This window comes from Ambystoma mexicanum, chromosome 8 (assembly GCF_040938575.1).
Source record: "Ambystoma mexicanum isolate Mex_15411 chromosome 8, UKY_AmexF1_1, whole genome shotgun sequence".
NCBI classification, from domain to species: domain Eukaryota; kingdom Metazoa; phylum Chordata; class Amphibia; order Caudata; family Ambystomatidae; genus Ambystoma; species Ambystoma mexicanum.
This window is the reverse complement of record NC_090929.1, coordinates 853,659,252-853,803,430: the sequence shown is the minus strand read 5'-3', so window position 1 is coordinate 853,803,430 and position 144,179 is coordinate 853,659,252.

Sequence of the window (144,179 nt, the reverse complement as noted above, 5' to 3'; positions counted from 1 at the left end):
TAAAGCTGGGTCTTCTTGTGTACTTGTTGATTTTCTTGAGTTTGTTTTGTTATTGATTATCGATTATCGATTGGGACCAATTTAACACTTGGAGGCACTGCTGAAATACCCTGTGTCTGGGCGAGGTTCGAGGACTCCGTTCCACGTCTCCACTGGTCAGCAGATTCTGCCTGCGGGGAGCCATTTTAGTGCATACTTAAGAAACAAAGTCCTGCGCGGTCTCTCAGCCGACACACTAGGCGCAGTGGGCAGAGCAGGAAGATAGAGGGGACTAGACACAGATGGAACTCTGGGATTCTAGGATTGTGAAAAAAGAGATAAAGAGGAAATACCCCATATAAAGGGAAGACAGCTATGTTTTTGGTTTTTGTTTCATGTTGATTATTTGCTGGCATTGGTTTTGATTATAATAGGGATGGTAAAGGTGTTTTTGTCTGTTGGTAGCATAGCAGTAGGGTTTGTTTGGAGGTAAGAATGGATTAGATTGAGACTGTGCACTGTTGGCGTGGTGTAGGAGGATGTTGTTTTGTTGTAAAATGTTTCAGGAGGGACATGTCATTAGGTTAACATTGTAAAAAACTAAAGGGTAGGGTTGTGAACAACGGAAGGAGGCAAGAGTTTATTGGAGTGGTGATTGCTGATTTTTTTGGTAAACTGAATTGCTTACATTGTTAGACTGTCAGATACCCACATCAATCATCTGTGCAAGTCGCTGACCCAAAATAAGGAGAACATTGTAACATACAAGGGGGAACAATTGTGAAACAGATTAAGCATACTTGAGCTGTGGAAAATGTTTGAGGAAGAGGAGCAGGTTAAGAAAAGAATATGCAGGTAACTCACCCGACAAAGGGAGTGTGCAACCAACTGCGCCTCCCTCTATTGAACAAGGCTTTTTGTTTTCGACTGTGCCAGGGCTATACCCATTGAAAGCAGAAGCAGGTTATACAAATCCTACATTTTTACCCCCAGAGGAAAAAGATTATGTTAGCATATAAGGAACGAAGAGATAAACAAGAAGTGCATTAGGATCAGAAGCAGAAAGTGATGTGCTGTGCAGTATAGAAGTGCAGTTAGAAGAAGCAAAGATTAATTTGAAAAGGGTGCAAGGTATTAGAAAAGAGGGAAAAGAACCAGTAATTATCCCAGACAAATGCATGGGAGGGCAAATAGTATTTATAATAGATGGGGCAAAGACTGGAAACAACAATGTGAAGACACTGGAAAGAGAAAACAAGCAAGAGAAAAGGGGAGATGTGTACAGAAGGGAGGGTAATGCTAGCATTAGTAGAAGTGTGACAGAGGACAGAGAAAGAGAAGAGAACTGTAAGGAACTCCTGGTGGACAGACACAAGTGATCATAGTTCAAAGGTGTTTATTAAACTGTATGCAGGTTGGAAAAATGCCTAATGTAAACCTAAATCTAAGATGGGAGCAAGCGTCGGCCATCAAATGAAAAATAAGGCAGTCCTAGTGGTGTTGCATTAATCAAAAGGGCCTATACTAGGAAAAACTTATTGCCAATCATTACAGCTAATACAAAAATCTTGTGGGATAGTTTTCAAGAAAGGAAAGAAGTGTGCACAAATAATATGTCCGGATGCTGTACCCTGGGTCTCCCCTCCCAACGTTTTGAGCACTGGGTAAGAAGGGATAGTGGAGCACAGTACACCCTCAAGCTTCCCCTGGATGAGAAAACAGTTCTGCTTTCAGTTATCAGGGCTGACGATGGTCAAGTCTCGTTTCTCTTGAAAGTCTCTTGCCTTCGAGCACCTGATGTATTCACGATAACACAATAAAAGTTCCTTTAACAAATTATAGTTTGTTTCCTTATTCTCCTTATGATGCAGAATCATCACCCCTGGGTCCCCGTCTTCTGGGTGCTCACCCCTCTTTACTTTCAGCCTCCCTCCGCCGGGTTCACTATGGGTTTCCTTGCTCTCAGGAATCTTAATGTTTTTTTAGACAGTTCCGCTGGACTTCCCTCTGTCAGGTTCACCTTCATCAACACACTGTTTCTCTGGACTTTAGACATTGCCCCCCTTTTACTGGTGAACTGGGGTTTCCGACCCAGCCCTTTAAGACGAGGTAGCAATACTTTGAGTTGGATGGAGAAGCAGAATTTATTCAAACAACAATAATCAAACTAACTCAGGAAGTTGGCAAAGTGTAACTGTTTTAATATCAATTATTTAAAACAGGGAGTTACAACGAACATCAACGAATTTGCTCGATCTTCACACTCAATGCATGTCATGAAAAAAGCAATTTTTATGATATAAACTCGTCATCATTGACATCAACCTATGTTGCAAACTACAAAAAGCTATTTGGGGAGGTGATAGACTTAACAGGAACATCTAGGTACCCGTTCCATACTTGTTAGGAAGGTGATTGGGTCTCTAACATCAGGTGGGGCAACTAAGCATCCCCTAGTGCAAGTTTCTACAAACGTCATTAAATACACAGCGTCCCATTGGTTATACAAACTATAGGGCTCTCTATTACATGGCCCTCTATAATTGGTTGATATCCTTGAACCTCTCTGTAATATTCCACCTACGCAAGCAGCATGCAGGCAAATAATCCAGGTGCTGGTGGGCTGATCCTAACCATAGCTTCCCACCAATTAGCCCGTTCACCTATCATCACCCTTGCAGTCTGCCAGTCAATTAAATTTTGAACTTAGCCTTGGAAATGTTCTCTGAACTTGAGAATATGAGGGAGTATAGCCATACTCTCTCTTCTCGGTTTCGATACAGCTCGTACCAGTGTCTATTCTAATCCAACCACATGACTGCAGACCATGTTTTCAAGTCTTTCTGCAGTTAAAATACTATTAAACGATGAACCTCTGACGTCTTATAACTGCGACACACTGAAAATCTTCCTTTTCACTGGATTTGGACAGTTGTACAGTTGTAAAATGGACAGTTGTAAAATGACTTGATATCTTCTTCATTATTTCTGTAGCATGAACATCATCATCTCGAGCCTGAAAGGTTGTTCATCTTTGGCACATCCTCATTAGAGTGCCCATAGAGTGTTTATATTCTGTCATATCTGCATCTCTCTCTCTCTCTATCAGCTCTGCATTTCTTCTGGGTGTGTCAGCTCTATTCTTCATGATATCACCAATCTTCTCTTTTGCTCAGTTTTCACACTTCTTCCGGGATTTTATTCGAATGCCCATCATATTGTCGTGAATGCATATATGGCTTTCTCAACAGGAATCTTACTTTCAGGATTCTCTTCGGTATAGGTATTCTCACTGGCATTGCACGTGTTTCACACTCTGACTCCCAACATATAGGCAACATGGGGGAGGAGCTTTGGGTGGGGGTACTTGACTCCACCTCTACACTCCGCCCTCTGGGCATTTTCATCAACCACTTTTTTATCAGTCTTCACATCTAAACATCCTTGTTTGAAGAAATACTTCTTCGGCACCCATATCTTTATGACTCCCTTTAGTCATCCTGCTGATTTCACATGCTCATCTTTACTCCAAGACATAAGCATGCATTGTCCCCTTGGATTGCAAAAGATCCACTTCCCCACGTACTTCTTATGGTTCTTTGGGCACAGTAACTTCATTCCATCAGGTGCGTGAATGCTGACCTTCACGTAGACTCTGATTTCTTCATCTCTCAGCTCCTTAGTTTTCCATCCTGATTCAACATCAATCATGATCTTCAGTCCTACAGCTTTCTTTGCAGTCTTCTTGCATTGTGAGATTGTTATCCTGATCACACAAAATCCAAGCAATATCATCACTATCAGGGCTCCAAAGAACTTAAAGATATCTGCCATCCATTTGTGGGACCCACGAGACGATTGATCCAAACCAACTGTCATCAGCAATGTCTTCCACTTCATCTATCATCTGGACATGTAACTTTGTCAGCATCGATATGGCCTCTGTCAAGGTGCCATTCTCGGCATCATGAGAAGGTGTGAATGTGCAACATGATTCTCAAATTTTGGCACAAACACCTCCATCCATAGCTGTAATCATGTCCAGGACATATCTATTCTGAAGTGTCATCAGTCGTATGGCTCTCAGCTCTTCCATGATAGCATTGAATCCCTTTATGGTAGTGTTGATCATCTGCAACAATTCCCATCTGTTTATCTGTAACCACTTAGTATTTGCATCTGTCTGGATCCTGGGAATAAAGATTATCGTGAATATCGATCAAATCTTACTAAACAATCTGTGTTCATATGGGAGGGAATCAAAGGCTTCTATTGACTTAGCTGAGAAGTAGTTCTCTCTCTTCATATGATTGAGGAGTTCAGCAGATCTCTTTTTCCTCAGGTGAGCATTTGCTTTAGGAAACTCGCCAAAGTCCAGGTCACTTTTAGGAATCACCAATGCTGGAACATGGATATTCACTATACAACATAGTCTTCCTCAATCCTTGTGCAGCTTCATCTAAGCCCTGGATCCACAAGCCCAGTAGTGGTTCCAACGCTCATTCCTGGAATGTCAAAGATTTGACCACAATTCTTGTTTTCTCCAAGTTTCCTTGTGCCATTATTTCTGAAACATAGCTTCACACTATCCAGTGACACTATCTGTAAGGGACCTCCTTTGTCTTCGACCTATGTCAGTAGTTTAGCAAGTCTTGGTCATAGAGGTTTGCATCCATTCTCTATATTGTCAATAGTCATTTTATAACATCTAATCACTACCCACGCTCTGCAGATGATCGCTCCTTCTTCCCCTCCATCTGGAGAAAGTACTGATCCCAAAATCTGCATTTGGACTCTGTTCTTCCATATTTGAATGTCTTCTGATGATTTTCCTGGACTCTCAAGTCTTCTGTTCACTTCCCATCTGATTCCAGCCCCTTTCATTCCAGGCTGTTCGTATTTTATCAAGTGATTGTTAATGTGGGATCTTGCTCTTGTCTTTGTGTCTTGAACATAATCCCCTTTGTCTGGATCTGTCCACTTTGTTGCCCATGCTAAATAGGCTGTTCGACAGAGTTCAATGTGAGCTAAACAGTGTGCTGACTGAACATCTATTTCAATGGCTATGAATATCTTAGACTTCCCCATACTATAAGGCAGGAGTGCACATACATAGCATTCCTCCTCTGAGGTTCGCCTTCCAACCTCTTTCATGTGCTGAAACCACATGTTGTTTCCCAAACGTGCGGTGTTGTCTAGATAATCATTCAGGCCATGATAATCCTCCTTTGTATTTCTCGTAGGCCTCCTGCTTGCCTCATGAGTTCTTATAATCACATCATGAAATATATCTGCATAATTCCTTCTTACTGAGGGAATCATACGAACACTTGTCAGTGAAATATGTGTCTTTACATGTACTACTGGTGTAGAAACAGTCACATAAGTTATCTTCATGTTGGTCTAATACAAAGGTAACAATGAATCATGAATCACATGCAAAGCTGACCTCCCCCCAAAGGGAAGCTTAGACCTATCTGTCACAGGATTAGGCGCTTTCATATGCATCCCTGGAGTAGGAACAATCACATAAATCCTCGTTGGCCTTATAATTGCCATATCTGACCGTCCTGCTGCATAGGAAGATACACAGGAACTACTGCCTTGTTTGGATCTACATAATAGATGGTACGTACTGTGAGTGAAAGTAGAATGACAATGAACACAAAGCATGTATATATTATATACCATTATGCTCATTTTATACAACAATAGCCTCTTGCACGTTTTGGTGCTCTCTCATTGTTTGCCAAATTGTTATTGCTATCAATGTTGCCAATAGTGCTTATGATTACTTTCAAGGAAGGAAAAACCAAACCTTATAAGGGCAATCTCATAAAATGTTCTGGCAATTGCTGGATCTGCTCCACGAGCTACTGACTGAATGGAGGGTGGTTATTAGATTTCCAGATAATCACAAAAGAGTTGTCTTGTCACCAAACCAAATGAGGATGTGTTTACAGCAAATATTAAAAGACCAAGGCCAATAGGTTCTGAATGTCGCCACTCGATAAACCCATTCATGCACTCAAAGCGTGTTAGGCAATAAACAGATATGCCTGCAAATTTCATGGATCAGCCAATTTGTCAAAGGTCGATTTCTAGGATCGTTCAGAAATACTTGAGTGTTGGTTTGTCGTCCAACAAGATAAGGACCCTCTTCAATCAAGAAATAAAAGACCATTCCAAGCAGTTTGTAAGTGTCTTCGGCAGAGAGTACCATCTGTGCTTGCTGTACTGTACTCAGGCAGCTGAAGGATTTGATAAATTATGGCTGTGACCTGTCCCCTCGCGATTGGACCATTTTTAGGATCTTGCAAAAATACATGAATGTCAATAATTCTCCCAACCAATGAAGGATACGCACAAAGATTGGAGAGGAAAACAGCAAGAATGATCCGATGAATGTTGCCATTAGGCACCACCATGGGCACCTCCAAAGAGGAACTCAGTGAGAAAGAAATCGGGGAACTGTTCCCTCTTCCAAATGCTAAAGAGGCATTACTTTTCCCTACAAGACTTCAATATGTCTCAGTCCAATGTTCAACAAATATCTAAGCGCGTCTTCCTAGCACCTTCACTGCCGATGGCGTGATGTCCTCAATGATCAAAGGACTGTTAAACCTTGGCTGATGCCATTACGATCAAAGTTTCTGATCAGAAACTGATCTCAGGGGAATATCTTTGGAAAACAAAGTTCATTTGATCGGTTGCTGTATGGTCTTCATCTGTGATCTGTGTTCTGAGACTGACACCCCGTCCACTTGACTTGGTCTGAAATGACAGAGATACTTGTAGTCATTCATGTTAAGTAGGCACTTAGCTAATCTCCTAAACATTCTGCTGTTGTCTGGGCATCACTCCTAGTCCTCGATGGAGGAGTGAGAGGCGTTCTCATTCTTCTCCCCATTACTAGTTCATGGGGTGTGAGGTGATGGTCAGAGCCTGGTTGATTCCTCAATGCACATAATGCAAGAGGCAGGCAATGCAGCCATCCTTTTTTTCAATGTTAGCTTAAGCTTGGCTATTCTCTCTTTGAGCAGACCATTGAGTCTCTTACATAACCTGTTAGCTTGCAGGTGATAAACTGAGGAAAACGTATGCTTTATACTAAGCAATAAGCTAATTTGTTTGAATACTTCATTCACAAAATGTGGGCCATTATCCGATCTTCATACCTCACAAATTCCCCATCTAGGAAATACTTCTCGGACTAAAAACCTTTCAGCGCAATTGGAGTCTGGGTGTGTGCATGGACAAGCCTCGATCCACCTAGAAAATGGGCACACCACCACTATCATATATCTATATCCATTACAGACCTGCAGCATATCAACATATGTAAATGCTGAAAAGAACTATTTGGTCGAGGTATAACTCCTCTGACTGTTCGCAGCGTGTGCCCAGCAGTAAACTTTTGATATACGATGCAATTTACCACATAAAAAGCAACGTAGAAACCAGTCCTCCACAATAGTTGCTGCGAGGCTTTCCCTAGTATTGTGTGCAGGGTAGTGTAGCTGTTCTAACACCACCCTTAATATGGCTATAGGCATCACAGATTTACCAGTGCTTTCCTGTTGCCACAATGCCTCGGAAGGGGATAAAGAGCACCCCCTCTGTGTCCACAGATCTTTCTCATCCTGTGGTGCTCCACCTTGAACTTCCATTAATTGTGTCTTCGATAGATTATTAAAGCTTTCATTTAAAAACATCATCAACACCATTTTTTCATTCACATCAGGCGTATCAAAGCTCATAATGTCTGCTGAATATGCAACTCTTTTTGTCTCTTTGTCTGTGGCTTGGTTTCCGTGTGAAATAAAGTCTGCTCTCTTAGTGAACACAGCACACTTAACTATTGCGATGACTACTGGGAGTTGTAGTGCCTTAATAAGTCTGTCCAATAAAGCAGAGTGTTGCACTGGAGTGCCGTCCAACGCGCTAGCCCTGCGTGTACTGTTGACATCAAATAGGAGGAGTCTCTGTACATGTTCACTTCTGGTCTCCACTGTTCTCGAGCGTGACAATCAGCGCCACTAATTCTGCAGCATGTACTTAAAAGTGGGACGGTAGTCATGCACTTGTCATTACGTCAAATTCCCAATTATCCATGCACTTAATCAAAGCGGCATCTGAATTTCTTTGTCCATCAATTTGATCAATTTTTGAAGAACCATCAATAAAGAGAGTCTCCTCAGTGGCTAAAGCATTTTCTTTCACTCTTGGGATTTCATTAGAGAACTCCTCATAATTCGAGCAGTCATGTGCCTGCTTGTCCTCTGCCAGTGGTTCAGCTACAAATGTGACAGAGTTCACTGTTTACATCTGACTATTTTAATCGCTGGATTCAAAATAACCACATCATAAGCAGACGCTCTTTGAGACGTCAGTGTATGTTTAGATTTTTCCAAAACAGCAAATAATACATGCGTGACAAACAACGTCATGGAACACCCCATTCCGATGCTGGAAGACTTCTCAATGGCGAATGCCACGGCTGCCAAACATTGTTCACAAGGGAAGTGACCCCTCATTACTGAGTTCAGAATCCCACTGTAATATGCTAAGGGCTTGTAACGCAACTTAGTTCTCTGCGTGAGTACTGCCGTCATGACTGTTCCATTCGTGTGCAAAAATAAAAATAATTGCTCAGAATAATTAGGAATCCTGGAACTGGAGCTGTACAAATTGCCTCTTTTAACTCATCAAACCCTTCCTCCATATCCTCAGTCCATACAATATTTTCCTGATTCATTTGAGCCTTTTTCAGGACCTGCAACAATGGCCTTGTATTACTGGGCCTGCGGTAGTGGCCCAGTAGTTATGGTTAAGTTGCTCAACTCACAGGAAGAACACTCTTTGGGCGGCTTATAACTTCACTCCCCGTGGACGAATCCTCACCAAACTTTGCAAAAAAAGTAGTTGTCCCACTCTGAATTTTATTGCCAGGTGAGGTTTCGTCGAGGGGGGGGGGAAAGTTGTAAGAGGGGGTCCCCAAAAGTGTTTTTTTTTCCATAAACATAATGGACATAATGCTCATACCTACAGCCCAAACCACTGGATGGATGTTCACCAAATTTGTGGCAGGAGCGGCTGCTTGGTCCCGAAATCGTGATTTTGTCAAATTGGTGTAAATCCGTCCATCATTTTTTTGATACGACCAAAACATAAGGCAAAAAAATTAGTGATATCTGTGTCTGGTCTGTGGGCTCACTTCCCTGTTCGGTCCGTGAACTGGCCTCTGATTGGCTTGCCCCAGAAAAATGTGCAGACTTTTGCGTGGTCGGCAAACATCAGGATGCAGCCGCTGATTGGGTGGTGAGAAAATGTGAAATGCATTGGTTTCTGTGAAATGCCCAGTCGTACACTTTTTGGGGGTGCGCGGACAGCGCAGAAAAAAAAATGCAACATCGCACTTGTCAAACTCAACAAACGATCTCTGGGGAGGTGGGGGGGAGGATGGGATGGGATATGGCCATAAGAAGCCAAAAAACTGGTTGTATCACCCTGACAGTCCGCAAAAACTCCAGATGTCCTGGGGCACTCCTGTGGTGTCTGCGGACACTTCAGATGTCCTAGGACATCTGTACCTATTTATGCATTGCAGGGTTGGGGAAAAGCAGTTTTTGGATGGCTTATAACTTTAGCGCCACTCAATGAAATTGCATGTAATTTTTGCAATTTTATTCTATACCTAATCCTGAATGGTTTTGCAAAGTTTTGTGGGAATCTGTCAAGAGGGGGCAAAATTAGAGGGGTGTTCCCAAAATATTGTAAAGGCATATAAATGTGGTGTCATTTGACGAATTTGCACAACATTTGGCAACATCATTTTGGATCTATATATAAATGGTTTTCTAAAGTTTGATGGGATTTTCTCAACAGGGGGCAAAATTAGAGGGGGGTCTCAACATTTTTAGATAGCTTATAACTTTGTTTCCATTTGATGAATGCGGACAAAAGGTTTGAGAAAGATTATAGACCTAATCTTCAATGTTTGTGTAAAGACTAAATGGATTTTGTCAAGTGGGGGCCAAGTTATATGATTATTGTATGTACATACACTTTGAAACTTTTGAAAAAATAAAACATGGGTGGATTTTGAGCAAACTTGTGTAAGGAGCATTGGCAAGGACATTAAAGCATGATTTTGCAAATCTGCCTGTGTTTTATTTTTTGATAAATGTCATATGTAGGTACAAAAAATAGTCATATACCTTTGGTGACTGAGGTATAGTCTGTGGCCGTGGGCAGTAGCCAGATTGTCTGGGTCATGGCATAAGGTCATGATGCGGACAATCTGGCTACTGGCCATGACCGCGAGGGAATGAGAAATAGTGTTAAAGTGGCCATGTCCACCTGGGACCGGCTGTATAGTTAAGTTACTCGAATGTAGGATAGGTTTGAAGTGGAAAAAATGTGCTTGTGGTAATATGTATATACAACTTGGAGTCTAAGGCTATACCATCCTGTCTTTGCCTAACTGTTTCAACACCATAAAGAGGAGAACCAATGTATTTTACAGGTTATTCCTATAGTCTGTGTCCATATAACTGACTAGATGTCACTGTGTCTTCTATTTTGCCCTACCTCAGGGAGTGCACTTGCCCTAGGGTTGCGCTGTTGCTACATCTATCAAGGGGAGGCTGAAGGCAAAAAGGATCTTTCCCTATACTCGCTCACTACTTTCCTACTGCTAAAAAGTTGCACACTTCATAAAGGTCGATCATTTGCTTTATTGTCATCGCCTTGGATCTGTGTGTCTTATGCCTCTTAAGTCCTTGATATATAGGATCAATGAGATACTAAAAAACAAAGACAGCTGTAATTACTTTGTGGCTTTCTATACTAAAAAATTATGCTATGTCTAAACCGCGTCCACAAATATATTCTCGTGGATCACAAGGTTTAGGTCATCACTCCTGAACCTTCAGTCACTAGTTAATTGCAGCTGTCTTATTTTTTTAGAATCTCCTTGATCCTAGTCATAGGATTCTGCAGGCTGCCATAGAAAGGGAAGAGGGGCTCTGTATGGAGCACCACCTTCTTTTTCCATGGTGGCAATCTTGGAAAAGGATTGTCCTTCCTACAGCGGGACTCCTGAGGAAAATCCTTCCTTCCTACAGCGGGAATGCGGCAGGCTTCCTGCTGCAGGAAGATAAATCTATTTTTTAGCACCCCCGGTACCCGCTTTGTGCATTTCACTTTGGTATCTTAAGCCTTTGGAACACTCCCAACAGTGGTAAAGAACTGCCACACCTATGATTCTCTCTGGGTGCTAGATGCAGGCATGTTCTCTACCTCATCTTCTTGGTCCTCTTCATTGTCTTTGGAAGTACTGCGCTTTTTCTGTTGTGTAGTGGCTCTTGGGGAGGAGGGAGGGCAATAGCTGATGCCATTTTTAAGAGAAATAGCAGTTTTACTGATATTCTTCCAAGTATGTGCTTTGCACTAGATTTTTAATGGATAATGAGTAAGTATAGGTGTAGGAGCTTTCAGGGGTACATTTTGAGCTTGAACGTTTCTAGATCAGTCGAAAAATGCAGTTCCAAACAGTCTCCAAGCATGGAGCCAATTCCAAAGTGGGGACGCCTTCACAAAGACGTCATCATGCTGTGTGCGAGCGCATGGTCACGTGGCACTGTCCGGAAGGTCTGTGATGATATCAGATGATTGTGGACGTCGACAGATGCAAAAACAGTGGAGAAAGTTGCAAAAAGTGTATTGAAGAGTTAAGAATGATGCTTGAAGTTGGGAAATGGCAGGATTTTAAGGTGAAACATTGTAAATTGGACAGACGTGTTGCTATATTGGGGTAAGTATGATATTAGTAAGTTTTAGGAAAATAGCATGCACTCATAAAAACCCATGAAATTCAATGAAAAAACTTTTTTAAAGGGACGTTATGGTTACAAGTAAAACCGAAAAACCTCAGAAATTCACGAGTTATGGTAAGCTAAGCAACCATAACTCGCGCCACCACCGTGTACTGCTAGGACTGACACCCAGGACATCAAAGATGACATCACAAATGTCATTGATGACATCACTGATGACATCACACATCTGGCCCACTTGTTTTTGTTCACTGACATATTTAGGCCAGATGGTTTTGAATCTCAATGTTAACCTTGTCGTATGTTCTTAAAGTACGGTTAATATGGTTTAGTCTCAGCTGATGGTGCACATACATGGGGAAATAAGCAGGCCTCAAACACACATTTCATTTGTATACATGAAGATAAACTTTAATGTTATTAACATTTTCTGATGATGCTTTTTCTTTCTTCCTTTCTTTAGTTTCCCTGTATGTGCCTCTGATTTGTATGCATTGTGGTTCTTAATATGTATTGTTTGTACTAGCAAAAGTGTAGTAAGTCTTGAATTATTAGCTAGTTATTACATGTTTAACATTACTCAAAACTCGCATAAGGTAGCATTCATTATTGTACTTTCCAAAATTACAAGATTATAAATATTGTACTTCTATGATGCATGCTGTAGCCATTGCCTATGTTTATTTATGATTAGGTTCCTGTAATAACACCACTCATAAACAATGTTGTTTAGATGAGTACATTCTTTAATACATTAAGTAGTTCACAATAGGTCTCCCGATCACCCCTGACATCTTATTACCAACATTATAAACACAACCCCTTGTAGGGACTTTTCATCAAAATGAATTTCACAGGTGATGTCATCAATGACATTTGTGATGTCTTATTTGATGTTCTGAGTGTTAGTCTTAGCAGTGCACGGTGGTGGCGTGAGTTATGGTTGCTTAGCTTACCATATCTCACAAATCTCTGCGGTTTTTCGGTTTTGCTTGTTACCATAACGTCCCTTTAACAACATTTTTTCATTGAATTTCATAGGTTTTTATTAGTGCAACTTAACAATAACGTCCCTTTAACAAAGTGTTTTCATTGAATATAAATTATAATCAGATACCCATGCTCTCAAGTAATTACATAGTCCCAGAAATTGCTGAATGTGCTTTATCATATGCAGTTTTGCTGTTTTCAAAATTGCCTCAGCCCTTTCAGGTGTGACTTTCTTTCCTTCATGCAAAATTAACTGACCTATGTATAACACCTCTTCTTGGAAATATTGCAATTTGTTTTTTCCACCTTATATCCTAACTCGGCTGAAACAATCATTAGCTGAACTGAGTCTCGTCTGCATCTTCCTCTGACATACTGCGGACCAAAATATAATCTACATATTGCAATACGATACTTGATAATCCAAGTCCATCTGTAACAGGAGAAGGAAAGGAATAAAATTGGAGACAGACACAGGGAGGAAGCAAAATGATTACAAAAGAAATTGTCAAAGATATCGGTAGAAGGGGCAATGATCATGAATGTTGGGGGGGGAGCAGCATTGGCAGGAAGGCATACAGCCAGGAACCAGTGGATGTTTTACCGGGAGAGGGGAAAGTGATAAGTACGCTTCTTCTTTAACAACAACTCTTCTTCTGCAGCATTTTGAATGCAATTTGTCAGTAGGCTTCCTCTAATGAAGTTGCTCTCTCCTTGACATCTCCCTTCGGCAAATGATCTTGTGAAAGCAGGCTCCTCTGCCTTAAATTCTACTACTGCTTAAACTACTGCTTCAACTACATTCAAATGAAAATGTTCTGACAAAATGATAGACAACCACAGCTCTACTGCTTCTTCTGCAAATGGGTACATTAAAATGATCTTAGGCAACTTGAAACAAGGCACTCTACTTTACATGCTATAAGAAATGCAGCCGCTTTGCCTCTCCTTTCTTTCTTATAGCTACCACAAAAATATGTCTTGACCTATATATTGCTTCCTTCTGTCAGCTTCAACTGTCTCAGCTTCACAGATAATTGATTAATTCTTTTAAACAAGCACCCAACTCCCTTCCCCAGATTTATGCACACCTCATGATTTCCAGTAGTTACCTCAACACTGTATTTACACTCTTCCAGTCTTGGATAACTTTGTCACCCTTGTTTCTGAGGACTATTGGTTTGTATTAGCTCGAACAACTTCAGACCATTGGTGTTCAGATCTTAATTGTGCTGGTTTCCCTTTATAAAGGAACTGTCTACTGGCTTGAGTAATGCTTGTTCTGCTCTTGACATCAGCAACTTCTACAAGTTTTAAGTATTTGTTTTGAATGTTATAAGAGTCAATTTTCACTTCTGAAATAACTTTAGGTATAAGCAATTTCTCTTTGATGACAAACTTCAGTTTACAAACTTGCGTTCCCTTTTATTCAGGCAGCGTTCTACTTTAACATGGATCGGGATACAGTTTCTCATACGTGACCTTTCTGTAATGTGAAATATTCTTGTAACACTATGGGAAAGGCAATTACTACTTCTTGACCAATTACCGATAACGTTCTCCTGCTTAATAGGAAACACGCGACATCCCGGTAATGGTTTTAAAGGCAACAATGGGAAAAGAAAGATTTTCTTATTACGCTGGCACTTTAACTTGTGCTGAAAATGCGTGATACAAATTGGAGACTTCCCACAACTGCAAACAACATCACCCGCTCCAACTTCTATGCAAGTGTGAATTCAACTGGCTACAGTTACCAGCAAGGTTATTCTTGTGCTTTGGGAGTATGGAGCTTCACTCACTGGCTCCAAACTCAGAGCGTTTTCGGGCGGTTTCCACTTCTCAACTTTCCTACTTCTGTTACTACTGCTATAGGCTCTCTTGGGACCCACATCACTCTGCAGCATGGGTGTCTGGGTCCTGCCTCAACAATGGAGAGTCTTCTTTTCTATAGCTTCCCTCTTGGCTGGCTTCTGCAAATGGGTCTCGGGTGGATACACAACTTCAGCTCTGCAATCACAGCAATTAGGCGGACCTGGAAAGACTGCTTTTTTCTTTCAGTCTCTTCCAATGTAGCCACAGCAAAGTAGGTTTTGTGAGCACAGGACCCACTCAGAGCCTACAGTTGAAATCTGCTCTTCCTTCACTCCTGTGTCTCTTCTGTGATCACACTTTCTAGTGATCTGCCAGGCTCGTGCTCTGCTTCTTCTGCTAGTGCTGCCGACCATCCAACTCATGCTCTAGCTTCTTTCTACTGCTCCTTCCTGCAGCAGCCTTTTAAGCCCATCAGGTGGGTTAATTGGCTTCAGGTGCAGGCCCTTAGAGTTGATTGACCAACCCTGCCACATGCTGTTAGGCTTGCCTGCCTGTCCTTTAGCTCTATATGCCTTTTCAGCCCTCTTCTTCGTCACAGTCCCTGAGGGTTTCTAGGACATGTAGTTAATTTTAAGGAAATTTGATTGTCCTACGGCTTTATTAGTTGTAACAGGGATTTTACTTCCCTTGATGCTGTTGGAAGAGGGATTTTGGATATAGATAGGAGGTACAATACTTTCACCACTCTCTGTAGTATACCTTTGATATTGGGGAGGAAATTTAGGGATAACAAAGAATTATTCTGAGAATGTGACAAATTTAAACTACCATGTCTCACACTGTGGAGACTCCCCACTACCCTAGGCCTTGTCTCAATGCCGGTGATACTCCCGCAGTACACCACCCACAGGATTGGGATCAGAAAGCCCCTGCCCTACCCTTTGCCTGGGAAGTGACTCTAGGCAGGGTTTTGATAGGGAACTACAAGATTCTCCACATACCACCCAGGGGACCTTGTTTATATTTGGAACTTTGTCCGTATGTGGCATACACCACAATGTCAGCACGCATATTCTGTCCAGTACGCAGCCCCCTCCTCAGTAAAAGTATGAGGCAAAAAGACTTGGTTCCATATATATGTTGTAAAGATTGTTATAGGAACGGCCCCCCTGTCGGATGAAAAGAGACCAGAAGAAGATGAAGAGGCGACCAGACCACAGCCAAGGGTGAGAGTGAGAGCTGACCAGCAAAGTGAAATGTGATGTCACACCACAGAACAATGTCTTTTTTCCAGGAAAATTGACAGCGGGACTAGAAAAAGATTTTGGAGAAAATGGACTCTTTAAGCATAATCATTTCTTCATTATTTTTTTCTCTTTGTTGTTTTTGGTTTGCATATACATTAGCAAATAATATTTTTTTATCAATGAAGCTGCTAACATGAGAGGAGAAATAAGTAGAGTTAGGAGAGGTGTGACCGATGAGGAACACTTCTTCAGACAGCACTTTGAAAGTTATAATGAAAAGACGAACAACCTGTGGTATAAGCACCTGACAAAGGTGGGGAGAGAGAAATTGGATGAGAACTGCTTTGTGTGCTCTATCATTCAGTCTGCGTTGAGCACTTACGAGTTTGTGTCCAAAGAGATACCAGTAAAAAGAGCACACTGCCTAACGCATCTTACAATGTGCAAAACACGCGATGATTTAAGGGCAGAAGGGCTTTCATGACATGGGTTAAGAAAGCACTCTCGCCTTACGAATATAACTTTATTAAACAAATGGAAGTGAAAGGAATGCAAAAAATTGTCATGAAATATATTTGATCAGGGCCACACAGAGGTGAGAGAACAATGATCGAACATCCACTGTGGAAGTACACAGATTCACAAGATAAGAAATACCCTACTGTTGGGAGAGACCACAGATGAACATAATAGGGGAAGTGTATACTTCTGATGGGTGAGTAGAAGGAATGATTGTATGTAGTGTACAAGCTCTGATAGGGATATGGGAGGGAGTGTGGATACATGGCAATAATGAATCTCTTGATGCATGGACAATGTGATTTTTGACATGTGGTCCAGAGAAATATGTGGAACAGGGAGGTAGCTTGAGGCGCGTCTTTATGGTGTGGATACCTAAAAGTATACCTGAGAAAAGGACAAGGGTATGTGGTCAATAAATTGACCAGAAGGGGAGTGTAATGGTGCAGATAAAATGAACACAAGGTTTGATCCCACTCCCAGACGTTCGAAGAGGTGAACGTACATATAAGCTGACAAGTGACATGTAAACAGCTAGTTTAAACCTTAGTGATAATGCAACTGCCACTAAGGGTAGAATAAGTCACTCCAAACAAGTAGATAAAAAATAGGTTGCATCATACATGGGCAGGGAATAAGGTATGGCAGCATGCAATGCACGAGACATGAAGAATATTAACATGGCGGAGAGTGAACAAGAGTACCACCAGTTTAGATAGAACTGTGAATGGCATTTATTCTGAAATACTGAATCCTGACATCAAAACTACGCACTACATAATCCCAAGCCTCATGATGTTCAGACAGACACTCAGGCATCAAGACCAGCAAGCAAGGGGGGCCCAACAGCAAACTGAAACCGTTCTAGATAACATTCTCCCAAAGAAACCAGAATGCATCAATAAAGCTAATTTGTTTTTATTGTTAGCAGTGAAATAACCTTGATCTCCAGCTGCAAATAGCTACTGTGCCAGACGACCACTTAAAGAATAAACATACAGTGTCGTATACACGGGCTAGGATAGAAGGAAACTCAGTAAATATACAAAAATGAGTTCTGAACAGTGGTCCTCTACCATGTATTGATGAGCTCTGCCACTAGTTTCACAAATAGTGCACAGTAGAGGTGTGAAGGAGGTGACAGGGATATCACCAAAGGAAAAAAAGTCAGAGGCCATTGTGCACCACAATAAAACTACACTAGAAGATATATAAGACAGGTGATTCAGACGTCAACAGAGTTGTATGTAATGGATTATTGTAAGGGCAGCCATAATTCACATCTGATTTTTTCTCATTGAATGGAAATAAAGTTAACAGCTCAAAATCTGTGAGCCCACAGCATATTGAGTTCGGGTTTATGTGCCGTTCCTTCATATCTACATGTACAATGCGTTGTGTTTTGACAATGTGGTGTGCACGCTAAATACTGAGCATTGCCCCAATCCATGCCCCGTATACCCTTAAGAGAGGGCATGGCCATGTGGCATAATCTCTGTGCCCCTTCACTCAGTATCTGGCACAGTTAGGACATAGATAAAGTCCATGCATTCTGCATTTCCACATGCAGTGTTGGGCACAGGCCATGCTAGTGTGTCTTAATGCTCCTGTATGTGACACAAAGAGGGCATGGTGGATGACCATGCTGTGTGAACCCAACGCTCCTCTTTTTGCTGGCCAACACCTGTACTCATGTGAATCCTGGTGCCCAAAGGACACACTGTGGCTTAACTCACTGCTGCCACAAAGGAATTCAAACACATCAGCTCGGTCCTCATTGTCAGGCCGATTCATGGAATAAATGTGCGCCGAAAATTCCGGCGCAGAGGGGCCTATACGTGCGCTGCGCCGAAAAATAGCGAAAAGCGCAGGGAAACCAGCGCACGTCGATTCATGGAAGTCCGTGCGTAAGAAAAGCATAGGACGTGCGCTGAAAAAGTGCGCGGCGCACGCCGGCGCACAGGTCAACCAACGGCGTGCGCCACGGCCACTGCGCTATCACTCCGAGCGCAGCGCACAGCTCTAAAGTAGGCGGAACACAGGGCGGGACACTCGGAATGGGGAATAAAATGGGGCACAACACTCGGAATGGGGAAGAATGTAGGCGGCACGGGGAAGTACAGGAGGCAAGTGCGCGGAACGCCCACACGCTCTCCGGCAACACGTATTCATGGATTCGAACAGGGCAAAACAGCGCTCGATCAAACCAGCGCACAGGCCCAAAAACGTACGCCACAAGTAAGCAGGCGGTAGCGTCCCGACGCACTCAACGAAAGTGCGCCAAAACCTGCGCCAACAAATACCACCCACATACAGCAATGGGCCATACCGTGACCCCAAAGGACTAATGATGTGCAAAGGTGTACGCCATTTACACGGACACCCACTGTTCAAAAATTCGCGCGTGTGTGTACAACGGGTTGCGCGAGAAGTCACTCGCGCGATTGCCCTGGGTACGTGTATCCCGGGGTGCGGGGAAGTCCCACACACGATTGCCCTGGCCACGTCGATATCAGGGGTGCGTGTGAAGTTCCACACGCGAAAAGCCAGGGTACGTCATTTACAGGGGTGCGCGGGAAGTTTCACACGCGAAAAGCTAGGCTACGGGAATTCCAGGGGTGCGCGTGAAATCCTACACGCGAAAAACTAGGGTACGTCATTTACAGGGGTGCGCGGGAAGTTTCACACGCGAAAAGCTAGGCTACGGGAATTCCAGGGGTGCGCGTGAAATCCTACACGCGAAAAACTAGGGTACGTCATTTACAGGGGTGCGCGGGAAGTATCACACGCGAAAAGCTAGGCTACGGGAATTCCAGGGGTGCGCGTGAAATCCTACACGCGAAAAACTAGGGTACGTCATTTACAGGGGTGCGCGGGAATTTTCACACGCGAAAAGCTAGGCTACGGGAATTCCAGGGGTGCGCGTGAAATCCTACACGCGAAAAACTAGGGTACGTCATTTACAGGGGTGCGCGGGAAGTTTCACACGCGAAAAGCTAGGCTACGGGAATTCCAGGGGTGCGCGTGAAATCCTACACACGAAAAACTAGGGTACGTCATTTACAGGGGTGCGCGGGAAGTTTCACACGCGAAAAGCTAGGCTACGGGAATTCCAGGGGTGCGCGTGAAATCCTACACGCGAAAAACTAGGGTACGTCATTTACAGGGGTGCGCGGGAAGTTTCACACGCGGCTCTGCTGGGTGGGTCCTCACAGGTGTTCCATTCACACCCTCCACGTCCCCTGCATGCAACCCACACCACAGGGGACTACCCTGCACACCTGCTCATGCCTCCCACCACCCCCACCCCCCCCCCCCGCAGTCAGGGGCACCTGCCAGAAGGCCCCCACCCATGTCTACCACCCCCACCCTCCCCCGTAGTCAGGGGCACCTTCCAGCAGGCCCCCACCCATGTCTACCACCCCCCCCCCGCAGTCAGGGGCACCTACCAGAAGGCCCCCACCCATGTACCATCCATGTCCACCTTCACCTGGGTCACAACCCCACACAATCATGACCGTAATGGACAGTCTGCCCTGCAAGAATTCCCAAACAACTATCCCATCCACCCACATATCAAACAGAATGACATGTGACACACCCAATGTAAATCATATGAATGAACACATGTCTGTCACACACAGATGTTGCAAGTGAATGTCCAAACAACCCACATGTCATGCATGAAAGCAATGAGATGATACAACACATTGAAGGATCAAATGAAAATGTATTAAAAATAAAAAATAACAATAAACATGCAATGCAAACTAAATAATAAAAAAGCACAACCAAAAAAATCAGGAACACAAATTAACAAAAATTAAGTAAAATAGGGGTCCAAAATCAAAGTCCAAAATCAAATCCAAGTACAAATGAAAGAAGAAACACATTGCCTCATGTGAAAAAATCAAACACATATTAACATCCCTCAAACTATCAACATGATGATCCGGGTCCATGAGCCCTAATAAATGAAACCTAACTATTTACACTAAGTAAGAAATTGTCTATATACAAAAATGTGGTGCATTGTCCTTTGGCAACCAAATAATAACATTAAAACAAAGGAAACCTAACTACAACTAAACTACAGAACTATATACAAAGGCGGCGGGCAAGTCCTGCGGCTCACTGATCGTTGTTCCGGGCCAGGGCATCATCGAACTCCCGCTCGATGTCCCGGAGGCGGCCCCGTTCCACAGCCCCGAGGGTCCGCAGGGACGCCGATGTACCCACCTCCAACTCCCTGCGGATGGCCTCGAGGCACTCGGCCCGCCTCAGGGCCCTCTGCATGGAGTTCTCCGCCCTGACCATAGCGAGCCACGCCTCTTCCGCCCGCCGCCGCTCCGCATCTATGGCATGGCCCAACCGCTGCCACACGGAAGACACTTGACGTCCAGGGTCCTCCTGCCCTCCGGCTGATGCCTGCCCCTCTGATGGTGATGGCCCCGAGCCATCAAGGCTCCCACCTTCTTCCTCCTGCTGCTGACGTGCTGGTGCCGGTGCCCTGACACCTGCTGCCTGCACATCCTCCATTGTTTGGGGTGCTGTTGTTGCGGTGGCCACCCCTGCTGGACTCACGACTCCCGACTGGGGCAGGGATGTGTCCTCCACCAGCTTGGCCCCATCGTCAGAGGCAGCTCCACAGGGCACCCAGGTGACAGGTGGGTAGGAAGATGGCACGGAGGACGACTGGCGCATAGGGGGTTCAGGTGAGGAGGGGGTCGGAACAAGGCCCAGTGTATGGAGGAACACAGCCTGGTCTCCCTGAGAATGGGTCCGGACGTGGGCAACCCTGCTGGTGCAAGATGATGCAGACACAGGACCGGGGACAGGATTACACACAGGCACCTCCGCGGTGGCCTGTGCTGCCTCCTGTCCCTGCCCCTGTGCTGCACCACTAGCACCAGTGGAATGCCCACCTCCAGACCCCATCTCAGTCCCTTGCACGGCCTCCTCCTCCACCAAACCCACCACCAACCTGGATGACTCCCTGCCATCTTCCGCCGCGGAACCCTGTGGGGTCTCAGCTGCCCCTTCTGCTGCCGAGGAGTCCAACTTCCTCCTGTGCCTCCTGGACCTCCCCTCGGCAGCTGTGACCTGGGACACAGCACCGGACTCCTCACTCCCCGACGAGATGACAACAGGGGAGGGGAGCCGGGCCTTGCGTCTCCGGCTGGCGGTGGCATCCCTGCTGCTGTGCTCCACAGCACCTTCTCCGCCCTCCACATCAGATGACGCTGCAGGCAGGGAGAGACAGGAGACAGGCATCAGGACACTGTACAATTGACTTACACACATAACAGTTGTACAAGAGTGGCATTGTCATACTCCAGACCTGGCATCACAATCCCCAACACACTTGTCTCCTCAACGCACACACATGAGTCATTCAACAGCCATATTGCTACAGCCCGCTACATACATTCACATACAGCAGCTTGAGCAGACAAAGGTGAGCCACACATCGCATGATACACACGGACTCAAATACACATGCACACATGCAAAGCACACATCCAAGCATGTGTACCACTCCGCAAACTGTCAGTCATGAGATGAACATCCATGTCACATTTGCAATTCACTCTCCAACATGACAGTGTCACCTGCATCCATGTAGCAACACTGTTGCACCCTTCACAACTACACACACGCACACGCTGCAGACTAATGCACATGGAATCAACATCCATGTGTCACACCACAAGCATGCCAACTCACATGCACAGTCAAACACATGTGCCCACACACAAGCATTTGCACTGCAAGCACACACACACACACATGCACCATCCTTGTCTCACACATCACAGGCACACATGTGCTTGTCTCACAGCCCTGCACACACACATTTATACATGGCCACACAAAGACATGTGCAACATGCACACTCCTGGCACACCACCACACACACAGCTTACAATCAGTATGCATGTACACTCACCGCTCGACTCCAGACGGGTCTGCCTCCCAAGGACCTGGACATGGAGCGCTGGGGATATGCGTTCCAGGACCCAAAGTTCATCTTGCGACAAGTGGCCCCGCCGCCCCTTGGCATCCACTGCCTTCACGAGGCGCCGGGCCTTGTTCAGGGTCCTGGACCTGTAGTCCTCCCAGCGCTTCTTGACTTGATGGAATTCTCGGACTGCCACCCCCTCTGCGTTGATGGCAGTCACAATGTCCGTCCAGATCCTGGTCCGTCCTTCCTTGTCGAGGCGCATCCGTCCGTAGAGGGCATCATACTGCCCCAGGACTCGCTCCACCAGGACACCAACTTCGGTGGCACTGAAGCTGGTGCCCCTCTGCCTCCCTGGCCGGGGGTTGCCAGTCGTGCCAGATGTTGTGCTCCCTGACATGGCAACCCCAGAGGCAGGAGTGGGTGGCCAACTGGGTCCTGGGGCTGGGCTGTGGAGCGATGGTACGGCTGTCGGGAGTCTTTGGTTCCAGCAGGGGTGGTCACAGCAACTGCACCCCTGGCTGATGTGCAGGCAGCAAACAGCAGGGCACGTGGGCAGCAGGCAGTCAGGCAGCAGCAGATGGCTGGTGGGAGCGTGCTCGGGGCTCTGGGGGGCAGGATTCCGGACTTAGGGGCAGGAGCGTGGTCTTCCGTGTGTGAACGCGTGGCCAGCTTGATACGGAGTGAATTGGCACGTGAAAATCATGCACGTCTGCGTGGAATCCGAGGAAAGGCCGCGTAAGCACGTCAGCACGCGTACGCGATTTCATTGGTCCAAAGGGCCAGGCGCGTAAGCGCGCCTATGACGCACGGCCGTTTCCCGACCCGCATGATTGGTCCAAAGGGCCAGGCGCGTAAGCGCGCCTATGACGCACGGGTGTTTCCCAACCCACGTGAAAAAAATAAACCTCCCGCGCGAGCGCATCAGCACGCGTACCCGATTTCATTGGTCCAAAGGGCCAGGCGCGTAAGCGCGCCTATGACGCACGGGTGTTTCCCAACCCACGTGAAAAAAATACACGTGCCGCGCGAGCGCATCAGCACGCGTACCCGATTTCATTGGTCCAAAGGGCCAGGCGCGTAAGCGCGCCTATGACGCACGGGTGTTTCCCAACCCACGTGAAAAAAATACACGTGCCGCGCGAGCGCGTCAGCACGCGTACCCGATTTCATTGGTCCAAAGGCACACAGCGAGTAATCGCATATTCAACTGCGCGCGTGAAAAACGCCCGGTTACCATTTACATCTGAATACAATTACAATATTAATAACGTACATTTAACCTGGTAAACCTCGAGCATGTAGTCACACACGCTCGGCCACGACACGCGCAAAATTACAACAGGCAATACGGAAAGACGTACGCCTGCAGGAAGCAGGCGTACGTGACCCGGCACGTCTAAATATTCACGTGAAAACATCCTACAAGCTCAGTGCAAAGATGAACATACCGTTCCTAGCAGCAGTGGCTGTGGGTTACCAAAGGAGGAGGAGGAGGAGAGTCAGGGCCAGAATTTTCTCACCCAGAACCAGCCTATTCGGGATGCCTGATGACCAGGTGTATGGGAGGTACAGGTTTCCAGCACACATCATACTGGACCTGGTCAGTGAGTGGGAGGATGACCTCACATCACCCACCCTGTGCTCCCAAGCACTCAGCCCCCTGCAGAAGGTCCTGAATGTACTGCACTTCTTGGGCACTGGATCTTTTCAGCGGACAAGTGCCATAGTGGGTGGTGTGTCACAGGCCACGCAGTCACGCTGTCTACACCAGGTCTTGAACATCATCACTGCACGGCCATCAGTCTGCAGGCACATATATCTCCCCAGGACTCCTGCAGAAAGGCGGGCGTGCATCCAGGAATTCTATGGTGTGGCGCAATTCCCCAAAGTGCTTGGTGCAATTGACTGCACCCATGTGGCTCTACGTCCCCCCAGGGCAACAGAGCACATCTATAGAAACCGCAAGCACTGGCATTCCATCAACGTGCAAGTTGTATGCAATGCCAAGGGAATCATCACATCAGTATATGCCAACTATCCCGGGTCCACCCACGACAGCTTCATCTACAGAATGTCTACCCTAAGCCGGGACCTAGAGGCTGGCCGGCATGGAGATACATGGCTGCTTGGTGAGCATGAATGCCACTGCACATGCATGCATGTCAGATACAGGGTCATGTCACAACACCACTAATGATACCCATCACCACCTCCGCAGGGGACAGTGCCTACCCTATCAGCCACCACATGATGACCCCAATCCGGAACCCCACCACGCCACCCGAGGTAAGGTACAACACAGCCCACATTGCAACACGGGGCATAGTGGAGCGCACATTCGGAGTGCTGAAGTCACGCTTTCGCTCCCTTGACCGTTCTGGCGGGCAGCTGTTATATGCTCCCCCACCATGTGCAGGATCATAGTGGCAGCATGTGTCCTGCACAACGTTGCAACACGCCGGGGCCTGCCCGTGGACATGGTGGTGCCCCCACATCCACAACCACATGCACGGCCGCTGCGCATGGGAGGGGAAAGGGCACGGGGGGAGGCAGCCTGTACGCAACTGGTGGCCAACTTCTTCACCTAGGAATCACAGTGCTGGCTAGTGCACACTGCTCTGGCACATACCATCTGACGATCAATGATGACACTACCTGACAATGTCACAAAATTTCTTGGCAATAAACTGTCAGAAACACATCAGCCTGAGATTGTTAACATGGAAGTGTCACTATGTGTGCACCCCTACCTACACATACACCAGCAATGCATAACTATGAAAAGACACAACTCCATTCATCAAAAATGCATTGGCACAGGCGAATTGCTACATTACAACATTGCCATGTCATCCAATCCCTTCACAGTCCCGCCACAGAGGACACCATGTCATGGTATGTGAGAGCAAACAAACTGACCCTCACAACATGACACCGGTGTCACAAATAGCAGTGCCCCAAATGGAACATAGCCGCACTTGAACAGCTAACCGTGACGAAGGCACTACTACATACCTGTGTAAGAGTCATTTCAATCAAATTACACACCAACCCACCCTGAAGCCCACCAAAACAAGACACAATGCATGTAATCAATGGTAGTCTCAATACCTGATTGTGCTGGTATGTCCTCACCGTCCAGATGTACAGTGATGGCGCCACGCAAAAGTGTCACTGCACATCTACCGACATGTAGTCTGACTCCAGAGAGTATGCCCGTGTGAAGAACTGTGTGAAATACCTGCAAAACATGAGTAACATATGTAAGTTGAGGCACATATCAACCCATCATGCATAGTTAGGTGCAACAACAATGTACACCATGAATGTCTACACAGTATTGACTATGGACTGCCCAACAGCTCATGGAAGTCCAATGTCACCGTGTAATTTGCTGTCACTTGGGCACACCCTTTGCAAGCCCATGGAAACGGAAGCAGGAGGGGTGTGGATGCCAGATACCCAAGCATCGAAACCAAACTCAGGACAAGCCTGCATGTGCCCAGCCACAATACAGTGTATGCCCAGGTACCCACACAAGGCAACACACTTGAAAAATAAAAATATGATAAGAAAAAATGGCCATGAAAGGGCCGGCGGGGAGGGGGGGGCCACCTATGAGGTCCGAGGACAGGATGCACGCCACAATCCACCTGTGTGGATCATGGGAAGGAAAAACACCCCATAGGCTCGTGGCCCACACGGCTACTCTGTTGTGGGAGATGAGTCGCTATCGCTCTGGCCAGACTCTGCAGCTGACTCAGGAGGTGGGGGAGCTGCCTCAGAAGATGGTGTGACAATGGGAGGCAGCCCACGCAAAGCCCGAGTTTGCTCCTCCATGGCTGCAAGCAGGCGGGTCTGGAAGGTCTGGTTCTGGATTATGATCATGCGGAGGTCCCCATGCAGTAACTTCCGGGATGACCTGACCTCCGCACGAGTTGCCTGCATCTCGGCCGAGAGCGTCCGTGTCAGACGCTCCAGCTGCTCCTCTGTCCTTCTATGGGATGAAGCCTCAAGCTCTGACAGGGTCGACCTGAGGTGATGGAATTCTTCCCTCAGGCCTTCCCTGTGGCGCTGGGACTCCATGGAAAGTGATTCCCGCAGAGTCGCCAGTCCTGCCCGCCTGTCCATGTTGGACGCCAACATGTCCTCCCTGTGTGCCTGGCAGATGGACTCTGTAGCCTGCTCCAGTCGCTCCATCAGCCTTTCTGGGGGGACAATGGAAGTGGCCACCCTATCCATGGCCTGTGCAATCATCTCGGATGATGCTGCCTGTTGGGTGGCCATACCGTAGATGGATTGCTCCCAAGCGGTATTGCCAGGTGGCATACGGCCACCACGTTGGCGGGCACCACACCTGCCTGGGGCAAGGCGGACTGCGCCTTGCTGTGCCGGCAAAGCCTCAGGCTGCAGGACTGCATTCCCTCTCTGATCTGCAGCCCCAGGAACAGGATCAGAGATTGTGTGGTGTGGCCCTGCATCCGTAACCACCGGAGGCTGACCTGCCGACACTGACATCCCCATTGAGGGCAATAACCCGGCTGCAGGTGGGTTGGACAGAGGAGATTCTCTCCCAAGAACACTCACCTGCGACTGCACATAGGTGTCATCCTCCGAGTCTACACCTGAATACTGCTCGGGGGAGGAACCCCCAGAGACACCCCTCGACAGCACGACCTGCAGCACTTGTGGGTTTTCACCCACAAACACACCACGTCCCTCACTTGTGGAAGGTCGGCCCGGGTTGCCCTCCTGGGACGGCTCCACCACCACATCCCCAGCATCAACAAGTGCGTCGTCCCCTGCAAAGACATGAAAGAGAGAAATGGAAACAGGCATTAGCACCATGGCATACAACAAGGGCTGATGAACAACAGAGCCAGTAGATCAATGACACATGTCCCACATGACTGGGAAACCTCCTATGCATTCACCATCACTGGGTCTGGAGGGGAGGCTCAGGGCACACAATGATGACACAGAGAATGGAGAGCAACGCCTGCTCCCCATGCTGCCTAGCACTGGCATCACACATTGGCCGGTGATTGCCATGTCAAATGCACATGCCATCACACACATGGCATGTGACATAGCCACCAAGTGAAGAGGGAGAGGAGGGCAACTATTTTGGATTTTGGCCACTCTGGTCCTGACATTGCTTCATCACATCAAGAAGTTAACATGTTGGACATGGATCTGCTAGTCCCAATTGGCCACGATGCACAGTGCCTTGTCAACATTAACAAAATGCAGTAAACAATGAGATTCCACCTCCCCATCACCTGTAATGGATTCATATAGCATTCGTGAAGCACCTGTACAGAAATGTATGAAGGAACAGCGGAGCACTGAGGGGTGGTGGGGCAGAAGGGGATGCCATTCAACAATTCTACTGGTGCTGGTGTCATTCATGTAACGCAAGTGCAGAGGTGGGTGGCACAATGAAGTGCAAGGGGAAGTTGCGGCTGGTAGTGCTGTACAAGGTAAGTAGGACTTAACGTCGAGGGCAGATGGTGGTAGGCGCAGACAAGTGCTGGGGGGGTGGCCTATAGGGGTACAGAGACAGTCATGCAGTGCTGTGGGCTCGGAGGGGACAGGGGAGGTACACACTGCATCTGGCTTGGCAAGGTCCTTGCAGATTTCAATGTGTCCTGCAGAGTTGTCAGATGCCGCAGATATGTGCCCTTGGATTGGGGCTCTCATCTTGGTGAGAAGGGTGAGACGCTATTGCCTTTGGAGCAGGTGGCAGGCCAGTTTGCCAGAGGATGAGCATGATGCAGGCCATTTCCTCGCTGCCACCCGGCACCTGTGTTTTGGGTTCACAAGATGCGAGTCATGCCAGGAGTCAGCATTGGCATGGGGCTTCAGGCGGATTGTCATGACCGTGGCAAAGACATCCAGTGTACCTGACATAGAGTGGAGCATGGAGTGGGCCCTGTCAGGATGGGAGTGAGCCTAAGGGGGAGCTGGATGGGGGGGAGATTTTGGCTGCATAAGCCTCGACTGACACACACTTCATGGGTTGGAATACCAAGAAGGTGTGTGACAGTGGTGAGGGTGGCTTTGCCTGTGGGGTGGTGAGGGTGAGGTGGGAGGAGAGGAGAAAGTGATCACTCCAGGAGAGAGGAGTACAGAGAGGGATGGAGAGGGGAAGGTCAGATGAGATCAGAGCATCAAGAGTGTGCCCTGCAGAATGAGTAGGGACAGACGGGAGTTTAGAGGGTGATAGGGAGTTGCTGAGGTCACGGAAAAGTCACGTGGGGGGACAACAAGCATGTAGGTGGATGCGTACATCACCAAGGAAGAGGATTTCAGTGTCTGGGGACATGAGTGAGGAGGAGAGGTGAGGCCACTCAGAAAGGAAGTAGTACATTTGACCATTTTTCCGATACACAGTACGCACAGTTTGTGAATGTCGAGGTGAGATGGAGAGAGACGTCACACAAGCCATTCCAGAGGGGAGTAGGTCTACGTAGGAGTGACAGTGGCAGGAATACCCTCAGGGAAGGCAAGGGCACCCCCCCCCCCTGCACAGTAGTGCCGGGCCAAGGAGAGGATCTCCTGAACGTCAGGTAGGAGTGTGTCAAAGATGCAGACAGAGCTGGCCGTCAGACATGTTTCCATGAGACCAAGGATGTCAAGGTGCATTACCTCATGTAAGTGACATATATTGGAGGAATGCCTGATGCAGCGGCAGAGTAAGGAGTGTAAATGTGGAGGAGGTTGACAGCCTTGTAGGACTTACGGGGAGTGCTACAGATCAGAGGTGCAGCTTGTGTAGGAGTTGGAGTGGGAGGCGGAGAAGGATCATGGGAGGGTGCAGGGAGGCAGTGCAGGATAGATGAGGAGAGAGGAGGGGGGACAGCAGGAGAGGAAAGGAAGTTGATGAGATGTGGGTAGCATTTGTCAAGGAGAATAAGGTTGGCCTGAGGTCCTTGGACTGAGATGCTCCCATTACCATATTCATCAATTGTGGCCTCTGAGGATTGGAAGGAGGCCAAGAGTACACCCCAACGGGTCACACCATTGATGGTGGAAGAGGAGCAAGGAGAGAGGACTGGGACCATGTGAAGGGTCCATGGGACAGGCAAAGGCATGTATGAGCAGATGTCAGTGAGAGTTAACCTTGAGTAGGCTCAGATGTACTTGTCAGCAATAGGGTGGGTCGCATTGGAGGGCAGGGTGCCCTCATTTGACTGTTTGCAAGCAGGTGTCGTGAGTAGGGCACGATGGTCTGAACAGTAGAAGTCAGGGAAGATAGACCATGAAGAGCAGCATGGAGTGTGAGGGAATGGGGCTTGAAACCAGACGGAACAAGAGCACACAGGTAGGAGGTGGGTGTCAAGGCAAAATCCAGAGTATGACAGCATGTTGAGTGCCATGTATATACAGAGGACGCATTAGCATGTGGTATCATTGCATGTCAGGCATGTGACGATGGAACTTGAATGGCTGGGGGAAAGTGTAGGAATGGTATGTAAGACATAAGATGAATAGACAGGGGAGAATGAGCAACAATGTCGTGACAAAATGACAATTCAAGGGGAACTTCCATGGTGTAGGGCCATATGTGCACTGTTGGCAGTAGGGATAGTGGTGTGGGCACATGGTGTTGCACTGAACATACTGGATGAGGCACATGGGTGACACTATCAACTCTGCCACACACCCCCTTGACAGGCACCCAACATGAAGGCTTCGCACACACACCATGCACATTGATATAACACACATGCATGTGCACTCACCGGATGATGCCTCGTAATCAGGGAGATCTCCCACACCTTGGAGTTGTCCCTCGGTGACGTAGGATCCAGCTACGGACTCGTGTGGTGTGAGTCCTATTTCCTGTGCTGGGGACCCACCTCCAGTCACCAAGGTTGCGGCATGACTTGAGGCCAGCTTATCCTTTGCCCTGCGCTTAAGGTCATTCCAGCGCTTCTGGCAATCACTAGCTGTGCGCCTCACTACTCCAAGGGCACTTATTTTGTCAGCAATGGTCTGCCAGTGTGCCTGGCGTCTGGCATGTGTGGTCTTGGACCCTGCAACGATGACCATTTCCCTATCATGGTCTGACACATACTGAACAAGTGCATTCAGTTCGGCGTCTGTGAAGCTGGGCTTCCTTGATGGGCCGGACTGTGCAGCCGTGCCTGGGGCATCAGCCTGTGCCGGACGTGCACTCTTCCTCTTCCGCTTGGAAGGGGGTGGGGATCCAGAGTGTCCTACGCCGCTGTGGACACTAGGGGCAGGAGCCGTGGTGGACTCAGTACTGGGTGTGTGGGATTGCACACTCAGCATGGGAGTAGGTGCAGGCATTGGGGGTAGAGGGATAGGGTCAGGCCTGATCTGAGGTGCATGAACTAGGACCGACACAGTCTTGGCAGGGTGTATGAGAGGTGGGGTGGATGGAGCCACACCCTGGCCACGGGGGGCAGCAGATGACCTATCTGGCATAGATGCGCGTGTCCTGATGACACCAATGTGCACCGGTGCACGTGCAGTGGACCTGCTGACCTGGATGTCAGCGATGGAGTCACCCTCGGACAGGTCTGGTGCCACAATGGGCTGGTCCAACAAGGGCTGATCAGGGTTGGTATCAGCCACATGACCCTCAACCTGGGGGGGGGGAGGGAGGGGGGGCATGGGTGTCCCTGACTGGTCCTCCAGACTGGGGGGGACAGGGGCACCCTGCAAGTCACAACCACGTCCCCTAGTGGATCCTCCACGGCCACCACGTGTGGCTCGGCCACCTTTGCCACCCTTACGGCTTGCACGCCTCCCAACCATGGCACTGATGTTATTGTGCGTATGGGAGTGGGTGTGCACAATTGTCCTGGGCAATTGGGTGTCAAAGGGGTTGGGTACCAGATGGTATTCGTACCCTAGTGCAGTGGCAAGGCTATATGACACCCCTGGGGAAAGATGACGGGTCACGCAACGCACAGGCACCCCAAAAAAGTTAAGGAACGTGCACGATACCCCTCCTAGACCACGTGTGCGTATGAAAAACCCTGCACTACGCTGTGGCATCCAGTAACACAGTAATGAACGTATGCGTGTCACACGCAGCCTAGATTGACCTCTGAAGAGGTACGTGACACACGGGGCAACCACAGATGATAGATGCGTGCGCAACTCACCGTCTGCCAGGGAGAAATGCGTCAAAAAGACGCGCGTGTGCGCGTTGGCAACACCCCCGCCAAAAGAAGAATGGGACGCTGTCTGAGGAGACAGGACAACAGTAGAAGGGAACGCTGTGTGAGGAAACAGGCCCAGGAAAAAGAGCAAAAGAGAAAAAGCTGTCAGAGGTAACAGGGAGTACGACCTTTGAACGCCGTGAAGTAAATCGCGTGTCAACTGACAAGAAGTACAGAATACACCAACTCGCTCTCCACGAAAAGCACGTACAAGGAAATGGCGTTCTACATGTACCTTTTATGCAGGCCCACAGGTCCTGCGTCACTTCCGCGTGTAGGCGCTGAAGGGCCAGCCTCAAATCACACGCATTGACACTGGCTTGTGTTTCTTTCACGCGTGTTGGGAAACGGCCGTGCGTTATAGACGCGCTTACGCGCCTGGCCCTTTGGACCAATCACGCGTGTTGGGAAACACCCGTGCGTCATAGGCGCGCTTACGCGCCTGGCCCTTTGGACCAATGAAATCAGGTACGCGTGCTGACGCGCTCGTGCGGCACGTGTTTATTTTTCACGTGGGTTGGGAAACACCCGTGCGTCATAGGCGCGCTTACGCGCCTGGCCCTTTGGACCAATGAAATCGCGTACGCGTGCTGACGCGCTCGCGCGGCACGTGTTTATTTTTCACGTGGGTTGGGAAACACCCGTGCGTCATAGGCGCGCTTACGCGCCTGGCCCTTTGGACCAATGAAATCGCGTACGCGTGCTGACGCGCTCGCGCGGCACGTGTTTATTTTTCACGTGGGTTGGGAAACACCCGTGCGTCATAGGCGCGCTTACGCGCCTGGCCCTTTGGACCAATGAAATCGCGTACGCGTGCTGACGTGCTTACGCGCTGAGGGCCTTTCCTCGGATTCCACGCAGACGTGCATGATTTTCACGTGCCAATTCACTCCGTATCAAGCTGGCCACGCGTTCACACACGGAAGACCACGCTCCTGCCCAGAAGGCCGAGTTACTGCCCCCCAGTGCCCCAAGCAGCCTCCCACGTGCCATCTGCTGCTGCCTGCCTGCCTGCCTGCCTGCTGCCACTGTGCCCTGCCATTTGGTGCCTGCACATCAGCCATCTGCAGGCGTACAGTTGCTGTGTCCACCCCTGCTGGAACTGAAGACTCCCGACTGGAAGAACACCACTCCACAGCCCAGGCCCAGGACCAAGTTGCCCACCCACTCCTGCCTCTGGGGTTGCCATGTCGGGCACTGAAACATCTGGCACCACTGGCAACCCCCAGCCAGAGAGGCAGAGGGGCCCCAGCTTCAGTGTCACCGAGGTTGGGGTCCTGGTGGAGCGAGTCCTGGGGCAGTATGATGCCCTCTTCGGAAGTAGCCGCGCCAACTATGAAGGACGGACTCGGATCTGGGACGACATTGTGACTGCCATCAACGCGGAGGGGGTGGCAGTCCGCGACAACCGACATGTCAGGAAGCGTTGGGAGGACTGCAGGTCCAGGACCCTCTCAAAGGCCCGGCGCCTCGTGGAGGGGGGCCGGGGCCACATGAGTTCGATCCAAATGAGGGTCCTGGCACGCATACACCCACCGCTCCACTCCCAGGTCCTTGAGAGGGAGACCCGTCTGGAGTTGAGCAGTAAGTGTGCAGGCATTGCTGTGTGAGACAGTGCATGTTGCAGTGTGCTGGTTGTGTGATGCTGTATGTGTGGAATGGGCCTTGTAGGCATGTATGTGTGCAGTGTTGTCATGGCGATGCATGTGCGACCAGTAATTTGTGGATCACATGGTTGTTGTATGTGTTGCTATGCAACCTGAGGAGGCCTATGCAGATTGGACAAATGTGAGCATGCAAGTGTATGTTCGTGGACATGGGTGTGGGTGAGGGATGGATGCTGATGCCAGGTACATGTATGGTGTCGAGGTCGGTGTGCTTGACCTGCATGTCTGTGACTTTTGAATGGCATGGATGCATGACACATGTCTGTGACACTGTACAGATTCACTGATGCTGCCTAATCATCCTTGTATCCACTGTGTTTGTGATGTACGAGGCCACATGGATGTGACAGAGGTGAAGTGTGTGCGGGTGATTTGCATGACCAATGATGCATGTGTGTTCCATGACATCGTACTTTAGAAGAGTGCAGTGGACATGTATGTTGATGTGCATGCCATGGACCATGGGTGTTGCGTGTGTGTATTGCCTGACCCATGTGTTGTGGAGGGACATGATAGAAGTGTACTTTACCATTGCCAGTCATCTGATATTGCTTCCTGTGTAGGGGACCATTGTACAGTGCCCTGATGCTTGTGTTCTATGTCTCCCTCTATGCAGCGGCTAGTGATGGAGAGGGCGGAGACGGCGCTGTGGAGGTAGACGGCGGGGATGCCCCCACGGCTGCGGCGGAAGGGGTGGGTGAGCCCCCACAGGGGCCAGCTACAGCGGAAGAGGGCAAGGAGCCATCCAGGTTGGTGGCTTCTACAGAGGAGGAGGCGGCCGAGACTGAGGCACACCTGAGGCCTGGTGGGGGCATCCCTGCTGGTGCAAGTGGTGCAGTCCAGGGCCAGGGGCAGGAGGCAGCACAGGTCGCCGTGGAGGTGCCTGTGCATGTCGCTGTCCCTGACCCTGTGAGTGCACCACCATGCACCAGCATGGATGCCCCGTCCCAGGCCCGTCCGCAGGTGGAGGGGGTGTCTATGTCATCTGACTCCCCTCCACCTGCGGACGAGGGGACCCGTGGGCGCATGGAAAAGGTCCTGATTGGGGTCGCGTTGCGCACGGGGGTCATTCGTGATGACGTGCGTGCTTCCCGGGAGGAGCACGCACATCATCACGAAGAGCACCGTGCCGACGTGGCCCAGTTGGGATCTGCCATTGGCGCGGGTTTTCTGCAGGTGATGGCCAATGTGTCGGGGATCTCCTCCTCTGTGGAAAGTATGCGCCGGTCGTTCTCCTTGCCGTCTTCCGGCCCAGTTGACACCAGGGCCCCCTGTGGACCTGCCCCGACCAATGCAGCCGGCTCAGTGGGGATCCCATCCCTGCCACAGTCGGGAGTCGGTGGTCCAGCTGGTGTGGACACCATGGCAACTGGACCCCTGCAGGTGGAGGATGTGCCGGCATCATCAGGCAGGGCACGTGCACAACGGCGTCGGTGGATACCATCAGCCTGGATGCCGTCGTGCTGGCAGAGGCAGTGGCTGCAGAGGCAGCGGCAGCGACGTGGGAGGCGTCATGGCTCGGGGCCATCAACATCGGAGGGGCAGCCATCGGCTGGAGGGCAGGAGGACCCTGGACAGAATGTGTCTTCCGTGTGGCAGCGGTTAGGCCACGCAATAGATGCGGAGAGGCGGCGGGCAGAAGAGGGGCGGCTCGCTATGGTCAGGGCAGTCGACTCCATGCAGAGGGCCCTGAGGCGTGCCGAGTGCCTCGAGGAGATCCGCAGGGGCTTGGAGGTGGACACTGCGTCAGCCCTGCTGGCCCTCGGGGCCATTGAGGAGGAACGCCTCGGGGAGATAGAAAGGGAGTTCGATGATGGCCCATAACATCTCTCAGTGAGCCGCAGGACTGGCCCGCCGCCTTTGTATATAGTTATGTAGATAGTAGGTTTCCTTTATTTTTATTTATTATTTGGGTTGATTGGACAATGGCCCAGGTTTTTTGTATATAGTTCGCATTAGTTAGGTTTTGGGTAGGTTTCATTTTATGGTTTTTAGGGATATTGGACCCGGACAATCATCTTTGTACATAGTTTGTGGATGTTTTCGATTTTATTATTTGGACCATGGGGCAATGTGTTTGTTTTTGATTTCCATTTTGATTGACTTTGCACCCGTTCTTTTGGATTTCACCTTTCATTAGAATTTTTTTTTTTTTTCCTGTTACTTTGTGTATTCATTTAGGTGTTTCTTTTTTTTTCCTTCTTACATTTTAATACATTGTTCTTTTGATTCTATTGTGTGGACTTCTCTCATTGGTTTGTTGACTGTCACAATCTGGGTTTTCACAGTCATGTGTTGCCATTGTGTGAGTCTGACGGACTTGGACTCATGCGCATACTGCTCATTGGTTATGTATCATGTAATGGGTATTTGATTTTTGAATGGATGTGTACCTTGGATGTGTGTATGGACTGGGGTGACATGGGGTGGGATGTGGTTGCCCATGGGATCCTGGGATCTGTATTGTGATTTCCTATTGGTAGGGGAACATCTGTGTGGGCCTGGTGGAGGGTGCCCCACAGTGCTGGGGGTGGGTGTGGTGGGAGGCATGAGTGGGACATAAGTGGGGGCCTGCTGGCAGGTGCCCCACAGTGCTGGGGGGTGGGGGTGGTGGGAGGCATGAGTGGGACATGGGTGGGGGCCTGGTGGAGGGTGCCCCATGACTGCTGGGGGGTGGGTGTGGTGGGAGGCATGAGTGGGACATGAGTGGGGGCCTGCTGGCAGGTGCCCCACAGTGCTGGGGGGTGGGTGTGGTGGGAGGCATGAGTGGGACATAAGTGGGGGCCTGCTGGCAGGTGCCCCACAGTGCTGGGGGGTGGGTGTGGTGGGAGGCATGAGTGGGACATAAGTGGGGGCCTGGTGGAGGGTGCCCCATGACTGCTGGGGGGTGGGTGTGGTGGGAGGCATGAGTGGGACATGAGTGGGGGCCTGCTGGCAGGTGCCCCACAGTGCTGGGGGGTGGGGGTGGTGGGAGGCATGCATGGGACATGAGTGGGGGCCTGCTGGCAGGTGCCCCACAGTGCTGGGGGGTGGGTGTGGTGGGAGGCATGAGTGGGACATAAGTGGGGGCCTGCTGGCAGGTGCCCCACAGTGCTGGGGGGTGGGTGTGGTGGGAGGCATGAGTGGAACATAAGTGGGGGCCTGCTGGCAGGTGCCCCACAGTGCTGGGGGGTGGGTGTGGTGGGAGGCATGAGTGGGACATAAGTGGGGGCCTGCTGGCAGGTGCCCCACAGTGCTGGGGGGTGGGGGTGGTGGGAGGCATGAGTGGGACATGGGTGGGGGCCTGGTGGAGGGTGCCCCATGACTGCTGGGGGGTGGGTGTGGTGGGAGGCATGAGTGGGACATAAGTGGGGGCCTGCTGGCAGGTGCCCCACAGTGCTGGGGGGTGGGTGTGGTGGGAGGCATGAGTGGGACATGAGTGGGGGCCTGCTGGCAGGTGCCCCACAGTGCTGGGGGGTGGGTGTGGTGGGAGGCATGAGTGGGACATAAGTGGGGGCCTGCTGGCAGGTACCCCACAGTGCTGGGGGGTGGGTGTGGTGGGAGGCATGAGTGGGACATGAGTGGGGGCCTGCTGGCAGGTGCCCCACAGTGCTGGGGGGTGGGTGTGGTGGGAGGCATGAGTGGGACATGAGTGGGGGCCTGCTGGCACGTGCCCCACAGTGCTGGGGGGTGGGTGTGGTGGGAGGCATGAGTGGGACATAAGAGGGGGCCTGCTGGCAGGTGCCCCACAGTGCTGGGGGGTGGGGGTGGTGGGAGGCATGAGTGGGACATGAGTGGGGGCCTGCTGGCAGGTGCCCCATGACTGCTGGGGGGTGGGAGTCATGAGCAGGTGTGCAGGGTAATCACCTGTGGTGTGGACTGCATGCAGGGGACGTGGAGGCTGTACAGGGAAGACCTGTGAAGACCCAACGATCGGAGTAGCGTGTTCAAATATCCACGCCCCCCTGAAATGGACGTAGCCTAGCTTTTCGCGTGTGAAACTTCCCGCGCACCCCTGTAATGGACGTACCCTGGCTTTTCGCGTGTGGGACTTCCCGCGCACCCCTGGAATTCCCGTAGCCTAGCTTTTCGCGTGTGAAACTTCCCGCGCACCCCTGTAATGGACGTACCCTGGCTTTTCGCGTGTGGGACTTCCCGCGCACCCCTGGTATTCCCGTAGCCTAGCTTTTCGCGTGTGAAACTTCCCGCGCACCCCTGTAATGGACGTACCCTGGCTTTTCGCGTGTGGGACTTCCCGCGCACCCCTGTAATGGACGTAGCCTGGCTTTTCGCGTGTGGGACTTCCCGCGCACCCCTGGTATTCCCGTAGCCTAGCTTTTCGCGTGTGAAACTTCCCGCGCACCCCTGTAATGGACGTACCCTGGCTTTTCACGTGTGGGACTTCCCGCGCACCCCTGTAATGGACGTACCCTGGCTTTTCGCGTGTGGGACTTCCCGCGCACCCCTGGAATTCCCGTAGCCTAGCTTTTCGCGTGTGAAACTTCCCGCGCACCCCTGTGATGGGCGTAGCCTGGCTTTTCGCGTGTGGGACTTCCCGCGCACCCCTGGTATTCCCGTAGCCTAGCTTTTCGCGTGTGAAACTTCCCGCGCACCCCTGTAATGGACGTACCCTGGCTTTTCGTGTGTGGGACTTCCCGCGCACCCCTGTAATGGACGTAGCCTGGCTTTTCGCGTGTGGGACTTCCCGCGCACCCCTGGTATTCCCGTAGCCTAGCTTTTCGCGTGTGAAACTTCCCGCGCACCCCTGTAATGGACGTACCCTGGCTTTTCGCGTGTGGGACTTCCCGCGCACCCCTGTAATGGACGTACCCTGGCTTTTCGCGTGTGGGACTTCCCGCGCACCCCTGCAATTCCCGTAGCCTAGCTTTTTGCGTGTGAAACTTCCCGCGCACCCCTGTAATGGACGTACCATGGCTTTTCGCGTGTGGGACTTCCCGCGCACCCCTGGAATTCCCGTAGCCTAGCTTTTCGCGTGTGAAACTTCCCGCGAACCCCTGTGATGGACGTAGCCTGGCTTTTCGCGTGTGGGACTTCCCGCGCACCCCTGGTATTCCCGTAGCCTAGCTTTTCGCGTGTGAAACTTCCCGCGCACCCCTGTAATGGACGTAGCCTGGCTTTTCGCGTGTGGGACTTCCCGCGCACCCCTGGTATTCCCGTAGCCTAGCTTTTCGCGTGTGAAACTTCCCGCGCACCCCTGTAATGGACGTACCCTGGCTTTTCGCGTGTGGGACTTCCCGCGCACCCCTGTAATGGACGTAGCCTGGCTTTTCGCGTGTGGGACTTCCCGCGCACCCCTGGTATTCCCGTAGCCTAGCTTTTCGCGTGTGAAACTTCCCGCGCACCCCTGTAATGGACGTACCCTGGCTTTTCGCGTGTGGGACTTCCCGCGCACCCCTGTAATGGACGTACCCTGGCTTTTCGCGTGTGGGACTTCCCGCGCACCCCTGCAATTCCCGTAGCCTAGCTTTTCGCGTGTGAAACTTCCCGCGCACCCCTGTAATGGACGTACCATGGCTTTTCGCGTGTGGGACTTCCCGCGCACCCCTGGAATTCCCGTAGCCTAGCTTTTCGCGTGTGGGACTTCCCGCGCACCCCTGGTATTCCCGTAGCCTAGCTTTTCGCGTGTGAAACTTCCCGCGCACCCCTGTAATGGACGTACCCTGGCTTTTCGCGTGTGGGACTTCCCGCGCACCCCTGTAATGGACGTACCCTGGCTTTTCGCGTGTGGGACTTCCAGCGCACCCCTGCAATTCCCGTAGCCTAGCTTTTCGCGTGTGAAACTTCCCGCGCACCCCTGTAATGGACGTACCATGGCTTTTCGCGTGTGGGACTTCCCGCGCACCCCTGGAATTCCCGTAGCCTAGCTTTTCGCGTGTGAAACTTCCCGCGAACCCCTGTGATGGACGTAGCCTGGCTTTTCGCGTGTGGGACTTCCCGCGCACCCCTGGTATTCCCGTAGCCTAGCTTTTCGCGTGTGAAACTTCCCGCGCACCCCTGTAATGGACGTAGCCTGGCTTTTCGCGTGTGGGACTTCCCGCGCACCCCTGGTATTCCCGTAGCCTAGCTTTTCGCGTGTGAAACTTCCCGCGTACCCCTGTAATGGACGTACCCTGGCTTTTCGCGTGTGGGACTTCCCGCGCACCCCTGTAATGGACGTAGCCTGGCTTTTCGCGTGTGGGACTTCCCGCGCACCCCTGGTATTCCCGTAGCCTAGCTTTTCGCGTGTGAAACTTCCCGCGCACCCCTGTAATGGACGTACCCTGGCTTTTCGCGTGTGGGACTTCCCGCGCACCCCTGTAATGGACGTACCCTGGCTTTTCGCGTGTGGGACTTCCCGCGCACCCCTGCAATTCCCGTAGCCTAGCTTTTCGCGTGTGAAACTTCCCGCGCACCCCTGTAATGGACGTACCATGGCTTTTCGCGTGTGGGACTTCCCGCGCACCCCTGGAATTCCCGTAGCCTAGCTTTTCGCGTGTGAAACTTCCCGCGAACCCCTGTGATGGACCTAGCCTGGCTTTTCGCGTGTGGGACTTCCCGCGCACCCCTGGAATTCCCGTAGCCTAGCTTTTCGCGTGTGAAACTTCCCGCGCACCCCTGTAATGGACGTACCCTGGCTTTTCGCGTGTGGGACTTCCCGCGCACCCCTGCAATTCCCGTAGCCTAGCTTTTCGCGTGTGAAACTTCCCGCGCACCCCTGTAATGGACGTAGCCTGGCTTTTCGCGTGTGGGACTTCCCGCGCACCCCTGGTATTCCCGTAGCCTAGCTTTTCGCGTGTGAAACTTCCCGCGCACCCCTGTAATGGACGTAGCCTGGCTTTTCGCGTGTGGGACTTCCCGCGCACCCCTGCAATTCCCGTAGCCTAGCTTTTCGCGTGTGACACTTCCCGCGCACCCTAGAAAATCGCATGGGCCGCTTGCCGTGATGGTCCAGGGTTAGCGTAGCCCCTTGCGCTGGTTTGTGATTTTTATGAGATTTCCCAGCGCAAGGGGCGTTCCTGGGGGCGTAACTGGCGCTGCAGCGAGTCGCTGCGCCACTGTGCGCCACGGCTGCCTGGGGAAGCTAAAATCCATGAATACGCTGTGCGCCGGATTCGGTTTTGGCGCACGCGGCTGGCGCAGACTATCGCACGCGCACGCTGTGCGCCAGCCGCGTGCGCTACTTGTGCGCTGAATTCTATGAATTACCCTGTTAATGTCATTTACTATACATTAGAAGGCTCTATCATGTTCTAAGCTCACAGCATCAACTACAAGTCAGTGACAACCAATAATGCCCCATCGTACCTAGTAAAGAAAATATATTGAGTGTGGAAAGCAAAACCAGAACCAACAGCATTTGGCAGATTGGAATTCAAGAGTGCCAGAAAAAAAAATGTGCAGCCAACCAGATATTCCTGCTATGGACTAGGAATATATGAAACTGGACGACAAATCATGTCAGGCAGGCCCTCGCCATTTTAGCACTTAGCAATGAATTGAACATCCTTACTCTTCACACAACAACGTCACTTCCCATACGCTTCCACTGACCTCTTTCCCACCCTACCACTTTCTATTTTGTAATGCACCCCTCTTTCTATGTGCCTGCCACCTTCATCACACAACTAAGAGGGTGTTTAATCATGCATGAGTATGTAATACATGATTCACTCACTCGCAGCCCAGACAGTGATTGCATTTCTGCTGTCTCTTGTGTGACACTCCATTTCTTGCGCCCCACTATATAAAAGCCCATAGACAAACATCCCATGGCTCTTTGGCGCAGTGGCCTAGTGCATCCTCTGGAGTGATGTGTGTTTGGCCTCATGGTTACAGGTTTGCATGCTAGTAGTTCCACCAATCCTCCATTCTTCTCACTGCCATTGCGTTGGGTAGTGGAGGGCATCTGTTTTGAGAAGACTTCCCACAGCCCCTCAGCTCCTCCCCCTCGGGGGTGAAAGTGCAAGCTATAGATGCTGTGTAACTCAGCACCAAAATCGGCGAAACTGCACATGAGAGGTTGGTCTAATCAACAGCATTATTTTTCATATTAGCAATCTCAATTGTCTTTTTTTGGGGGAACCGCTTCAAATTGGAACAAAAAAGTTTTTTTTTTCTTTATCCGGAATCCACCATTTATGTCAGACATTAAGCTTACCATTGAGGAAACTGTATGAAAATGTGGCTATGTGAAATCTGTGTGTCTGCGGTGAGAGTAGTGAACTTATTTCCGAAAAAGTGAGTGAAAGATGTAACTATAAATGTAAGAGGCGTAGCGCGGCCCTGTCATTTCTGTCACTGGCGATGTTCTATGTGATGTCATCATTAATAGCATTGGCAATAGCATACAGAGGTTGTCAGTGATGTCATCGAGTACGTCATTTAATATATTAACAGTGGTCAGGTCACGAACCGTCTTTTGAGAGGTGCTGCACGGGCGGTGTAATCCCTGGCAATGCATGCTCCCACTGGCATTTCGTCAACCTCTCATCTATAGCTCACTCCATTGAGATCTTCCAGTTGGTGATATGCGGAATAACGGAAAAACACACCAGTGTACAATTTATAATGTGTTGCAAAACATATTTGGAGTTTTGGAGAAGGTTAATACATTACATTGAAAGGTTGGATTTGGTGTTTAAAATGCGTTGTAAAGGAGAGTTGAATCCCTGCTGCTCTGTGTTCAACGAAGGCAGTGGGGTTAATGAACATAGCACCACGTACGTTTTTTTTTTTTATCTCTAAGGAGTGGGCGCTGTCACATAAAGTTAGCTCAGAACAAAGAAATATGAGAACCTAGCCACACCTTTAATTGGCACTCTCAGTTGACCACTGAGACCGTGGCATCGAATATGGAGATGCCTTGCAGGCAATATTCACTGTAATTAACATTTCGCCAATCCTTTTTCGTATTTAGAAGTGTTATTTGCACACATTACCTCTATAACTGTACTCCTCATTTACATAAAAGAGCACTGTCACATTATTCATTTGCTCACATTGTCATGGCAAAGCCACACACACTTTCGAAGATTAAACATTCCCTGTATTCTGAGGGAGTTGAAACTACTTGATAGAAGTGAAGAGGGGTAAACATACGCATGCGCAACATCCAGCCTTATGGGCTATTACAAGTACGTCTCCTTAAAGTCATCCAAGATACTGTGCTAGACCCTAAATTCCTGCTATAAAGGAAGGAGATTTTTTAAAACGCGCCAAGGCTCTCACCTCACCTCGCTCTCTGCCCTCCTCCACCAATCCCCCATCTCTCCATGGCCGCTTTGAAGATGCAGAGAATGCTTTTTCTAATGTTGAATGGCAGCCTTTCATTAAAGTGTTTAGGATATGACGAGCCTGTTTACTTGAAGGCAGACAGTAATAGCTAATGTGGTGAGAGACCCAAGAGAAACAGATATTCTAATTCAAATGCATACGAAGCAACCAGATAATGGGTGAACAAATTCATTGACAACCCAATAGTCCTAGTGACGTTATACATACGAATGTCAGACTGTTGTTTGCAAAACCAGAGCCACTGAAAGTAGCGAATGGAGTTTTATCACAGGGGTTTCAGATCACGAAGGGGCTGAAACAAGGCGACCGGATAGCGTTACTGGTCTCCAAACGGTCCAAAAAAGTTACTCCTCGTGGATGATGCTCTGCTGTTTGTGATCGAAATGGTGGCGTCTGTTCCGAAATTGTTATAATTAATGGAGGAATTTGAGAATAGATTAGCTGGAAATTAGCCAACGTCAGAGATACTACTACTCTCCAGGCCGTGATCAATAACTGATTTTGTGTTGTGGTCAATGAACCTCAATGAGTTTGCCTTCAAAATATTGCATGCAGTCTTGCTGAGTTACAGTGACACGGTTTCTCAAATTCACTTGGATAGATCACATACTAACTGAAATCTGGAGAGGTGGGGTCTCTGGGTCATTTCACCAATCTTAGTAGATATAAAGAGTTCAGTGGCTACTCTGGGTGCCCCCTGCTCCCACTATTTCTCTTAACTTATATGAATCTTCTGTTCTGCTGGCAAGGGATCTTCCTCACCTTTGACACACTCCTTTCCTATTCATTGTGCTAATGAATTTAAAAGAGGAACTGCCTGCCTCTAAATTACTAGAATCCATTCCTCGTCGCCATCTTTGAATGGTTTTTTTATTCTTTCAACTGCAACTTTTCTCTTTCAAGCACGTGAAGGACAAAGGTTTAGGGTGGAAGCATTTTACTCAAACCACTACCGAGTGATAATAGTGTTGCAGCCCGGTGTTACAGGGCAAACATTGTGGTTTCGGTCCTGAAACCTCCTTGGGCACCATTGCCTCTTGACATTATGTCATGGTTTCAGGCCCATAACTCCAGGTACTGCTCATGTTGCCAGGCTGTAATGCTTAATTAAGTGCCTTAGCGACAGTTGGAATTCTGTTCATTGCTTGTTCTGGCGGCATACATCGTGAAATTCTTTCAGAAAAGTGACTCCCCATTAACCAAATGCAAAAGGCGAACATGCATAACAAATCTCAAATTGTTGCTTTCCAAGATAAATTACAACACACTGTTCATTAGCATGCACTGTGACATCGCAAATTAACTGTAATTGTTCTTTTCGATAGTTATGCAGTATTCTTGTTGGTATTGTACAATTATATTATGCATTGGTGAGAAGGTGTTGCACTGCAGCAAATCAACACCATGGGGGTGTCAGAGGACCAAGGCATGTGTGGAAGGTGTCGTATTGTAGCCCTGCTAGGGGTGCCCAGACCTAAGCCTGCAGGGAAACAGATAGGGGAGTGGGGGGTTGGGGATAAAAGAAATGGTGTGATAGGGGGTGCAGGTACAACAAACAAAGTAAGGATTAAGAAGAGGGTGGCATGGTTTGTGACAGAGTGTATTCAGATGCACCTTTCGAACACCTTTGATCAGGATTGAAGAATCCTTCCCTTGTGGTTGATGAACTGCACTGCAGCACTCTACCTCCCCCAGCCTGCAGCTCCGGGGCCTCCTACACCTGAGGTTTTGATAATTACTGACACAGTTGTATCATTCAAGAGAATTCAAGAAAAAAGAAGAATATATCAAAATACAATTGCACAATTGCGGGCTAACCTTCTCTTGGCTCCCCCTGCACCTGACTCATCCACTGTGCCTCATTGTGGTACAACAAAGGTTTTATTGAGAAACGCCCTGTTGAGCTGTGAGGCATCTCATCCCCCTCGTGGCCACTCCAAAATGGCATTTGTACATCACTAAATACTACAGGAATAGCTTGATGAACCTTCTTCCTACGGTCTGATTGGGTGCAGCTTCCTTCTTTTGGTGTATCGTGGAAGCCAGCAGCCTGTGCCGGCCCCCTCCTCAAGGCCCTCTCTTATGGCCTCAGGGTCTATCCTGTCTACCCTGTCCGGGCCTGGGGAGGGCTCGGAGGGCCACCCATCTCCTCCTCCAAACTGCCCAGGCTGGCCACCACCTTTCACCTTCCTGGGATAGTGCCCCAGCGGGCAGCCAGCTACTCTCAGAACTCAATCCTTTCCTGGAGCTTGGATCTCACATTTCAAGTGTACCTGTGAGTAATGCTCTTGACTACCTACATGCTATAACAAAGGGATTGTCCTACCCTCTATGAATCAAAGGAGTGCACAAAATAAATCAAGTGCACACTGGTTTTTAGACCCTTTTGGGTGTCCATACAACTGGGCTAACCGTTGTTGGAAACAACACGCTCGCTGTTGACAATCACATATCTCTTACTCATATGAACATTTCAGCTTTTAATGATTAATTAGCTGATGCTTTTGCTTTTTGCAAAGTATTTAAGTTTTGATATATATATAACAGTACATGATGACCATTGTAATAAACAAACGCATAGTTATGTTAGAAATTCAGTGTAACATATTTACAGATGACATAAGGTGTAGATCATCCACTTATACATTTAACAGACAACGTGCTTGTAAGTGAAATATCTCATGTGATTAGGTACAGAAAACACAGGATGAGAGTGCAAATGGAGGAGACGTTGATTGTAGGTCTCCTATGCCCGGCTAAAGTCTGACCTCATATTTGGTCTACGTCTAGGTAAGATGTTAGGAATAAGAATGCAGCAATAAATACAGCCCATGAAGGTTCTGGATCTGTGTGCTGTTGACGTTTCGGCAGAATAGATGGAAGTCTTCTTCTGGGGCCAAAAAAGTAAGGGAACTCACTGATCGTGCTTTGAGTGGGAGCAGATGAACACAAGTGGTTTCATCGTAGGGCAGAAGGGGAAACAGGAATCGCCAATGTGGGCATTAGTTGTGAAGGTGGCTGGAGCATGGGCGGGCAGCCCGTGGGGAGCAGACAAGGGACCCCTGGTAGTAAGTGCGAGGTCCGGCTGGATTCAGAGTGTGACGAACCTGGAAGTGACTGAAGAGATGAGCCCAATACTGGAGGAGGGCTGGAGCAAAATGTGCCAGAAGTGAAGTCATCAAGGCTGAGTGGCACATATATATTTTCCGTCTAGTTCGCCCTGCAAAAGTCGATGCAAACTGGAGCAGGACCGGCGTCTGGTAATGGCTCCTGTGCTGGCTCTGCGAAACGAGCTGCATTTATGCCTAATCACTAATTCTTTGTCATTATCTTACATTCATGTTTCTGGTCATACATTGCCTACATAGCTTGATTTATATTTCTATGTAATTCATCCATTCTATGCCTTGACATCTCATCACATCAACCTATTTATGCTTTATAACCTGCACACTCGTATGCTTGCACATATGTTGGGTCTAGCTGTGCCTTAAGACATTTTCTGCTTTTTCTTTGCATTACTGCACTCCCATTTTGTACTGCATTGGTGTGCGTTTGGAATTTTGAATTTATGTGTGTTTTTACATCTCTGCATCCCCATTTAGTAACGCATTTGTGTCCTCTTAGGCTATTTCAAATTTTGGTGTGCCTTACACTTTTTTGGCAGCTAGGCCGCCTGGTGAATTTGTGTTTGTGTTGTACAGTCTCTTCTATCTTCCATCCTCACCTCTCTTTCCACCTCTATGGCACTCTCCATCTCCTTTATCTATTCTTTGTTTTAAAAACTTTGTATTTATTAAACTTATTACATGAGGAACTGGTAGAATAGTAAGCACATTGTCAGTAGCATTTTGTTCCCATAGCCTCTCTTCCCCCTCCTACCACCCTTTCCCTTGCAAACCAATTCACACAACACTGGGTTACAACAGATGCTTCTTCAAGTTTACATTTGTTACGGCATTAAAGCAGGAATTCAGAGCAACTTAGTTGTGCAGTCATTTAGGCTCTTTTAAGCTCCCCTTGCGTTCTTGAGGGTCGATTCCCCCCGAAGTACCCCAGGCATGTGCTCAGTGTTCAAACCTGACTGGTCAGTTGACCTTGGTGAATGGTTATGATGACCTTTTATGGACCTTTAGTACCCCAATACAGTATGAGCATTCCCCATTCAATGAGAAAGGATTCCATTTTATCGTTTACCATTGCAGTGAGTTTTTCCAAAATTAATATGTCCCAGAGTTTGAGGGACCAGTCTGCTTAAGAGGGGATGGCAGAGCTCTTCCACTTTTGCGCTATTGCTACCTGGGCCGCTCTCAGCATCGCCTCACATATTCGTGGAAGCCTGCTTTCGTCTCTGGACCTCTCCGGTATCCCCAGCAGCATTTGCAGTGGGTCAAGGGTGAAGGCTATGCCCGCCACCTCTACTTCAGCCCAGTACACCTGAATTTTGGGACATGTCCACCACATATGATGTGATCTGCCCCCTTCCCACATTCCATGGGGCCGAAGGGGGAGACTCCAGCGAACATTTGGTCATTTTCTGGGGGGCAAGGTGCCAGCCATGTAACATGTTAAAGTTATGCTCCATTGTCGCTGTGAACAGATTCCCATGGAATGTAATTCGGCATACACGGTCCCATGTTTCTTCGGCTATTTCCCTCCCGGTCTCCACATCCCACGATTGCTTGAAATGTTGTCTCCCTTCCATGTTTCCAGGTTTCCATGTTTGCCATAACCAATAATATATATAGTTTGGACACAATCGCCCTCCTAGTGGTAGTCTCACTGATGACTTGATCAAATGCTGTTATTGGACGGGAGAGTTTCAGTAGGACCCTAGGCTCTGTCCAAATGCCCTTCAGCCTTAGATAAATGAACATTGTCATCCCCTCCTCACCCAACACCTCCCTCAATTTCTCTAGATTTTTGAACTGTCCCTATTGTAAAAGTTTTCCTGCTCTCTGCCGACCCTTGTCTGACCACATTTGAGCATTTTTTAATCTTCTTTTACCCAACTTTATTGGAGGATGCCATATTGAGCTCAGAGGGGAAGGCCAGGAGGAAAGGGCCACATTTTCTTCATTATTCTTCCACAATTTCCATATTACCAGTAGCACTGGGTGCTCCATGAGGTTCATTGGCAATGACTTGATCATGGCCCACGGCAGGTCTCTAACTTTCCTGTGGGTACGTTATTTCTTTGTTTTCCAGCCTCATCTCACTTAGTGTTTCCTGGGCTATCTCTTGAGTGTGTGCCGGCTGTAGTGGCATGACACTAGACTTTGTATTGTTAATTTTTAGGCCTTAAAATTCCTCAAAGGTGTTAATTTGGTCTAGCAGTTTGGGGAGGGATTGATGCACATCCGATAGATAGCATAGGATATCGTCCACGAACAGCCACAGTTTAAACTCAGCTATCCTGCACCTTATCCCTCTGATGTCTTGGTTGTTCCTAATCGCTATTGCCAGGGGTTCCATGGAGAGAGAATATAGGAGTGGGGAGAAAGGACAGCCCTGTCCAAATCCCCTGGTTAAGAGAAGTGGTTGTGATATTGCACCATTAACTAAAACCCTTTGCCGTCGGTTTTGTGTATAGTGCGGCGATCCATTTACTGCCATTTGGGCCCAGTCCCATTTTCTCGAGAACCTTCCACATATACCCCCACCCCACCCTATTGAAAGCTTTTTTGGAGTCGATGGAGTCCAGGAAACTGTCCAAATTCTGCTCTTGAGCTAGGTGCAGTAAATCAATTTTTTTATGGATATTGTCTGCGCCCTGCCATCCCGTAATAAAGCTGACCTGGTCCCCATGGACTAACAAGGGGATGAGCGATTCCAGTCTGAAACTTAAAGTTTTTGGAAAGATTTTTGCATATGCGTTTAGCAGGGAGATAGGCCCATATGATGGGCATTGTGTTGGGTCCCTACCCTCTTTGGGGAGGACCACTATCAGGTCCCTTAATAGGGAGTCTGGGAGGATACCTGTTTCCAGTACCTGGTTAAACAGTTTAGCGAGGAAGAGTGCTAGAGCAGAGCAGAATGTCTTGAAGAAACGGGCTGTAAAGCCACCCTCCCATGGATATGTTCCCAATTTCATCCATCATATAGACAAGCTAATTTCGTGGGCTGTAAATTGGGCCTCTCGCATGTCTGCCTGTTCTGGGGGATGCCTGGTATCGGGAGATCTTTGAGGAATTTGTCTAGCCGAGCTCCGTGCCCAATGTTTTCAGTCAAATAGAGGACCTCATAGTATTTATGGAACTCCTCTGCTATTTGTTGGTCTTTATATACACTTTTTGAGTCTGTTTGGTGAATGGACCCTATTCTTTTGGTGTTTCTGTGTGCTGACAGTTTCCAGGCTAGTTTTTTGTCCGTACGGTCTCCCTTTTCCATATATTTTTGCTTGAGAAATGCTAGTTTTCTCTTTGTTTGATACAGGAGGAGATCCTTGAACTGTGTTATATATTTTTGCACTTTTGCTATGATGTCAGGGGATATTTGAAATTTTAGCATCCCCTTCACTTTTAGTGCCTCTATCTTGCTTCTCAGGTCCTTCTCCTCTTTCTCTCCCTCCCTTTTCTTTGTCGCACCCATTCAGATTAATTCCCCTCATATTGTGGCCTCAAATGCCTCTCAGACTGTTGTCAATTCCACTGCCACATTTATTTTTAAACTGGAAGAATTCCTTTATTGATTTTAACAATCCCTGGGCTACCTCTCTATCTTTCAGCAGCAGGTCATTGCACATCCACCTTCCCTTTCTCTGCTCAGGGCTCCATTCCCCCAATTGTACGCTAACCAAATCATGGTCTGACCGGGGGACCGGCTCTACGATTGATGTTGACACTTTATGTAGCAGGGCAGAGTCTAAGAGGACATAGTCTTTCCTAGAGTAAGTATCATGGACCTTTGAGTGAAAAGTTTAAGATGGGAGAGCTTCCCCCTCCCAGGCCATAACATCCACCACCCCCAGTTTGTTATTTATTTGGGCAAAGTGTCGGGGCATCTTCCGCTGTGTTTAAGATCCCCTTGATGGGGTTGCCCCTTTCCACTTCGTTTAGGGGTCCAATACCATGTTAAAGCCCCCCCCCCAATAAGTAAGTGCCCTTCTACAAAGGTTTGAATTTTCCCTTTAACTTTTTCCCAGTAATGGTCTTGGCCTTAATTTGGGCTACAGGTTGAAATTAAGGACACCTTTTGGTCTTTTATCAGCTTCTTGCCAAGTATATAGCGTCCTTCTGGGTCTCTAAGGGTGTAGAGTTCTGAGAAGCCCAATTTGTTCGCAATTACCACCAGTACTCCTCTCTTTTTGGATTCACACCGGGCATGATAGATGTTTTCAATAGGCCTTGCTTTCATGGCTGGCTCCTCCCCCCTCTTCCAATGCGTCTCTTGTAAGAGCATAACATCCAGTTTCAAACAGTTAAATTCCTGGATCGCCAGAGATCTCTTTGTTGGTGTAAGCAATATTCAATCAACACTACAGCTAAGTCAATGCCTAGTCTGGGATGCTGAGGAAAACCCTTATTGATGTATTTTTATGTCCAGTTCAGTACTCTGGATGACAACCCTTGTATAACACCCCCCTCTTAGAATCCCCCTGACCCCACTGAGCCAAGAAGTAGGTTTGTTTTGCAAATTAAAAGGTTTATTTGAAAAATTAACAAGATATATATCACACTTTTATAATAAATTAATAATTGATATCACACTTATGGATATAATGTTGATCAACAATGGGTAATCTGGCACTAGCACACTTCTTTACAATCAATGAGGAGTTAGTATAGGATGGATAAGTTAGCAAAAATACTTTTATGGTTTCAAGGGAAAAGCAATGAGGAATAAAATGCAGTACAGAAATTACTTGATGTGATTTTAGCAAAAGATAAGATAATCACTTTTTCTCTAGCAATTCACCCCTCCCTATGCAATGTAAGAAATGGAAGGAGTGCACACAGTCTTCAAGAATCCCAACAAAAATGCACTACGAAATGCAGTTCCCCCCTAGCAAGCTTAGAGAAAAACAGGTATGATTTTAAAACACAGGCAAGATACTTTGATGTGTTTGCAATTAAGTGAAAAATACGCTAAAAAGGCTTTTAATTCCCTATAGGGGGTTCAGGGTAGTTGATAGATAATTTGAATCAGTTCAGGATAACTTTAGCAATGCTCTATGAATGATTGTCAGGTTGCACACGAATTTCAGCAAGCAAAGCAAGGACAAATATTTTTACACGTGGCTGAAATTGAGCAAAATGTCAAATCGCGACAAATTTAGTCACGTGCGTCGAGCGCGATTACGGAGGCACTATAAGGAGTAGGATGTCGGTTCTAGGCTCGTTGGAAAGCTTAGAATCTTAGCTTTAAGATGACAGTTAGAACTCGCTCCATAAATGGTTCCGGAGATACGGCCGATTTAATAAAGGGAGTTTTTCGGATTTTAAATTTTAAAGCTCAGAATGACAGATGACAGTTCTCAGTTTTAAAGATGACAGAATGACACGATTCTAGGAGGCAGTTCTAATAGGCTAAAATAGTTTGAATTAGATTATTTTAACTAAGAGATTGGTTCTGCACAGTTCTGCTAGGTACTCACAATATAAATTTGAAATAGGCCTCGTCACGGATCTGGTCAACACGTCCAGCGGCGGTTCTCTCTGCTCGGCGGGTCAATCAGGCACCGGTTCTGCTCACAGCGATCCGGATCTCTGGTTCTGCTCACAGCGGTCTGGGTCTGGTCTGCGGTTCTGACAAAAGTTATTGGAAAAGAATTTGAACAGCTCGCCCGGCTGTTGAATAGGTTGGTTAGGTTTGCTGGATTCTGAAGGCCTGCCGAGAATACTTTTGCTTGCAGTGGGCCTTCTAGGTTCAAAGTTCTGTAGTCTATGGGTCCCTGGTTCTGGTCTCTGTCTGGATGGGATGTCGGCCGTCAAAATGCTCTGCAGAAATGGAAAATGAATGTCTCTACCTGTCCCAGCAGTCTCTTTTTATGTGTTTTGGAAGTGGGTGTGTGCGTGGCATAACTGAGCCTGCCCCTCTCTACTTGTCATTGGCCCAATTCTCCCCTCTCCCATTATTGGGGGAAGGAAATGGATTGTCATCATGATGAGGTCTGTTTATGGGTCAGAGGATCCTCCCCTGGTCAATTTGCCCACAAATCTATATTTGATTCAAATACATATTTCCCATATACACAAGTGGTTGACATTACATGTAAATATTACAGATGAATTAAGACAGGTCTCTGTTCAAGCCCCATGTTCCTGCGAGCCGGGATTCAGAAATGACAACATTTTGCGCTTTTTGGTCAGTTTACCAATATCGGACATTTACCAAAAATTACACAAATGTGCGCAAGGAGTATGGACATTGATTGATGAAGTGTCAGATTTTTAACATGCAGACATTTGGAGTAAGACCCTATTTTCCGCTAGCAACCCCCCAGAATACACCACAGGGTCCGAACACCTCTTAAAACGTGCACAGACAAATCACAAGAATAATGATATTACTTATATAGTTCTGACAAGTCTGTACTATGAATTATCCATCTTTTTTAAAATTATGCTCTGGCCCAGATGGGTGTGGTTTAGGATCCAAAGCACATGGGGGAGCTTCTGTCTGTCCCCGCCTTCAGCTGAGGTGGCTCCCAGAGGCACTTCTCCTCCCACTTCTCCCAAGAGGAAGCTATTCTACGACCCCCCCCAATATAACATTTGCCTGAGCCCAGGACAGTGCATTGTTCTGTGTCTCTGCCCTCTGCAGGTGCCCCTCCCCTAATCTAATCAGAGAGGTGTCATCTCCTTTTGGTGGGGAAGCAGGAGGCAGCCAGGCCTGGGAATGTAGTTTGATCAAGTTTCAACTCCTGTCGGGGGTTGTTGCCGGGCAGAATTCACTCTCTTTAAGCCAGGCTTCACTCCTGTCAGAGTTTAGACCGCTAGCGCCGGCTTGTGTCAAAGCCGTTACTGCACCCATTTTTGGGAGTTGTCTTGAATTTAACAGGAGAATTTTGCTATTGTTTTGATGGCCATCCTTACAGTAGAGTAGTGATGTGGAACCCCCCACAAGAAGGTTGAATCTTTGAGTGGTCTTGTGCCCATGATTTTAGCAAATTCTTGACATTAAGAAAATGAATTCCCAACAGCTCTGGGTTGCTTTTGGCAATCAGCATTGCCATTTGTAGCAGGGCTTGGATGCATGGGTAAAAACATCCCACATTGGGGAGTTGAGGCCCCTAATGTTCAGCGAGCCTAAAGACATCTTAGAGATCAGATCATGCATGCGGAATTCCATTTGATCTGCATATAAATCTCTGGCCCTGTAGGAGCCCAGATGCCGTGCCACTTGGTATTTTCTCTTGCTGTTCCTGAGATTTGGTGCATGCCCTGTGTTGTGTTACTTGCAAATATAATAAGAACCCCCCCCATAAACAACCCCTAAAACTTTAACTTTCCCCCTGCTCCCCTTTTTGATCGCATCTATCTGAGCCGCAGAAGTGATGTACGCCATCATTGGTCCGGACCATCAGACTCCCTTCCTTCTCCAGGCATGCTTATTCTCTCAATATCGTTCCTTTGACCTCCCCTCAATGCTAGCTCGTAGAACGTTTCCTTTTACATACCCCCATTGGACCCCCTCCCCCAGCGATTGTATGCAGCTTATTTTCTTGGATCTCATCGTCATCTCCCCCAGGATCAGGCCCCCCATTCCGGGATGCAGAGCGGTCTGAGCAGTCCCCTGCCACCCTGAATTGATTGCTCCATGTTTCAGTATGTGTGGAGCACGATTCCCACAGGGCTGACTGTCTTGGATTCTCAAGTCACATTTCAAAACTGTGCTACGGAGGGTGGATTAAACTTACTGAATTTAAAGTATCCTCTGATGCATTGTCTATTGTTGGGTTTCTCAGAACTTGGATGTTTCCCCTGGATCTCTCTTGCTTTCAAGGAATTCTCATTCTGAGATGATTCTCCCAGTAGTTCTCGTCATACCCTGCCAATGTCATCTTCAGTTATCAAAGTGTATTTGTAACCCTCGTATTCGAAGATTAGAGAGAAGAGAAATCCCCATCTGTAGCGGGTTCCTTTTGCATTGAGCCATTTAGCTAAGGGGCCACAGTGGCAGCGTATGGACAGAGAGAAGGAAGACAGGTCCTGGTAAATGCTGACCCTGGATTTTGCCTTTTGTATTGGGCCAACCGTCCTGGCCTTTTCTAGAATGTTCATTTTCTCTGGGTAGTAAATAAACCTTGTCAGTTTGGAATGGGTGCCTCGGGAACCTCCTCCTACTCTATGAGCTCTGTCAATGGTGGGTTCTGTGGTGTTTTCATCGTTAAGCAACTTTTTGAACATGCCATAAATTGCCTAGATGATATCTCTTTGTGTTTTGCATTCCTTTTCAGGGAACCCAAAAAGCAGAGATTTTTATGTCCCTGTTCTCAACATCGTGGCACATTCCTCTTCCCTTCTTTCTAACTCCGAGATCCGCATATCAAACTGGGTTTGCAGGACGTGTACTGACGACTGGTTGGCATCTAGGCCTTGGATTTGGTTATACATATTAACCACTTTTTTGTCTAGTCCGTTCAGTCTAAGTGTGATGTTGGATCTAAAACCTTTCAGTTCCTCCAAGGTCGCCACCATTTCCATCCTCATAAATGTTACACCATCTGCCATGGTTGGATTGCCAGGGGCGGTTGTTCTATTGTTGGCTTGGGGACTGGGTTATATTTGAATTTTTGGAGTGGGGCCACCGAGCTCATGTATGTGAAGAATGTTTGCCTCTGAGTTAGCTTGCCATTGGCAGGTGTAGATACCCCCAATCCCTGGCTCACCTGGGCTTCTTCTCTTCTAGGTCCTCTGATCCTTGGATGAGTTTGGGGTGTTGGGGAGTACCACCACTCTCCCTCATTGGGGCCTACCGTACTGATGCTGGAGTCTGCTCTGTCACCTCCCAGAGGTACAGGATGGGGGTTGGGCTCTCCCTAGGTGTTCCCTTCCCTCTTCGGGGGACTGTATTGGGTTTGTCTTTGGGCAGGTCCTCCAAGGTTGGATTCAGACTCTGATTTGGGCACACAACGCTGGTGTTACTACCTCCATGGGTGCCACAGCAAGGTGGGTGTACCCTATGAGGGCCTCTTCACCCTCCTGGGCCCTCTCCTTGCTCTCGGGATAGGGCCGAGGCCCACCCTGGGACTTGCTGTTCACCTGTGCCCTCCTCGGCACACCCTCTGACTTCCCGTATGGTCTGGCCTGCCTGGGGCAAAGTGCGGGTGTCCTCCCCTGGCTGGGGCCTCTGATGTGCATGGATCAGCATCAACAGTGTCCTGGAGCACACGTGGCTGGGTGCCGCACTTAATTTTCCCCTGACACTCTCTGCCCGCCTCACTCTCTGAGTGCGTGTGAGCGACGTGGGCTCACAGGACCACGCTCCCCGCCTTAATACATTATGGGCAGGGGATTTGCAGCATGCACCCCTGTCACTGGCGATGTGGGTCCCAAGATGTGCTTTCCTCCACTGCTCTCGTGCTTGCAGCCTGCTCCAGGATGGGGGCGTCTAGCCAGTCTGTTGTGTGTCTCCCTCTGGGTTGCAGAGACTTGCTCAGTTTGTTTCGCCTCCAGTGGTGCTGCCTGTACTTCTCAGCCTTGCATAGAAGTCGTCTGGATCCCCGGGGCAGCTCTGAACTGTAGTTGTCACTGCCTCCTATTCACAGAGGCGTATCTCAGCTGATCCGTGGGTTGCACAGTCCGTTCTTTTACCACCATGGTGCATTGGATCTTGGCTAGGTCGGGGGGTCAGCACAACATTCTGGGAGCTATTTGGGGGCTCGATTCCCTTTTTTGCCTTGTTAGAGGGGAACAACACAGGTGTGCTATCACATCTCTGCACCCCCTGGTAGCCGATCTCCCCTATCTATTCTAACTGCTATGCTATCACTAATCCTCCCTCTCACACGAAGTCTGGAAGAAAAAAAGTTTTAAAAAGACCTCCTGGCCACTAACTATGGTTTACCCATGAAAGACACCTGCGTCAGTACAACTTCCAGACAGATTGTTACTCATATCCTCTTTACTGTCCCCTCTCCAGCTGTTTGGACTCCTCATCTGATCTCCACTCTCTCTCCTTTCACATCCTCACCGATTAATGGTTGCACTAGATGGGAAGCACTCTGGACGGGCTTCTCATCATCCAGGTGTATTATTAATGTCTATCGCAATGGCACTATCTTGGCTCAGGGTTCTTGTCACGCCCCTGTTCCCCAGCACCCACACATCCACCATCAGTTCCCTTCCCCGCTCCCGCGCACGCCCCGCCCAGTTCCTCGTTCCCTCCCAATACCTGTCTCCCCTCCCAACAGCAGCGGGATGTTACTGGAGGAAGAGGATGGTGGCGCCCAAGTTCCTAGCGTCTATGGTCCCGCTGGCACTGGGGAACGCGGGCTTTCAATATTGGCGACCATTACAGACTGCGCGCTCACTGGTTGGGACTTCCCGCTCACTTGGTTGCACGCAATGCCGCTCGTCTGGACTCACAATGTTGCAGATGTGATCACGTGACCGATCACGTGACCGATCACGTGACCAATCAAGGAAGTAGCCAGTTTAAAGAGCTGCCGGTACCGCAGGGTCACGCTCTTCAGCTGTTGCTTTCGGCATTGAGTGGCGTTAAAAACTCCGGTGTGTTTTTCTGGATTTTTGGACTTTGCTAACAGACTTTTGGATTGTTTTTGGATTACCCTCCTGGATTTGGCGCACTGGAACTCTTGTTTACCTGGTTTTTGGACAACTGCCTTGCCCCACGGATTGTTTTGGATTAACCCTTGGATATTGGAACTCTGTATTCTTCACGAGGGAAGTTAACTTCTCTTCGCTTTTCTCAAGGTGCAATCAACATCACAGGTCACCACAGGTACTGGGTAAATACCTATTCATCTTGCTGCTGTTGGGCTCTCTGTTCCCTGACACCCACCATAGGGAGGGGCAGCACGAGGTCGGCTTTCCTTACTATATCTTTACAGGCTACTCTGGAAGGTGCCATTTAATTCCTTATACTAGAGAGTTGTTATAGTCATAGTTGTGCAGTATTCATACTTGATTGCCTGTTCCTTTGCAGCTGCCTGGTTACCGGAGCTCACCGAGTTCCTGCTTTCTGCACCCGTGGCCTCAATAACTGGCCAGGGAGTGTTATTGTCTTCTCTCTCTGGCCGGGACTTGGGGACAGAGGAATACATAGTTATTGCGGTACCTCATCTGAAGAATTTTGACAGTTCTCAACCCTACCTCCTCTTCTTTGACCAGTGCCTCCCATCCCTTATTAACTTACTTCCTACGCCTGCTACTCCTCCTTACTCTCTCTCTGCCCTTCCTCCTCCTCCTCCTTGAAAGGATTACCATGCCCATCTACCCCTCCTCGGAAAACCTTTAAAGGTAGAGAACTGCTTCATATAGCCACACTTAATGCTTGCGCTGCTATAAAACACTCTGCTGATATCTGCCTGCTTCTGGACGACCTTGACATTGATGTCCTCGCTGTTACCAAGATGTGGTTGAATGCCAGCTCAGTCACTGCTTTGGACTCCCTTCTCCCTGATGGCTACAAGATCATCTCTAAGACTCGCCCTAACAACACTGGTGGTGGGGTTGCCTTGATCCTTCCTGAGTGGGTCCATTCTTCCCTTGTCCCTACTCAGCCCTACACCTCCTTCGAGTGCCTGGTCTGCAAGCTGGGTATCTCTCCTACTTCCTTCCTGATCATTGCCACTATCTACATGCCGCCTGGCTCTATCTCCCAGTTCCTCTCAGAATGGGATCATTTCTCCTTCTTTTTCCCGATATCTACCTCTAAACTCCTCCTCCTGTGTAACTTCAACATCCACCTGGACTCCTCAATCATGGCTTCCACTCTCTTCTGTGTCATCTGAACCTCTCTCACTCTCTCCATTCTCTCCTTTTGTGCTACCCACTCAGATGGACACACTCTCAATGGCTTCATCCATATTGATATTTTGCTCTCTGCCCCACTCTCCACCTGCTCTCTTGGTCAGACCACTCCCTCCTCTCCTCTCACCTGGGTCCTCTTGGCCCTCTGACCGCACCTCCCCCAGGTCTGACAACTTCCTTTGCGAACATCCACCCGATGAAACAAGTGTCAGTTTTTGCCTTTGCTTCCACCTTCATCCTCCCTCTCCTCCCACTGCAGACTCTATCTCTGACTCTTCTCTCAGCATCCTCCATCTCGCCATCACTAACACTCTCGACATTCTTGCCCCAGTCGTGAGGATCCACTTGAAACATGCCACCAAGCGTAACACTTGTTAAGATTCTGATCTAGCAGCCCTGAAATGCAAGTGTAGAGCTGCAGAATGGAAGCGGCAGGCCTCAAGCTCATCCTCTGACAAACTGGCCTGTCACCTTCTCCAAAGTGAATATTGTTTCCCCATTATTTCCAGGAAGAGGGCCCACATCCAGGCTTGTGCCTCTGGAGCATCCAAAAACACAGCTGAACTCTTTAAAATCTGCAAGGAACTGGCCAATGCTTCGACAGTCTCCACCTCGCCTCTTCCCTCCCAGGCCCTCTGCACTGCACTGGCAACCCACTTCACTGCAAAAACTCAAGACATCCTGAGTACTCTTTCTTCCACCCCTTACCCCTCCCTTCCTCCCATCCCCTTCCACCCCTGGCCTCTCATTCTCCCCCATCCACTCTCCCTTCCTTCTCTCCTATCACAATAGATGAGGTCACTAGAGTTGTTCGCTCTATGATGGTCTCTTCCAAACAGGTACCCCCTGTTCTTCCAGAATTATTAAGGACAACATCAGCTCCCTTGCCCCTGCACTTGCTGATTTCTATAATCACTCTCTTGCTATCGGTTCTTTCTCATTTTCCCTCAAGCCCTCTCTTTTGCACCCACTCCTTAAAAAGCCTTCTGCCAACCCTTTGTGTCCAGATAACTACCACCCCATCTTTATCACTCCCTTCCTTGGGAAACGTCTGGAGAAGTTGGTCTTCCCCCAACTAATCCAGCATACTGGGTTCAATGGCTGCCTACATGACCAGCAATCTGGATTTCAAACATGGAAATTGCTCTCCTGTACACCTGTGAGGTACTGCTTGCATCTCTTGACTCTAACTCGCCCACTGTTCTCATTCTACTTGATCTCTCCTCTGCTTTCGATACGGTGAACCACTCCATCCTCATAAAATGGCTCCATGAAACCTTTGGTATCTCAGAGCGGGCACTGAACTGGCTGACCTCCTTCCTCACTGACCACCCCTCCCATGTTATCTTGGGTTATTTCTCCTCCCCCACAGCTATCTCCATTTGTGGTGTTCCCCAGGGCTCTAACCTTTCACCATGGCTCTTTAATATCTATCTCTCCCCGCTTGCTTGCCTTATCTCCACTTTCTCCCCGTACATCCAGTATTGTGCAGATGACACCCAACTCTTCTTCAAACTTTCCTCTGACCCTCTTCTTACTTCCTCTACCATTCCTGACTGCCTATGTGCTATCCAGTCCTGGTCTTACTCTAATGATCTCTGTCTCAATGCCAGTATGACTGAGATCCTTCCGATTGGGACTCCTGCTTCCTCTTTCCTCCCCTCACTCTGGCCACCCACTATGGGCTCTCCCCCCTCTCCATCATCTGAAGCCAGAAACCTTGGTGTCATCTTGAACTCCTCTCTCTCTCTCTCCTTCCTCACTTCCCGGTCCTTGTCAAGAAGGCCCATTTCTAACTGTACCTGCCCAGAGGTATCCTCCCTATCTTCACTTTTCCCCAGAGGCTTAATGTCTCTAGAGCTCTGGTATTCTCTAGGCCGGACTGCTGCAACAGCCACTTCCTTAATCTACCCTCTTCCTCTCTCTGCTCCCTCCAGCTAATCCAGAATAGGGCTGCAAGACTTATCATTTCCCTCAAGCCCAGGCACTGTATGTCTCAAGCCCTAAAATCTCTCTGTAGAGGAGCAGCTGTATACCTCTGCAGGAGGCCCCACCCACTTCGTCCCCTAAATTGGAGACATGAGACTGTGCCGTGTTTGACTCCATCCATTGTTCGAATACCGCAGCAAGTTTTTGGAAGAAGATATCCATACAGAGAACCTTATAGAATGTACCCAGAAACCATCAAGAAGGAATGGAAAACTGTGTTGTAGCAAGAATAATAGGCTCATGGAGCTGCGTGGTGAGGCTGCCTGGTCTGGAGTAAAGATTATAGAAATCAAGGTCAGCTCTCTACTCTGAAGAAGAACAAATATGCGGCGGATGAACCTTCTCACGTTAAGGTACAAGAAAGAACACAAAGGATGTCAAGCTTTAATACATTTAGATCATTTAAAAAATGAAAAATTAACCAAATCGTGGTCTCCTGTCATGTGAGTCAAGGATAGAAATAGAGTTTGAACGTGGAGTTCCAGACACGATAGCGAGTGCCCTCACTCCCGTGCATTCTCAATGACAAGTATACTCTGCAAAGCCAAGTACAAAGATAATTTCATGGCAGAAGGCCTGGATGATGAGAGATATACACACTGAGGATGGGGAGTTTCACTTTTGTAGTAGGAAATCCTTTCACTGGGATGGGGATAAACCTATACCCTCAATAGGACAGCTCACAGGGCAATATTATGTGTTCAGTACTATCTGTGGCACCAGACCCCCAAGAGGAACTGAGGGTTGATGTGACGATAGGGGGTAAATCCTTTTCTTTTCTTGTAGACACTGGGGCAATCCGCACGTGCATACAGGAGGGAAAAGATCCAATTTCAGGGTTTGCCATGAATGCTCAATGGCATGCATGCTCAATGGTTCTCTAGAGCTACAAATGTAGTTACTTTTACTGATAAGTTAGTGGTTTCTACAGGGGAATGTGACATGTCAGTCCCTTTGTTATATTCACGCAGACCATAGTCTACATTTTGGGAAGCAATTTGATGACAAAACTCAAAATGACGATTTCATTCACTGATCAAGGAATAGTGTACTCCACTCCGGGATTACACTATTTAAATGTGGGAGAGTTCATACTGGCATTTACGAGCAAGTCACGCTATGAGGCATCCCGGTAGATCTGGAGGTCTTCCTACATGGAGTGAGCATTCTTTTGACATGGCTACCTGGGTTATTAGGGAAGATTGTGAGAATACCTGATGAGTTTCGATTTCGACCACAAATTCCTATGGAAGAGGAAGATGTACAGACTATTCCTATAGAGTTGGAAGCACTGTGGTACAAGGCGAGATAGCTATGCTTGAAGGGGTAGATGGCGCAGGTAGCTCATGGAGAATGGTGATAGTCCTTGAAGAGCAGTACAGATTGACTGACTTAACAGATGAAGATATGTTCAAAGATGAAAGTATCCATGACAAAGTAGTGTTGTTTATGAGCATTTCATACTGGATACGGTTCGGGAAAAGAGAAATCCTACTGGGAATGGCGATAATGTGTCAAAAACCAGCATTTTTTCAGTAAGATCTAGAAAAGGTGGCAAGTGTCCAGTGGAATACAGGCCCCTATGATGTAGGCCTATTGAAAGGAACAGTGGAGGTTAAACTAAAGCTTAAGCCAGGAGCAATTCCACCTCGAGCGAAACAATACCGTATGACCCGAGAAGCTGATGAGGGCATATTTCAGACTATTTCAGCACTGATGAATCAGGGCATCCTAGTTCCATCAGAGTCATTGTGCAATACCACGGTGTATCCGATAAAAAAATCTAAAGGGGGTTGTGGAGATTTATCTAGGATTTGTGACCTCTTAATCAGATTGTAGAAGCAGAGTTTCCGTTAGTTCCTAAACCTGTGACAATATTGTGTTGTATCCCAGTTGAAGTTCATTATTTCACAGTGACCGATTTGAAAAATGTCTTTTTCTCGATCCCATTTCATAAGGACTCACAAGACCTGACTTCATTTAATTTTAGAAAAAAAAGATTAAAACATACTCGTCTTCCACAAGGGTATTGTGAGTCCCCATCGATCTTTAACAGGGTCCTACAGATGGATCTAGCCAATATCGGTCTTAAGACTGCGGTGATACAATATGTAGATGACATATTGATTTGCAGTAAAACAGAGGATGAATGTAGGCAAGACTCTGTCCAATTTATGACTATTTTAGCAGACAAAGGATATAAGGTTGACAAGGAAAAATGACGTTATTGTCAGGAACAATTGTTGTACATTGGTCCGTTAATCTCACGTGAAGTGAAGAAAGTGGCACCTAAAAGGGCTGAGGCAATTATGAAAACACCAAAACTAAACACAGTGAGATAAATGCAACAGTTTCTGGGTTTGTGCCATCAGAGCTTGGGTGTTTGATTATAGAATGTATACAAACCCACTTTTACAAACATTAAAGAAAGCACTAGTTGGTAAGATAAAGATAGAATGGACTGATAAAATGGAGGAAGGATGGAGGAAGGAGTTGAAGAGAGCAATTTGTACAGATCCATTTTAGGGATTCCCAACTAAAGAGAAGAATTGTATTTATTTTTGCACACAAATGGGGCAGTAATGAAAGCAATGCTCACACAAAGGACAACGTTGGGGTACAAACCTCTGACATACTACAGCATGATTTTAGACCCAGTCATGAGACAGCATTTCTCGTGTGAACAATCTTTGGCTGCTGCCACATTTGGAATTGAGAAGTCCATAAGTAGTGTTATGTGCTGTTCTATGACCCTTTACGTGGAGCATGCCTTATTTGCCATTTTGGACAAACCCAAGAGCTTGTTAATATTCCAAAGAGCTTAATCTTACGAAGTATTGATTTCCAATGCAGCGATTAAAATTGTAAGATGTAAAATAGTGAACCCAGCCACATTTGTAGCTGAGCCAGTAGAAGGAGGTGATGATGTGCATGGCTATGTAAACTATGTTGAATTCTATGATGATATACCCTGTGTGAAAGAGAATGCTTTGGCGGGAAGGCAGATTCTTTTTATTGATGGTTCTTCAAAAATTGCCCTGAAAGGCATTCAGGCTCCACAGTGGTAAGACATAGATTAAATGATGGATTTGAGGTAGTGGAAAGTGCAAGACTATCGTACTTTTCAGCGCACTGAGCAGAATTAGTAACGCTTATTGTCACACTTCAAAAACAAGAAGGACAGGTAGTGACGGTGTACAGTGACTCCGCCTATGTGATGTCAACCGTACACGCACGGCTGTCACATTGTAAAAGGAGGGGCTACTTCCATGCAGACGGCTCCCCAGTAAAACATGTGTCTTTATTGTACATGCTCATTAAGGCGCTACAGCTCCCAGCAGCCATAGCAGTCGTAAAATGCCCAGCCCATACAAAACCAAAAGACTTTATCTTTTGCAGAAGCAAAGCCGCAAACATAGAAGCCAAAAGGGTTGCGTATTCCCCAGATATTTCGAGTTTTGATACTGAAGATATTAAAGAAAATTCCACTAGAAGCATGTTAGTACGAGAGGGCTTTAATATGCTGTCAATCAGGCAACTAATAGAGATTTACGGGAGAGCCCACAAGAGGAGCAAGAGTTATAGAAATGAAAGGGGTGTACATTGTCCCCGAGGGAAGCAATATGGTGATAGGAAAGCACAGGAAAGCTAGTAATGCTGACAGCATTATTGAAAGTTGAACTTGAACAACTATTGCAGAAGACTGGTTTGTTCCTAAATTGTTGGAACACATTGCACAATTCATGGTGAATTGCATCGTGTGTCAAAAGTTTACTGCTGGGCATACACTGAGAACAATCAGAGGAGTAATACCTCAACCGACCTGTCAGTTGTAGCATTAACATATGTCGATATGCTGCAGACATGTAATGGATATAGTTATTCATTAGTGGTGCTGTGTCCCTTCTCTAGGTTGATCAAAGCTGCTATGTGTGCACACCCTGATGCCACTTGCACAGCAAAGTTTTTAGTGTGCAAAATGTTTGTGAGGTGGGGTATGAGCGAAGTACTAAGATCCGATAATGGGCCACATTTTGTCAACGAGTTATTTGAACAGACAGTCTCTCTATTAAGCTTAAAACACACGTTTTTTTCTGCTTATCACCTGCAATCAAACGGGATATGTGAGAGCCTCGTCATGGAGAGGATCACCAAAATGGATGGATGGCTATATTGCCTACACCTAGTCTTATATGCCTTTGAGAATCAGCCGGGTTCTGACCACCACCTCACACCCTCCTGAACCAGTGACAGGGCATCGTATGAGAATGCCTCTCATGCCTCCATCTAGGGTCTGGAGTGATGCCCAGAGTGTAGCGGAGAGGTGAGGAAATGTACAATTATTTGACATGTATGACTATCAGTATTTATTTAATTTCAGATCAAGTCAAGCATTGGGGAGAGGTCTAGGAACACAGAAGAGGATGATTCAGTAATCAAACCAAGTGAACTATTGTCATTGCAAAAATTATATGTTAGGGACCTGATTTTAATAAAGAATTTCACTAGAAGATGGCACAAACCTAGATTCCATGGTCCCTTTGTTATTGAAGAAATCTCCCCTTCTGCAGTTAAGGTATCATGAAGACGAGCTTGGCTGCATTTAAGTGAGGTCAAGGTTTATAAAGGTGATACCCTCCCACAAGCGGTTGCTGACCCAGAAGCAAGACAAGAAGAATTTCCACACATGAAGACTCGATCGATGACTAAGAAGAAGAACTATAAAGCAGCAAGTGAAGAGCAAATATGTCCTTTGGACTGAAATTCAATGGACACTCCTTATATATTTTAACAGGAAGTGCAAAAGACTTGCAGAAGAATTCCAGAGGTTGAAACAACATTTTTGAAATATTTTTGAAGAAATGAATGTTGTATCGACATCATGCCTAAACTTCAGTTCTTGATTAGAAATTGGAAAAGAGATCAGTATCCAGATTAATTTTGTGGAGAATATTTGTTCTAAATTGATAAAAATACATGATACCTGCCGACAGTGACACACATTGGCTTGTGGTTGCTATTTTTGTGTTTATACTTCAGTCTTACCCTGTCCTTGGGACGTTAATATCCATACTTTTTTACATGATCTCAAAAATAGTCCTGTGATAAGAAAACACCTTCTCGCTTTAATTGAAGAGATTGTGCAGTTACAAATGTGAAGGAATTAGCTATTTGTATTAAAAATGATTCATGAGGAAGAGAATGTGGTTATAAAGAGAGCCCTAGCTCAGCAAGGGTTAGGATGGCACAACAAATGGTTCACCAGACGTCTATGCGTAATATACATAGGTATGTGTATTCTCTTTATTTTTATGTACCTTACATTTCACAGCCTCTATTATCCTAATAGTCCCATTGAAGAAAGAGCTCCTATGATTTTCCCTACTAATAGTACAAATGATGACAATTTCGTTGATCTCTACGGGTATGTTAGACAACACAAGAGGGAAACACAGGAAGATAACCAGGGGATAAATACCTATCTAGGCAATTCAGCATATGTGGTATCAGCACATGAATAATGTGGGGGAAAAAGCATCTGATAACAATGTCCTTGTCTGCTCTCTTATCCCCTCTTCCATGAATAGAGTAAAGACTTCAATTTCAGAAGAGGTGTCAACATCTGATGCAAAATTCCTCAGCCCACTTGCAGCATGTACTACTCGGGGACTATTTCAAGGGAATTGGTCAACCCTGCGATGGAGAACAAGAGAGTCGTTCCCATATCAAGATGACTATATTAAGACCACTCAGATGGAGAAGGAGCCTGGATGGACAGACAAGATGATTGTTTACCCTGCTGCAGGACAAGATAAGGTGATCATTATGGAAATTAAGAGGATTAATTGTTCAGATATGACAGAAAAAGCTTGAATGCCTGGATGCTGGGACCGATCACTGCTGTTGATCTATGGACAAGTTAGTACAAGGAAAGGATGGGAAGATTGAATAATGTCCTGTGCAGCTCATCCGCTCAGGAAGTAAGCAGTACAGGGAATACAGAAGGTGAACGATGAATGCCTGAAGTCTTGGGCCAAATACTCAAAATGACTGACGTGGTTGGAAGACGAATCAGGCCCAATGACCGAAGTTCCATTAGTTAATGAAACAATGTTTTTCCAGGGTCATGGAAAGAATAAGGTTGGACAGATTAAAGGGGGAAAAACCACAATTGACGTTCTAGGAATGAGAACAAGGACGGCTGTTCTGATGGATCAATATTGGGCCTGTGGATCTAGAGCATATATGAAGTTGCCCAGGAATTGGGGCAGAGTGTGCACCTTGGTGTTTGTCCATGTTCCGGCATTGGTAATTCCTCCGAGCAATCTAAAAATTGATGAGTTCCTGAAGGTGGATGATCATTTGAGAAAGAGAAGAGCACTTGGACTCCGATGGATGAAAAGGGAGAATTATTTCTCATCCAAATGGATAAAGGGCTATGAAGATAATCTTGATGAACACAAAATGTTCAGCAAGACTGCTATGATAATGACATCGATATTTATGCATGGACTTCAAACAGCGGTGAATGGAAAATGGCTACAGATCACCAAGTGGTAGCTCCTCCAGAAAATCAATGCTACTTTATAATGATTTAACACCATAAAAGAAGAGCTGAGGGCCATACGACTGATGACTCTCCAGAACAGGTATATCCTTCACATGATCACAGCAATGGAAGGAGGTGTTTGCACCAAGATCAGGCAATCATGTTGCACATTCATACCTTCTCACGATGGCCAGAATGCGACCTTCACGGAGGCCATATCCATGTTGACAGACTTGCAAACAAAGATGGAGGAAGAGACAGATGGCAGTGAAGATGACAGTTGGTTTGCATTTCTGTTCTCATGGATTCCACATTGGATGGCAAACTTATTCAAGTTCCTTGGAGAAATACTGGTGCTGATTATGTTTGTATTCTGAGTGATCTGGATAATAATTGCACAATGTCAGAAAACAGCAAAGAAGGCAGTAGGAATGAAGATCCTAATGATGCCAAGGATGACCAGAAGCCAGAAAGCTGACTAATGACACCGTCACAGAATACATCAAGGCCAGCATTGCAGCACCGGAAGAAACAATGTTTTGGTACCCAAAGGATCATAACAAATATGTGGGACTTGGGTCTATTGTACTCCGAATGGACAATGTAATTACATGCCCTGGAGTGTGGATGAACACATTAAAACAGCAGGTACTTTGAGGGGAGTGATGAAAATATGGACACCTAAGAAACACTTCTTCAAGAGAAAATGCCAGGACAGAGAGAGACTTAAGCAGGTGGTCGAGGACTCGGCCAGAGGGGGGAATGTAGAGGAGCAGCTATAAACCTCTGCAGAAGACCCCGCCCCTTCCTCCCCTATTTTGGAGACATGAGACTGTGCTGTGTTTGACACCAGCCATTGTGCCAATGCCACAGCAAGTGTTTGGAAGAAGATATCCATTAAGAGAACTTCATTAAATGTACCCCCGAAGTGACAATAACGTGATAACCTGCAGGAGGTACTCCCTGAAGGAATAGGAAAATGGACCAAAGAAGAACTAGTGACTTCATATGAAAGTGTGAAAGAGTCTCGAGATACTGGCTGAAGAATAATGCATGGATCCTAGAAGGCCAATAGTGAAGTGAGGATCAAGCGAACTCTCAAATATGAAAGAAGATTACACGTGCATGAAGTGCAGCAGAAAACAACCATTCAATAAATGTACAAATGCTGAAAAGCAAGGTAGATTAATTCATCATAGAAGCTAGCTATGAGTAGTGAATAGAATGTAGACGAAGCCACTGTTGCACAGAAAACTGGACATTGGTATCATGAACCCAGAAGCCAGAAACCATGAAGCTGGAATGGAAAACTGGGTTGCAGCAAGAAGAATAGGCTCATGGAGCTGCATGGCGGGCTGCTTGGCCTGGAGTCAAGATTCTAGAAATCAAGGTCAGCTATCTACTATGAAGAAGAATGAGTATGCAGAGGATGAACCTTCTCATGTTAAGGTGCAAGAAAGAACACAAAAGATGCCAAGCTTTAATTCACTTAGAGAATTTAAAAAATGCAAAATGTGCCAAATCATGGTCTCCTGTTATGTGAGTCAAGGATGGAAATAGAGTTTGAACTTGGAGATACAGACAAAATAACGAGTGCCCTCACTCCCGTGCATTCTCAAAGACAAGGATACTCTGCAAAGCCAAGTACAAAGACAATCTCATGGCATAAGGCATGGGTGATTAGAGATACTGGTCTAATTGGGTGGTGAGGTAGTTTCATGTCCTATCTCCTTGCACCTGTGTCTAGGCTTACGTGCTGCAAAATGAACTGAATGTTCCGGACATGGCACAAGAGTGCCATCCAATCATATCAGTTCATATAACGAAGGACCTCATAGTTTGAAAACCATTGAGAAACTGTGTATCTAAAAGTTTCTGAAATTACATGTTTTTAGAGGTAGGCATAAGTTGTCCACCTGATAACTGACAGCCAATAACAATCCTAGCTCCTATAGAAATGTATACTTAGAAGTCTCCCTTAACAAATTCCGGCCCTTGATAGGTTTTTCATTATTGCCAGGTAGTATGACGTCACTCTGATGCATTATTTAGTATAAAGTCTATATTTTGTGTTGAGACAATTGAGAGACTGAGCATACATCTGTTGATGTTCGTTGTAACCTCCCTGTTTTAGATAATTGCTCATAAAACTTTGCCATCTTCCTGAGTCGGTTATGTTATTTGGACTCAGAATTATTCTGGTGTGATCCCATCCATTCCAGATGCATGTTCCTAAGGGCCATCAGCTCACATGGTAGCAGTGCGGATGGTTCAAAGATCCAACCAGTTTGGCTCCCTAATTTCGGATGATCAGGCATCCTCTGCCATTTGCTGGAAGATTGCCTTGCTTTGCTCAGGCCTGTATCTATAGGCCCCAAGGTATTACCTGAATTAGTAATGCCCCCCCACCCCCGCTGAAGGCTTATTGCTTAAGGAGAAGATAACATGGCTTCACTTTCTGATCTGCCATATGTTTCACTACACATTTCAACATCGAGGGAGCAATGCCATTCACAAAAGGATAAAATAAATGTAACTTTCCCACCAGAATTTTTAAAATGGACTGAAAAAGTAAATTGCATCATCATCCCACCTACACATAAACAAACACCTTTCTTACACATGTCTTCTGCTCTGTACCTTTACCTCATATTCATTCTGCATTTTACTTGTAAATAAAAGGGCAAACTAGAGGACAGAACTTTGGGACGGGTCATGAAATATTTATATCTCAATTATGTAATGCTGTTTTGTATTCACCTGTGCTTCAGTTACTATTGTACTGTCGTTCCATTGTAGGGTCCTCTGATAAGGACCTGCTGCTCATTAGCATAATAGGCACATGACATGAGGTCACTTTACCTGAGGGCCTCTATAAACTTAGACCCGCAAAAATAGAGCCGTCTAGTACTGCCATTTACAAACACGAAGAAAGAAATATAGGGCAGTAATTCTAGTGGACACTGAATAGCGCATTCAAATGAAATAAAAACTGTTCCCGGCAGCATTACATGGCCTATTATTGCATGGTTGCAGAATAAAAGAGGACAGGTTTCAATCTAGAACAGTCTAAAGCTTATTAACTGCAACTTTTTTGAGCCTTTTAAAAAATGGAACATATGAAAAATGCTGATTCATAGCACTGTCGACGACCAGGAGCATTACAATATAGCTTTAATTAGGAAACTGCACATTCTTTCTCCTCGAAAATGAACACTTGACAGTTTACTACCATTTTGTTCTGAAATTGCTGAAAGAAATTCTGTTTTGCAGATATGCTTTTTCAATGTATTATTGTGACAAATTGACTTCTGCCCTGCACGAGTACAAGGATGAGTATAGGCTGAAGCGCCCACTCAGCCCTCATACGTCTAAAAACCAAGAGCTAACACAATCATAAAGGTAAAACAGTCACAGTTAATAGTTCCTTTGTCTTTTGTGGGAACGTGGGCCATGCAAGCAATATTCTCACGAGGGGCATGAATGTGGTTCTGCAGCAACTCAAACAGTGAAGTATAACAGTCCAAAATAAAGAAATGTCCAAGCAAGGTTTTGTAAAAATATATACTTTAATCAAACACACCATGTGCAATAACAACTAACTAGATAGCAGTGTAAACGTACCCCTGCAGAAGGAACACTGAATATGTATTTATTGTATGTATTTATTCTTTGATTGTTAGGTGCTTATACAATAAGAAATACTGTTTCAAAGCACCCACAGGGCAGGGAGGGAGCAGCAGTGGGAAATATATTAAAAAACATTAAAAACACAATTAATAAGTGGGGGGGAAGAGGGAAACAGGACAAACCTACTATGCCTTGTGAGTATTCAGAATGTGCAAGTGCAGCAAGGAAGAAGGCAGGCGTCAGTGCTATGGAGTCCGAGGTCACGGGTGAGCCACAGATGAACTTGTAGAAATGTTGAGTGCTACACGGTCAGGAGCCACGAGGGGTGTACCTGCGAGCCACCAGGGCAGAGGGTGTAAGTGCAAGTGCAGATAGAACGGGGCTGGGCCGATTGGGTGTGGGGGTTAGGGCCCTGAGGATGCATAAGGATCCAGAACACCAATCACAGCAACTGTGGGATTTGCAGGGGAAAGAAAAAGGGAAGGAGGAGGTAGAGAGGAGAGTCTTCAGCTTCCGGAATTTAAGAAAATCCTGCACAAGCGCAGGGGGAGGCTGTTCCATAAGAGGGGGGCAACTGAGGAAAGCGACAACCACCTGCCCTCTGTTTAGCAAAACACTTTACACACAGAGAGTTAGAGCCAGAGGAGTGTTGTGGTCTGGAGGGGGAGTATTTAGAAAGGTAAAGATGAAGACAGTGTGGTCCCCAGGCCCATACCGCCTTGTGGATGATGCAGAGGGATTTGAATGTAATCCGTGCAGCAACCGGGAGCCAGTGAAGACTTTTTAGTGCAAGGTAGATGCAGCCCCTCGGCTTAAGGCCAAGGATAAGTCTTGCTGCCTTATTCTGTATCAGTTGGAGGGGTTGCAGAGTGGAAGATGGTAGATTCAGGAGGAGGCTATTGCAATAGTCATGCCTAGAGAGAACCAGGGCTTGTGTCACATTGGGCCTCTGGGGGAAAGTGACAAAAGGAAGAATTCCTTTAAGACGGAAGAGCTGAAAGTTGGACTTCTTGGCAATGTCCTGAGTGTTAGGGAGGGAGGAGAGAGAGGAGGCGAAGATGACTCCAAGGTTTCTGGCCTCAGAAGAGGGCGCAGAGGGAGAGCCCAAAGAGGAAGTCCAAAGTGAAGAGAAGAAGGAAGGAGCACGAGTCCCGATGCGAAGGATCTCATTTTTAAAGGCATTGAGGCAGAGATCATTGGCAGTGCACCGGGCCTGGATGGCAGATAGGGAGTCAGGGATGATGGAGTGTGAAAGAGTGTTGGCAGGGAGTTTGAAAGAGAGCTGTGTGTCATCTGCGTAACACTGGAAGTTGGAGGAGAAAGAGGAGATGAGGCGTGTAGGCAGAGGAAGGTAGATGTTAAAGAGCCAAGGGTAGAAGATGGAACCCTGGGGGACACCACAGGTGGAGAAGGAAGTAGGAGAGGATAAGGTACCCATGATGACTTGGAAAGAGCAGTCAGTAAGGAAGGATGTTACCCAGTCCCTAATTCCTGCCAAAATGAACTAAGCTGCCATGTAGCAGTTAACCTATTATCATGAATCCAATGTGCATTATAGCTATATATCATTTTCAAGCAGCAACATATAAACATGTAAAATGGTATTTAAAACATGTGGCAAAAAAATACAAAGGTACAGTGTAAATTGGACAAGCGGGTCACCTGATTTCACAGTGAAGATCTCGATTTTCTCAGCACATAGGCAGTGAAGCTCTCTCCCTTATCCACCCCCTCACACTTGTCCAAGTACCCTATTAGTAATATACTGCATTACCCCACTACCCTATCACTAATCCCAGTGCCCCAATAGAAACCCACTGCATATTCCCTACAAATACCCTATTAGAAATGCGCTACATTAACCCACCTTCCTCTTCCTTGTCCTATTACTCCATTACCCCACCTCACTTTTGTTCAGCCCAAAACCCCATCAGTTATCTGTTCTATTACCCCACCTCCTTGATCTTCATCCCAGTACACCATTAGTACCCCATTGCATTACTCCACCCCACTCTCCCATGTCCCAGTACACCATTAGTAATCCATTCTTATCTAGTGGACACAAAACACTGGCTAAAACCCATGCTGCTTAGCTGAAGAACACATATTGATAACCAAGGAAATGACATTGGGTATGTTATCAGAAATAAAAAAGGTAGAATTACAGGTGGTGAGAGGTATGGTAAACAAAACCTTTGAAATTTGGTGAAAAAACATTAGTTAAGGGATAGTTAAGCTGAGTTAGTCTGATGCAAAAAAATCTTTGAAATTCAGTAAATAATTTTTAGTTGAAGTGGTATTAAGGTGCTGATAAATGTAACAACATGTCTGCAATTGAACATCTGTTGCATGATCTATGCCATGTTAACTATGGGGCCTTTTTTGCTCAGGGTATAAGCAAACGTATTAATGGGTTTTTGAAACCACGATTACTTTTCCTAAAGTTCACGGCCAATGTGAATAATCATTGTGAGGTAAACATGGGTTGAGTAGAAGACAGGTTGCTCTATTGTGTAAGAGCCTGCACTAAGGTTTTGCTCAAATAGAAGCCCCATTCTTGTGTTTTTTTTAAAGGTGGTGTTTTGTCTCATAATAGAATCAAAGGAGTATGGTTCAAAAATATAAGCAACGTTCTCAAACAGCTTAGGCTGGATTTGTGGTTCTATGCTTCAACTAATGTGCCATCAAACACCTTAGCTGCCATTAAATTGGTGGTGCAGGAGAAGTCAAATCTGCTCTGATTAGACACACATGTGAAACCTTGTGTGATCATTTTTATAAGCCTTGAAAACAGAGCTGTCCTAGTTATTTGAATTTGATGATGAACCCAGTGTATTGGGTCTTGGTTACTAAGGTAAGGCTCAATGCGCCTGAACTAAAATAAACACTTAATAAAGTGATGGCCCAGTCAGTATCAATCATGTAGCTGCACCTGCAGGATGAGGAAACATGAAGATAGGTTGCATCTCCTCTTTTTGGCCTCACCGTAAATACCAGAGAAGAAGTGGCTGTTCCCAAAATGCAGGTCATTCGGCTCCAGAAAACATAGATAGAAACAATACAGTGGCTTTTACATATTCTTATAAATCTCAAAACTAGGCAGCATTTGAAGAGTTTGGCAACCTCTGTAAGAATAGCCCTTGAATGCAAAGTGTTGTTGGAAATATTAGTATGAACAGGAAGGGATTGATTTTCTTACATTTGTATATGTCTTTTATATTTAATATTGTACTTTTTATGCTAAGCTTTGATTGGATTGCCAATGGACGAATTAGAAAGGTGAGTAAATTGTCCTTATAAGAGTTATGTTGATTTATTTTCCAGTCATATTAAAAAGGTGCAGGTTGTCCTATTGTTTGGGGTGATCTCAACAAATTAATGCAATGTTTGCCTTTTACAGATACTTGGGTGCTACTTGGTAATGCAAGGAGAAGTCATTGGGCCTCATGACATTGGCGGTAGCCGTGCCTGTAATACAGGCACGGCTGCCGCCAGTGTCATTTTCTTTCCAGCATCGGTGAAGGGGCAATTACCGGGTCATTACAGCCCTGCCGGACCCGGTAATTGCCCATTTGCGGCCCCGGAAAAAAAGATGCTCCCCATTCCCATACGGCCCCATAAGCATGCAGGTACCGCAGTTCCTGGACTGTGCTTGTGGGTGCCTTCCTGCCTGCCAGGTCAGCAAAAAGGCACCTGCAAGCACATCTCGTAGTTTGCCTGTCTGGGAACTATGGTACCTGCATCCTTACCAGTACCGTAGTTCCCAGACCGGCAAACTTATAATGAGGCCCATTGTATTCTTTGCAGTAATTATGTGCTTGGAAATTGAATTGTAATGTGTGCCATATAATATATGCTGCCTACGGCCAAAGATCTTAATGAAATAGTGATATTCATTTTAGTCATTGATGATGTTGTAATGTTTGTGATGTTTGATTTTATCATGTCATTGTTTGGGTGTTCACCCACGAAAATATTTGTGATTGACGTTTTGTGAAATTAAAATTATTTTTCAAAGTGCAAAAGATGATCAGAGACTTCCAACACAAGCCTATCAAGAAAACCTACACATAAATCCTACCATTTTCACTTAAAAAACATAAAAAGTTGCTTTCCATAAACATGAACATTTAACATATTATTAAATATTAAACACTCTAAAGAAAATAAATCTAGCATTAAAACGTACTTTGTTGGAACCCTTACTCATTCTAAAAAAGGTAACATCAGCTCATAGACATATATTTTCGTTAATCGCCACTAGTCTCTCAAACTTGCAGCAAGACCCGAAATCTGGTTTAAATTGCACTGTGAACTATCCAACTTCTTCAGAACCATCAGAAGAAAGGTGTACTTTAAGGAACATGACACCATTGTCCAACAAGAAGACTCTGGGTTTAGAGTAAAATCTAACTTTAACCCCAACGATAATGATACCTTCATCTATAATTTCATTTGAAAAATGTATAAAACAGGAAATTAAAAAACTACAAGAAAATCCTTAACAACTAAGACACAAACTAACTACAGATTAACGTAATGCCCTTAAAAAACTAGCCAACAATAAACAACTTGTAATCAAAGCAGCAGACAAAGACAGAGGCATCATCATCCAGAACATCAATCAATACAGAGAAATGGTCATGACACTTCTGAATGAGGAAGGCAATTATAAAAAATTGAAAAAAGATCCATCTGCAGTGATCAGAACTAGAATACAGGAAATCACAAGATTTGCTCTAGAACATAACTGGATCACAGACAAAAAGAAGACCTTCATGAACACCTCTGAAGGCAGGATCCCCACCTTCTATGCACTTTGAAAATCTACATAAGAACAAAGTCAATCCACCTGGGAGACCCATAGTTCCAGGATGTGGTTCGAATTTAGAACCAGTCTGCAAATTCATTGACCATTTCCTCAAAACCCTCTGCCAATCTACACCAACATACCTTAGAGACACCATGTCGACTATAGCTACATTTGAACATCAACCATTCAACAAAGACGAGGACTTGATGGTGAAAATGGACATTCAAAGCCTATATACCAGTATACCTCAAGATGCAGCGGTGGAATGCGTGCAACATCATCTCACACACCACATGTCATGGAAAAGGGTGCCCACAAATTTCATCGTGGAATTACTTCAATTTGCCCTCACCAATAACTTGTTCTCATTCGATGAAGTGTTTTACCTCCAAACTTGCGGCACCGTCATGGGGGCAGCCTTCGCTCCCAGTATGGCAGTGATCTTCATGGCTGAATATGAACATAACCATGCACTCAACATCTCTAACCCCTTCGTGGACAAAATCTTTCTCTGGAATCGATATATCAATGATATTATTTTTATCTGAATGGGCCAAAGTGACACTTTGAAGAATTTCCTGGACTGGATCAACTTACAAACACAACAAATCAAATTCACAATGTCCAGCAGTAACGTGGAGATTAACTTCTTGGATCCCTCCATCAGACCCAGAAATGACGTACTTTGCTGTACACTATACAAAAAAGACACTAACAGAAAGACCCTCATTCACTATAGAAGTCACCATCCCAAAAACATGAGGGATAATCTCCCCTACGGGCAATGTTTACGAGTGAGAAGGAACTGTACAGATCTGGAACAATATAAGATACATGCAGTAGATTTACAGAAAAAACTTCTATCCAGAGGATACCCCAAGAAACTTGTGAAGAATACCAAAAAGAGAGTCTGCTATACTCGAGGGACACCTTACTAACACCCAAACCACATAACACTGAAAACGAAGAAATAATTTCTTGTGTATCCACCTTCGGACCCATCACTACTAAATTGAAGGGGCTCCTCAAAAAGTTCTGACCAATAGTACAACTCAGTTTGCCAGAAGGGCAAACTCCCATGATGGCACTCAAACGCTCTAGAAACGTTAAAGATGTACTCACACATGCTAGAACAAGTAAAAAGACCACCAGAACAGAAATATGGAACATTAGAGAGATCCGGGGACACCATCCTTGTGGGACCTGCACCGTTTAAAGATTGACAAAAAAGACAACCTTGTTCCTGATAGACAACAAAGAGTGGCACCTCAGACACTTTTCCCTTTGTAAAACATTGAATGTTATTTATGTTATAGTGTGCTGGTGTGGTCTAAAATATGTGGGCCAAACCAAAAGACAAATCAACAAGAGAATTGGGGAACACAGCTCTCTGATTCGTTGCAGAGTACATACCGCTCCACTAGTGTCCTATTTTCTAGAGTTCCACCACAGCCCAGATGATATGTTGTGGTGGGTAATAGACAAAGTTCTGAGCACTACTAACGCTACCAGTGCTTTCAGCCATAAAGAATCATGGTGGATTTTTAAACTTAAATCCACCACTACTGGACTAAATGAGGTACTAGCCAGTGGCCCCTAGAGCTAAATGCAATAGGCTTCCCACGCAGTGTACTCCATGTAGCCATCCCCCTCCTCTTTAGTGACTTGGGGGGCTCTTCCTTACAGGGCCCCGGCCCACCACTTAACATACCAGCATTTCTATCAGTAATCTCATGTTTCCATACAGCTCTCTTTATTAGATTCACTGTTGGTCCCGCTTAATTATTTACCCCCTCTGTAATCTGAGGGCAGTGGTTGAGAGATCCTCCTGACAGTATTGGAACCTCCTCCCCTACAAAGTTACAGCACCGTAATCACAAGCTTGTTGCCACATCTCGTAATCACCACATTCCAACAACATTACTAATATACATCATGGGACAGTGTAGCAATATGTATGCACATCCATTACTCAAGGTGTTCTCTCGAGTGCAGCCAACTTCCCATATTAATGGGCCATCCCGTGTCAAACCGGGCGCCGACTTCCATATTCATTGCTACGCGGATGACACACATCTATCTTTCAGGCCACCCTCAGCCACCTTCTCCTCCTTGCTCATATTCAACTGTCTGTCTGCCATTCAGTGATGGTGTGCTGCAAACAACCTCTGCCTCAACGCCAGTAAGACTGAGATTGTTCTCATCGGGACCCTGCTACTGCTTTTCCACTTTCACTCTGGTTAGCCTCCCTTGGCCCTGCTCCCACACCCACCTGTGAGGCACCCACCCTCTCTTCTCATATCTCTGACATCTCCCAAAAAATCTAACTATCACCAACACCTCCTCAGAGGTACTCTACCTGTCCTCAATGTCTCCCAGCGGCTCATTGTCTCTAGATCCTTGGTTCTCTCTAGGCTGAACTACTGCAACAACCTCTTCCTCAACCTCCCTTCTTTCACCATGCGACCCCTGCAACTCATCCAGAACAGAACCACAAGACTTAATCTTGGCCTCAAGCCCATGGACCGCATCTCTCCAGCACTGAAATCCATTAATTGGCTCCATGTGGCTGCAAGGATCACGTTCGAGACCCTATGCATTGTCCACAAGTCTTTCTGGGCCCTGAGACCAACGCTGCCTTCCTAAATACTGTCCTCACAAGCCCTGCGCTCATCTACCTCCAACCTTCTGTGAGTGAGCCGGTTCTCCAAGCAGAGATTTGGTGGGAGATCCTTATCCTCAGCAGGTGCCTCCTTCTGGAATAGCAACCTTGCGGCCCTACATCTTGAGTCTGACCTATTAAGTTCCGGAAACTCCTCAAGATCTTCCTCTTCACCTCTCCATTGGCTCTCCCTCTACCCTGCTAAACCCTAGCTCTCTGCTCTCTCCATCTCTCCCTCCTCTTCTTTCCAGCTTCTTAACTGGCCTCCTGGTGTACGTCAGAGTCTCACAGGTCCCGGGCACCCTGTTAGTCCTGAATTGCACTTGCCTCAGGGCCCTACACCCACCCGCCTTCAAGGCACTTTGAAATAACCCAAAAGAAGTTGCTCTCTCTGCACTTACCCCACTCTCCACCGACTGGGTGCTCTTGGACCTGCCTCTCCCTGTTACCCTCTATGCACCTGCACAATCCAAATACACATGCCTGAAGCTCCTCTGTCTGTTCTCCATAGTCTTCTCCCCTTAATTGCACTTGTAAAACTGCAGAAACACTGTGAGACCTATTTGCTTTGTCTCAACCGTAAATGTATTTTACACACTTACTCTGTGCAGACTATTATCGTCTCAGAATTTCAAGGGCTCTGAGCGACTGTTGGTTTTCCCCTTGTCCCCACCCTGCTTGAGCATTTTGAAACACTGGTTTGTGTGTAGGTGCTATATAAATAAACAATACATTACAATACCTTACACAACGCATAATAACTCACCATATCACATAAAGGTAGACTTTTTTTATTTTAGAGGAATTGGCAAAATTAGAAGCCTTAAAAACCTCTACCAATGCAATCCAGCATCCCAAGAGTTTTGTGATTCAGTATTTCAAAATGTCTGCAATATTTTAACAAATTAAAATCAATCCACTCCCATTTCCACGCCTACTCACATGGATTCTTTGCAACAGTGAATCAGCATCTTTGCAGGTAGAGGAGGATATAAGTCATATTCTTTACATCAAAAGATTGATTTTAACAGTGGAACATTTTTCCAGACTCCTCCATGAAATAATATCCTGTCCTCTTAGCACATTTAGTTTTTCAAATGCCACTTAATAAAATACAGTTCATTGAGAAAAAAAACTAAAATCAAGTCATTTGCACCAAAACCGAATTACACATGACAATGAAATGTTATTACACAGCCACGGTAGTGGCTGTGTAGTTATGGTTAAGTTGCTAATCCCATAGGAAGAGCACTTTTTGGGTGGCTTATAACTTCGCTCTCCCTGGACGAATCCTCACCAAACTTTGCAAACAATGTATATGGCCCACTCTGAATTTGCAAAGTTTGGTGAGGTTTGGTCCGGGGGGGGGCAAAGTCATAGGGGGGGTCCCAAAATTTCTTTTTTTCCCATAGAATGAATGGGGGAAAAAACTTTGCGCATGCCTACATCCCAAACCACTGGACGGATTTTCACCAAATTTCCGGCAGGAGCAGCGGCTTGGTCCCGAAAGGGTGCTTTCGTAAATTTGGTGAAAAGCCCTCCAGTAGTTTTTTTTAAAACAATCAAAAAGTAGGTCTCAAAAAAATAGTGATATCTATGTCCGCTCTGCGGACACACTTCCCTGTTCGCTCTGCGGGCAGGATACCAATTGGCTAATCGTCTTGCGTCATGTCCGCGGACATGTGACGTGTTCGCTGATTGGATGGTGAAGAGCGTGAAGTGTGTCAGATTGTTCCGATGCTCTCACCATCTTGGATCCGCCGACAGTGCAGCGGCGAACAGAGGCAAAATGTCGTTTTGGGGTGTGTTTTGGTTTGCAAGAGTGCTTGGGGAGGTTTGGGGGTAAGCAATGGGTCAAATACTGTATTTTTTTAGGTGGCAGGTGCTACTGATGTATTCACCATGCCCGCGCTGTCCGGAATGTCCATAATTAGTGAAAATGAGGGGTGTCCTAAGGACAGTATTGCCGTCTGTGCTGTCCGCAGGGAAGTTGAAACTGTTCTAAAGGCACGCGCGGTGTACGCGGACATAAAAATTGCCCATATGCCACAGTTAAAATGTTTGATTCAATGCAAAGGCCATGCACCCAAGAACGAAGTTATAGGCACTGAAGTTATAAGCCACCATGGGTGTGATATGCTGCAGTGGGTGTGGCCAGGGTCTAGAGTCTTGGTTGCATGGCCAAAGGCCATGCACCTAAGACTGTTGTTATAAGCACTTAAGTTATAAGCCACCATGGGTGTGATATGTTGCGGTGGTGGTGGCCAGGACCTAGAGTCTTGGGTGCATGGCTGAATGTTATGCACCAAAGACCGAAGTTATATGCACCAAAGTTATAAGACACCATGGGTGGCTGATAACTTTGCTCTCCCTGTGTGAATCCTCACTAAACTTTGTAAAAAGTGTGATATGGTTGGGCCCATATAGACAGTTAAAATGCTTGATTCTATGGGTGTGATCTATGGGTGTGATATGCTGCAGTGGTTGTGGCCAGGGCCTAGAGTCTTGGTTGCATGGCTGCCAAATATTTGATATATCAAATATTTGCAAATCTACAGTTTGTGTACTGTTTGATTTGTATAGTTTGTATGTGAAGTTTTGGCTACGTCATGTCATTAAGATTGTAGATTTTGGTAACAAGCACTGCAGTATAACATATCCATGGAGGTTAACTTTTTGTATTGTGGTGTATGGTGGTTCTGTTATGCAGAAGTATTTTTTTTTAACATCTCTTTATTAGGTTTTACGCATGAACAGAAACACAGAACAAAGAAGAAAAAAAAGAAGAACAAACCAAAAAAGCCCTCCCCTATCCCCCACACCCGTTACTGGCGAGTGTCTCTACTTTTCCAGTAAAGCCCCTGGTTGGGCACCCACATTAAGCTTAATACATGTCTAAGATCTGAAGGCGTTGGGGGCACCAGATTGCTCTGTAGTCATCTCAGAGGTAGGCCAACGTTTCTCCACAGTCATTTGCAAATCTCGCCAAGTCCCCATTCATTGCATAAGTCGGCCACTCGAGAGCGACAATATGCCACATCCTCCATATCCAGTCCTGGAAGGTCGGGACAATAATACTTCTCCATCTTTGGGCAATAAGAGTCATAGCAGTAAGTGTCAAAATCACCCTCACTCTCACTCTACTGCACGGTTCCTCGGTTGCGCCTCCGCCCCGGATGCCCAACAAAATATGTTCAGGAGGTTCAATCCCCCCTCTCCCAGTGCTTGTTCCTGGGCCCTCCGTATTTCCTCCCAGAATGGGGAGACTTTCGGACACCTCCACCAGATATGTTCAGCCGTTCCCACCTCCCCACAGCCTCTCCAGCACTCCCTTATAACCTCAGGATTCATCCTATGGAGGATTTCCGGTGTATAGTGCCATCCGTATATTATCTTATACCAGGCCTCTCGTGTCTGCGAAGCCTTTGCCACCTTAGGGATTTCCCTTCACAATCGGCCCAAACCTCCAAATCCAACCCTCTCCCTAATACCCGCTCCCACCTTGTCATGAAGGGCCAACTTTAAGACCGAAGTTATATGCATCAAAGTTATAAGACACTATGGGTGGCTTATAACTTTGCTCTTCCTGGATGAAACCTCACTAAACTTTGTAAAAAGTGTGATATGGGTGGGTCCATATAGACAGTTAAAATGTTTGATTTTATGGGTGTGAGCTATGCGTGTGATATGCTGCAGTGGTTGTGGCCAGGGCCTAGAGTCTTGGGTGCATGGCCCACGGCCATGCACCCAAGACCGAAGTTATATTCACTGAAGTTATAAGCCACCACGGGTGGCTTATAAGTTCGCTCTCCCTGGATGCATTTTCACCAAACTTTGCAAAAAATGTGATATTGTTGGGCCCATATAGACAGTTAAAATGTTTGATTCCATGGGTGTGATCTATGGGTGTGATATGCTGCGGTGGTTGTGGCCAGGGCCTAGAGTCTTGGGTGCATGGCCGCAGGCCGTAGGCCGTAGGCCATACACCCAAGACTCTAGGCCCTGTCCACAACCACCGCAGCATATCACACCCATAGATCACACCCATAGAATCAAATATCTATCAAATATTTGCAAATCTACAGTTTGTGTACTGTTTGATTTGTATAGTTTGTATGTGAAGTTTTGGCTACGTCATGTCATTAAGATTGTAGAGTTTGGCATCAAGCACTGCAGTATAACATATTCATGGAAGCAAACTTTTTGTATTGTGGTGTATGGTTAGATGTTTGCTTCAATGGTTCTGGTATGCAGCAGTATTTATGTGTTGTATTAGAATATACTTACTGTTTGATTTTTTGAGATTGGATATATTTTTTTCATGAGTTGGGTAACTGGAGTACATATTCTTTTTCAATTTCTGTGATAAAAGAAAAGAGCATGTTAGTGAATGTATTTTATGAAGACTTATTACATTGCATAATAGACATTTCAGATTTTTTTCGACCCTCATATTTAGTAGTTTACAAACCAGCGTACTGTGTAATTTGCTCAGTTTCTGTGTTTGTTTTTCAAATCATTGGGTCTGTGGGAAAAAAAATCCATGTCAGATTTAAAAAAAACTGTTTTTGTTATGCTACAGTCTATTTGTTTGTTTGTTTTCAGTGTTCACATGTTGTTTCTGGCTAATGTTCTATCTGTTGGCTTGTTGCAGATTTTTGGAGCAGTTAGATACCTGTTAGCATATTCTGTCTATTTTTTGTTATAATTTAGTGGTATTGATTTATCTGTTTGGTTGTTGCAAAATCTTGGGGCAGTTAGATACCTGTTGGCGTATTCTAACTGGTTATAGTTTTTTAATTGAAGTTTTGTCAATGTTTAAGTACAGATTAGATATTAAATTTTGGTTTTAAGAAGATTAAATTAGCGTTTGTAAGATTTGCTGGTAATCTCTGCTTTGCAGTAATGGTACTATCATTACATTCAAACCATCCACATTTCTTTTTTATATATGCAGTGTAGTGACCTGCATTGGTTGTGACTCCTGCGTGGTAGATTATACCTATTGTTGTGAAGGTTTTCTTACCAGGTTATACTTGACCATGTGTGAATCTAATCAGCTTGCAGTTGTTTTTGGTACCATCTGCATTGTAACGTAGAAGCATTAGTATTACCTATTTACTATGTGTTTGTATTAGTAAGGTGGAGCGATTATCTGAATTACAGTTAGTACATAATCTACCATGGTTTGCATTTTTTACAGGTTGCTGAAAAGGAACAGATTCACAATTAGGTATGGATACATACACAAAGTGCTCATTAGGGATTTTTTCCTGTGCCACATTGTTGCAGAGAGTGCATGTATGTTTCCACATGTATGCAATCTGGAAGATTTCAATTATAGGTATGTTTTTGTTTTCCCGTACTTTTAGTAAATACCTTATAAATTCTTGTGGATCTTCTTGTGAGTTTATAGTGAATTTCACCATTCCAGCACAGTAGTCCAATTCTTGTCTTATTCCATAAAGTGCATGGATGTGCCAGGTTTTTAATATTGCTTGTCCTTCTTGAGATAGTACACCAACTCTAATACTTTTGGCGTAAGTGAGGTCTGCAGATTGCCGCATGTTTTCTGTTAATTCTCTGTATTGGAAATGTTGGCAAAGGTTGACATTTCCTATGTTGCCAACAGTTTTATGGCAGAGTTTGTGTCCTAAGGTTTTAAAAATAGGTTCACTTTTCACTGGTGTCAATTGAAGAAGATCTCCTAAAACAACAATGTGTTTTCCTCCAAAGAGCTCTTTGTAGTTTGTGTTAAGTACTTCTTGCAATCTGAGGTGAATCAAAGCTAACATTAGGCTGGAGACCATGCTCACTTCATCTATTAGTAGCATTTTTATTTGTTTTAACACTCTGCGTAGTTCCATTGCAGCTTCTGTAGAAAGTTTGTAAAATTCTAATTTGTTTTGGTGTTCTACTGGAAGGAGTAGTAATCGGTGTAAAGTGACACCGCCTATGTTGTAGGCAGCTACACCTGTGGGGGCAGTTACAACAGCTGACAGTTTGTTATTTGTCAATTGTTGAAGGAACTTGCTTATGATTTTGATTACACATATGTTGCCTGAACCAGCTTCACCACTGCCGCATAGTAGTACAGGTTTGTAATTTTGGCAGGTACTTTATTTATTTTCATGTTGTACACCATGTGCAATTTCTTTTGTTACTTCTTGAAAAATGGTATGTTGCTCTTTGTTCAGTTTTGATTGTAGTACAGTTAAGTCTTCTGTATCTTCTCCTAAGTGATAAATGGTGTTCTCTACTTCTGTCATAGCTAATTCTGCCTCATTTGCTATTAGTGGCTGTACCAGTGGTTGTTGACTTCCTGTTATCGAAGGTTGACAACTGTCGGGAGTGTCCTTATCTAGTTGGGCCTGGAGTTCTTCTTCGTGTTGCTGTTCATTGTGCAACATTATTTTGTACTGCGTAAAGTTTATATCGGTGATAGTGCTTTCATTTGGTTTGAAAGTGTCTTCAAAGGAGTCATAGTTTTCTAGTATCTCTTCTTCTTTTCTCCATGGTTTAAAAAGATGTAGCAGGGACATGTAATATAGTTCTTTATGTTGAGCAGTTCTTAATGACAATTTGATGTGATTAATTAAGCTACATTTGGTAAGTTTCACTAAGCTGCCTTCACAATCTGTCACTCTATATCTACCTTTTTTTCATCGGGTTTTATATTATTTTTGTATGTGAAGTTTTGGGCTATGTGGTATAGACACATTGTTTCCAAAGTGGTACTCCTGTTCGGGTAGTATGTGTCTAGTAAAATGTTTTCAAAATGTCTTGACTGTTGGGATCATTTTTGGCTATTGTTTCTATGTCATCATATGATTTCAGAACTCTTTTTCTAGATTTAGCAGGACCAAGACTTAGCCATACTATATTTTCAGATGTTCCATACAAAGCAGTACCGGTTAAACGATCTGCAACATTTGGAAGGTGCGCTTCATGAACGGAGCGTTTTAAAATTGCCTGCAAGTCTAACTTGTGCCCTGCAGCACTGCGAGCCGAGCTCTTGCTGCTTCCCCTGCTTCCTGGAGGAGGCGGGGCCTATCGCGCACACGTGAGTGGTCACGTGATTCCAGCCCAGCATAAATTGCCGGTATATCCGCCCGAGCGGCGTGTGTTCCTGAACATTTGGAAGGTGCGCTTCATGAACGGAGCGTTTTAAAATTGCCTGCAAGTCTAACTTGTGCCCTGCAGCACTGCGAGCCGAGCTCTTGCTGCTCCCCTGCTTCCTGGAGGAGGCGGGGCCTATCGCGCACACGTGAGTGGTCACGTGATTCCAGCCCAGCATAAATTGCCGGTATATCCGCCCGAGCGGCGTGTGTTCCTGAACATTTGGAAGGTGCGCTTCATGAACGGAGCGTTTTAAAATTGCCTGCAAGTCTAACTTGTGCCCTGCAGCACTGCGAGCCGAGCTCTTGCTGCTTCCCCTGCTTCCTGGAGGAGGCGGGGCCTATCGCGCACACGTGAGTGGTCACGTGATTCCAGCCCAGCATAAATTGCCGGTATATCCGCCCGAGCGGCGTGTGTTCCTGAACATTTGGAAGGTGCGCTTCATGAACGGAGCGTTTTAAAATTGCCTGCAAGTCTAACTTGTGCCCTGCAGCACTGCGAGCCGAGCTCTTGCTGCTTCCCCTGCTTCCTGGAGGAGGCGGGGCCTATCACGCACACGTGAGTGGTCACGTGATTCCAGCCCAGCATAAATTGCCGGTATATCCGCCCGAGCGGCGTGTGTTCCTGAACATTTGGAAGGTGCGCTTCATGAACGGAGCGTTTTAAAATTGCCTGCAAGTCTAACTTGTGCCCTGCAGCACTGCGAGCCGAGCTCTTGCTGCTTCCCCTGCTTCCTGGAGGAGGCGGGGCCTATCGCGCACACGTGAGTGGTCACGTGATTCCAGCCCAGCATAAATTGCCGGTATATCCGCCCGAGCGGCGTGTGTTCCTGAACATTTGGAAGGTGCGCTTCATGAACGGAGCGTTTTAAAATTGCCTGCAAGTCTAACTTGTGCCCTGCAGCACTGCGAGCCGAGCTCTTGCTGCTTCCCCTGCTTCCTGGAGGAGGCAGGGCCTATCCCGCACACGTGAGTGGTCACGTGATTCCAGCCCAGCATAAATTGCCGGTATATCCGCCCGAGCGGCGTGTGTTCCTGAACATTTGGAAGGTGCGCTTAATGAACGGAGCGTTTTAAAATTGCCTGCAAGTCTAACTTGTGCCCTGCAGCACTGCGAGCCGAGCTCTTGCTGCTTCCCCTGCTTCCTGGAGGAGGCGGGGCCTATCACGCACACGTGAGTGGTCACGTGATTCCAGCCCAGCATAAATTGCCGGTATATCCGCCCGAGCGGCGTGTGTTCCTTAACATTTGGAAGGTGCGCTTCATGAACGGAGCGTTTTAAAATTGCCTGCAAGTCTAACTTGTGCCCTGCAGCACTGCGAGCCGAGCTCTTGCTGCTTCCCCTGCTTCCTGGAGGAGGCGGGGCCTATCGCGCACACGTGAGTGGTCACGTGATTCCAGCCCAGCATAAATTGCCGGTATATCCACCCTTGCGGCGTTAAGCCCTGGAGGCAGTAAGGGCTGGAGAGAAACGCTGTTAAGCTGTTTGGCTGTGACCTGTGCCTGTTCAGTGAGTATCACAGATTTGAAGTTTCTTCATATTAACGTTGGCCCTGAATTCACACACGTCACTGAGGTAAGGGGGGAGAGTCGGACTCTGGCAGCTCCTTAAGCTATCGGGCGTTCCTTATCCGGTGACTGGGAGCTGACTTAATATTTTCCGTAAGACATATTTAAGTGATACAGGGGAAAGTATGACGGGAAAAAGTAAACTTTTAACATTGAAAACTGGAATGCCTCTCAGTGTCATGGTAACACGAGCATCAGTCACGCTACAACCATCCCCAACAAAACCTTCTCCAACAATTGCGATGAAGAGGAAAATTAGCGGATGCCCAATTGTAATACCAAATTAACAAGGGGGGTCCTGGGAGTCCCTCTGCCAGACATTAGTCCTGGTTGCGAGAGACTTACCCAGAGTCTTTGGGTCTTTGGGTCTCACCCTAAGTTACTAGGGGAATCCAGACGTGGACCCCTTGCTCACTATTCTTAGAGAGACACAGCTCCTCCCTACTGATGAGGTTCAACCAGACCGAAACACGTGTCTGGGGATGCTGTTGGTACTCTTGTTCAGAGGAGAATTGCCTAGCATTTCGGTGCTGGACTGCCCCAGGGCAGGACAAAGACTGATATGTTTAGGATATTTCTTCTCTGTGAAAGATAGTGAGCTAAAGACTCTGGGTAAGTCTCTCTCAACCAGGACTAATGTCTGGCAGAGGGACTCCCAGGACCCCCCTTGTTAATCTGCATATGCAAGTAACTTTGGGTCTCACCCTAAGTTACTAGGGGAATCCAGACGTGGACCCCTTGCTCACTATTCTTAGAGAGACACAGCTCCTCCCTACTGATGAGGTTCAACCAGACCGAAACACGTGTCTGGGGATGCTGTTGGTACGCTTGTTCAGAGGAGAATTGCCTAGCATTTCGGTGCTGGACTGCCCCAGGGCAGGACAAAGACTGATATGTTTAGGATATTTCTTCTCTGTGAAAGATAGTGAGCTAAAGACTCTGGGTAAGTCTCTCGCAACCAGGACTAATGTCTGGCAGAGGGACTCCCAGGACCCCCTTGTTAATCTGCAATTGTAATACCAGACAAACGTATGGTTCTAGGTGACATCCGTGAGTTCTGTACTTTACACACATATGGTCTACCCTCCAAAAGTCCTAATCTTAGTAATGGTCAATTTCCTGACCTGTGTGACGACACGAATCAAATTCCAATAACGAATATCACAATATCTGATACACAAATCATGTCTGAAATTACAGAGATGACAGCGAATGCAGCTAAACAAAATGATGTGACAAAACTAGCCGAAATCGCTGAAGAAGTGATAGATCTGCAGAAACAGACAAGTGACCCAGAAAGTATGGAAAATGAAGTATTGGAATTAGACAAGGTGGAGGCCGACGCACAAAGTAATGAGATTGCTACTATAAACATATCTGAATCTCAAAATAAAAGTGAAATAACCACGCCGTTAAATAAAATAACTATGGCGGAAGCTGAAATTAGTCTTTACCAGTCACCGAGCCTGTTTGAACATTTAAGTAGTGAATCAATGCAACAATCTAGATCTTTTGCACGAATAACTCCGCGAAAGACTGTTGCTCCTTGCAGCCCTTCTATTACTTCTACACCTCGAAAAGTTGCCGAAAAAAGGGCTGCCTTATTAGATATCACTTTGCAGGCTATGAATACAACAATAATGACTATGTCCAAACTATTTAACACACTAGAAACAAAAATAGGAAATCAAGAAAAAAAAATTGACGCAATCAGAAGATGGATGAAAGATTGGGAGGCAAAACAGAAGGCAGAAAAGACGTTCTTGTCCATGGATACATCTACTGAAATACAAACCATCGATAAAATACCAAAAGATGTAGACACACAACCTAACTCCTACTCTGGCCATTAAACCTCTCCCTTTCTTCAAAGATATCATTCGCCCAGTCACATCAGAAGATCAAAAAGAAGATGTATACGGACCAAGTAATGAATCGCCAGCTCAAACAAGTGTAACACCTAAAATAGGACTAACATATAACATATTTGAAAGACAAGCAAATGAGAACTTGGGCAATAATAATAACCCAAGCTCAGAAAAATCAAATTTCAAGAATAAGATACAAAACAGAACCAAAAATCAGAAAAAAAAAACAAATATTAAAAATTTCATTCAACGGCTGAAAAGCTTTAAACTTGCAACCAGAACGGACAGTCGGGCATTACTACACATAATCATCTAACAAAATGAAGACAAGAAGCTTCTATAAAAAAAGCAGACAACAATAAGGATTATGCACCCCTAAATGACATAATTTCTCTGCTTGATAAACCAGACAAAAAGAAATCATCTTTAGTGAGTATGGAACAGACAACACAAGAAGAAACACCGAAAACTGATATAAGTCTATTTTCTGCACAACCATTACTGAAAGAAAATCCCAAAAAAATAGATAACAAAACTCTCTATTCAGATGATATTTTAAAAGATATAAGAGCAGAGATAAAAAGATCTCTTGATGATTATATGAAAGTTAAGGAGGGATTTTCTAATCTAAAAGAGATTACGGTGACAGAAATTGAAATCCCTAATTCTGGACACGAAAAAACTTTGATATCTGCAGAGAAAAATCTGGAGTATAGTACAGAAACACCATTAATTCATGAAGCACGAAAAATTGCTGTTAAGATTTCAGAAACTAATTCCAGTAAGCCAACACCTGATAGCAAAGCTCAATCCTTAGCAGATAGTAGTATGGAAAAAAATGTCCACACCATAATTCATAAAGCAATGGACGAATACTTTCAATTGAACTATCGGGGACTGAACAAAGAAGAGGAACTAAAAGATAACCAAAAAAACAAAATTGAAATGCAAGGAGGAAAAGTGGGAAAAGTCACAGATTCGATCAAAACAAATAATGAAGGGAGACTTGCAGAATCAAAAACAAAATCTCCAAGAGACTCTAAACACAAGCTTAATCCTAATATACATCATAGATTTATCCTCAAATGCCGGGCAGAACCATTCCCGCAATATGATATGTGCCGAACAAGCATAATGGCCATTTTTAGTGACCTACCGAGTCTGAGTGATATTACGTCTGGAGACATAGCACAAGTTGAATTCTTAAACGATGACAACTTGGCGGTGGTCAGATTGTGGATCGCCTCAAATGTGGTTCGAAATGTGATCTGGCAATCTCGACTTGAAGTGTTTGCACTGGGATTTTTACTTGCTATTGACCCGACTAATTATGATGATGAAATTGAGTGGGATATAAACACAACTAGAAACAGAACCAAAGAGCTGAATGTGTACAAATTGGATAAGCGACATCAACCACAAAGCCAAATGAATGAAATATATCAAACGTCTACATCTGTATCTCAACCACAAAGAAACTCATCATAACTATTGGAGGAGGGCGACGTAAGACACCTTTCCATAGTTAGCTGGAACACATGTGGTCATGCACACTTACTTAATGATTGCTCAAGCCTTTTACCACACACAATAGTAATGTTACAGGAAACCTGGTTGCTCACAACACCATTATGGAATGGCTATGAGATAATTCTATCTCCTGCAATTAAAACAAACGGTAGACCAGCTTCGGGCATGTTAGTGGCACTAAAAAATGGAAGAGGTTTCACATTGGAACCCTGGAGTACGCCTAACCCATATCTACAATTGGTTAAAATTATCTACAAACATGGCACAATAGCAGCACTTAACATATATAGAAATCCGATGGGAATCACAGACTCAAAATTCTTCAAAGACATAGAAGATTTACTAAACATTATTCTAATGACGAAAGAAATAACAAATACTCTGATTGCGGGTGATCTAAATCTTCACTGCCTAGCCACCGAAACTCATAAGAGAAATGCAGTGTGTCTTAGATGGGAAAGCTTGATGAAAACCCGAAATTTTATCATGCTAAATGGGTCTCAAAAAAATGATATACCACCCAAAAACACGTGGACAAGAGGTACGTCTAAGTCAATAATTGACTATATGTATGTTGATGCTAAAACCTTCAGTCAAATAACTAATTTTGAGGTGCTGCACCAAAAACACAGCGACCATGAAATGTTGTCTGCTACTTGGAAGAATACACAACTGAATGAAATGACTAAAAATAAAGGATATATTCCAGTGTTAACGATTAACAACTCAAGAACTCGTTTTAGGTGGAACCCAAGTAATTTAGAAAAACTAAACTACGATATTACACTAGGAACCAAGAAAAATGAAGCTATAAAAGATCCTTATATTTCGTGCTTACAAGTGTACAAAGTAACCCCAAGTAGGGGTAATCAAAACTCTTATGCTCCCAAATATAAGTTTGATGAAAAAATCCAACAGCATAAAAATAACTTGAGAAAGGAAATAAAATTGGCAAAAACCTTACCAATGGAAGCTAGAGGTGGAATCATTAAAACCTTAAAAAACAAATATAAGAACTGGTTAAGAACACATAAAGCATGGCTCTACCAAAACCAAGGAGAAGAAATGTTAACTGCATTGGAATCTAAAAATATTTCAGAAATGTGGACATTGTTAAATAACGCAAACCAATTTACCCAACTGTCAGTACAAATAAATGGTGTATTAGAATCGGATTGGGTTAGACATTATCAAGAGCTATACGCTGGAACAGAGTTAATAAACCCAGAAAGTTTAAAAAACCAAGACAACTTTCAAGATTTACTTATTTCAGAAGAAGACATTCTAAGCTTCATAAAAAAATCTAGTAGATCACGAGCACCGGGCCCTGATGGGTTGAGTAACTATATGCTCAAAGAACATCCTGAGCAGTGGACAAAAATTCTCTTTAACATTTTCTCCTTGATTATAACCACAGGTATAGTCCCGGCATCATGGCGGAAGTCAATAATAGTACCCATCTTCAAAAAGGGCAATCGGACATGTCCTTCCAACTACATACCGATTGCGCTTTTGGACGTACCAGGGAAAATCTTTGCTAGGTTTATCTTGAGAGACTTCAACAAATGGGCAATAAACAACGACAAAAGAGACCCATGCCAGACAGGCTTTATAGCAGGCATTGGCACCTCAATTAACCTACTAACCCTAACTTCAATAATTCAACATCATAAACAAACAAGACAACCCCTGTACATGACATTTGTAGATTTCCGTGCTGCCTATGACTCAATTTCACGAGAAATGTTGCTACAAAAGCTAATTCAAGAAAATTGCCCGTTGCACATAATTACTTTAATAAAAGCTTTATATTCGGACACAAGTATCCAAATAAGGATAAACCAAGAGGGTCTTTTGTCCCCTCCTATTCAAACATACAGAGGACTTCGGCAGGGATGTATTCTTGCTTCTGCTTTATTTAGCTTTTTTATAGCAGATTTACGAAGAATATTTACTGCTGAATTTACGGATGCACCTAAAATAGCCAACAAATGCATTCCGGCCTTGTTATATGCCGATGACTTGATACTTTTGTCAAAAACACCTGTGGGACTACAGAAACTGCTGGACGCATTATCTACATACGTAACAGAAAATTCATTAGTGGTTAATCTGGAGAAATCCAAGGTCATGGTATATAAACCATCACTGCAAAAAAATAGGAACTATATATGGACAATACAGAAACAACAATTGGAAAAAGTTCAACAATATACGTACCTGGGGATGAGAATCACAGGAGCTACTCATGAAGCACAGATATCAAAATGGTCCAATAAAGTTGACATGCTGATTTCGCAGGCTAAAATAATTCAAGCAAAATATGGGAAGTTTTCCATCTCACCAATCCTAACTTATTTCAAACAAAAGGTAACACCCATACTATTGTATGGAGCTGAAACTCTACCAATCTTACATGAAAGCTTATGGGCTAAATTCGAATCAAAATTCCGGAAGAGCGTTTTAAATTTACCAAATTGCACTCCTATAGCATTAATCAGAAATGAATTGGGACTGATTTCTATTTACGCTCGCTATTTGTGGTACTTAATATCTTTAAGCAGGAAGTGCATTCTAGCAATCAACTCAAATATGCTTATAGGAGTCTTGGCACAGCACATACTCTGCTCAGATGACCCCTTTGCGCAAGGCTGGCGTAAGGAGGTCATAAATGCAATGGCTTATGCCGATGTTACACTGAAGCTATTAATTGAAAACCCGAATGCAGTCAAAACCAAACTATTCCAGTGGGACTGGGGTAGAAATAGAAACACGTGCTTAAGATATAATGATTTCGATGGAACGGTGTTCATACACAAGAAATACACACTGGCTGAACCATATTTACTAAAAAGCCCAACTGTGCAACATAGAAAAGAGTTTATGAGATTGAGATTTAATCTGTGGCTAACACAAGATGTTCTAGCAAAAAGGAAAAAAAATTTAACAACAGAAAAAGACTGCAGGTTCTGCAAAATTACATCACAAACGGAAACCTTACGCCACCTACTGGTTGATTGCAGTGAACTTTGTAACCAAAGGGTTAAATTCTTAAAACCAGCGGTAAAAGATCACATGAACCTGTCACATAACACTCTATGGAAAATGATAGTTGGTGGACTCTGTATTCGGTTAAGAATGGGAGCCTTAAATTTTTTAAATAGCTTAGAAGAGCTGAGAACACAAGATAAAAATAAGGAATAAAACAACGAATCCAGACAAAAATCAAACAGCTTCTGATGCTGAAAAAGATAATGAAGTGAACTTTTATGCAAATGTTTTATGTAAAGTAAATGCTACACAAATGCGATTAACTGAACACACTTGACCTTATTGCTGTGAACTGGCTCCCCTTTTGATGTCTAAATTCATTTTAAATGATCTTTTATTGTCATAATCATGTTTTTCATTTTTGTATTGATAAATAAATTGTAAATTTGATTAATCTCAACTAAAAACAATAAAAAAAAAAAATAAATAAACGATCTGCAGCTTCATAGGAGCCACATTCTCTATGAGAGAGCATTTTTATGCCTAAGCTGTACAATTTCTGAGATAGTGTTTTGTCCGATGATAGGTCATTCCAGAGGTCTTGAAGCTCTGTTTTTTCTGCTTTTGTTAAGTAGGCTGTAACATATCGTGCAACTGCAGGGGAATTGTCTGCAATGTACTGCACATCTATGTTTGCATTCCATAAGAGGGCAATGATTGCATTGTAATCATTGATACATTTTGATTCTTCTGTTCTTATGATGTAATACGTGTTCTTAGGTGACTTATCTTTAACACTATGTCTAACTGAAGACATGAAGCTGTTCACTTCACCTGTTTCGATAACTGGTCTAGGGAAACCAAAGCAGCATTTGGTGTAGTATTTCCCTTTGTTTTTGTATTTGTGACAACAATATTTGCCACATTTGTGTCTTTGAAATTGTACAATTTGTGCATGAAGATCACTATTTTTTATTTCCAATGGAATTTCACAAGTGACATATATTTCGATAAACTGTAAAACAGTGGCATCACTGTCTTGACCAAATTTAGGAGCATCTTTAATCCATAAAAGCATGTGGATATGTGGTGCTCCTCTGGCTTGGTGTTCTTTTCTCCAAAAGAAGTGTTGCACTTCTCCGAGGGGAGGAACAGTTTTATTACAAATAAAGTGTAGCATAGCAATCAAACAATGATGGTAATATCTTGAAACATTAATACGATCTAGAGAGCAAAGTTCTCCAGGTGTTAGTATATCTATGTTTGTTTTATTTTTGTTTGATATGCCTAGGAAATCATGTACATGTTCCCATGCATATTCTGCACAACTTAATGTAACAAACCAAGTGGGTGGGCCAAGGTTTCTTATCATACAACGTACATCCCTGTGATGTTGGAACCAGTACTCTTTCCACCACACATGTTTGCTAACAGATTTGTAATGCTTGATTGTAAAACCTCATCTTTTTCTTACACTTTTTGTATTAATTGCGTAGCTGACATATTTTGAAAGTGGGTTCCTGATTTCAATATGTGTGCATCTCCGTAACATAGAGTTGCTAGTTCACTTTCAAAGAGTAGGTGGAATATGTATTCCACATTTTGTCTAAATCTGGGATCTTGAGAATACATTCGTAACGAGCGGTATTCTGATGCTGTTAACTGAGTGGGTCTATCATCGTACCTTCCTCCTTTGCCAGTAGGAAAGAGTAGAGGAAAAGCATGTGCTTCTACACTTTTTTCCCATATGCTGATTGGTGATCCTTTGGTTTGTTGCATTTGGCACGTTTCTAGTGCATCATCTATGGTGTCATTAGAGTGTAATGGATGAATTACATAATGGTTTAACATATTGGATACTGTAGCAGGATCTAGAAGTTCAAATTGACTAGTTTCTGGTGACTCTTGAATTATTTCAGTTGTTTCCCTTAAGTTTTCTTCAATATTTATTTCTTTGTAGTATTCATTATTGTCTTTTAGATATTGCAAGGCGTGTCTAACTTTATATAAGTCTATGAGTTCTTGCCATTTTTTTTTGTCTTTTGTTGGTACACCATTTACTAAGACAATTAAAGATTGCTCTATGGGACGTTGCTCTCCCAGAGTGTGCACATTTTCTTTCAGATCTAATGGTAAATAAACTACTTTGCCACAAATGCCTTTCACCAATTCAGAGGGAGGTAATTTTGCTGTTTTTGCTTGAAGGTGTATTATTGCTTGAAATGGGTTCACTGTTTGAATTATAATGTTCTCATATAAATTGAGTTGTTGCAGGGTTTTGGTAATGGGAATAATTCCAAGTTATTTGTGATAGCACGTGAAGGAGTTTGGTTGTTGTCAAGTTTTGTAGTGCAGTAACTGCAAAGTATTAAGGGGTCAGTTATTTAGTATTTGTTTTCTGCTGTAAGGTAGTGAGCTAATTCAAACCATTTGGAATCTTCATTGTCTTCTATTTTGTATGTTAGGTCTACAGTTTTTGTGTTACTTTTATAAAAAGTTATGCGGCAACACACACACACATGGCTTGGTACTTCTGCGGATGTACTTTTTCATTTTAGTATTTCCTTTTTGCATGTGTGTAGTAGAAGGTTGCCATGTGCTGAATTTTTGCTAGTCTGTTGTAAAGCTATTGCATTGTGTAAGTGTCTTTCACTTCCAAAATATTTTCTATGGATATGGTCGATTTCTTTGAGTAGGTCTTTGGGTGCACCATGTAGAAGAGTGTTATTTAAATCGGCTAGTGCTAAAGCAGGACTTTTAGCATAGTACAGTTTATAGACTAGATTTCTTATAGTTGAATGATGTGTTGATATTTTGATATGATGGAAGGTACTTTTGCAAATAGGTCCTAAAATGCAGGCTAATGAATGTCCTTGTAGTCCTGTGTGTTTACGCACTGGACAGATACCCATATTTTGCAGCACTTTAATTTTGATTTTGTCTTTGCCTTTCACATACTGATTGAGGAACTGGCGTAAAGATTTGAAAGATTTTTTGGGAATGTTACACATTGACGTGCATGGCCATTTGTATACTGGACGTTCTGGTTCAGTCAAATGGATAGGTAATTCTGAGTTTTCTGGGGATATTTTTGTAAGCAGTATTTCTTGTTCCATTATGGTATTATACATTTTTTCATAACCTCGTCCACTCCTATGTATGGCAATTGTGTTTGTTTGGTTTTGTTTGTATGCTTCTTCACTAAAATATGGTTCGATGCTCATTGTGTGACTCCATTCACCTCCACAGATATTTAAGAAGTTATTTTTATTGACATTACATTTATTGGGAAGTTTTTATTGTATTTTAGTAGTTAGTTTTTTTAATCCTTTCATTCTGTTTAACACTAAAATGAATAACTTTCTTTTGAGAGGGATTGCACTATCAAAGCTTGTAAGATTAATTTTCTACGGTAGGTTTGAAGGGTTGTGGATGATTTGTCTCCCGTTTTTATAAGATTCTGAAGGACTCTGTGGCAGAACATTTTTGCTAAAATACTTTTTTTGGTATGGTTACTTGCTAGTATATCAAGATTTATAGGAGCAGTTTTAGCAGTAGTGGTAGCCGAATTCTTCTTAATCATTTTCTGTTTAGTTTTATATTTTGGTAGATGAGGCAAAGTTTCTGTACTGGAAGCTTGTTTTTGTTCGCTAAATGAATGTATTAGCTGTTTTGTTTGAACTTTTTGTACAAACTCTGGTAGAGATGGATGCTTATTTTGGACACTTTTATTTTGATTTGTTCTACTTCTGTGTTGCTTTCTACAGACTTACTTTTTGGTAAGCATTCTTTGGGGTCTGTTGAAAAAAAAAAGAAGGTTTGGGTTGGGCCGTTCTGCAGTGTTTGTGTACTGTGTGCATAAGTGTCTGAGTATGATGGGAAAGATGTAAGTGATGGCGTTTGATTGTGCATTGGGCAGCTACAATTAGTTGGGAAGACTATTCTTCTATCTGTGTGTTACTAAACTAGTGGTGAGGAGAAGCATTAATAGTGAACCTAATGGTATAAAATTAAAACAGTTCTTTGTTTTGTAATACTAACATTCTAGGGGTTGAGTATGTTATTTGTGTTCCAAAAAACAGGGATTTGTGTACCATTCAGCCTGCTAATCCCTGTGGGCAGAATGGTTCAGAAATCTCATTTTTTTTTGGTGTGCAAATTACATGAATGAACCACACAGTGTGTTTGAAGAACAGTAAGAATATTAAGATAGTATTGTACTTACTCTTTTTTTTGGGGAATGAGCAGGTTTCTTCGGATATGTTGTTTGTAATTCAGATGTTGCTGATTTTCAGGAGAGTGGTCCTCACTGCAATTGTTAAAGAAAGAAGTTAGTAATTTTGTGTGTTTATATCACTGATGTTAATGTAGACGTTGATTTTTATCTTTTTGTAGTAGTATTCTTGTTTGATATCTGAACATAGTGTATGCATGCATTTCATTTGACTATGTGCAGCCTTTATATTTCATTTACAATATTTTAGTTCAACATGCTTTGCAATTGAGTAGAATTTTAAGTGTATGAAATTCACTTGTTTTTTTGAAGTTGTGTTGTAGATAGCAGACAGGTTTGGAAGTGACAGTTGATTATAGTAGATGGGAAAAATGTCAATAAGTTCATTTTATAGGTTATGTAGGTTTAGTGGTGTTACTCTGTTTATATGCATTCATAAGAGTTGTACATGTACATACACGCCAACATTTTGTAGCAGCTGGGAGGGAGATTCTCTCTGAGCAATCGGGAGAGCTGAATTTCCCCGTTAGAATGCATTGGGATTAGAATTATTTTACGAGGGAGGCAGTACAAAACAGCAACATTTTTGCTAATGAAATCGGGAGTCTCCCGCCCAAATCGAGAGGGTTGGCATGTATGCATGCACTGTGAATACAATATCGGGAACATTTATTTTTCCCATAGGATTGCATTGGGACTAGCATTAATTTAGATGGGAGATAGTAAAAAATAGTGCGATTTTTCAATGAAAAATCAGGAGTCTCGTGCCTAAATCGGGAGGGTTGGCATGTATGTATATGTTATGCAGGTTTAGTGGCATTACTCTGTTTATATGGATTCAAAGGAGTTGTACATGCACTGTGATAAAATATGCATACCTGTAGTTTGTATTCATGCATGTGGATGTGAAAGGAGCTGTAAGTAGAAATCTTGGAGAGTTGTAGAGTAGTTTTTGGATTAGGTGCTTTCCAATGATATGAGACTTGTACTCAGAGTGATCAACAGCACATTTGAAGTATGGAACTCTGATGATGGAGTTAGATGTAGAGGTATTGGATGTGACTGGTGGATGGTTGTGTGACTGCTTAGCTGTATCCAATGAGGGAATGGAACCGAGAGTGATTTGGAAAGGGTAGAAGGGCTGGTAAGACTTATGCGCCGCGCAGACACCACAGCTGTTCGCGGATAGGGCGTGCCACATCCAGGGTTTTCTAGCAAATCCAGTATGGAAAGGGGACTGTAGGGATCATCCAATCAGATATTGACATTTTGGACTTGTGTAGAAAGAAACTGTGTGTAGTGAATATGGCAGAGGTGGAGAAAGTCTGGGTGTTGGTGCTCGGAGATATCTTTGTGCATGCTTTACAGCAGTATGCTCAATGTAGGCATGTGGCAAACAATTTTGATGTTAAAGGAGTGGAGGTGGTGTGGAGCGCTGGGCCTGATTGCAATGTAGACCGAATTCTACAAGTTTGTGAAGATATGGGCAGGCTGAACAGTCCCCGTCTGGTAGTTTTGCACTATTATGCTTTCCATTTGGGCTACGTCAGTGCCCCTACTTTGTTGGCAGATTTGGAACAGTTGGTTCAAGCAGTAATGAACATCCTTCCAAATGTGACAGTAATATTTTCTGGATAACTACCTAGGGCAATATGGGACAATAGTTATGTTTTTTGTCCTCAGCAACACATTGCTAGGTGTGCAGTCAATCGAGACATGTCTGCTTTCATGCTTATAGCTGGTATGTTTTTCTGTAATAATGAGAATATTGATTAGAGTAATGCTGTTTATTTTGAAGAAGATGGCATTTCCTTATCTTTTTTGGGAAATGCCATGCTGTTTTGGAATGTAAGGGTTGCTTTGGAGAAGGTTATGTGAAGATTTTAGTAGTAAAGTAAGAAGAAAAAAAACCCAAAAAATGCAAAATAACAGGTGTCTGTTAGGCATCTGCAAAAAATACAAAAAAATGGCTCTTTTCAGAGCCAACCTCAAATGGGAAATGGGGCAGACTATTTAAATTTACATTCACCACACTGAGATTTTCGATATGTCCGCAGACATGGCAGTAGTATGTGGCAAGCGCGTATTACATACGGGGATTCTGGGGTGAAGAGGCATGCAAATGAGAATGAGCAGAGATAGAGATTGGTGAGTAAAATTTATTAGAGTAATGCTGTTTATTTTGAAGAAGATGGCATTTCCTTATCTTTTTTGGGAAATGCCATGCTATTTTGGAATGTAAGGGTTGCTTTGGAGAAGGTTATGTGAAGATTTTAGTAGTAAAGTAAGAAGAAAAAAACCCCCAAAAAATATAAAATAACAGGTGACTATCAGGCATCTGCAAAAAATGCAAAAAAAAGGCTCTTTTCCGAGCCAACCTCAAAGGGGAAATGGGCACACTATTTAAATGAACATTCACCACGCTGAGATATTTGATATGTCCGCAGACATGGCGGTAGTCCACGGCCAGCGCATATTACATCCAGGGATTCTGGGGTGGAGAGGCATGCAAATGAGAATGAGCGGAACGAGGGATTGGTGATTAAAATTTACTGAGTGTGTTGTGTCAGGAGAGATTTTGTCAGAACGTCTTTTTCCTGAGAGTAGAACAGATAGCTCTGGCAGTTTGTTTCCGAAAACAGATTATCTGGATTTTGGGAGACTCATGGATACATTGGTTGGAGGTGCATGCAGAACGTTGTGGAGTAGTTGCAGATCTTGGATTCCCTCATGTGGAAGTGCATTGGCATGGAGTGCGTAGAATGAAGTGGCTGGACTTGGTACCTCTCTGTGCTACTTTAGAGACAGAGCATCATCCAGACATAATTATAATTCATTGTGGATGGAACAGTTTAGGACATGTGTCTGGAATTTCTTTGCAATTTGCAATGAAAGAAGGACTTGGGAAGGTCATGGATATGTTTCCAAATTCACAAGTAATTTTTTCTCGTATTCGCAAAGACAAATGTGGCTGCGTTCTTCTTCATTTGGTCCACAAATGGAGAAAGCGAGGCGTAATGTCAATAAGGCTGTTTATGCCTTTCTAAGAGATTTTGGCATGTCCTATTTTCACAATGAAAATATTATGTTTCGTAGCACATACATTTTTTTCGCAGAGATGGAGTCCATCTTACCTATGCTGGCAATCAGATTTTTCTGAGAAATGTACAAAATGCATTGCAACCTTTTTTGGAATTACAGTCATCTATTTTGCTGTAGATGTTGACGATTTTAAGTTTTTCAAACACACAAAAACACCACCAAAAGGCTCTTTTCAGAGCCACCACTTCCTCCCAGAGAAAAGTGCATTGGTTTTGCTAGGGCAGCACCCTAAAACTTTATATGTCCTAGGACTGTATTATTATTGGATTTTTGTTGTTTTATATTTTTTTTGTTTTTTTACACATGACACACTAGGAGAGGAGGGGAAAGAAGGGTAAGGAATGGACACCGACCACGGGGATATGAAAGGGCAGGTGGAGAGAAGAAGATGTAGGGTGGGCCTTACTTAGGTAGGTAGCAGGTCTTCTGGTGCTCCGTGACCGTAGTCTCGAAAGCACTTCAAAGACTCTCTCCCTGCAGAGTACTGCGTCGCAGTACATACACAATATTGTGACCCTCGAAAGGAAAGGGTCAACAGTATCGCGAATGGCCTGTGAAGCAGCTGGAGGGATGCGCTCTTCCACAGGAGTGTCTCTTGTGGTGAGAGGAGCGGAAACAGAGGATGCTGTAGAGGAACTCAACCTACTATGTTTATCACAAGGTACAACCTTGCGAATGTCCCCACTGTGGAACGACGTTAAGTGTCGCTTCATGGATGTCGTACCAAAGCTGTACGAACCACGTCTCCCATGACTCAGCACCATTTTGCACTGTTTGCAGGTGACCTTGTTCGCACATGCTTTTGGTACGTTACCATGAATGGCAAACAACCAAACAACCACCACACCCAAGACTCCCGGCGAATGCTGGCAGTAGGGAGTTACTCAACCTCATTCGCTTCATCCTCTTCATCCTCATTCTCTACATCCTCGTGCCTGTTCCCCTCTGCAGGCCCTTGGGGAGGTGGTGGTGGTGGTGGTGGAGGGTTTGGGGGTAGTACTGAGGCAGATGCAGCAACAGAAGCCATGGATGCCATCAGGGTTGATGAGATAATCTCAGCAAGAGCCGCAAAGGCAGCAAAAGTCAATTTGCAATAGCCAGAAGTACAATGAAGATCAGCTCTGGGTTATGGCCTTTTATAGGGGTGGAGGGGTGCACTTCGTGAACAGATCGAACACCAAAAAAGGTTGTCAGGTGTATCGACCCACGTTCAAGTTATTATGCTCCAAGCCCACATTGCGCCAGAATCCAGGAAAACCGTGCAGTTTTTGCGCAAACCAAAATGGTCACCTGACCCGCCACCCACCAGTGCGAGCGTGATGGGCCAGAAGCGCCATGAGTGAAACGTGGTGCCAAAAGAAAAACAGCAGTGCCTGTTAGCTGAAAAAGCACTTTGAAATCACCTTTGTTTCTCTGAATGCAAGCTCAAAATGCCTATTTCAAACATTGCAAGATATTCAAAAATCTTACTGAACACCAGCAGACGTCTGGTAGAATGAAGTCTTGTGTGCATCCAAAATTTGGAAAAATGAAGAGCCTAAAATAATGTTCATAACAAAACTGGCTGAGCTGTGGATGTCAGCAGCTTAAGTGAAATGAGATTTAAAGCCACTAAAATCGAAATGTTTAAAATAAATGAGTGACCTACTTTTGAGTGTCACATAGGTTGCAACTGCTTAAATGTCATGGTTTTGAACTTAGAATCAGCGTTCTAGCTGCATGTGTCAAAATTGTAAGTTTGATTTGAATGTAGAAAAACTGGAACAACAGTGACATTTGGTTGAAGCCTGGCTTAAAGGGACTGAATTCTGCCTGGCAACAACCTCCGACAGGAGTAGAAACTTGCCCAGTGACTCTATTCACAGGCCAGGCCTCCCTTCTGCTGCCCACCAAAAGGAGATCACACCTCTCTGATTGAATGAGGGGAGGAGTACCTGTGAGCAGGGAAACAGAACAATGAACTTCCCTTTGCTCCAAGCAATTTCTAAATCAGGGGGTCGTAAATGGCTTCCTCTTGGAAGGAAATGGGTTGGACACTGCCTCTGTGAGCCAGCTGAGCTTGGAGAAAGTGGACAAACCAGAAATTCCCCCATGTGCTTTGGGAAACCACACCCCTCTGGGCCAGAGCATAATTTTAGAAAGATGGATTATTCATAGTACATAATCGTCAAAAATTATATCAATAATATCATTATTTCTGTGATTTTTCTGTGCACATTTTAAGAGATGTTAGGACTCTGTGGTATGTTCTGGGGGGTAATAGCGGAAAATAGGGTATTACTCCAAATGTATGTATGTTAAAATCTGACACTTCATCATCTGATGCCCATACTCCTTGCGCACAATTGTGTAAATTCTGGAAAAGTTTAGACGTTGTGTTCTGGATGAAAAGGGCAGAATTCTGTCAGAAGTGAACACAACATCTTACAAAGACAGGGATTGGGTGGTTTGGTGCTACAGAAACTATGTTAACTGGACATATAATGTTAGAAAAATTGTACATAGATAAATATGCATTTGGATCAAAAATAGATTTGTGTGCAAAGTGACAAGGGGAGGATTCTGTGACCCATAAACATACCTCATCACGATGACACTCCATTTCCTTCCCCCAATCATGGGAGAGAGGAGAAGTTGGCTAAGGATATGTTGTGAGGGGCAGGCTTAGTTATGCCCCCGCACACACCCATTTTCAAAAGACATAAAAAGAGCCACTGAGACCCAGATAGAGACATTCACTTTCCACTTCAAACTGATTTCTTGCAAAGCGCTTTGTCAGAAGACTCCAGAACCAGAACTTAGAATCCAAACTTCAGAACTTGCAGCAGAGAGGCCTAGTCCAAAAGCTGAATCCTTCTCAGCAGGCCTCAGAATCCAGCCACCTAACCAAACTATTCAACAGCCGGGCTATGCTGTTCACTTCTGGCTAGAACTTTTGCCGGAACCAGAGAACCAGACCAGACCGCGGTGCCAGTACCAGACCCAGAAAGCAGAGCTGTATCCAAACTGCAGACCAGACCCAGACCAGACCGCTGTGCAGTGCCAAGAACTTTTGCCAGAACCAGAGATCCAGACCAGCAGAGCAGAGAGAACCCCGTCTAAACCTGTTGACCAGATCTGTGACGAGGCCCATTCCTTCCAAAATTAGGAGTGAGTATCCAGCCAGAACTGTGCAGAACCAATCTCTTAGTTTAAAATAATCTAATTCAAAACAATTCAACCTGCCTAGAACTGCATTAGAAATCGTGTGTTCATTCTGTGATTTCAAAGCTGTGAAAGTGTCATTTGACTTTCTACTCCTTGTAGATTTTTCGGTAATCGCGCTCGACGCATTCGGAAAAAGTGCCGCGAATTGCAATTTGACTCAAACTTCTTCACCTGTCAAAAATTGCTGTCTTTTGCTCCCATTGCTGAAATTCGTTTTCAACCTGATAATCCCTCTTGAATCATTGCTAGTGTTGACCTGAACTAATTCAAAGTAGCTGTCACCCACCCTGAATCTCCTATAGGGAATTAAAATCATTTTTAGCATATTTTCACTTCATTGCAAATCATATTAAAAGTATTTCTGCATGTTTTAAAAGCATACCGGTTTCTCTAAGCTTCCTAGGAGGGAACTAGAATTTGTATTGCATTTGATTATATTCCTGAAAATTGTGTGCTCTCCTTAAATCTCTTTATATTGCATAGGGGGGAGTGAATTGCCACAAGGGGAAAATGATTATATTATCTCTTGTTGAAACCATATCAGTTTATCTCTGTGCTGCATTCTTTTCCATCATTGCATTTCCTTGAAACCATAAAGTATTCTCAGCTACCTTATCTTTTCTATACCAACTCCTAAGCAATTAAAAAAGTGTGCTAGTGTAATATTATCCTTTGTTGATCACTGTCATATTCCTAAGGGTGCTATCAAATATTAATTTATTCATAAAAGTGATATATATATATATATATATATATATATATATATATATATATATATATATAGTTTAATTTGTAAAATAAATCTTTTAATTTGCAAACAAACCTACTTCTTGGCTCAGTGAGGTCAGGGCGAATCAAAGAGAGGGGCATTATACAAGGGTTTATCATCCAGATCTATGAACTTGTCATAAAAATATATGAATAAGGGCTTCCCTTGGGCATCCCAGACTAGGCATTGAATTAGTTGGAGTGTTGAATTGAAGTCACTTAACAGAGTGGGGGCTCGTCCGGGATGTCTGGATTAGTTCTACCACTTGTGCAGTTTAATACAGTGTGCTAACTGATAGGATACATAAATCCTGTTGTATCACCACGCTGTGTTACACTGTAAAATCACCCCTCAAAAGAAGGACGCTCTAAGGAGACGGTCTGTTTTGCAAAATAAAATACAAACTTCTGTAAATCAGGAAGGAAATCAATTTCCAGAATGACGACCTTGGTAGATATCGAAATAGCCAGAGAGCTCCTCTTACATAAGCTATTTGTGAGAGGCGAATGGACGGAACAGGACTAGACGGTGTGGTTGCAGGCAATCGTGCCCCAGATCACTGCAACAGGGTCAGACAAATGGAGAGATCAGGGTCCATTACATGTGGCCCTGAGTGAACTATATATGGCCCCTAAAGCCGAAGATGAGCACAACAATATTGTCAGGATAGCAGCATATTTATATTTATATATGGGAGCCATACAGGACAAATGTGCTGAAGGCCAAGATCTGGCAAATAGGCAACAGATGGCATTAGAGAAAGCCCAATCGGACTTGGTCTCTTCCGAGCAGAGGCTGCAGATGAGCCAGGAGTCAGAAAATGATAGTAGGCAGTATATCATTAAAATAAAAGAGGATATGGGTATCCTGCAACAGGAAAAGTCTGACCAGGATACCAGATTTCTGGCCTTGCAGAAGGAGTACCAAGAAGGTTTGGACTCCCTACTGCAGAGCCAGAAAAAGCTGGAGCAACAACTGGACTTCAATAGGGCATGCACAGAACAGGTAGTCACCCTGCAAAGCCACCTAGATAGGGAGAAGGCAGAGAGCAACACACTGATTCTGAAAGACCTGGATACCTAGACAGAATTTGAGGAAGAGCGCCAGAAAGCTGGTACCCTTAAAAGGCAGAGGGACGACCTGGCGGCACAGATGCAGGCTCTTAGTCAGGAAACGGACACCTTAGGCCAGGAAGTCTACCAATTAAAAGGAAAAATTGAAGAAAATAACTTGGCCCTCCAGGGACTGGGTGACCTCCAAAAAGAGCATCAGAACTGGTTAGAGCACATCAGGAGGGTGGAAGATTCTCTGGCAAGAAAGGAACAGGCCAGTAGGGATGGTACCCAGGAGGTAACCCTCCAGCAAAGACTTGCCCAGTACTCCAGGACCAACCAGGAGGCACAGAGAGAAAATGAGGCTCTCTGTCAGCACAATGATAGGCTCAAGCAGCAGGCAGCCTACAGGAGAGAATGATAGAGTCTAGTAAAGCCTTAACTGAGGAACTGAAAGCACAGGCTCTTGCATGGCAACAGGGAGCAGGGGCTGATAGAGATGAGGTTCACTGGGAAAGGGAAACACCTGAGCATAACCTCAGGAGCCCTAGTACCAGAGGCCTTCATCTCTCCAGTCCCTGGACTCTGCCACCCCCATGTCCCCTGGCACACATGAGCACAGGGCCACAGGGATGGCAGATTACTATCCAGCCAAAAGTATGGGGCTCATAGGCCAGTACCACCCAGGAATGGATGGGCGGGCATCCGGGTATGGGCACCTAAGTACAGTGCAATTTAGTGTGGAACCCCAGGAGAGTAGGCCCAATAAGGGCATCCTAAAAACCTCTGCCCAGTTAGGTCAGTGGGGGGGTACTCATCAAATCCTGGCAGCAAGGAGGGATCTGAAGACTCCCCTGACCGTCACAGGACACAGGAGACCAGGTCCCCACATTCTGCCAGCCATTCCCAGGCTCGCAGAATCCAAGAAAACCTGGAAGATCAGACGGGCACCTCTGGGAGCAGTGCTTCTGAGTCAGAGAATGAATGGACCAGGGTTACCTGAACCAAAAAGGCCAATAAGGCAAAAAGGGCCTTGCTTACGGACCCCTTAAAACAGATTAAGACAATAAGGAGTGTCATCACCCCTTATCACAAGAATGCCAAGTATTCTGTTTGGGAACACTTGGAGCTTTACGAGCAAATGTTGGAGACTTTCCATTTGAAGGACAGCAGTAGCTGCATCCAGTATGTAAAATGGACATTCTCCCCAGAATACTCCAGTTTCTTTGCGGGGCTGGAGGACCAAAACCATTCAAGATGGTCCACATGTAGGGCGGCCATCTTGAAACATTTTTCTGTTCACTGGAATCCCCAAGAGGCTTGCAAGGCAGCCTACAATTTGCAATGTGGGGAGGATCAGGCCCCACAAGAATTTGTGCAGGAATTGAAGCGTGCCTTTGTGCAGACTACCAAAAGGGTGCGCACGGACAGTAAAGAGTTTGCAAAAAACGTTTTTCCATGCCTTACCCAAAAACATAATGACCCAGCTAGTGAGAGATTTTCATGAGAAAAGGTCACTAGACTGGGTCATTGAACAGGCTACCCGGATCTATGAGGTGCAGAAGCCCATAGAAAATAAAAAATAACGCCCAGAAAAGCCCCAAATCAAAAAGAACCCCTGCTGCTGCCAAGGTGGTAGAGGTAAAGGTTGCCCCCATTTTAGATTTGGAGATGGGGGGCCTAAAAACCTGCCTGCACTGAATAACTCTCAGCCCAGAAGGCCCTCGGGCCAATCACAAACAGGGAGTCAAGGAGGTAGTCCCACAAATGGGATCCCACAGTCCCCTGATTATGTAAGTCCCCGTTACATGGGAAACCAACCCATCCTGGGTTATGTGTAGACTCCTCCGGCCCAAGGGGGGGGATCCAGCCAAGCAGCTAACCCAGGGAACTCCCCTCCTAACTTCCCACAAGAGGGCAGAAATTCCCCAAATAGTGGGCAGAATTTTTTTTCCCAGGGATCCACCCAATTTCCAACCCCAAAATCACCCATCCTTCTATCCCAAATTCCCTCAGTACAGACCACTTAATCCGGAGAGGGGAGGCCAAGGGTGGAGGGGTACCCAAATCTTCCCAACCCAGGGTACTACCAGAGAAGTGATAGCTACCCTTCCCGGGATCAGCCCAGGGGAGAAAATAGAACCCTGTATCAGCCTGAGCAGGTTTCACAGTTAGAACGCCAGGTCCAAAGTATGGCACGGGATCTGGGTCACATGCTGAGGGTGCAACAGAACCCTCAGATGAGCATGCCGGCACAGAATGCCCCAAACTCTGGGCCTGGCACTCCAGAACAATGACGGGGCAGCACCCCGACAACCCACCGGTTCCCAGGGAGGAGGCACAAGGGGAAGGGGCGTGTAAAGCCTTGGAGGAAGCTTCCTTCCCCACTTGTAAACAGCCCCTGGAAACCCAGGAACCGGAAACAAAATCTCCTACCCCTGAAAGTCTGCCACCCGAGGAGCAGAGAGGAGGTAGGAGAAACAAAGGACCCAAACAGACCCAGTTTATGGAGGAGTTACAGATCTTCCAATTTGAGGGAGAGGGATCCACAGAGGATCCTGGGAAAAGGATCTTCTCCTTCAGAGATGGGGGAACTCCTCCCAAAGAAAAATGGGTCCCTAGAGATCCAAATCCAGACTGGGTAGATGTGGGGACTGAGCTAGCGCCGCCCATCATCTCATCCCAGAACCAACAGCATCAAAATCCCCTGGTTCAAACCCATCCTGGTGACTACCTCCAAAAATGGGGGGCGGCACAGAACCGGAACCAGGGGAACCCACAACGGCTCTGATTTCCAGTTGCCAACTTTTCCTTGCAGATTCCCAGGACTCACCACAGAATTCTGCCCAAATTTCTTCTGTTTGCATGTCCAAAACCAGAATACTGGCCCGCCAGTTGTCCAAAAATGTGCATTATCTGTGCCCCCTTGAGGAGAAGGAGGGAAGATACTATGCCCCAGTACAAGTACAGGGGCAGGGTACAATTTTGGCACTGGTGGACAATGGATCCCAAGCTACCCTTCAGTCCAAAAGAGCCTTTTATGAACTAAATGCAGGAAGGGGGGAGAATTACCGTATTCCCCTCACCTCTCTTCCTGGACAACTTCGAACTTTGACGGGAAGGAAATTCCCATCGAGGGGACTGCAGATTTGGACATTAAAATTGGGCGATACAAGGTGAAACACCCGGTCATAGTAGTGACTCCAGAGGGCACCCCTTGTTTACTAGGAAATGACCTCCTGAGAAGGTTGTCACCCCTAAAAGATTGCGTAAACAAGGTTCTCTGGACCCAGACTAGCCGACCAATAAAAATAAAACAGAGTGTCAACCATGTTAGTTTAAACGGCACATGCCACATGGTTGAACAAAAATCTGACCAAGTAGAATTTCCCTTGCAGAACAACAAAATTCCAGACGTGACAGTAATAGCAGTAGGACAACAGGCTGGTGATGGGGGGTCCTCTCTATTTCTGAAAATCAACCTTCCTTCCAGTTTAAGGTGGTATTCCACACTGGAAGGAAACACTCTGAAATTCTTTAGTAATCCACAATCAGACATTCCCATTCCAATGGTCCAGAAAGATGTGAAATCATCTCAGAGCCTGGCTGATATTCAGCAAATTGGAGAGCAGTTGGTCATCCCTGTTCAGTTAAATGATGGGAAGGACTTTGTTCTCGCCCGAGTGTGTGTGAACAACGGTAAGAGCTTCATCAGCGAAGCCATGTTCTGCCAACTCCCAAAAGATCCAGCCCTTCCCACATTCAAACTGATAGACAAATGGGAAATGGATCTGGAAACACCCAACTCCAAACATCTCCTGCCAAGCAGGTGTATGCTCAAAATCTCCATTGGCAACAAGAGCAGAGTCCATAATTGTTGGGTCACGCGAGACGTCACTGCCGCCTTTTACTTAGGCAGTGACATTCTCAATCGATTTGCCATTAGTTAGTTTGAATCTAATAAACTTCAAAGCTTGGTCCCGATTAGCAGATAATCCCATGGGCTTTGATGATCCAGAAAAAGCATTTAGGTCAGCTCAATTGCTACCTTATGCAGTTGAAATTCAGATTAAAGAGGAAGTCACCATCCCAGAAAGGACCCGACAATTATCCCTCGAAGTGACAGTTAAAAGAGGACAAAAATTGAAAAACCCTGATGCTTATATTCATCTAAATGCTTCTCTCCAACAGCAAGGGTTGGGGGTAAAGCCTACACCATTAGTCAACATAGAACATGACACCATTCCAATAGAGGTGGATAACAGTGACTTAAAGAGTATTACTCTAGCCGCAGGCACCATTATTGGAATGGCGATTGATGACCAACATTTCTCCATTAATTTAGGAAATGAACTGTTGGGACCAATCCCCAAGGAATGTGTTGACAGTGACAGTGATGACAATACAACACCAGACAGGATCTTTACCCGGCATGGGGGGAACTTCCTGGTGTACACTTCCTGCCCTTATGGTAAGGAAGATGTGACTTGTGACTTCAGAAGGGATGAGGTGATTTTCCAGGTCCATGAGGGCTGCCTTTCCCACCTGAAGCCTCCAGTCCAAATCAGCACTCTGACCAGGGACTTCTCCACCCAGCTGGAGGAGGCCGCTGAGATAGCAAAACCAGAAGTCTTTCCAGGCTTCAGGCAGATGGTGGAAGAGAGAGTCGACCGAGCTGATGCCTGTGTGACTCTGGAACAGAAGCAAAAGTTGAAACAAGTTTTCTTGGATTTCCAAGATCTCTTTGCGGTAGACTCATATGACTGTGGTCACACCGACATCCACACAAAAACAATTCCCACAGACCCTGGTATGACTCCAGTGTTTGTGAAGCAATATCGCTTGCCTCTCGCATCCATGGAGTCCCTTACTGAAATAATTAAGAACCTTGAGTCCCGGGGAATAATCCGTCCAGTACACAGAACCTTCAATAATCCGGTGCTGGGAATATTGAAGCCAAATGGCCAGTGGAGACTCTGCGCCGACCTTAGGGAGCTCAACAAATGGGTCCATACTTCCTGATGGCCTCTTCCCTACATTGACCAAGGGCTGGCCCAGATCCAGGGGTCACAGGTATTCACTGCAATAGACCTAACCAATGGATACTGGACTGTGCCTGTCAGTAGGGAGGACCAATACAAGCTGGCTTTTACCTTTGGGGCCAGCAGCACACATGGACCTGGACTCCCTTCGGATACCTCAACTCCGGCAATGAATTCAACATTTTCCTACACAAGGCCATGCCCGACCTGGGTGTAAGGGGCAACCTGGCTTCTGAAGATAATGTCCTCATCAAAAGTTAATCTGTGGAGGAACAAATAGCAGAGATCTGTTATGTTCTGACACAGTTGAGGTCCGCCGGAGCAAAACTTTCCTTTCAGAAAGCACAGTGGTGTAGAGCCCGTGTTAATTTCTTGGGGCATGAGATTACTCCTCAGGTTCTCTGTCCCCAGGAAAAGAAAGTGGATGCACTTCAGAAACTAAAAGACCCCACAACTCTGCGGGAGCTAAGGAGCCTCCTTGGACTGACTAATTACAGCAGAAAGTTCATTGAGGGCTACGCAGAGATCACCAGAACTCTGATTCATCTTTTGAAGGGGGGTCAAGTGGGAATGGGGTCCAGAACAATCCGAGGCAGTAAGACAGCTCAAAAGAAGCTTCTCACAAGTGCCTTGCCTAGCTTACCCTGTCAGAAACAAGGAGTTTTTCTTGGAGACAGGGTTCTCTAATACATGCTTGACTGCAGTAATATATCAAAAGCATGACAAGGTCAATAAAGTAATCTCCTATGCGAGCAAAACTTTATCCTCTGTGGAGGAAAAATTCAACGATTGTGAGAAGGCACTCCTGGCAACGGAGTGGGCATTGAAGAATTACCACCCGTTTATCCAGGGGGAACACATCATAGTGGAGACTCCACACCAGCCTCTGCAATATCTCTAAATTGACAGAATCCGGGCCGGAAATGTGAGTAATTCCAAATTACTTCCTGGATTCTGTCAATGCAAGGCTTTCCTGTGGAGCTCAGACATGGCCAAAACAAGAAGAGTCCCCTCGCGCAAGGTCTGGCTGACTTGCATGATAGTGCCAGAGAAAACTGTCTCGAGAACGAAAGGCTAAAAATCAAGGACAACATGGAGGGATACATTAATTCCCCACACAAAGTCTTTGAAGAAGACAAGTGTGAGGGAATGTCCACTGTCTATGTGGATGGATGCTCTTACCATGTTGACAACAACGGGGAAAAAGAACTAGTGGCCGGCGTAGGGAATGCATGGGTGAATGAGTCCCCAGATCCCTCCGCTGGATACAAGATTGATCCCCGAAGTAGTCAGGTGGCAGAGTTGATGGCTGTGCATCAAGCCACCCTCACTGCTGTCCAACATCAACTCCACGAACTGGTCATAATCACAGATTCAGATTTTGTACGGAACGGGTTCGTGGAGCACCTGGTTAATTGGAAAACCAGAGGCATGTTATGTGCTAATAACAAACCCTTTAAACATGGGAAGTTAATTCAAAACATTGATGATCTGGTCACCGTGAATGGGATGACCATCTATTGGAAGAAGATCAAGGGTCATTCCAAAGTAGAGGGACCAGACAAAACTGGAAATGACTTAGCTGATCAGCTAGCCAAAACCGGGGCCATCCAAGGGAATCTAATAGAGATTGAGTCCCTTTTGGGGGAGATCCGGGTCACTGCTATCACTAGGTCCCAGACGTATGCTCACAATGATCTTTCAACTGCACAATGGAGTAAGGAGACCCCAGATGCTGATTTGATAATGACTCAGAAGGGGGATCCAATAATTGGTAAGTTTTACCAACACATTGAGGACCCTGAGAACTTTCCCCTGACAGATACCGATTACATTGGGAAAGAGGACCTTACAGTGTTGATGAAATGTCCAAAAATGTTCCGAATCCAATACGGTTTGTTGGTAAGGAAATCCCAAGCTGGCCATGATCAGTGGGTGGTCCCTACCTCATTCCGAAGCCTGATGTTAAGTCAAGCCCATGATGCGGCCACTTCCGGTCATAGGGGGTTTCATACAACACTTGAGATCTTAAGAGAGGTTGCATACTGGCCACACATGGGGCAGGACCTCAAACAATACTTGAAGGGGTGTCTTGTGTTTGCACAATTTCAGCCAACATCCCTCACACACCATGCGCCTCTCCAAAAGAGGGGGATGACACTGCCATGGTCAGATTTGCAAGTCGACTACATAGGGCCCATGATTCGCTCATCTAGGGGAAATAAGTACATGTTGATGCTGACATGCTTATTTACTAAATGGGTGGAATGTCTCCCAGCCCAAACTGCAAGGCAGAAACAGCAGCTGCCCTGATGATCAATCACATGTTTTCCTGTTTCGTGTACCCCAAAGGATCGAGTCAGACAGAGGTAGCCATTTTACCAGCGAAGTAATGACCAAGATGTGGGAGATACTGGGGGTTAAAAGGAAGCTACATATTCCTTACCGGCTAGCATCTTCTGGTGCAGTGGAGGGATACAACAGAACCAATGTGAGCATTTAAAAAAAGTTTGCGCCAGATTCTGGGCCAAGTTGTGATATTCAATTACCTCTTGTCCTAATGGCCATCAGAGCTACCCCTTGATCTGCAACTAAAATGTCACCATTTGAGCTGATGACTGGATGCAGGATGGTGCTTTCCCAGCAATTGCTCTACAGGACCCAAGAGCAAACCTTGATCAATGCCTCCACAACTCATGAGTATGTTGAAAATTTAAGGTAATACCTCCAACATGCTTTTGCCTATGCTCAGCAAAACCTAGAAAGATCAGCCGATAGCATGAAGACTCACTATGATTTGAAGACTACTAGGAAAGAATACAATGTAGGGGAACAGGTTTATCTATACAATTTCCAAAGGAACCAGGCCAAACAGCAGAAATTTCTGCCTACATGGAAGGGACCCTTTGAAATTGTAGACAAGATCTCCCCAGTCGCCTACAAGATCTGCATCCCCAAAGGCAGTTTGGCGGAAGGGGAAGAAAAGTGGGTCCATATAAATCAGCTAAAGTGTTGCCATCCAAGGCACACTCTGCAGCAACTGGAGGTGTCCTCTGCAATCCCAGAGGTGGCCGCTCCAGAGTAATACAAGTCCAACCCTAAAATATTCCACATATAGCCTATAAAATTCTATGATTCTTGAATGCAAATGTCTCCTGATGTATAAAATGTATATGTTCGCCCCACCATTAATAGTGGTGGGGAAATGTCTACGAATATGTTTCTGCCGCTTTTGCTTTGTCATCCTAGGTGAGGAGAGAGATAAACCATGGAGACTGCCCAAGAAGGATGACCCAGGGAACGGGAGCAAAGATCCGAGGGGCCCGAGGTACCGCCCGAAACTCCCATCAGGACCGGCGAGGAGAACCGATCGATCCACCCAGATGGAGGAAAAGATGCTGAACTGTGCCATCTGCAGAATCAGAAGAAGATGATGCAGACATCACAGCGCATGGATCAAAACATCCTTTGCACCCGAAACCCCCCTCGACTCGAAATCAAAGTGCAGTTGGGCGGGGTGGCTTGTCAGGTGTATCGACCCACGTTCAAGTTATTATGCTGCAACATTTGGTGCTGTGGGCTTTGAAAATCCAAGATGGCCAAAAAGCCCACATTGCGCCAGAATCCAGGAAAACCACGCAGTTATTGAGCACACCAAAATGGTCGCCTGACCAGCCACCAACCAGTGCAAGCGTGATGGGCCAGAAGCGCCATGAGTGAAACGTGGTGCCAAAGGAAAAACAGCAGTGCCTGTTAGCTCAAAAAGCGCTTTGAAATCACCTTGGTTTCTCTGAATGCAAGCTCAAAATGCCTATTTCAAACATTGCAAGATATTCAAAAATCTTACTGAACACCAGCAGATGTCTGGTAGAATGAAGTCTTGTGTGCATACAAAATTTGGAAAGATGAAGAGCCTAAAATAATGTTCATAACAAAACTGGCTGAGCTGTGGATGTCAGCAGCTTATTTGAAATGGGATTTAAAGCCACTAAAATCGAAATGTTTAAAATAAATGAGTGACCTACTTTTGAGTGTCACATAGGTCGCAACTGCTTAAATGTCATGGTTTTGAACTTAGAATCAGCGTTCTAGCTGCATGTGTCGAAATTGTAAGTTTGATTTGAATGAAGAAAAACTGGAACTAAAGTGACATTTGGTTGAAGCCTGGCTTAAAGGGACTGAATTCTGCCCGGCAACTACCCCCGACAGGAGTAGAAACTTGCCCAGCAACTGTATTCACAGGCCTGGCCTCCCTTCTGCTGCCCCACCAAAAGGAGATCACACCTCTCTGATTGAATGAGTGGAGGAGTACCTGGGAGCAGGGAAACAGAACAATGAACTTCCCTTTGCTCCAAGCAATTTCTAAATCAGGGGGTCTTAAATGGCTTTCTCTTGGAAGGAAATGGGAGGGGCACTGCCTCTGTGAGCCAGCTGAGCTTGGAGGAAGTGGACAAACCAGAAATTCCCCCATGTGCTTTGGGAAACCACACCCCTCTGGGCCAGAGCATAATTTTAGAAAGATGGATAATTCATAGTACATAATCGTCAAAAATTATATCAATTATATCATTATTCCTGTGATTTTTATGTGCACATTTTAAGAGGTGTTAGGACTCTGTGGTATGTTCTGGGGGGTAGTAGCGGAAAATAGGGTATTACTCCAAATGTATGTATGTTAAAAATCTGACACTTCATCATCTGATGCCCATACTCCTTGCGCACAATTGTGTAAATTCTGGAAAAGTTTAGACGTTGTGTTCTGGATGAAAAGGGCAGAATTCTGTCAGAAGTGAACACGACATCTTACAAAGACAGGGATCGGATGGTTTGGTGCTACAGAAAATATGTTAACTGGACATATAATATTAGAAAAATAGTACATAGATAAATATGCATTTGGATCAAAAATAGATTTGTGTGCAAAGTGACAAGGGGAGGATTCTCTGACCCATAAACATACCTCATCACGATTACACTCCATTTCCTTCCCCCAATCAAGGGAGAGAGGAGAACTTGGCCAATGATAAGTTGTGAGGGGCAGGCTTAGTTATGCCCATGCACACACCCATTTTCAAAAGACATAAAAAGAGCCACTGAGACCCAGGTAGAGACATTCACTTTCCACTTTAAACTGATTTCTTGCAAAGCCCTTTGCCAGAAGACTCCAGAACCAGACCTTAGAATCCAAACTTCAGAACTTGCAGCAGAGAGGCCTAGTCCAAAAGCTGAATCCTTCTCAGCAGGCCTGAGAATCCAGCCACCTAACCAAACTATTCAACAGCCGGGCTGTGCTGTTCACTTCTGGCTAGAACTTTTGCCGGAACCAGAGACCCAGACCAGACCTCGGTGGCAGTACCAGACCCAGAAAGCAGAGCTGTATCCAAACCGCAGACCAGACCCAGACCAGACCGCTGTGCAGTGCCTAGAAGTTTTGCCAGAACCAGAGATCCAGACCAGCAGAGCAGAGAGAACCGCGTCTAAACATGTTGACCAGATCTGTGACGGGGCCCATTCCTTCCAAAATTAGGAGTGAGTATCCAGCCAGAACTGTGCAGAACCAATCTCTTAGTTTAAAATAATTGAATTCAAACCAATCCAACCTGCCTAGAACTGCATTAGAAATCGTGTGATTTCAAAGCTGTGAAAGTGTCATTTGACTTTCTACTCCTTATAGTTTTTTCCGTAATTGCGCTCAACGCACTCGGAAAAAGTGCTGCGAATTGCAATTAGACTCAAACTTCTTCACCTGTCAAAATCTCTGTCTTTTGCTTCCATTGCTGAAATTCATTTTCAACCTGATAATCCCTCTTGAATCATTGCTAGTGTTGACCTGAACTAATTCAAAGTAGCTGTCACCCACCCTGAATCTCCTATAGGGAATTAAAATCATTTTTAGCATATTTTCACTTCATTGCAAATCATATTAAAAGTATTTCTGCATGTTTTAAAAGCATACCGGTTGCTCTAAGCTTGCTAGGGGGGAACTAGAATTTGTATTGCATTTGATTATACCAAGACCAGACCTCGGTGGCAGTACCAGACCCAGAAAGCAGAGCTGTATCCAAACCGCAGACCAGACCCAGACCAGACCGCTGTGCAGTGCCTAGAAGTTTTGCCAGAACCAGAGATCCAGACCAGCAGAGCAGAGAGAACCGCATCTAAACATGTTGACCAGATCTGTGACGGGGCCCATTCCTTCCAAAACTAGGAGTGAGTATCCAGCCAGAACTGTGCAGAACCAATCTCTTAGTTCAAAATAATCTAATTTAAACCAATTCAACCTGCCTAGAACTGCATTAGAAATCGTGTGATTTCAAAGCTGTGAAAGTGTCATTTGACTTTCTACTCCTTATAGTTTTTTCCGTAATCGCGCTCAACGCACTTGGAAAAAGTGCTGCGAATTGCAATTAGACTCAAACTTCTTCACCTGTCAAAATCTCTGTCTTTTGCTTCCATTGCTGAAATTCGTTTTCAACCTGATAATCCCTCTTGAATCATTGCTAGTGTTGACCTGAACTAATTCAAAGTAGCTGTCACCCAGCCTGAATCTCCTATAGGGAATTAAAATCATTTTTAGCATATTTTCACTTCATTGCAAATCATATTAAAAGTATTTCTGCATGTTTTAAAAGCATACCGGTTGCTCTAAGCTTGCTAGGGGGGAAATAGAATTTGTATTGCATTTGATTATATTCCTGAAAATTGTGTGCTCTCCTTAAATCTATTTATATTGCATAGGAGGGGAGTGAATTGCCACAAGGGGAAAATGATTATATTATCTCTTGTTGAAACCATATCAGTTTATCTCTGTGCTGCATTCTTTTCCATCATTGCATTTCCTTGAAACCATAAAGTATTCTCAGCTACCTTATCCTTTCTATACCAACTCCTAAGTGATTACAAAAGTGTGTTAGTGTGATATTATCCCTTGTTGATCACTGATCACTGTCATATTCATAAGGGTGCTATCAAATATTAACTTATTCATAAAAGTGTGATATATATAAATATTGTTTAATTTGTAAAATAAATCTTTTAATTTGCAAAACAAACCTACTTCTTGGCTCAGTGAGGTCAGGGGGATTCAAAGAGAGGGGCGTTATACAAGGGTTTATCATCCAGATCTATAAACTTGTCATACAAATATATAAAAAAGGGCTTCCCTTGGGCATCCCAGACTAGGCATTGACTTAGTTGGAGTGCTGAATTGAAGTTACTTAACAAGGTTAAAAAAGTTCCAAAAAGTATGTGGAAAGCCAGGGTCATTGTCTGGGACATGTGCAATGGTGAATTTTTACTGTAAAATAATTTGGATTGTCTGAAAAAGTTATTTTAAAATGTTGGGGAACCGGACAGTGTCCGCAAATTAGGACACACGCTCATCGTGGGTGCGGTCACATGATGGCGTCGGGAACACGTCCGCGAAGGGAACGGGTGTCCGCAGGACACTAAATGCATGGGAAGGGTCGTGCGCATGCGCGCAGGTGTTCTACGGACAGTGTTCGGGTCCTCAAACTAATTGAAAGTGCAACACAAGTGAGGCGGACAGTTACGGACAGGCGCAATGTTCGCAGGATTTACGGGTATGGTGCGCATGTGCGTAGATGTTCTGCAGGCTGTACGGACAGGTATAGTGTCCTTAGGACACCTCCATTTTGTTCAGTTGCGGACATCTCGGACAACGGGTGTGTTCTGAGAACAGTTCCATCTTGGTTGCGAACGGTACGGACAGGTATAGTGTCCTTAGAACATCCCCACTTTGTTCATTTACGGATATCCCGGACACCGGGTGTGTTCTAAGAACAGTGCCATCTTGGTTGCGAAACAGTACGGACAGGTATAGTGTCCTTAGGACTTTCCCGTTTTGTTAATTATGGACATTCCGGACAGGCACGCTGTCCGCAGACATTTTAACTGCTTTTATGAGGGCTGCCTTTCCCACCTGAAGCCTCTAGTCCAAATCAGCACTCTGACCAGGGACTTCTCCACCCAGCTGGAGGAGGCCGCGGAGATAGCCAAACCAGAAGTCTTTCCAGGCTTCAGGCAGATGGTGGAAGAGAGAGTCAACCTAGCTGATGCCTGTGAGACTCTGGAACAAAAGCAAAAGTTGAAACAAGTTTTCTTGGATTTCCAAGATCTCTTTGCGGTAGACTCATATGACTGTGGTCGCACTGCCATCCACACAACAACAATCCCCACGGACCCTGGCATGACTCCAGTGTTTGTGAAGCAATATCGCTTGCCTCTCGCATCAATGGAGTCCCTTACTGAAATAATTAAGAACCTTGAGTCCCGGGGAATAATCCGTCCAGTTCACAGCACCTTCAATAATCCGGTGCTGGGAATATTGAAGCCAAACGGCCAGTGGAGACTCTGCGCCGACCTCAGGGAGCTCAACAAACGGGTCCATACTTCCAGATGGCCTCTGCCCTACATTGACCAAGGGCTGGCCCAGATCCAGGGGTCACAGGTATTCACTGCAATAGACCTGACCAATGGATACTGGACCGTGCCTGTCAGCAGGGAGGACCAATACAAACTGGCTTTGACCTTTGGGGGCCAGCAATACACATGGACCCGGACTCCCTTCGGATACCTAAACTCCGGCAATGAATTCAACATTTTCCTACATAAGGCCATGCCCGACCTGGGTGCGAGGGGTAACCTGTCATGATCTCTGCTTCCAAAAGGTCAGGGTTTCCCCAACTCCCTTGGAAGCAGATCCATAACCCAGGTTCCAAGTGCCAACCAGTCCCAATTGGGACCTTTTGGACCCAGTCCTGGCGCCAGTGGCACCAGGCTCATAAATATGCCCAGTCCCAGCGCTGGAAGCGCCGGGCTCATAATGCTTGGGTGGACTTACCTTCAGCAGACCATGCTGCTTACTTGCCTGCCAGTTGAGCCTCTGATCCTCTTCTGTTTGGAACTACTTTTCCTGTTGGGTGGGGCTGGAGCCACTCCCTAGATTCAGAACACTGGAACTCTTCTGGAAGGCAGGAACTCTTTTCTTACCAGGAACTCTTTTCTTACTTAGGCGTGGCTGTGGAAGGAGACACCTAAGCACTACAGGAGGCTATTTAAACCACACCCGGTGGATGAATCTTGCTTTGCGTTATTCTGCAACCTCTGCAGCAGAACGCTCATCGTGTCTTCTGCATCCGGTCCTGGGCCTAAGGAAAAAGGCTTACCATCCTGAATCCAGTCTTCAGCAACACCTATAAAGACAAGAAAGAACAGGTTAGCATTCCGGCATCTGAAAGGCAAAGGCTTACCATCCTGAATCCAGTCTTCAGCAACACCTATAAAGACAAGAAAGAACAGGTTAGCATTCCGGCATCTGAAAGGCAAAGGCTTACCATCCTGAATCCAGTCTTCAGCAACACCTATAAAGACAAGAAAGAACAGGTTAGCATTCTGGCATCTGAAAGGCAAAATCTTACCAACTCTTCGCACGCTCCGGAGGCCTTCGGCGCTGCATCCCGCATCTGAAAGACAAAACAAGGTGCGTTTAAAGACATTGGGGAACTTTAATACTCACGTGCCATTACTCCTTTCCACATCTAATCCAGTGGGTATTCCGGCAGCCTGCAGCCGCTCCGAACTCGTACCTGCAAAATAAAAAGACAGTTAGAGCGCATCGTGAAGCAGGCAACAAGCGCTTACTTACGTGCTTCCAGGCGCTTCTATTCATCACACAGGCTCCATCTTCAACTCACTTCAGCCTGTCATCCGCCATCGCCGGAACCCTGCAAAACAAGAGACATCATTACTAAAGACTTTAAAGACATTTGAATGACTCGAAACTTACCGTTCGTGCAGTAAACGACGGACAGCAGTCCTCTGAAGTCAAGAGGCCTGCGCTACCTATCCAGTGAAGAAACTGGTTACAGCACCCTGACCCGAGGCAGATGGAGAGCTCGGCATTCACTTACCTAAGGTGAGAGCGTTAACCTTTGGGGGTCTACAGGAGAGGAGAAGAGGAAAGAGATAGGGACACCCCAATAACCCCAGTTCATTAACCCCATATTTTCTATCTGCAGACATCTTACTCTACACGTCAGGCATACAGTGCACAGAGGTCCAGCCCAAAGAGCCAACCGGGTGCTACACATCACCTTTGAAGATACGGTAGTCGCCCAGTCAAGACCGGCGCCTCTGCGAGAATCAGGTGAGCGTTACAGAACGCAAAGCCTACCGCAAAACTCTCGCCCAGGCGCTATGGAAATCTCGGATACTGACCCCCTAGCCCGGTTACTTGGGGAATTAAGGGCAGAAGTGCATGCAGCTCGTCAGGAAACGAATGCTCTAAGAAGGGAACTAATTATTTCCAAGGAGAGAACAGACAATCTTGCTAGACAAGTGCTACAGTCACAAGCCGGACAGACCCCGTTACCCGCATCAGGGGCAAATCTTCCTTCAACATCCTCTATGAATCCAGTGCAGATCAACCTACCTGGGAATGTACCTCTGGCTCCGCCCGAACGATTTTCTGGTGACCCAAAGAGGTTTGCAGTATTTATCAATCAGTGCCGGTTGCACTTCTTATGCCGGCCAGCAGCCTTTCCAACTGATCAAGCAAAAGTAGCTTTTGTACTTTCGTACCTTAGTGGCAATGCGGCAGACTGGTCGATCCCTCTAGTTAATCAAGATGATCCGGTTCTCCATGATTTTCAAGCCTTTCAGCTTAGTATGGAAAAACTGTTCGCAAGACATTCACAGGGGCAGGCCTTGGACAATGAGCTTCTTTCGTTGCGACAGGGTAATCAAGACCTTTTGGCTTATATTGCATCTTTCAATAGACTAATAGTGGAAACTCAATGGCCTGAGGACAAAAGGATTACGCTGTTTTATAGAGGTCTACGTGGAGAGCTCAAAGACGTTTTAGCCCAAGTAGTGAATCCCCCACAAGACTGTTCGGATTATATAGACTTGGTCGTTCAAATAGATCACAGGCTGCAGAACAGGAAGGCCGATCGTTCCAAGTTTGATGCTCGAGTATTTTCCAAACCGCCAACTCCTTCCAAAGGAGTAGACTCCGGGGAACCCATGCAAATAGGGGGTCTGAAAGGTCCTCTAACACAAAGGGAGCGGGAAAGGAGGAAACAGTTGCAATTATGCCTATATTGCGGAAACTCAGGGCACTTTCTTCGAGACTGTCCGGTGAAACCTGCCAAGAAGGCAGTAGGAGCTGCAGTTACCAAAGTTACAAACTCTGAGCAGGGAAACGACCTCGCCCGACAAGAATAGAGGTCCTCTTGCCGAGCGTGAAAACCAGTTCCGTGACCTCGCATTTCGTGATACCTATGGTCCTCATTAGCCCTGATAATCCGGATCGATTACATGCAATTGAAGCTTACGTCGACAGCGGTGCCATCGGCAATTATGTGGATCATGAAACGGTTTTGAGGATGAATCTAACTCTTTGTCCCAAGGCTGTAAAGGACGTCATTACTACGGTGGATGGTACGGAGATAGCCTCCGGGCCAGTAACGCATACCACTCAAGAGGTGACGCTAGTAAGTCAAGATGGACACCATGAGAAGATCGTGTTCGATGTGATCAAGGCCCCTCAGTTTCAGATTATTCTAGGAATACCTTGGTTAGAGAAACACAATCCTCTGATCGATTGGCGAGCAAGAACGGTCCAGTTTCCAGAATGTGTCTCTATTTGTCACCCTCCACCTGGTGTTGCACTGGCCGCAATTTCTTCAGAGATTCCCCAGTTACCTCCCGAATACCTAGAATACCAAGATGTTTTCCGGAAGGATCAGGCTAACTCTCTACCTCCTCATAGGTCTTATGACTGCCAGATAGACCTGATACCTGGATCTACTCCTCCTTGTAGTAGAATTTATGCCCTCACCGAGCCTGAGAACCTTCACCTTCGACAATACCTGGATCAATACCTGGCAAATGGGTTTATTCGTCCTTCCAAGTCCCCTGCTTCTTCAGCTTTGTTCTTCGTTCCAAAAAAGGAAGGAGACCTTAGAACTTGTATCGATTATCGCTCCCTGAACCAGATCACCGTTAAGAATAGATATCCGTTACCTTTGATCCCTGAACTCCTGGACCAAGTCAGAAAAGCATGCATATATACAAAGCTGGATCTTAGAGGAGCTTACCACTTGGTACGAGTAAAAGAGGGCGATGAATGGAAGACGGCCTTCCGCACCAAGTATGGGCTATTTGAATATCAGGTCATGCCCTTCGGACTTTGCAATGCCCCGGCCGCCTTTCAATATTTTATGAACGATGTCCTCAGAGAGCTCATAGATGTATGTGTTGTTGTTTACATCGACGACATCCTCGTTTATTCTTCATCGGAATCTGAACATCGGAAACACGTGAAAATGGTCCTCGAAAGATTGCGTCAACACAAACTTTTCGCTAAGTTGGAAAAATGTGTTTTCAACGTGACTGAAGTTGAATTCTTGGGATTCATATTATCACCTGGCGGAGTGCGTATGGATTCAAAGAAGGTCGATGCAGTTCTCAAATGGCCATCACCATCCTCCGTAAAAGGTGTGCAAAGCATGTTAGGCTTCGCTAACTTTTACCGCAGGTTTATCCCCGAATTCTCTCGAATAGTCCAGCCCATCACTGCCTTGTTAAAGAAAAACAAACGTTTTGAATGGTCTACCGAGGCGGAACAAGCTTTCCAGGATTTGAAGACTAAATTTATCTCTGCACCAATCTTAAAACACCCTCGCCCCGAACTCCCCTACATCGTGGAAACTGATGCTTCAAGCCTTGCCATGGGGGCAGTTCTATCACAAAAGGACCCGGTAACCAATCAGTTGCATCCCGTGGCATTTTGGTCCCGCAAATTCTCGCCTCCTGAAATCAATTACACGATTACTGACAAGGAACTTCTGGCTATCAAGTCTGCCTTTAAGGCTTGGCGGCATTATCTGCTGGGGGCCCGACACACCGTTACTGTGATTACGGATCACCAAAACCTGCAATATTTGAAGACCGCAAAAGCCCAATCCTCTAGACAACTCCGTTAGGCCTTATTCTTTGTCGAGTTTGACTTCATAATTACCTATCGACCTGGTACAAAGAACGGTAAAGCCGATGCCCTTTCTCGGATGGGAGTGGAAGAACACTTGGTCAACCCTAAACCTGTACCAATCATTCCCGTACAAAGAATTCTGGGTGTAATCGCCACAGAATCCATAGAGGAAGTTAAGGATAAAGCCAGGCAACTTGTAACTCCAGCAGACATACAGAATTGGCATCTGCAGGGAAAGGACTTTGCAGTAAAGGACAACTTATTGTATTTCCAAGAACGATTATACCTACCCAGCACAGATTTACAGAAAAAAGTAATCTCTTGTTATCACGACTCTTTAATGGAAGGTCATCCCGGTATAGCCAAGACCTCAGAAAAGATCAAGCGCTACTTCTGGTGGCCGTCTTGGAAAAAAGATATCAGAGACTTTATAATGTCCTGTGGAGTATGCGCCCAAAACAAGAGTCAAAAGGAAAGGCCAGCGGGCCTCTTACGCCCTATTGACATCCCACCTCGCCCTTGGCATACGCTTTCTATGGACTTCATCACCGATCTACCTCCATGCTCCGGATACAATACGATTCTAGTAATCGTGGACTTATTCTCCAAGATGGCGCATTTCATTCCGCTCAAAGGCTTGCCAACAGCAGCAACTCTGGCCCGAGAATTTCTCGAAAACTTCGTCCGACTGCACGGTTTTCCTTCGGTTCTAATTTCGGATCGAGGTAGTCAATTTATTTCTCATTTTTGGCGAAGTTGCTGTCGGTCGGCTCAAATTGATGTGAGACTATCGACCAGTCACCACCCTCAGACCGACGGACAAACCGAGAGGACCAATCAAACTCTGGAACAGTATTTACGCTGCATGCTGCAACAAACTGAAAAAACTTGGAAAGATATCCTTTGGATAGCCGAGTATGCCTACAATAACTCTGTCCATTCGGGAACTGGGAAAACCCCGTTTTTTCTTTTGTACGGCAGTCACCCTCGAACCTCGGAGTTGGATCCCCTCCAAGATCTTGAAACACCAGCAGTAGACTACCTGCATTCTACAATCACCCAAGCCTTTAAGGAAGCTGTTTTTCACCTTCAAAGGGCTAAAGAACAATACAAGAAAGGAGCAGATCAACATCGGAAGGAAGCCCCTCACTATCAAGTAGGGGATCAAGTCTGGTTATCCACCAAATATCTATCTCTAAAAGGGCCACGCACATTCAACCCAAGATACCTTGGTCCCTATTCCATCACTACCATAGTAAACCCAGTAGCGGTCAAGTTGGACTTGCCCCCGCACATGAAGATACATCCGGTCTTCCATGTCTCTCTATTAAAACCCGTGCAACCTCAAACCAGACTAACCAAATCTCCAAAACCTATCCTAGTGGATGGAGAACTCGAGTTTGAAGTCAAAAGCATTCTGGACTCCAAGATCTCCAAATCTAAACTATTCTACCTAATTGACTGGAAAGGCTACGGCCCCCAAGAGAGATCCTGGGAACCTGCTGAATATGTCCACGCTCCTCGCCTAATCAAAAGATTTCACCGAACATTTCCTGACAAGCCAAAACCCCCGGAGAAGCCCGGTTTGGGAGGGGCCTTGAGGGGGGGTACTGTCATGATCTCTGCTTCCAAAAGGTCAGGGTTTTCCCAACTCCCTTGGAAGCAGATCCATAACCCAGGTTCCAAGTGCCAACCAGTCCCAATTGGGACCTTTTGGACCCAGTCCTGGCGGCAGTGGCACCAGGCTCATAAATATGCCCAGTCCCAGCGCTGGAAGCGCCGGGCTCATAATGCTTGGGTGGACTTACCTTCAGCAGACCATGCTGCTTACTTGCCTGCCAGTTGAGCCTCTGATCCTCTTCTGTTTGGAACTACTTTTCCTGTTGGGTGGGGTTGGAGCCACTCCCTAGATTCAGAACACTGGAACTCTTCTGGAAGGCAGGAACTCTTTTCTTACCAGGAACTCTTTTCTTACTTAGGCGTGGCTGTGGAAGGAGACACCTAAGCACTACAGGAGGCTATTTAAACCACACCCGGTGGATGAATCTTGCTTTGCGTTATTCTGCAACCTCTGCAGCAGAACGCTCATCGTGTCTTCTGCATCCGGTCCTGGGCCTAAGGAAAAAGGCTTACCATCCTGAATCCAGTCTTCAGCAACACCTATAAAGACAAGAAAGAACAGGTTAGCATTCCGGCATCTGAAAGGCAAAGGCTTACCATCCTGAATCCAGTCTTCAGCAACACCTATAAAGACAAGAAAGAACAGGTTAGCATTCCGGCATCTGAAAGGCAAAGGCTTACCATCCTGAATCCAGTCTTCAGCAACACCTATAAAGACAAGAAAGAACAGGTTAGCATTCCGGCATCTGAAAGGCAAAATCTTACCAACTCTTCGCACGCTCCGGAGGCCTTCGGCGCTGCATCCCGCATCTGAAAGACAAAACAAGGTGCGTTTAAAGACATTGGGGAACTTTAATACTCACGTGCCATTACTCCTTTCCACATCTAATCCAGTGGGTATTCCGGCACCCTGCAGCCGCTCCGAACTCGTACCTGCAAAATAAAAAGACAGTTAGAGCGCATCGTGAAGCAGGCAACAAGCGCTTACTTACGTGCTTCCAGGCGCTTCTATTCATCACACAGGCTCCATCTTCAACTCACTTCAGCCTGTCATCCGCCATCGCCGGAACCTTGCAAAACAAGAGACATCATTACTAAAGACTTTAAAGACATTTGAATGACTCGAAACTTACCGTTCGTGCAGTAAACGACGGACAGCAGTCCTCTGAAGTCAAGAGGCCTGCGCTACCTATCCAGTGAAGAAACTGGTTACAGCACCCTGCCCCGAGGCAGATGGAGAGCTCGGCATTCACTTACCTAAGGTTAGAGCGTTAACCTTTGGGGGTCTACAGGAGAGGAGAAGAGGAAAGAGATAGGGACACCCCAATAACCCCAGTTCATTAACCCCATATTTTCTATCTGCAGACATCTTACTCTACACGTCAGGCATACAGTGCACAGAGGTCCAGCCCAAAGAGCCAACCGGGTGCTACACATCACCTTTGAAGATACGGTAGTCGCCCAGTCAAGACCGGCGCCTCTGCGAGAATCAGGTGAGCGTTACATAACCTGGCTTATGTAGATGATGTCCTCATCAAAAGTTCATCTGTGGAGGAACACATAGCGGAGATCCGTTATGTTCTGACCCAGTTGAGAGCCGCCGGAGCAAAACTTTCCTTTCAGAAAGCACAGTGGTGTAGAACCCGTGTTAATTTCTTGGGGCATGAGATTACTCCTCAGGGTCTCTGTCCCCAGGAAAAGAAAGTGGAAGCACTTCAGAAACTGAAAGACCCCACAACTCTGCGGGAACTAAGGAGCCTCCTTGGACTGACTAATTACAGCAGAAAGTTCATTGAGGGCTACGCAGAGATCACCAGACCCCTGATTCATCTCTTGAAGGGGGGGTCAAGTGGGAATGGGGTCCAGAACAAGCCGAGGCAGTAAAACAACTCAAAAGAAGCCTCTCACAAGCGCCTTGCCTAGCTTACCCTGTCAGAAACAAGGAGTTCTTCCTGGAGGCGGGGTTCTCTAATACGTGCTTGACGGCAGTATTATACCAAAAGCATGACAAGGTCAATAAAGTAATCTCCTATGCGAGCAAAACTTTATCCTCTGTGGAGGAAAAATTCAACGATTGTGAGAAGGCACTCCTGGCAACGGTGTGGGCATTGAAGAATTACCGCCCGTTTATCCAGGGGGAACACATCATAGTGGAGACTCCACACCAGCCTCTGCAATATCTCCAAAGTGATAGAATCCGGGCCGGAAATGTGAGTAATTCCCGAATTACTTCCTGGATTCTGTCAATGCAAGGCTTTCCTGTGGAGGTCAGATATGGCCAAAACAAGAAGAGTCCCCTCGCGCAAGGTCTGGCTGACTTGCATGATTGTGCCAGAGAAAACTGTCTCGAGGACGAAAGTCTAAAAATCAAGGACAACACGGAGGCATACCTTAATTCCCCACACAAAGTCTTTGAAGAGGACAAGTGTGGAGGAATGCCCACTGTCTATGTGGATGGATGCTCTTACCATGTTGACAACAACGGGGAGAAAGAACTGGTGGCCGGCGTAGGGAATGCATGGGTGAAAGAGTCCCCAGAACCCTCCGCTGGATACAAAATTGGTCCCCGAAGTAGTCAGGTGGCAGAATTGATGGCTGTGCATCAGGCCATCCTCACTGCTGTCCAGCATCAACTCCACGAACTGGTCATAATCACAGATTTGGATTATGTACGGAACGGGTTCGTGGAGCACCTGGTTAATTGGAAAACCAGAGGCATGTTATGTGCTAACAACAAACCCTTGAAACATGGGAAGTTGATCCAAAACATTGATGATCTGGTCACCTCGAATGAGATGACCATCTATTGGAAAAAGATCAAGGGTCATTCAAAAGTAGAGGGACCAGACAAAACTGGAAATGACTTAGCTGATCAGCTGGCCAAAACCGGGGCCATCCAAGGGGATCTAATTGAGATTGAGTCCCTGTTGGGGGAAATCCAGGTCACTGCTATCACTAGGTCCCAGACAAATGCTCACAACGACCTTTCAATTGCCCAATGGAGTAAGGAGACCCCTGGTGCTGATTTGATTACCGCTCAGAAGGGGGATCCAATAATTGGTAAATTTTACCAGCACCTTGAGAACCCTGAGAACTTTCCCCTGACGGATACCGATTACATTGGGAAAGAGGACCTAAGAGTGTTGATGAAATGTCCAAAAATGTTCCGAATCCAAGACGGTTTGCTGGTAAGGAAATCCAAAGCTGGCCACGATCAGTGGGTGGTTCCTACCTCATTCCGAAGCCTGATGTTAAGTCACGCCCATGATGCGGCCACCGCTGGTCATAGGGGGTTTCACACAACATTGGAAATCTTAAGAGAGGTTGCATACTGGCCACACATGGGGCAGGACCTCGACCAATACTTGAAGGGGTGTCTTGTGTGTGCACAATTTCAGCCATCATCCCTCACGCACCGTGCGCCTCTCCAAAAGAGGGGAATGACACTGCCATGGTCAGATTTACAAATCGACTTTGTAGGCCCCGTGATTCGCTCTGCTAGGGGGAATAAGTACATGTTGACTGTGACATGCTTGTTTACCAAGTGGGTGGAATGTCTCCCAGCCCCAAATTGCAAGGCAGAAACAGCAGCTGCCCTGATGATTAACCACATCTTTTCCCGTTTCGGCCTACCTCAAAGGATTGAGTCAGACAGAGGTAGCCACTTCACCAGTGAAGTAATGACAAAGATGTGGGAGATACTGGGGGTCAAAAGGAAGTTGCATATTGCTTACCGGCCAGCTTCTTCTGGGGCAGTAGAGAGATATAACCGAACCATTGTGAGCATATTAAAGAAGTTTGTGGCAGATTCTGGGCCAAGTTGGGACATCCGATTACCTCTGGTCCTAATGGCCATCAGATCTACCCCTTCATCTGCAACCAAAATGTCACCATTCGAGTTGATGACTGGACGCAAGATGGTGCTTCCCCAGCATTTGCTCTATAGGACCCAAGAGCAGACACTGATAAATGCCTCCACTACTCATGAGTATGTGGAGAATTTAAGGAAACACCTCCAACATGCTTTTGCTTACGCTCAGCGGAATCTAGAAAGATCGGCTGATAGCATGAAGACCCACTATGACCTGAAGACTTCCAGGAAGGAATATCAGGTGGGGGACCGGGTCTATCTATACAACTTCCAAAGAAACCAGGCAAAACAGCGGAAATTTTTGCCTACGTGGAAGGGACCCTTTGAGATCATCGACAAGATCTCCCCTGTGGCCTACAAGATCCGCATCCCCAAAGGCGGTTTGGCAGAGGGGGAAGAAAAGTGGGTCCACATAAACCAGTTGAAGTGTTGCCATCCCAGGCACACTCTGCAACAACTGGAGGAATCCTCTGGAATCCTAGAGGGTACTGTCTCAGATTAATTCAGTTCTAACTTAAAAGATCCTACATATAGCTTATCAAATTCTGTGTTTCTCAAGTTTATGTGTTCCTGTCTCTTAATTTAAAAAAATGTGCATGTGCATATCTGTTGAGTTCTAAAATTCATATGCCACCCCACTATATCAATGGTGGGGGAAAAATGTCTATGAATAGGTATTGCCGCTCTTCCTTTGTCGTCCTAGGAGAAAGAAAACCTGGAGACGGGACAAGGAGGACGATCCGGAGACCGGGAGCAGAGACGCAAGGGGCCCCGTGTACCGCCCAATATTCACATCAGGACCGGCGAGGAGAACCGATCGATCAATACCGGATGGAGGAAAAGATGCTGAACTGTGCCATCTATTGGAAGAAGATGAGGAAACATCCCAGGTCTTGCGAGTCCCATTAGTGAAATAGAATGGCCATCGCAAGAGGGGGGCTTGTGGGATGTTTTTATCCACGCATCCAAGCCCTACCTCAAAACTGTGCAGTACTGACATGGAAAACATCATGATGGCCAGAGCTTCCCAGAAAATGCCCAGGGAAATGCATAAGGAATAGGCTGCCACTCATTTTTGCCGATGTTATGGGCACAGAAGGACACTGCCTAAAACCACCATTGGACTACCCACACAGTAGTCTGAAACCATTGGGAATGGCAATGCTGATTGCCAAAAGCAAACCCATAACTGTTGGGAATTCATTTTCTTAAATCCCAAAAAGGGGTGCAGTACCAGTACTCACCACTATCAAAAAGCCGGCGTTTTAAAACAACACCAGAGTTTACTTTTTTGTAGAAAACTGAATAAATGAACCCAAGGCAAGCCAAAGAAAGACTTACTGAGAGGTGGATACAATGTAAAGTTATATTCTGAAGTGACTTGAAGGTTTATAACAAGACTGGCTGAGCTGTGGATTTCAGCAGTTTAAGTAAATTTGGACTGAAAGACACTAAAAATCTAAATGTTTAAAAGAAATGAGTGACCTACTTTTGAGTGTCACATAGGTTGCAATTGTTTAAATGTCATAGTTTTAAACTTAGAATCAGCATTCTAGCTGCATATGTAAAATTGTTAGTTTATTTGAATGCAGAAAACTGGGGAACAGAAATGACATGTAGCTAAAAACTGGCTTAAAGAGATTCCAATTTTGCCTGGCAACTACCCCCCATCAGGAGTGAAACTTGAGTCACGACTGTGTTCCCAGGCCTATCTGCCTTTTGCTGGCCACACTAAGGATATGCCATCTCGCTGATAATTGAATTAAGGGGAGCCCCCACAGAATACAGGAGCTCTGAACAAAGCCCTGTCCTGACTCAGGCAAATGTTTTATTGGCGGGAGTCGTAAATGGAGCTTCCTCCTGGAAGGACAGGGGAGGGGCACTGCCTGTGAGAGCAAGCTGGCTTGGCAGAACTGGAAAAACCAGAAATTCAACCTTGTGCTGGGGGGAAACCACACCCCGTAGCCAGAATATGGTTGTAGAAAAAGATGAATAACTCATAGAGCGGACTTGTGAAAATTATTTAAATGATACCATAATTCTTGTGATTTTTCTGCCCACATTTTAAGACGTGTTAGGACCCGGTGGTATGTTCAGGGGGGTTTTAGCGGAAAAGAGGATATTACTCAAAATTTGTGCATGTGAAAAATCTGACACTTCATCAAGTAATGTCCATACTCCTTGCGCACATGTGTGTAAATTTGGGTTAATGTCCGAAATTGCAAAATCAGTTAAAAAGTGCAAATATTGCCATTTCTGAATGCAAGCTCCCAGGAAGAGCAGAGTTGGAACAGGGGATACCTCCTGTGATATGTGATGGGTGCATGTAATTTCAAACCACTGTGTAGCTATGAAATATGTATTTGGTTCAAATCTAGATTTGTGTGCAAGTTGACAGGAGGAGTGGACTTTCTGCAGGCTGTAAAATGACATCACTCTGACACAATTTAGCTCCCCCAATCAGGGGAGAAATGAAAGCTTGGCCAATGATAAGTGGAGAGGGGTAGGGTCTAGTGATGCTGCACACAAACCCATTTTAAAAACAGATAAAAGCAGACAGACAGGACAGATAGGGACCTTCAAATCCATTTGCAGCTGGAAGCTCTGCCGGAAAATCCATACTTTACCTCCATCAACTCTAGAGAAAGCTGTGCAGAAAGATCCAGACTTTAAATCCATCAATCTCCAGAATCCAGAGAGAGAGAGAGCTGACCCAGATCACTGTGAAGTGCACAGACCAGAGTCCAGTCTAAAACCTGACCAGATCCGTGGCGAGGCCCATTTAATTCAAGAATATAGTGTGAGTACCTAGCAAGACTGTGCAGAACCAATCTCTTAGTTAAAATAATATAATTCAATCTATTTTAATCTAAGTAGAACTGCCTCCTAACTGTCACCTGTCATTTTCTAGTTGCAAGCTGCACTTGTCTTTTTGAACTTTAAAATTTCAAATCCGAAAAACAACCTTCACAAAATCGCTCATATCTCCGCGACCGTTTGTCGTAGAGACTTGCAGTAACTTTCCTCAAAAAGCTTAGAATCGTGGCTTTCCTACGAACCTAGAACCGCATTCCTACCCCCGATACTTGCCGCGATTTGCAAATTTCTCAACGTGTGAAAACAGCAGTTTTCTTGCTTTCAGTTGCTAAAAATGTGTTTGCCTCTTAAGAAACATCCTAGATCCTTGCTAAAGTGAGCCTGGACTAATATTAACTTGATACCACTCACCCTGAACCTCTAGGGGGAATTAAAAGCATTTTAGCATATTTTTCACTTCATTGCCAGCACATATAAAAGCATTTTGGGCCTGTGTTTCCAACTTCTGTAGTCTAAGCTTGCTGGGGTGAACTGAATTACATTTGATTGCATTTCTGAGAACTGTGTGCTTTCCTTCCATTTCCTTGCATTGCATAAAGGGGGGAGGGGATTGGCAGAGAAAAGTGATTACATTGTTTTGGTGAAATCATATTGAGTATTTTCTGTACTGCATTTTCATTCCACCTTGCATCCATTTGAAACCATAAAGTATTGTTGCTATCTTATCCATCCTATAACCACTCATCATTGATTTTTCACAAGTGTGCTAGTGCCAGACTATCCAGTATTGATTACTGATCAGATTAAGTGTGATATTCAATTATTAAATTATTATAAAGTGTTATATATATCTATTGTTTAAATTATCAAATAAACCTTTAAACTTGCAAAACAGAACTACTTCTTGGCTCAGTGGGGTCAGGAGGATTCCAAGAGAGGGGTGTTATATAGGGGTAGTCATCCAGAACGCATGAACTGGACATAAAGATATATCAATAAGGGTTTCCATTCAGTATCCCAGACTAGGCATTGACTTAGCTGTAGTGTTAAATTGAATCCTCTTACAGTATGCACTTCAGAAGGTATGGCTGAAGGCACTGGCGAGGCGGTGAGAAGTTTTCATATGGCAAAGTGAAGTATATCTGCATGGCTATATTCCTGGCCTTCTCAACGTGGGTTAGTTGCATTGCAGCCAGGTGCACACACATCCGAAGTGCAGCAGCTTTCACCGAGCCACGGCTGCACTTTCCTACACCTCCACAACCTAAGTCTCATGAATTATGTGCCTTTAAATAAAGCAAAACCATAGAGATGTGACACAAAGGACGGAGGTTTAGAATAGTAAAAGAGCCTAATAGCCCATTCATGGTACAAGATAACGTTAGTGCTTGACAACAGCTATAAATAATTTTTTAAAAAAATGAAAGAAATCCAATATTCATATTCTCTACTTTATATTTTCCCCTCAGTTTAGAAGAGCAAGCAAGGGCACACACTTACATCAATGTATACTCTGTTGTCAGTACTCACGTACAATAGATCAGGACACCTAGAAGTCTTCTGGACAAAACCCTGACTGATAACGCCAAACACAACTTGTACCCAAGAAGGGTCGCCTCAACTGAGTGCGACCTTTCTTTTGATACCCCATGCTACACGGATTAAATAACGTGCACCGCAATGATTCAAATGAAAGAACAAAATACAACAAGTACACGCCAGGCTGAGGGAAAAAGAAAAGAAAAAGGTATCAGATGAAGCATAATGTCAGAAGGTAAAACAGAATAAGACCGGAGTAAAACTAACCTTATGTAAGCCTGGCTTCAGCTCCAAATGTGTGTAGGACACTTAATATCCAGAACCTTGCGGGTGAAACGTGCAACTCAGTATTAATGAAGGGGGACTGAATGGGGATGGAGGTTAGTTGGTTAGTAGGAGCTATCCCGAACGGAACAAGGGCACACTACAGTTTAAGGGAATGTTGGAGGGGAAAGTACTGCATAGCGTCCATGTCCCAGCAGGGAAATTCATCCTTGGAATCCTTTTTAATAGTCCAAACTGATGCAGGTTCAAAAAGGTTGTGAGGTGGTCCCAAAAGGCACTCAGGGTAGCAAGATGGGGGTTCAGGTAATGACCGACTGTGGCAAGTCTCAGAGGTCCAGGCGTGGGAAGTCACTAAGAGATTCAAGCAAAGGACATAGTGATGGAATAACAGCGAAAGGCAGGTAAGGAGCAGGCAAGGCAGTCCGTGGATGTTCTGAGGTCAGATCGCTGGAATTATGATGAATAGGAGATAAGGAGGTGGCAAGGCAGTCCGTGGATGTTCCGAGGTCAGATCGCTGGAATTATGATGAATAGGAGATAAGGAGGTGGCAAAGCAGTCCGTGGATGTTCTGAGGACAGATCGCTGGAATTATGATGAAGAGCAGATAAGGAGGTGGCAAGGCAGTCCGTGGATGTTCCGAGGTCAGATCGCTGGAATTAAGACGAATAGGAGATAAGGAGGTGGCAAGGCAGTCCATGGATGTTCCGAGGTCAGATCGCTGGAATTAAGACGAATAGGAGATAAGGAGGTGGCAAGGCAGTCCGTGGATGTTCCGAGGTCAGATGAATAGGAGATAAGGGGGTAGCAAGGCAGTCCGTGGATGTTCTGAGGACAGATCGCTGGAATTATGATGAAGAGCAGATAAGGAGCATGCAAGGCAGTCCGTGGATGTTCCGAGGTCAGATCGCTGGAATTATGATGAATAGGAGATAAGGAGGTGGCAAGGCAGTCCGTGGATGTTCTGAGGACAGATCGCTGGAATTATGATGAAGAGCAGATAAGGAGCAGGCAAGGCAGTCCGTGGATGTTCCGAGGACAGATCGCTGGAATTATGATGAAGAGCAGATAAGGAGTAGGCAAGGCAGTCCATGGACGTTCCGTAGTCGGGTTACTGGAATTTCAGAAAAGCCAAACAAGGAACAGGAAAACAGTCCGTGGACGATCTGAAGTCAAAGCGTAGGGTAAAACAAGAAATTCCAAGACGGCATTCCAAACTTCAATCAGAAGCGCTACAGCTAATGAGAGTGGAAAATAAATACTTTTCAGTGCGGTCACGTGTCACGGCATCCTACGTCATTGCCCAGGTGATGCGACGCTGGGAGACACTGTATGCGTGTCTGCCGTTGATGAAGGTGCCATGGCAACCGCCAAGGACGGTGATGCAGGGAATGTCTAACAGGCGTATGGCCTGATGTGGAGTGTACCGACCCTCACGTTATGACATATGTACAATCCTCCCCTCCTTTTAGTATACCACTGTATGTACTTGACAAGAGTTTTGGTAATTGTAAGGATGAATTACTGTCGCATAATGTATACTGGGCTCCCAAAAATGCTCACTGACAGGCTTCAGTAGCTACAGAAAAGGCCACCAAAATGTACCATAACATGCAGCTTTTGACCAAGTGGAACCATTATAGAATTCACTCTGCTAAATGCCGGTGGATTCAAGGTTAATGTTCAACTGTGTCTCATGCCTAAAACCCATTGGGGTAAACTCTTTAAGTAACTAAACGAACTGCTGCCCCATAAACGCCAAGACTATGCTTTCAAACAATGACCTCAATTCTGATCCTATCAGTGACCGTTTAAGTGCAATGACTTTATGCCGATCACAGGGTGCACAAAGCCATAATCTCTAGAGCTGTTTGCACCAGTGCTTGAGAAGAGATCAAGACTATTCAAGGTTCAGAAACCTACTTGAAATGGAACATTTCAAGCTGTATTTCAATTCAGGGTATGCTATCAATTGGACAGTGGCAGAAGAATATTATGTAGGGGACCATTACGCATGGTCTGTGAGACTTCGGCTCCCATGTTCACCTATCTTCAATGGGTATACTGCACCCCAAAGTGTTCTGAAAAGGTTTTTACTATAGTAATTATTTGTCCCAGATTATGAACTATGTGTACAGCCCAATGCACGTTCACTGCATAAATGATTATTTGCAAGACTACCTGTCATTCATCTGACTAGCTAAATGTATTCTCTGTTTTGAATACTTTTACTGGGTCACAGAAGTCTCTTTATGTGTTCAATATATCCATTAAATAGTTTGATCTCAAATATGCATCTACAGCTTGTATACACCCGTGTACCGTTTAGGGGTGAGGTCACATTGAAATGTAACATCATTGGCAATGTGCGTGCCTCTTTCTCTCCCATTGGGTCATAATGTGCTAAACATGGTTTCAACAACATTGCCGTCCTCATAGGCTCTTCCATATTCCTTTGCCATACCTCTGAATGTTGGGTCTGTCCATACCTATATGGAAATGTGGGTTTTAACGGAGTCATGGAAACATAGTGGACAGTTAATCAAAGGGGTGGTCGCATCCTGGAAGAACTGGTATTCTGTGCTTGGCAGGTTGCACATGAAGCAACAACAGAGGCCGCAAAGCCCCAGAACAGGTTCAAGATTTCAAAAATGGCGGGTGAGATACACAAAATACCCCAGACATCATTCCAAGATGGTCGGGGTAAGGACCATGCTTAAACCACTGTAAACGCTGCCTTTCTGGCACCTTGCTCTCAAACGAGTCTGTGGGTTGAGCAAGCATGTTCTAACAAGCGTTGAAACAGTTATGCTTGGCAGATCAGGAAACTGTCCTCTGCTGTGGTTTAACGTTTATGTGTGAGGAAACATGGGTTGTTGGTGTGTTGCATAGTGCTATCCCTATGTGTGTGGATAGTATGATGCTGGTAATTGTCTGGCAACATCATCCCTGCTTGCATGGTATAAGCGGTTGTAGCAGTTGTAGACTTTACCATGTTGGCCAGTGTGGCAGGCTATTGATTGCATGATCATATGATGTTACAAACATGGCATAGAGTTACAACCTTCAAATAGCATATTTAGACCATGCGGTGTGCAGCTTGTTTGGGGCTAGCCCCTGTGATGTGCACTTATTGGGGCATATAGACCATTCTGTCCTGTCTGTGCTGATTGCAGCTCCAAAAATGACTATCAAACACGGATATCAGTGGTGCAGTTTTTAATTCTTCTTTACGGCCGATTACGTGTTAGTGCTCTGAGAGCGCTTTATACAAATTAAAGTAATAATAATAATATTGATAACAGGAATTGGAGTGAAATATAATTTATTAAATTGAAAAGAAGAATTGTATTAAACGTTTCTCAAATGCTTGTAATTTCTTAGAAATAATAACAATTGCTATCCTTGCAATTTTTCTGCTTTGAAAATGGACAAGCTGGAGCTGTTTAATGGAATACATACGTTTTGGTCAGTGATATTTTCTAAGGTCATTTAATGCGGGACAATTGGACAAATAAATATTGATTTAAAAATAAAACATTATGCTGAATCGTCAGTAGCATTAAAGTACCAAAAGGTGCTCCCTATGGTCATTAAACATACCTTGTTCCACCTGCCTCGCTCAAAGATTAAGAGGCCATATGACACTCCAATGCTGAAATGTTACCTGTTCTACTCTACGTGGATTATACAGTGCCCACATTGAAAACATCGAAAGGCCTAGGGAAACTTCTAGGTATATTTGAAAAATTTGAAAATAAGGGCCCGACGATAAAGGAAAACAAAATGTGACGGTGCATTCTCGGGCTACTAGTAACCCTCCAAAATGTACCTTCTGCTCCATAATGACCCATTTGAGAAGGTCTCAGATTTTGATTGACTTGGCCTGGACTTTTGCAGTAGAGAAAAGTAATCTAAACTTAGTGCAAAGTAGCTTTGCCTTATTAAGTTTTTATAATACGTATGGGAAAAGTCAAATAAACTGGCATTGCAGATTTACAAGGGACAAGTATTACGACCAGTCACTTATGGCACTCAACTGTAGGGGTTTTGCAAAACAGTGGATGTTGGCATTGCAGAAAACGAATTCTTAAAAAAAAAAAGTTGGTATTCATATACGTGCTTCTAAATAAGTGCCTGTCTGGGCCGCAAACCTGGCTCCAGCCCATCTTCCAGCATGACCTGGCTGCATTGATCCTGATGCTATCCTCAAGGTCACGGGCGATGGCCAGCACCAGGTATGCCTCATAGGGATTTCAAGGGATTCTTCCGAGCCTCACCTCCATTCAAAAATGACCACTGTGGCCTCCCTACTGCCTGCAAGGACCTTCTTCAATGAAATCCCCCCTCCGCGGTCGGTGGATTGGCCGGAAAACGACAATATTACTGGTAGCCAAGGGAGCCGGCAGGCTAAGCCGGCCCCCATCAAAGGGCCTGATCAAAGGGCCACCTCTAAGGACAACCTGGCTGGGCTGTGTCGGGGCCCTAACGCTCGTGCCCAACATTGCAATTTGCTTCCTCCACCATAAAGGATCACATGCAGGTAAGGAAACTTACTTCTCTGACACTATTTCTTAGCCTCCCAAGTGAGCCAATGCATGCCTGCCTCCCCTGACCCCCTTCTTATCCGTTGGCCAAGAGAGCATCAGGGAACTACCCTTTTGCAAGCTGAATCTTGCAGCCCATGCACTTGGCAAACCTGCTCCCTGATCATCCCTCCTCGTATCCTTGCTGCCATCCTGACATTGTGGCGAGTATGTACAACTCTGTCCCTAGCTATATGGTCACTGCTACATCTTCCACAGATACTAGTGGCCTCCTCACCAAACCTCCCAGGACACAACCTCACCCACCAATCTCCATGCCTATGCACACCAAACCTACATGGATGCCTGACTAAAATCCACAACCCCCATTTACTTCCGCAATGCTTACCCACACTGTGGCCACCATGCAATCAACCAGCCTCCATCCCCAATGGTCCACCATACAGCCCATCTTGTTCCTCCAACCATGCACCTACCAACATCACTGTACCCTGGTGCCAACTAACCAGACCAATACCACACCTGGCCCCTGTACACGTCAGGTTGTTCTGAACAAGCTGGACCGGGCCTACAAGGCTTTCACTATAAATGGCATTACTATTCCAGTCTCAAGCATCATAAAGACCCTGGGTGTTTACTTAGATGCTACCTTGTCACTAACCAGGCGTGTTAATGCCATACCCTACTCAGCAGCACACACCACCAAGCTAATCTAAGAGAGCAGGTCATTCCTCTCCACTGACAATTGCCCGGGGTCTCATTGTGTTGAGACTTGACTAGTTCAATGCCCTATTCACCGGCACCTCCACTTAGAACATCAACAAACTCCAGATTGTACAGAACAATGCAATTTGATCCGCCTTAAACATTCACAGGTCTGAGCATATATCGGCAACCAGAAAAAAAACGTTTTTGTCGGGCCCTCTTTGGCTCCCTATTTACAAGCGCATTACCTTAAAGACACTGGCTATCACCCACAGATGCCTTTCAAACTCTGCACCTCTATACCTCTGATTTGGTGGTAGATCTCTTTCTTCGGCAGGGGCCTCCCTCTGGAACAGCCTCCCTGCCTCCCTGAAACTTGAGGAGAATCATCCCCGGTTCCGGAAGCACCTCAAAACCTTTCTCTTTGTTTCTGCTTTTTCTCCTTCTCTCCCCTGCTGAATTCCTAGCTTAAACTGAAACTGCACTGGCTACTTGGCCACCCTCTGATCTTGGGCCCAGGTCCCTCCCCGCCAGTCGCACTCCTGCACTTCGTTCCGGGCAACCCCCGCTCTTGGGGACTGTCTTCTGTATCCCTTCAGTCCCACTTCCACACTTCCAGCACTTGACACCCGATGTCTGCACTTACCCTTGCACTTGCCACCAGCTGGCCGTACTTTTACCTATTGTTATTTATTCTATTATCCCATGTACTGCACTGCTCCCCCTTCCCCCACACTTTCCCCTTCCCCCTTCCCATGCACTTGCACGATCTGAATGACGACTGGCCTAGTAGGATCGTTTGTTTGTCTTCCCTTTGTTCCACCTGCCTTGCCTCGTTGCATCTTGAAACACTTGTGTATAGGCGCGTTATAAATGCCATATCATATCATACCATATACCTCTCCCAAAAACGTAATAAATCCCAATTGGCAAAACCAACTTGCTCAGCCTGCTCACACCAACTGGTAACCCCTAGATTCAAGCATACCAGAGCGGAATGCTCGAGTTTCTGTCATTGCCACCAAGAGCTGGAACTCTCTACCACCAACATTGAGAGCGGAGCATTCCTACTGTCATTTTGGAAACACCTTAAGAGACTGCTATTCGCCCAGGGTCAATTGACTGACTAATCAGCATTCCTTTTATGTTGTATAACTTTTTTTTCCCGGACCTTGTTTGACACATTTGTAACGAGTGCCTTGATGCCTGCAGGTTTAGTGCACTTTATAAATGCATAAATAAATTAATAAATAAATACATAATTTGACCCATCTATAATCACATTTAATTAAAACAGAATAAAACATTGCCATTATATACACTGTAATACTTTGGTCAAAGGTGAGCTTGATAGAATATATAGAGAAGCAGCTAAATAAGTACTTAACTTGACCAGAGGAAACAATGCTTTATTTGTTCAGACATTTTGAATCTCTGGCCAAATCAGTAGACATCCAGTCAGTAATAACCTTAAAACGCAAGCTTTATAGTCACAAAAATGCAAACAAGTGCATTCCAAAATTATAAAAATGCAAATTTCACGGTGCCCGACCTACTTTTCCGCCCCATAACATAATGACCTGCTAGAGAATAAAAGATGTTTTATCCTGGATATTTTGTTGCCAAAATATTGCTTATATGTGCCAATGAAATGGCTTTGTTAGGCAAGAAAAAACAAAATATGGCTTGTGCAAAGGGAAGTGTGGACAGCTGTGCAAATGGAAGTGCAGACTGCTGTCCATACTCTGAAACAGTCATGTCTACCTTTGTAGGAACTGGATGTCTAACATATGTTTACCCAAATTAGCAAAGACTAGAGCTGACATAATTCATTGAATCATCTGTTGCGTGGGTAGTGGACCCATTAAGCGCCACGATGCCTCTGGGCTGCGCACCCTACAAATGTGAATAAATAAATACATAAATAAATACATTTGCAGTTGTTGGTGACACTTGAAATATCACATGAGGCTGCCTTCTACCAAGGGTGCCAGGAGACTTTTTATATATGTTTTAATTGATTATGATTTTATTATATACATGTTATAAAGATCCCCTTATTACAATATGCTGATTTAAAGCGAACATACAAGTAGGAAAGGTGATAGGGTAGGGAGGAAACAGTGGCATGTAGGGATAATTAAGTGTTAAGTGCAGTAACCAATCTCAGTACAGAGTACATTTTTATCAAGTGTACAATTGAAAATAATTGCAAAGGAAGTACGCCTTTAGATCCAAGTCTTTCTCTCAGAGTTTTCCAGACAGACAGCATTTATAGCAAGGATTATGCTACTGGGCAGTGTCTTTAGAACTGTAAGCGCTCCAACTTCTTCTTGAATCTGCAATGATTCATGTCATTTATTACGTTTGTTTTGGGTATGTTTTAGGCATTTGGTATGATGATTGCACAGGTATCACTTTCATGTTGGAATATTTTGTGTTTTCGAGCAGGAGTCTGACATCTCCTGATGGCTTGAGCTGTCTCCCAGATTTGGAGGCCTTCAAATAGTGTACAATGTATTTAGGATGTTAGGTAGACAGTTCAGTTCAGTAGGCATTTATTCCACAAATGTCATCTTGTCTTACAAATGTACAAAATACAGACGAAAGAAAGGATCACCACATCATAAAATATAGCACAGGCGAAATTCCAATTAAAAATTCTTATATCAAATAAACACAATACTGTTAAAAAAGTTGATACATTCTCAGATAAAAATCAAGACATTAGGGTGCGTTCTTTGATGTTTTTTGCTCTTATCCACCAAATGCGCGTAAGAAAAGTAGATACACAATACACCACTTTGATCAGATCACATTTTCCGAGGTACGTTAGAGAATCTACTGTTGTTGCATACCACTTGCTATTAACAATGGGACTAAAAAACGGTGCCTAAGTGCGCTATAGGCTTTGCAAAAAAACAGAACACGTGTCAGGGTTTCTTCCACTGATAAGCAAAAGGGACAGATACCATTACACTTTGTAGACCATTTCTTAGTGACATTTGCCAGAGGTAAGTTGGAGACTCTAAACTTAACATACAGTGTACGTGCATTAGGTGGCTTTACCATGTCAAGGTATGTTTCAAGACCCCAACCTGTCTTGCATTCCAGATATGATTCCCCATGTATAATTACTATAATTGGCAACTGATTCTGTTTCAATAAATTGTCTTCCTTTATTCTTAGCGGACGCTCTATGTCCCTCTGCCATACAATTTGTGCTGTGTCATAAGTTTATCAACCCCAAACAATCCAATGAGTTTTTAACTTGTCGTACCCATGGGATGGATCTACCACCCTCTGAGTCAAGTACATGGATTAGTGCCTTTTGGTAGGTATTAAGCTCTGGGACTGACCATATCCTGCACCAAAAAAGAGCAGGTCTAATATAAACCTCTCGCTGTATTGGGCTAAGTCCCACTTCTAAATACATTTTGTTCGCTGGAGCTGATTTGGGCAGGCCCGGTAATTTCCTTAGAAATGTTCATTCTGCTGAGCCCAAAATATGACAATCAGCAATCAGCATGTCCCCATAATTCAGCTCCACAACTCGACGCTGCCTTGGCCTGGATAGATAACATTTTAATTCCTGGTGAGACCGCACCTTGCTCATGCCCATAGAGAAATCTTGTTGCACCGCCCCATATTTCTCCATTTGCAAGGTAGCTTCCTTCACTTGAGGGTAGTCATATTCCTGTACTTGGTCTAGGACGATGGTCTTGACCAGAACCAACATTTTAGTGTACTTAAAAATCTTCGGACAGAATATCAGGATCTTACTCTTGGACATATTCATTTCCAAAGACAGCTCAGTGCATTTCTCCTGGAATGCTTCCAATGTGGTCTTAAGTCCTTTAGGGGAGATGGACAAAACAACTGCGTCATCAGCAAAAATCAGTAGGGGACATTTCTCTAATCCCAATTTGGGGGTGTCTAAGCATTCCCTTCATACATTGGCCACCACCTCATCCATGTATATCAGGAAAGGTATGGAGGCCAACTTACAACCCTGTTGGACTCCTCTTTGGACATCGAACAGCTCTGTTAGTTCAACCCACAGATCCCATCTTACAGCTGCCTTATTTTCTGTGTAAAGCTGTAGTATTATTTTAAGCAACCGCGGGGGAACTCTTAAGTCAAGATTTTCCAAATGGCTATCCTTGACACAGAGTCGAATGCAGTCCTCACGTCCACAAAGGCGGAATAAACCTTCATCTTCTTTAAAACTGCACACTTCTGAGTGACAAGGTGGAGTCTTAATGCCTGATCTAATGTGATAACTCTCAGTTGGAATCCGGCATGGAGTGGTCAATAATGTAATTTTGAGTTTCCCATTCCTGCATGTGGACATAGACTGATCTGGCGAAAATTTTCCCCACTCCATCCATCAATGATATCGGCCTAAAGTTGAATGGATCACTCCTACCTCCCTTCTTATAAATGGGAATTATAATGTCCGTATGCCACGAGGGGGGGACCCAATTCAATCTCAGGCATGCATTAAAGAGGAGCCATAACATGAGGCCCCATATCGTCGGTTCATCCATAAAGAGGTCTGTGGGAATAAGGTTGGGCCTGGAGCCTTGTCCCACTTATGTTTAATTATTGCCTCACATACTTCTTTCATTTCTAATTGGAGGGGCCTGCTTGTAACATCCACCTCCTCCCCTAAAACCATGCAAGGGAATTGCACTTCCATATCTTTTTGTTTTGTGTATAATGCCGCAAAATGTTTGGTCCATGTCGATGGGCTTATTTCAGTAACCACTCCCTTGTACCAGTCCTCGTCTAAGCCATTGACTAACCTCCAGAATGTTCTAGTATCCCCCTTGGATCCTGCCTCCAGCAGGGCTTCTCATTTTGTCTGGGCAAAAGCATGTTTCTTCTTTACTAAAATGGCTTTTTAATCAGCCTTGAGTACTCTGAGTTGTAGTTTGTCCTTAGGTTGTCTACTTTTTAGACAATTAAGGATGGCAGTCTTTGCCTGTCTACATTCCTTATCAAACCAGGGGCAACACACGGGTGCCTTTCTTTTTTTACTTTTAGTTGGTATTGACACAAATGGGAATAGTGTCCATGACATCCGAGAAGGATCCTATACGGTCTATATCCCTCATATTTGTCTGTACCAAGTTATTTATTAATGGGGCTATATCCTTATATATCCTGGGTTTAACTAATGTCAGGTCAAGATCGGTCCGCTTAATTTGTTTTTTGACAGTCCCCTGTATACATAGTGAGGTGGCATGCGGTTGACCTATATTGCTCTTATTGTTAAGGCCCCCACCTCTGTTTGGACATTTTGACACATAAAGGTTTATGGTCACTCCCCTCCACCTCCAGGACCTCAAAGATCCCATTCCTCCACGGAAGATAGTATATAATCAATATGGGAAGAGCCACCATGCCCATCAAACATAGGCCTCAGGGGCTGATCTTTTGGGATTGGGCCGTTACATGCCCTCGGGTTTAGCCCCAATAGTGCTGCAGCACTTTTAAGTGCTGAGGGGTGGTTTCTCATCCAAGGAGGGGGAACCGACACTGGTGTATCCCATGCCTCATCCAAACCTCCGACAACACCTCCAAAACATTAAGAGGCTCAATTTGAACATTGAGATACCCTGCGATAAGGATACTATGGTTAGGTTTCCCCAACTTAGTTGTAACAATATCCCTTGTCAAGGTGATAGAGCTTGGCTGATCATTAAGGGTAACTCTATTATATATAGTACATAGGGAAACCCGATTTTCTGCCGTGTCCCTCAGTATCAAGTACTGTACATCCGGTGATCCTGTGTCTATTACCTCAATCCGCAGATCCAATACTGTACTGATCCAGATTGTTAGGCCACCAAATGACCTACCCATTGTCCCTTTTAATGCTGGTACCTGATATGTCTCATAACCTTGGAAGAAGGTGGGTAGACAGTGTGTGATGAGTGAAACACTGTCTTGAAACAAATTATTTCCTCAACTGAGTCTGGAGACCCGGAGAGATATAGTCTCTAGGTTTTATGCCAAGATCATCCTAATGACTATTTTAGATAAGCTAAAGTTGTTTTTGGAGAAACATTTTGATTCAATATGCAGGCTGTTACGCAGCCTAAGTTTGGAAGGGTCCTGACTATAGTAACTTTGATTTTCTTGGACCAACTAGAGGTAAGGGCTGATCTTCGAGAGCTACATGTGATCACCTAATATTGTTGAGTGGACAAATGA